At 33.1% G+C, this 142904-nt stretch overlaps 12 protein-coding genes across 17 annotated transcripts in view; 10 read left to right on the top strand and 2 right to left on the bottom strand.

Annotated features, from left to right (window-relative positions):
- LOC115977412 (CASP-like protein 2C1) overlaps positions 1–3636 on the top strand; it is a 5376-nt gene extending 1740 nt beyond the window's left edge. Inside the window, exon 3 of the mRNA XM_031099241.1 lies at positions 3084–3636. Coding sequence (XP_030955101.1) covers positions 3084–3335 — 252 coding nt within the window. The 3' untranslated portion in view covers positions 3336–3636. The remainder of the gene's footprint in view (positions 1–3083) is intronic.
- Positions 3637–12723: 9087 nt separating this feature from the next.
- On the bottom strand, positions 12724–13803 carry LOC115961805. The gene has a single exon (XM_031080723.1). It carries the CDS (start codon positions 13767–13769, stop codon positions 12966–12968), a length of 804 nt encoding a protein of 267 aa, XP_030936583.1. The 5' UTR covers positions 13770–13803; the 3' UTR covers positions 12724–12965.
- An 18291-nt stretch (positions 13804–32094) lies between these two features.
- Positions 32095–39856, bottom strand: LOC115977413 (4-coumarate--CoA ligase 1-like). Its single transcript, XM_031099242.1, has 5 exons — positions 38700–39856; positions 36816–37014; positions 34432–34645; positions 32864–32966; positions 32095–32512 (listed from the first exon to the last, which is right to left on the bottom strand). The coding sequence occupies exons 1-5, from the start codon at positions 39693–39695 to the stop codon at positions 32393–32395; spliced, it is 1632 nt and encodes a 543-aa protein (XP_030955102.1). The 5' UTR covers positions 39696–39856; the 3' UTR covers positions 32095–32392.
- A 17138-nt stretch (positions 39857–56994) lies between these two features.
- Positions 56995–57390, top strand: LOC115973989. The gene has a single exon (XM_031094223.1). It carries the CDS (start codon positions 56995–56997, stop codon positions 57388–57390), a length of 396 nt encoding a protein of 131 aa, XP_030950083.1.
- A 5377-nt stretch (positions 57391–62767) lies between these two features.
- Positions 62768–63568, top strand: LOC115961825. The gene has a single exon (XM_031080739.1). It carries the CDS (start codon positions 62897–62899, stop codon positions 63290–63292), a length of 396 nt encoding a protein of 131 aa, XP_030936599.1. The 5' UTR covers positions 62768–62896; the 3' UTR covers positions 63293–63568.
- A 1892-nt stretch (positions 63569–65460) lies between these two features.
- Positions 65461–71108, top strand: LOC115977415 (dolichol-phosphate mannose synthase subunit 3-like). The gene is made up of 4 exons (XM_031099243.1): positions 65461–65659; positions 67534–67671; positions 67772–67879; positions 70453–71108. Exons 2-4 carry the CDS (start codon positions 67573–67575, stop codon positions 70510–70512), a joined length of 267 nt encoding a protein of 88 aa, XP_030955103.1. The 5' UTR covers positions 65461–65659; positions 67534–67572; the 3' UTR covers positions 70513–71108.
- Positions 71109–73112: 2004 nt separating this feature from the next.
- LOC115974586 (hydroxyproline O-galactosyltransferase GALT3) lies at positions 73113–74140 on the top strand. Its single transcript, XM_031094997.1, has one exon. It carries the CDS (start codon positions 73170–73172, stop codon positions 74136–74138), a length of 969 nt encoding a protein of 322 aa, XP_030950857.1. The 5' UTR covers positions 73113–73169; the 3' UTR covers positions 74139–74140.
- Positions 74141–77620: 3480 nt separating this feature from the next.
- Positions 77621–86849, top strand: LOC115977416 (mitochondrial outer membrane protein porin 4). Its single transcript, XM_031099244.1, has 7 exons — positions 77621–77789; positions 79587–79667; positions 80460–80527; positions 82830–82940; positions 83105–83191; positions 85117–85325; positions 86173–86849. The coding sequence occupies exons 2-7, from the start codon at positions 79619–79621 to the stop codon at positions 86477–86479; spliced, it is 831 nt and encodes a 276-aa protein (XP_030955104.1). The 5' UTR covers positions 77621–77789; positions 79587–79618; the 3' UTR covers positions 86480–86849.
- Positions 86850–88283: 1434 nt separating this feature from the next.
- On the top strand, positions 88284–92722 carry LOC115977417 (protein YIPF6 homolog). The gene is made up of 3 exons (XM_031099245.1): positions 88284–88989; positions 91946–92020; positions 92291–92722. The coding sequence occupies exons 1-3, from the start codon at positions 88477–88479 to the stop codon at positions 92549–92551; spliced, it is 849 nt and encodes a 282-aa protein (XP_030955105.1). The 5' UTR covers positions 88284–88476; the 3' UTR covers positions 92552–92722.
- A 16900-nt stretch (positions 92723–109622) lies between these two features.
- Positions 109623–111934, top strand: LOC115977418 (AAA-ATPase At5g57480-like). The gene has a single exon (XM_031099248.1). The coding sequence runs from the start codon at positions 110069–110071 to the stop codon at positions 111632–111634; it is 1566 nt and encodes a 521-aa protein (XP_030955108.1). The 5' UTR covers positions 109623–110068; the 3' UTR covers positions 111635–111934.
- A 9760-nt stretch (positions 111935–121694) lies between these two features.
- Positions 121695–133745, top strand: LOC115977419 (uncharacterized protein C16C6.01c). Of its 5 annotated transcripts, none has more exons than XM_031099249.1 (12): positions 121695–121787; positions 122723–122815; positions 123306–123434; positions 123713–124031; positions 124256–124374; positions 125244–125376; positions 127952–128028; positions 128724–128921; positions 132196–132385; positions 132533–132711; positions 132928–133028; positions 133136–133745. In XM_031099249.1, the coding sequence occupies exons 1-12, from the start codon at positions 121773–121775 to the stop codon at positions 133284–133286; spliced, it is 1704 nt and encodes a 567-aa protein (XP_030955109.1). In that variant the 5' UTR covers positions 121695–121772; the 3' UTR covers positions 133287–133745. The 5 variants fall into 5 exon arrangements, with proteins under 5 accessions (XP_030955109.1, XP_030955110.1, XP_030955111.1 ...); XM_031099250.1 differs by having other exon boundaries at positions 123731–124031; XM_031099251.1 differs by lacking the exon at positions 133136–133745 and having other exon boundaries at positions 132533–132783; positions 132928–133020.
- Positions 133746–137055: 3310 nt separating this feature from the next.
- Positions 137056–142191, top strand: LOC115977420. 2 transcript variants are annotated; one of them, XM_031099255.1, is made up of 6 exons: positions 137056–137434; positions 138504–138618; positions 139016–139690; positions 139971–140082; positions 140324–140387; positions 141816–142191. In XM_031099255.1, exons 1-5 carry the CDS (start codon positions 137352–137354, stop codon positions 140347–140349), a joined length of 1011 nt encoding a protein of 336 aa, XP_030955115.1. In that variant the 5' UTR covers positions 137056–137351; the 3' UTR covers positions 140350–140387; positions 141816–142191. The 2 variants fall into 2 exon arrangements, with proteins under 2 accessions (XP_030955115.1, XP_030955114.1); XM_031099254.1 differs by having other exon boundaries at positions 137095–137434; positions 139956–140082.
- The last annotated feature ends 713 nt before the right edge of the window (positions 142192–142904 follow it).

The raw sequence follows: 142904 nt of genomic DNA on the forward strand, positions 1-142904 counted from the left end.
GGGTGACTCTTTGTAAGTGGTTTTTTTTTTTTTTTGGGTTGCTACTTGCTTCTTTATAAGGTTTCATTCAAGGCAACCAGAAGTTTATTTATTTCTTTATTATGATTTGGATTTGGATAGAGCCAGCCCTTCTAGTAGGCCAATTAGGTCATTGTCTAAGGCCTCCGAGTAGAAGGGGCCTCAAAATTTTGAAAAAGAAGGAGTAGTAGAAAAAATTAATTAATTTCAGAAGAAACTCCAAAAAATCTGATATATCCTTATGACCAAAGAACAAAAAATCTGGAACATTCTTGTAAACATTGGTAACCCAAAAAATTCTTTGGTCTAAAAAAAATCTATTATCCCAAAAATATCATCCTTAACCTTTAGACAAATCAAAATTCAAAGGGATAAAATGCAAATCCGGTCTAAAAAATTGCCCACAAAAAATCTCAAATCCATAAAATTTACTCATACCTTTTCTCTCTCTCTCTCTCTCTCTCTCTCTCTCTCTCTCTCTCTCTCTCTCTCTCTCTCTCTCTCTCTCTCTCTCTCTCTCTCTCTCTCTCTCTCTCTCTCTCTCAACTCTTGCTCTCTGCCTCTCTCATTTTTCTCTCTCAACTAGTTATACTCTTAAATCCTTTTGTTGGTGGCTCATGCTTCCTCTGATCTGAGGAGTGATTTGTCTAAACTCTATGCTCATGATAGTTTGCAAAAATACTGTTTTAAACTTAAATCTTTTCTCAAACTTGATGTTTATTATAATATTGATGATTTAGATTTATTTTCAAAGTTAAAAGTTTTAAAAGAAATCTTACAAATAAAAGGATATACTCCAATTGACATATTAAATTATATAAAAAAAAAAGGTTAGATTTATTTCCAAATACATGCATTTCTTATAGAATTTTACTAACAAAACCTGATATAGTTGCTTTTGTAGAAAAAAATTTTTCAAAATTAAAATTAATTAAACAATATTTAAGATCGAAAATGTCCAAGAAAAATTAAATGGATTAGCTATATTATCGATTGAAAATGAGATTTTAAAAGAAATTGAATACAAAAATTTGATTAGTCAATTTGTATCTTAAAGAGCAGGAAAATAACATTTAAAATGAAATATATTATAATATAAAAATATTAATTTAATTAATACATAAATATAAAAGATGCTCAATTTTAATTCTCACATGAGGCCCAAATGTCTATAGCGGGCCCTAGATTTGGATAATGAAACAACAAGATAGCAATTTCTTGGAAGCTAGCACATCACAGGAAACTTTTGTAACAGAAGTGTCAAGTCTCAGTCATACTAGTATTAGGACTATTCATGCGTAAACCAATTGAGCAATGATAGGACCACATAATTCTTCATAATTTTGTATCACAACTCATCATATGACGAGTTGTAATTGACATAGATGTGATGATAGACTATGTAAAAATATATTTTTACCAATCACAACTCGTCATATGACAAGTTATAACACAAAATTATGAAAAATTATATATCTTGAGCATTACTCAAACCAATTTGTCAAGTCAATGAATCAGAAAAGGATTATTAATTACTCGCGAGCTGTCAAGACTCAAGAGGCAAAAATGAATCAATATTATGGAAAAACTTTTTTTTTTTTTTCTGGTTTATGGAAAATCAAATTGAATGCGTGAGATTTTGCATTAGAATTTTTGAACTCTTTGACGGTGCATCTAATTTATCTGTCCATTTGCCAATGCCTTATAGTTGAAAGTGTTTGGAGGTATAGAAAAAAAAAATTAAATTGTGAAATTAATAGTATATTATAATTATCTCTAAAAAAAATATTTATCTCTAAAAAAATATATATATATATATATATATATAATTTTATATATTTGTCTGTGTGTTTTTATTTCTATCTTTTAGGGTTAAAATTATCACACTAATTATATTTTGGTGAATATTACTTAAACTATAAAAAGTCACGTTTGGCCTTCCTTTAATTGCTACAATATTATGAAATGTCTTCTTTATTTTTTTTTATTATAATTTTACAAATTTATGGTAAATATGTTTGTCAAGTTATGTGCAAAAGGATGGATAACTCAAAATTTCAAGTGCGAACATGTTGATTCACTAAAGAAGTTAACACCAACAAGCCTTTTTGAGTTTTCAATGATCTAATAGGCATTCACATATCACTTTACAATAACATTCTTTTCTTTTTCTTCTCTCTCTCATTTATTTATTTATTTATTTATTTGGTTCAGAGTCTTGCAAGTTGCAACTCAACTAACATCTTATAATATTTTTAACAATAATATTCATGATTCAAATCAATCAAATCTCCCTTCTCTCATTTTCATAACTATCAAATTAAAAAAATATTTTTATTTTTTATTTTTAGGAATCATAAAAAAAAATGATTTTTTTAACAAAAGTCTCAGGAGTACAAGTTATGAATTGTTTAATATTCCATTATCTTTTTCCCTCTTTTCTTTGTACTACATAATGAATAGTATACATAGTCTTTGTGTACACAACTATTAATCATTAACAAGTATAATTTTTCTTTAAAAAAAAATTATATTATCTAGAGTTAATAATTTCTTAATACGTGTCATTAAATCATAACATTAAACCTTAATTCTTCCTCGAGTGATGGTGCAGGTTGTAAAGTTATTTTCCATTAATGATTAGGTAGCACCACCTTTTGGGTTAAAATATTCTTCTCATCTCAAAAATATTGAACATTTTTTAATCTAAAATGATTTATATCTGTCTCTAAAAATTTAAAATGTTTTACATTTTGTCTATCCATCCACTCTTTTCAAAAAAAAAATTTTCTTGATGTGTTTGATAGAAGGGACAAAATAAAACCCACATAATACTTTAGAGTAAAAAATGTGGCTTATATGATTATTTCGTCCTTAAAAAATCATTTGGATTCTACTTCCATCCCTAAAAAATGGATGGAAGGATGAAACAAAAGATTTTATAATTTTTAAAGGTATAATTTTTTTTTTGGTAAATTTAGGGACGAAAATATGCATGACATATTGACATTGGGGAAGCAAGCATATGACTAAACTATTGTGTTGTTTCCAATATTGCTAAACAGTTAACAGCTTACATTACATTTGCTGCAAACTCAGCTGCTTTTGAGGCCTCAGTTCTTGCAGTAACGGGTGCAGAAGAATTTCAATGGATGAAGCTGTGCAATAGATTTACCAGATTTTGCTTCCAAATGGGTGGAGCATTGCTCTGTGGCTACGTGGCATCTATCCTAATGGCACTGATATCATTCATCTCCGCCTATAATTTGTTTAGCAACTACTCATCAAAACGATTCCTGCGCTTAAAGAAAACATAATGATCCATTCTTAGGCCAACGTTTCCATTATATTTGCCTAATAGTGTGGAATTTCAAAACAGGGCTTTTTGTTTTTTTTTTTGTTAGTCAATCATGTCATATAAATGTATAAAAGCTATTGTATAAGCAGGTAAACGGTACGGTTTAGGCCTTCCTTTCAAATAGTGGCCATATGGGATTAAACTAGGAAAAAAAAGTTTGGGATTAGTACTTTTGAGAATGTATAAAATAATTAAGATTGTAATGTTTGAAGGTGTTATGAAAAATTAAAATCAAGTAATGTTATGGTGTTCCAAAATGATTTAAGAGAAAGAATCTCAAGTCATACTCATTTAATTTACTTTGAATTTATTTTTTATAGGAATATACTTATTGCTATATAAAGTTTTTGTTAGTAATCACAAGTGATTGGTTTGGTGGTTTTTAAAGCTTTATGAAATCCATGAGGAGTAGGTTCAAAACTCTTGGCCAATATCTTGGGCTACTTCCAAAGAATTATCTCTTAGTAATTGTCCAGTGTGTGGAATGGGGAGGACTATACATACTAGAGAGGATGGTCAAGAACTCAAAAAGCTCTAACTATATATGCTAGTAAAAATTGATATATAATTTTGTAATACATTTTGGGATTTTCTCTCTCCTAATAAGGTTTTACTCTTTTGCTCTGTTTGCAACTTCGAACTGAAAAACTACAACTCTAATTTCAAATTTTATTTCATTCTTTTCTATTTCTTTCTTTGAAATTGAGGAATTTATTTTTTTATTTATTTTTGGTCATTTAGATACTAAGATGGAATTTTTTAAATGTTTTTTATAAAATTATTTTAGTAGCTATATAAATTTCAAATATGTCAGTGGTGCACACCATGTGCCACATAAGTGTTTTCTGTAAGTGCATTAACTATAAGGATTAACTTGATGGCAAGTTAAAAATGATAATTTCACCTATTTTCAAATCATCTTGAACTAATGTATGTTTTATTGTGAGTTCTAGTTAACTTAACTGGTAAAATTTCTGATGGTTGAATAAAAGATTTGAGATTCAATCTTTGCTTACACCAAAAACTTATTAGTATTTTAGTCTGATAATAAAAAATTATTATCAGAAACAGACGCTATAAGTTGAAACTTCCTTTAAAAAAAAAAAAAAAAAAAATGCTTTATTAAATGGGATGGACTGAATATTGCTACACACTGGCATCTAGTTTAGATGAGAGCTCTACACCGTGGCCCAATGTTGGGCTTAGCTTGAGTGGACTTTTATCCTCAGGCCCGCTAATTCTAACTAAACTGTCCTTATGGGCTATGGCCACTTCTATTTACTCTATTGCTTCCATGGGCCAGCTTCTTCCACCTAACTTAGGCTTATGGAAGCGTGACAGCCTGTGCGGCTGAACCTTGACGAGGTGCTCGGCATGGCTTGCCTTGACATGATACCATTCTGCCTAGTTTATTTCTTCTTCTGTACGATGTATACCAATCGGTCTCGTATTATAGATACAATAGAATTCAATTTATGGTGTCTACTATTGTTCTTTATCATTGGATCAAAATGCCAATTGATTTTGGGTATAAATAAGATTCGAACTTCAAATATCTTACTAGATGGCAAAAAATTTTACTAATTGAATTAACTGAAACTCACATAAATTGTTTGTTTTCCTCTAAATATTACTCAAAGAAGGAAATTATGGTGCAATTTTAATATATTTTCATTTGGAAAATACAACAATAAAGTCTTAGTCCCAAATTTTTTAGAGTAAGCTATAGATTATAAGCAAATTTATATATAATGGGCTTCATAATTATCATCTTGTCAACATGACAAGGTACAATATAGAGATCAAATATGTAAATAGTTTTTCTCCAAACCAAATTGGAAGAATCTCTTCTAACCTATTACATAATGATTTATAAAACCATTCACATGTAATAAGTATTTTTTTTTAATGCAATAATTATGAAAGATGATCTATTACAAATGAAATTCTTAAAATCCTAACTATTCATGCTTAAATGAAAATTTGATAATGTTATCAATATCCAAAATGTATCTCAAAATGGTAGTAGTTAATATGAAAAAATTTGGGGTAATTAACTAATTATGGAATACAATAAATACATATTTTTTCCTCTCATATGATAGTGGATTTTAATAATTAAATTCATTGTATGACCCATTATCTATGTAAGAAGGGGAAATATGCGTTTATTGTATTATAATTATATTTTATAATTTTATCAAAATTTGAACCATTTATCTAACCATGAAAATTTAGAATTTTAAGAATCCATCAGTGACTTTATACCAAGGATTTTAAGAACTTAATATAGTAGAGTTATAAAACCCCTCGAGTTCCTTAATTCAACGACTCCATTACTACCGACAGAAGGCAAAGAAAAAAAAGGTGAGAAACTCAAGCTTGCATATCATAGATTATGATGGGGTTGAAGACAAGTTAATTTGTAATGACTTTGATGTGCCGTGATTATGGAAAACATGATGCTTTCTAGATAGTTGAAAGGATGTTGATTCATTACGTGCGAAATTGCCTAATCTTTGTGTCATTGAACTGGCTTGAGTTCTCTCAACTTTAATTTATGACATCAATTCAGGTGAAACCCATGGTATGTTTGAGAGCGAGCGCTGGGAAAGTGCAACATTATCACATGGAAGTTATGATAATGACTTGCCCAAAATTGGCAATAAAACTTTTGATTTAGTACATGATAGATTCTCATTATCTTACAAGATTTAACCCCACTACAGGTGTCTATTTTTATTTCTTTTCATCCACCACATGGTAGATACTACTAGATATTTCTTCCATGTTCCTCTCTCTCTCTCTCTCTCTCTCTCTCTCTCTCTCTCTCTCTCTAAGGTCGAGAGATGATGCATCTAAATTCTAATTAAAACAATTGCACAATGTAGAATTCATTTTATCAGTAAAAAGGTATCTAAATATTGCGAAGACTTCTCAAAATGAAAAGCAAGTCTTGTATGTACAAACTCAAAACTAATTTGTTATAACTTAAGTTTCACTTTGGGCATTTCAATTTTCAAGTCTTCAACTACACACTAATATGATTTATGGACTATTGTTTCCCACTGCCTAAAACCACTAGTGTTTTAAGTAGGCCCGGTCAACTCGCCTGAGAGAGCACCGGCGTCTTCTCAACCCCAATGAGGCCTTTCAAACATTGGTTCCACAATGATAATAAAAAAAATAAAAATAAAAACCTATCATAATCATGACATTGGACGCACTCCTTACCCTTTTTTATTTACGCTCTGTTTGTTTCAGCAATGATGTTTTCTAGAAAATAAGTCATTTTTCAAAAATTATTTTCTATAAAACTATCTCATTTTTCAATGTTTGGTAGCAATTTTAAATGAGTTAAAAAAAATTTTCTTAACTTCCCTTATTTAGCTTGCTGTGAGATAAAGTTATTTTCCAAAAAAATTTAATGAAAAACAATATCTAAAAAAAAGTCATACTTTTTATGTTGACCAAAAATAGTTTTCCTTTGACTCATCTTTTTTTATGTTACCAAATAGTATTGGAAAACACGGAAAACTATCTTTATACAAGGTTTTCCATCGAAACAAACGGAACATTAGTAAAAAAAGAATCACACTATCATGCCTGGCAATAATATATACATATAATCAAGGTGATCTATGTAGCACCTACCAAAGAATTCAATTTTTTTTTCAATAAGGGGACTGAGGAACAGATGTAGCTGCCAATCAGACTAAAAAGCCCGTTGGCTAAAGAGTTCAATGTTATTAATTCTATTTGTCTCCTTCAAGCATATGTAAACCCAATTCAAGGTGGTGCAATTGATAAAGAATTGCACCATTTTAATTGAACAACCAACAAAATTGCACCATCAGAATTATTGCAACAGATCCTATGACGTGCACAACTCAATATGAGTGATCTATGATAAAATTGGGAAGCAAGAGTTTCACAAGTGATTTTATGATCTAGGTATTACTTAGTTGTACACGATTTGCATTTCTATCCAATAAAGATTTGCCATCCACATGTACAGAAGTCAAGTAATATCACTGAATTACAAGACACAAATACTCAATTTAAATAAGTTTCTTACAAATATTATTGGCCTAATTTTTTGTGAGGTTGATTTGAGCTATTATTATTTTTATTTAAAAGAAGAAAAAAAATGCAAAGTTATTCCATTTTTTTCTCATTTTGTTATGTAAATTGAATTCATTTTTCCCTTCTATTCTTTTGTGGTGTGCTTGCAAGCGCCACATGTGCACATTTTTAAAGAAAAAAAAATACAATGTTGGTCTTGTTCATGGGTGTCTAACTCCAGAGATTAAAGAAAACAAAATTAAGTCTCCTTTGTGTTGGCATAAAATTCCTACAAAAATTATTTTCAATAAAAAAAATGATTTCAAGAGAAATGGTTTTTTTTTTTTTTTTTTGGTTGCAACCCAAAAAATGATGTGCCAGTAACAATGGCAGTGGCGATGGGCGAGCCGGGTGGTGGCCACCAGTATGTGGTTCCTCAAAAAAATTAAAAATACTTTTAATTGACTAGCAATTTTTTTTTTTTTTTTTGAGAAAAAATTGACTAGCAATTTTTAATTGTGTTAAACAGCCTAAACACTTAAATATATATATATGGAAAATATTTTACACGAAAATAAATGAGAAGTAAATGAAAGATAAAAGACCTATTTGATAATATTATTTTAATAACGTTAAGTGTTATGAAAATATGTATGTATGAAAAAAATGTTATAAAAATATGTATTGTATTATTTTAATATCAAAAACTGTTGTCTAAACCACACCACATACCCAAAATTTGCTTACAAAGCCGAACCGGGTCTCTAGAAGTCTTTTCAAACAAGGTCACAGAAGAAAGTTGTACTATTACGTGGACCACAATCAAAACGTATAAATCCTGTTGCACAAAAGCATGAGATACCAGAATCCAAAAGAATTTTCAAATTGTCTTTCCAAAAGATGAGAAAATGTCTTATTACAAGGGGGCACACATCTCAAGAACCGTTCAATTTTAATTCAGTTTTGTATTTACTTTAAAGAGTTAGCATGTTTGGTCGCTGTCCTTAATCTATCTAAATCTTACTCATAAATAATGTGAGATAATATAAGGTAATAGTGGGAATTGTCACTTTTTAGACTCGCATAGTGATAGATTACGAGAGTTTTTTACCCACAACCTTGCTTAATTCTTAGCTCTCACTTCTTGCAATATGATCATCTATATATCCTATATTCCTATGTACAAGGATGAAAAACTTGAAACATTTTCCCTCACCAAAAAAAAAAAATGAAATGTTTTTTTTTTTAAAATAAGTAAATAAACTATAACGTTTGGAATGGGCCATCTTGGAGTCCCGTCAAAGAAATAAGTGATTGACAAAAGAAAGTTAATTCATGTGAATGGTTGGCCACAAAAGTAATGTCAATGGACCACATTGTGACAACTACTTGTTTTACATAAAAGAATGAGATACAGCTATTGAGTTTTGTGGAGTCTAATTGTGTTTGATCCAGATGATGACCCGACTAGAAATGATGTTGTGTGGTTTTTAATGGGAGATTTTCTGAGACTTAATCCATAGAGTGGAGGCTTGGGCTAATATGCCCAAGTTTTGGCCCATTTTGTAACCCATTGTGAATCCTGTGCATAGGATATAGAAACCATTGTTTTGGTGATTAGGGTTTCTTGATGTAGTTTTTGAGAGAGAGAAAAAATATATTACCACATTTTATATTTTTCCCTGATAATAATGAAATCCCTGCAACTCTATGAACGTAGGCAAATTGCCGAACCACGTAAATACTGTCTTGTGCGTGTGATTATTTTTTTTTTTGACGTGTGTTTTCTCTATTTTGTTTCTCATAGGTTTGGGAATTTCATGATAATTCCCTACAACAACAATTGAAAGAACATTTCAAACTGTAACAAATATTATTCTAGTTAAAGCTCCAGATAAGGAAGGGTGGTCAGCATTAGCTAAAATGACAACACCAATTTTCACTTATTAAGGTCTCCTTTGGTGTTAATGGATGAAAGATACATGCACGAAACATCGCATTTAAGAAGTGGTACCACTCTCTACACATCTATATCAACGACTATTCAGTCTTTGTGATTATCTGAAGTTTTCAAGTCATTATTTTTTGTCAATATTTATGATATATGACATGGAAATCAGACGCCATATTCCTTGTGACAATCGAGCCTTGATATTATGCTAACACTTATATACTTGTTTATCCTTGTAATTTCTCATAAGTGTTAAATTTAGCCTTCATTATAGCTGTTTGGTTATTTTAATGCAAGTAAGTTCCCTTCTAATGCTTAATTTTTCACGCACTAAGTACTATATAGTTCATCATAGCATCAAATTTACTTCATTTGCAATTAAATTCTTGTCAATTTTAGGGACAAAAATCAAACCTTTTGTAACAAAAACAATAATTTAGTTTTTATTTTATGCATGAATTTGGGGCATAGATAAGATAAGTTGAAGGTGATATAGTATATACACATGCTGAGCCGGGAGGTTCTGTTCTAATATCATCATACCAATTTGAAAAATTTTAAGTGATATATAGAAAATTTAATAATTGATATATCATATATTGTTCTAATAGTTTTTCCTTTGGTATCATAGATGAAGTCCACCCAAATATGTTCACTTTAGTTTGAGAAATGCTTTGGTCATGATCTCCTGCAAACTCGTAGTAAGAAAACATAATGAGATTCCCCCACCCTTTTTTTTTCTTTCTTAAATTTACTACTCTATATGCTTTACAATTTTATTAAAAATTGTACCCATTTCAAATCAAAACCTATAAATTGGAAGGGGCTCCTTATATTAATATTTATTAATTTATGCTAGGCCATTACTCCAATAAGCATGGAAGGATATCTCAAAGACTATAGAGTATAGACCCATTCCACTGGACATTTGGTCCAAGTGGTACCTACATAGGGGTTGAAAGCAGAGAGGAGTTCATTTTTAACCGGCATTTATAGATTATAAAAAAAGTATAGACCCATGAGTAAAGAAACTCTATATACACGAAAATATGACATCAAATTTATTTCCAAGATCTTTTTTTTTTTTGTCATGCTAACGAGTGCACTTAGGGTACTAGTTAAAAATCCAGTTAAAGAAAGTTTTGACATCACTTTTATGGGAAATGAAAAAAGCTGTCAAAACATTAATTGCTTTTTTTTCTTTTCCCATAAAAACTTTCTTTAATTAGATTCTTAACCAGTGCCCTAAGAGCTCGTTAGCATTTCTCTTTTTTTTCTTTTTTTTTTTTTGGGGTAAATTTTTATTTCCAAGATCCGGCCGTATCAGAAGGGGGGGCAAAATTTAATAGATGCATGGGAGGTTGTTGGTTTGTATGTTAGATCGGTGAAGCTGACATAAATGTAGAATTAAATGAGGCCAAAAATTAAATTCTGGAGTTTATTATTGCATTTGATCTAGGTCAGTAAGAGCACCAACGATAAAAGCAGTTATGACAAGATAACAAACGGACATAACTAAGATTGAGACACCAGTGCAAATAGTGGGCCTATTTTAATTTTTATGAAATAAAAAATAAAAAACAACAACAACAACATACTACACAAAAAGAATTTCACAATTTTTTCAAAGTTATTGAAGAGGAATATTGTGATTACTTTAACATCACTTTTATATGAGATAACTAGGGTTGTCCACCACCTGCCCAAACCCGAAGAACTACCCGAACCTGAAGCTCTCCACCCGAAAACCACTAGATCAAAGCACTGTTTTGGTCGGACGCGGGTTGTCGACGCCTAGATCGAAGATTGTCAATTCAAGTTGCAGGTTGGCTATTTGAGACATCGACGAACCCAACCCACCCAATGAGTTGTTCTCTCCCCATCAAAAATCACAAGTTTTGACAAAAAACCGGTAAGTCGAAACTCTTAATCTGACAATATAGGGAGATTTTAGCCAGATCTCGATAGATTCATCAAGATCTCGACCTGATCTCTATAGATTCAGAGGAAATATCAGCCAAATCTTGTTAGATCTAACCAAATCTAATGAGATCCGGAAAATTTTTGGCCAAAATCGGCCAAATTTCGATCCACAATAGCAATCTTGAAATCGACCGGTATGCACCCAAAATCGATAAGACTCGAATCGGCCGATTCAAAACTTCATTTGAGTCGATTGCAAGTTAAGATTTTCCCCACCTGATGCATTCAGGTCAAGTCTGGGTTAGGCGTAAACCCAACCCGGACAGACTTATGGATAGCCCTAGAGATAACTATTAAAATCATTTTCATTACACGTTAACTACAAACTGTCACTTCAATAATTATGAAATTTATGGTAAAATTAATGTGTACTTATCATTTATATTTGTTAGTTTCACTAATTAAATGGAAGAAGCTTGCACGTCAAGAACCTTATAAATCAACTAACACTTCATAATAATTCCATCAAAAACGTTTTGGGTTTAAAACATTAAATCCCTCTGCCTTAACCTTCGAAATTTTAAAGAAAAGAAAATAGAAGAAACATGGATTTAAAGCGTTTAGCAAAAAGTATGGATTTAAAGTCTTGGAATATATACTGGCACACGTCAGACTATGTCATCCAACTGATCCAAGGATGCAATTCCTTCGCTTTCTAAACTAAAAAATGTCCGTATATGTCCCACATTTGTTGGCAAGATAAAATACAAAAATAACAATCAAGCAACACAGCAATCATTCTAATTACTATTTGTCATTGAATGTTTGTCAGCTTTGCTAGCTATTATTATCATTCATTATTAATTTATTATCCACAATTGTGTTGGTGAAGTCCTAGCTAACACTCAATTATTTATAATACGTGTGATATGTCTACTCCAAAACTGAAAAAAGTAGAACAGCATCTGGACTTCAGGTCATTTTAGACATGGATCAAGGATAATATTGTTAGAATAATGCTTTAAGGATAAAGGGGGACTGTTTTAATTAGATTCATAAATTATATATTCCTTCAAAAATTATATGATACTTTTTACTTTTTAGATTCCTCTTTTAAGCGCACTTGATGTAGAGAAAAATACAAGTATAAATCCTATTGGGTTGGCTAATTAATTAGCTTGCATTTAGTGTTCCCATGAACTAGAAAAGACTAAAACCTTATCCAACAACAATGATATTAAGGATGTTAAAATTATTATATAAGGAGGTATCACAATTAAATATTAGAGTACGTATTGTCTCAAAAAAAATATTAGAGTACGTAACACTAATTACGTTCATTACTGTGTTATTGATGATAAACTTTTTGTAGTAAAATAGGTAAACCTAAAAAAATTAACTTACCACATTCATTACTTGATGGCTCATATAGATCACAAATGATGACAATACAGTAAATTTAGCCGATACCTCCCTGGGACACATGAAAATCAGCAACTCCTACTGTGACAGAGTTCTTCTCTGCTTAAGAGCATTCTTAATTACTGTGACCCTTTAGTTCTACCACTCTCCTTTCTGTGAATATTTGCAATACATCATAGTGAACCATATATAAATATATAATAATGAAAATGAGAAAGAGTACAATATTCATAGCCTCAAAGACAAATCAAGCTGGTTGAACTCTTCTTGAACATTCTCTGTAGGCCTATATCCCTTATGCCAAGAAGAACCAGCTCCTTCTCTTGAACCATACTCCATCTCTCTCATTCCATAACAAGTATGATCAGAAGCAAACCTAGCAGCATTTCCATGATGTTCAATAGGTGGTTGAATGTGATGAAACTGACTTGGACCACTAATATTATTGGGTCCTGACCGATTATGATAGGTTGGTCCTCCATGAGGTCGAATAGTTGAACTTAGCTCCCTACTTTTTTTGGCCAAAGTTCTTTCTAGCTTGTGAGCATTTTGGTGGCCCCCAAGTGCTTGTGAACTATAGAATTTCCTTTGGCAATAGTTGCAAGAGAATATTCGAGGCTCTGAATGGCTAAGATGTGATGATGATGATGATGATGATGAGGACAAAGAAGGTGGTGTTGGCTCTAGGACAAGATCTAGATTGGGCTGATTGTTGGATTGAAGGCTGAGATGAAGAGAAGTATTGGGTTGGAAATCCATGAGAGAGAGGTTTCTATTAGCTAATGAAAGCAGTCTATATGGGAAATGAAAGTGGGGATGAGAGTAGTATATATTAAGTAGTAGGGTGAGAGGGTTTGTCATGTGTTGCATTATATGGGCTTTTGAAAGGTAAGATTCACTGTTCCTGCAACTACAAATGGTATAAAGAGTGGAAAGATGGTGGCCTTTGAGTGAGTGTATGTAAGAGAGAGAGAGAGGGACAGATAGCTGCAAAATCAGTGGGGGAATCGAAGGTTTGTCTGCTCCATTCATGGCAGCATTCGAATCCTTTGTCGGACCATGAATTAATTCCATGGTATTTCATTTGCCTACTTACACAAGGAAAATATAAAGAATATATATATAGATTTATTATATGTTATATATTATTTTTTATCTTGTTTATTTACATTATTGTGTGGACAAATGATGTAGATTTACGCATCTAATCATGCGTCCAATCATACTTTGTTTTGATCTCACTTTGCCTCTAATCAAGGAGCTAGAGATCGTGCAGCGATGTTATCAAATTTCTAGTATTAGTATTGGATGTGAAACAAGATAAGCCCTATCTTGACAAGACAAAACATGCAATAAGATAAGAGAACAACTGTGTTTGCCACAAATCATACTATGGTACACTAAACCACACCTATCTTATTCTTATATTAAGATAGATTCATACATTGATATGGTTTATATTGGTAGAACTATATGACTTCTAAACAAGTTACGTACAGCACATTACACAGACAGACCAAAGACATCCAATCTCGTAAACTGTATACAGTCATATATGTTGCTTGAGTACCTGTACTTCACTCCTACTTGATTTTAAGTTCATTCAGGTATGCACAAAAACAAGTTTGAAATACTAGTCAAAATATATAATTATAACCATCGTCTAGGATCAGACTAGTTAATGGTAGAAAATTCTTATAACTCGTCACAATTATGAGTTTGAGAGTTGTAGGTTCAAGCAATAACAAAGTCCATTAATATTTAGGTAATCTCATTCCATAACGCAATGCGAGAGTTTAATTTAAATAATACAAGGGAAATAACTACACCTGTGAACCTGGCCCTTTTATTTCATTCACCAAAATTATCAAAATAATTATAACTAGTTCTAGATGTGCAGCATTTCTTCAAAAACATAATTGCCACAAAACAAAACGGCTTGGAAGGTCAGATAATAGTATCACTGGACCTCAGTGCACCTTACTATATTTTTTTGGATAAGTAGTGCACCTTACTATATACCTCATTTATCAGACTCAAGTCATGCAGGGTTCTTATATTGCCGATGTACTTTCTCTTAAACATTCCAACAATCATAGTGACATGCATAGTACTACTACAGTGAAAACAAGGAACTAGCCCTATGATCAATTGATCATGACTATCGGTCTATCACCTAGATAGTAGAGCTTTAAGGATGAAAAATCAAGAAAAATTAATGTTTGGGAAATTGTAAACAACATATGTTATTATCAAAGATAATGTGTGTAATGATTGGAGTTACATAAGAAATACACTAAATAAAATTTTTAATTACTCGCTGAATGATACGAAAAATAATAATAAATTTTATTACATATATAAGAGTTTATAAACTAATGTGTTTAACTTTTAAACACAAATAAATAAATTATAAAATGTATCTTATTGCATTGTTTATTGTTTATGTGACACCAATCATACAAATCACTATGTCAATTTATAAGGTTTTTGTAATAAAATTATATATATATATATATATAATTTTATTACAAAAACCTTATAAATTGACATAGTGTATATATATATATATTATTAACATATTCATCTCAAAAAACAAATTGCCAATGTGTTATCAATTTGGGAAAAACTAAATTTTATTACATAACTTTTACAAACTGATATAGCAATGACTACAATTAGTAGATGTAAACAACATAATAAATAAATGTGATAATTATTTTTTTGTAGTTGGTTATTTTTTTGAGATGAATATGTTAGTAATATATATGTGTGTGTGTGTGCGCGCGCGCATGTGTGACCAACTACAAAAAAATAATTATCTCATTTATTTATAATGTTGTTTACATCCACCAATCGTAGTCATTGCTATATTAGTTTGTAAAAGTTATGTAGTAAAATTTAACATTTCCCAAATTGATAGCACATTGGCAATTTGTTTTTTATTTAAGTGCTAACACATCAATTTATAAGGTTTGTAATAATTATTTTTTATAAAAAAAAATACTAGGCCTACTGTAAATTTTATTACAAAATGTTTACAAATAAATGAGACAATGAACGTTATTGAACCTCAAATACATAGTACATAAATGAATATTCAAGTTATTTTTATAATTGATGACACATAAATTTATAAGTTTATGCAGTTCGAAAATGGCCCACTACCACTATTTAGCCAAAAAAAATTAGCAATTTACTACTGTTTTGAAAATATGTAGGGATCTATCACCTTTTTGAAACTTGAGTTTGTCATGAAACTCGAGTTCCAAAAAATCGAGTTCTTTGGAAAAAATATACTTCAAATTTTCCGAAAATTTTTTTATAGTACTCGGGTTCATGAAACTCGAGTACCATAAAAAATTTTCAAAATTTTTCCAAGGAACTCAAGTACCATGAAAAACTCGATTTTGCCAAACTCAAATATCCAAAAAGTGGTAAACTCGACTACTATAGAAAACTTGATTTCGTCAAACTCGAATACCCAAAAAGTGGTACATCAATCCCTATATATTTCCAAAACATTGATAAATTACAACATAATTTACAAAAAGATGCTATGAGACTATTTTCACCGTCTATGCAGTACTTTATACTTTATGGCCCAGCAAAAGTCACAACTCAATTTGTGTTATTCATTGTATCGTTGATGGTTCATGCCTAGCTAGGACTAAGACCTACCTGCCTATCCATGTATGCCACTAGTGTCTTCTGTCATCTCTCTCTCTCTCTCTCTCTCTCTCTCGTACATATATAACATTAGTTAACTGAGCCAAGCACATGGCCACGAGATATAGAACTGTAGAATAGCAGACAAAGTAAAATCAATATGCGCCCCCAAAAGGACATCCATATCAAAGTATAAGCTTCATTAACATAATAAAAAATTGTGTTACAACTTACAACATGATTGTGAGATCATAATCTTGCAGGTCGGCTATGATTGCGCTGAGTCCTGTCTTTCATTCACAAACACTACACTAACCAGGAAACTGCCTACTGTTGCACTTTTTGCTAGTCAATTAGTCATAATGTTCCAAGTTAGCATAAATTCTATGTATAACACACTGCACCATATCAGTCAAATTAATAAATAAATTCAAATATCAGTATAATGTTATTGTATTGTTATTTTTTTTCATTCTAGCTTTTATTTTGTTTAGAGGTATATATATATATATACCCCCTTGAGAAAACAAATATTTAGAAATTCTTTGAGAAGTAATATATATGTTTTTTGAATAAGGCTTTGAGAAGTAATACTTGAATTGTATTCCAATTAACGTAGCCCCAAAAGCTTATCCCATATCACAAAATTAACAAAGAGCTCTAAGAGTATTCCTACTCCTAGTACCAATAACAATTTGTACATAACTTAATTTCATTCCTTCAATATTTAAGGTTGTCTTTGGATGAATTTTTTTTTTTAGTTAGCTTATTTTGTTTTAAAAATTAATTGTGTAAAATTATTACTGTGAAACTTTAAAAAATTGTACATATATAATTTAGGTGCAAAATAAATTAATATTTTCAGATACAATAAACAGATCCTAAAGATCTTTGGAGTAAATTCCACCAACCACGGGTTTGGTTTATAGAGTTGGCTTCAATCTTTTCTACAGTTCTACTGAGTTAAGAGGATACATCCTCATCTGGACACATTCTATAAAGCATAGCAAGTGAGGTCGGCCCGCATTGCATATGCATTAGCCCAAACAAAAGTCATCTCTGTTTGCCTTATCTTTTATGTTTTGATTTGAAAGGATACAATTGTTAAAGCAATAAAATAGTGATCCCTTAAAAGATCATTTACTATGTCTTGTGTTCAAACGTAAAAGATATTGGTAGATACTTTAAACTCGACAATCATAAACAAACAGATAAATATACATACATTATAACTAGTACTATGATTTGTAGTACATGTACGGTACTGCAATTTATTTTATGGAACTTTGTATGTGGTCTCTCTATTATTGGATGATAGTACGAATTGTTAAGAAGAGACAGTATAGGAGGTTTATAGGTAACAGCACTGTAAGATCTTATTCAACTACCATGTTAGCAGAATTAGGGTTTCTTAAGTATTGTACAAAGCTTCATCATATATAGCAGTTTAAAGGGTCATCAAAAACAATATATATAGCACCTTAAAGACACCCTCAAATCTTTCAATTTTAAAGTAGATTTTTTTGTAATATTTAGAGAGTTGTTCTACTTTCCTATTTCTTGATAATTCGATAATTAGAAAAAACGGATTTCAACCTTGAACATTTACATTAAAAACACTAAGAAATTCCAATTCCTAATTGTGAATCTAAAGACTTTTTAAGGCATATGAGGATTTTGTAACTAAATGTGATTACAAACCCTATCTCCTTCCTAATTGCATCAACTACAATAAATTTATAAGATGATCATTTTCTACCCCTAAACTCCCAACCCTTAAGATCCTAAAAACAAGACAATTGTGCAAGGATTAAGAGATGCTTTTTCCCTTTTTGTTATTTTTATTAGCTACATGGAAAACACAGATGTATAGGAAAATATATAAATGAAATCCCTTTTGATAAAGATCAAGAATGGATGAGAGTTTATTTTATGATTAAGATTTTATTTATTAGATCTAACATTATATATATAAACTATCATGTCCTTTAAAATTTTAAATGATTTGCAACTGCATGCTTTTAGAGAGAGAGAGAGAAAGGGAGGAAATGCATGGTCCAATTGAGGGCAGTGATGAGATGGGGTGCCTGCTGTTTTGCGTTTAGATATGGAATATCCTAAGAAGCATGAGATAGGAATGGTAGTGGACATGTCTGTGATTTGTCGGGTTTTATAAACCAAAAACAAAGGGGTTATGCAGGGACTTCAGTTTTATATGATGACTCATGTACACTTCTCTCATTTCTTACATTTACGTGGACAGTGACTTCTACCATGCCTTCGTTATTCACATGGTTCAATTCATCAACCACGAATGAATTGATGATCCATCTCTCTCTCTCAGTGCTTTTCTACTGGACTATTTTTAAGTTCTGCTTGTGTTTTATCATTTATGGTTGTAGTAACATGTATAATCAAGTGCTTAAATGGTTGTATCTCCACGTGTGGCCAACACTTTGATATTGAAGCTTATAGCTTTGTTTCTCTGTTTCTTTCATCTACTGTTTCTTTGTCATGTGCTTTCTAGTGATGTTCCACTGCACTGAGTTTGAGATTAAATTAACTGGGATCCTGCTATACCCACTTTTCGAACCATTAACAAAGATAGTGGTATCTTTGGCTGATAGATGCTACAAGGGCCTTGGAGTAGAATCGATTCCTTCTCATTACTTGCCGTAAAGAAATTTTTATTGTCTATGATACGTACATAATAGCTTGACCTAGCATAGCATGATTTATTTTCTCTATTCGGAATCAAGTCAAAGCCTATTCTACCCGATCGGCATCTAGCTTGGACTCAAGCGTATGCATAGTAGGACTCAAAATCATGTGAGAATTCAAATGTGTAGACCATTAGTCACGTGGATAATGACCTAGTAGATAATAATTAGTACACACAATATTATTGCACACAAAGTACACTCTTGGAAATCGTTACTTCAATATAAGGCATACATTTATATTACACGTCAATAATTACAAATCATTAACAACTCTCATCTCCACATAAAGAATTAAACAGTCTAGATGAGGGAATGATCCTATTTTGAAAAAGAATTCAACTCAAAATAAGATAATCAATTCTTTGAGTAACATATTACTCCACTAAAAAGAGAGAAATGAACAATGTTCTACACTCGCACCCAATTATCTTCTTAAGATTTAATTTCCCAAGGGTTTGAACTTACAATCAACTGAATCATAAGTTTTCACTTCTTTAGTCTGTATGGTCGATGCAAGATTAATTATCCAATGATGTAATAGAGCCTGTATAAGATTTAGGTACAAACAATTTGCAGTTTATTTCCTTGATTCACCCTCTTATGGTGACAAGAATCTCATAGTAATAACTAATTACTCATCTAAGTCATCATGTAAAAGTAAAACTCGTCATGGTTTGAGATTATAAAGTATATCATAAGCATCGTTAAACATAGCATGTAATAAAGACATGATCTAGCTTTATGCATAGATTTGTATTGTGACAGTGTTATACGTAAGCTTGTGCTTAATTCCACATCAAATTTTTGACAGATCAATTTAGATTATTAAAACTCTAATTCTAATTTGATTAGTCCTATAGGTATAAGTCAGCTGTGTCTTACCACGCTTTTCTTTTCTTTTTCTTCTTAGGTCAAAATAACAGACTTTATTTATTTTTATTTTTATTTTTTTTGCATGGACTTTAATATATAACATTCAAATTTTGCGTAAGAATGGTGCTCTTCTCCGCTATTTCTTTATGCTCACTTAAGTGTCAAGAAAAAAAAATTATCAAGGTTAACGTAAGGTTATGAAAAAGAATTATAGACCTCTTGTTCTTCCAAAATTCTGCTAGTATATATGATACATCTCTATATAATTGGAATGAACATTTTAGTCTATATTGTATACTTTTTGAAAATTAAAACTTCCCAAAATGTCTAATAAACTGTTAAAGGGAAATTAAATAAGATTACCATAAAAATATAATAAAAAAGAGAGTAAATTATGATTTATGAGAGCTAAAGTAGTCAAAACAAAATTAAATTTGAGTTATTTTTTTGTTTGGAAGTTGGGGGGGGGGGGGGATTTAAACCTTGCCCATCCGTTGAAAACACTAAAAAGTACTTAGTTGAGTTATAAGGCTCTTGCCAATTTGAATTTAAACTCTTAACCTTAAGCTTTTTTAAATAAAACAAAATTAAAAAACTTTAGGTATCATCCTTTTCTCATTTTAAAATTTAACTGCAGTTTCTTTTATCAAACTATAACAACTTACAAATATTTATAATTACTTTTAAAAATCTAAAACCTTTGAACACACAGGTGATCTTCTCACAATCATCGACAGTTTTATAAACAATGACTATAATCAACGACATTATTACCCCCGGCCATGCATATAAGGAAAAACATTAATCTGATTAATAATATCTATCAATTGAAACCTCTCTCTCTCTCTCTCTCAATCTAATCCAACCAGTCTCTCTAGTCAATTGCGTAGTTCTCAAAGTAATGATCGATTATCTTACGTCTTTCTAGCATATCTACTACAACTTAGAACGTTAATCAAGCCCATGTCTCTCTCTAATCTCTATTGGGTGCTTATCAGAACTCTTTTCAACAATTATCCAATCTTTTTCTAGCATTAGGTCCTGTCATCAAATATCCCTATCTAATGTCAATTGAGTAATTCCCAATTCTCTCTCTCTCCCCCTCATACCACAAATTTTGTGTTCAAACAAACTAGCTAGTGTTCATGCATTTTGAATAAGGGAACAGAAAAAAGATAAGTGAACAAAAAGTTATTACAATGTGTGGACCTTGTTTTTCTTTTACGTTATGGACATGTTAATTATGAGCGGACTGTGTGGAAGTCACTTTTTCTGTGAACTAAGCAAGAGAAAAGAGAAGAGGCATAGACATTGTGGAAAAGGTCTTTTGTGTTTCATGAGAATGGAAAGCTGTTTATCGATGATATAGGTGGCAGACAAAAGGGCAACACAAGTTGACCCTAGAAATTGACACGTCGGCTATTGGAAGCTGAAGTGTCACCACTCAGGTCCTTAAAGTGGAGATAGCTAGAGAGATAAACTTACAAAAATTTTAGAACCGCAAATTTAGCATCAACCTTTGCAACAACTATCTCACATTCCTGACTGTAAATAATGAAAAAAAAAAATGTAGTAATTCATGTAAAAGTAATAGTTAATTGTCTGTTATATAGGAAATGGTGTGGCTAAATTTGTGGACTCAAAATAACCTGTGTGTAGGGTCACGATTCGTGGCGGACCGTAACAGTGTCGGGTTCGCACGTAAAACGGCCCTAACAATATCATTTGTAGAGCGTGGGTTTTGAAAGGCTAGGCCTTGATCGATAGGCGGTGGGTTGTTCAGGGGGTTCATACAAGGTTAAATGATCGTCACCCCTAGAGTACTTCTCATGGAGGTGGGCTGGGAGGCTCTCGTTTCTTAGCCACTTTTTCCCAGCCCCTTCCCAAGATTACTTAGTTTTCCTTTTATACTCGCCTGTATCCATTTATCCTTCATCCACGTGTAGGGTCAATCTTTCCAAGGCTGATACTTGTCCCATCAGTCTATCCCCCAAAGTCATTGGGGGTGGTTGTAAAAACCAAAGAATGCGGCCCTGTCGGGTTCAGAACATTAAATGATAATAACCACAGCTTTCCTCTGATATTTTAGATCTTTTTCCGAGTTTCAGTTTTATACCATTTTTACCCTTCTTTACGAGGGGGAACTTTGGGTCTGCTGAGGACTGAACTACCCTCGGCGGTACCCAAAGTCTATTTTGTTGAACTTGGGCCATAATCCTCCTCGGCTTGGCCCATAAATCTTTTACGCCCTACATTAGCCCCTCAAAACCCGGCTGTCCAACCTCTGGGCTGGACAGGGGGGTTTTGGTGACGCCAAACTTCTTCCTGTGGCCCAATCCATTCGGCCTATTAAACATGCTGGCGGTTCCTCATATGCCCAAGAGATTCACCAGTCTACGAGATAGTTTTTAATTTCGCGCTTGAGGCGTTCTTATCGCTTGGGGTATCCAAAACGCGCTTTGAATAATCACTATTTACGAGACTACTTTAATTCGACGGTTTATTTTGATGGGGTGGAGAAGTGGAACCGGCGTGTTTGGGTTTGCTGATTCCTTTGGAGATCTGAACCTATTAAATGCCCCCCGCTCCGCCCTCTGTATAAGTAGGACAGGAGGAGGTTATTGTTTTTACCAAAAATCCCTTTTCATCCCCCTGCGACTCTGGAGTACTTAGCCTCCCTTAGGATTCGGTTTACTTACTGGTTTATACTCTTAATCGTAAAATACTTTACCATAACAACAAGGGATGCAAAAGCCCCACCCCTCCCAAAAACGCCACGTTCCGATAAAGCTCATCATGGCTCGATCGGGACAAGGATGGCGAAGACTCAAAATCAACCTCATCCTTCTTTCAGTCAAAATCCGAAGCAGGGACTCGTCACGTCAAACTTTCGACGTGACTGAGTCGAGAACACCCAAGATCGTTACCATCCGGCTCCTCACGAGCGTACCTAATATGGCACCGGCGTGTTAGGAGTCAGGGCTGAGGCAGGGGCTAAGTGCTTCTGCTTCTCCCTCTTTTGCTCCTTGGTGCCCTCCCCCTCCCTCTTCTTATTGTCTTCCCAGCACCAGTTCCGCCCTGGTGCTGTTTCTTTTCTATCTTTTGTTCCTCTCTTTGTCTCTTCATCTCTCTCTCCTCTTCTCCTCCTTCTTTACTCATGTCCTCCATTTTCTTTATTCATCCCCTTCATCTTCGTCATTGATTTCTTCCTTACTATTTCCTTCTTCTTCATTCATTTTCTTTTTTAAAGTGAGTCCCTCTCTTAGTATGAGTAGCAATGAGGCAGAGATTGGAGAAACTTTGAAGACGAGTTTAAAAGACGCTTGACAGTTTACTTTTCTGTACTACAGATGTAATGGTTGCTTAGGCAATTTACATTTTGTATAGGCTCGTTTGAGCCCCTTTCTGTATGTTGTAATGATTTTTTATATTAATAAAAATTGTTGTCTACCTTATTTCGCATGTTATGTCTCTATGTTTTCATAAATTTGCAAGCGCTGCTCGGCACAATAATATAGCATCTAAATCAATGACGACTAAGACCAAAATATTTGATAATAAAATGATGTCGCCATAGCTTTAATAGAAGTGTTTGGCACAATAAGGCCGACCCGTAAAAAATAGTACTTACCCGGAACTAGCCGAGGAGAGAACCGAAGGCTTGATGCCGTGTGAGAAATAACCGTCCGAGGACATATCCCCTGCCAAATGAATAGCCCTCTTATACGACTAAATGCTGAGGCGTCCCACCACCTTCCTTACCCCCTTATTGGCCTTAACCTTCTATGGTGTTTAAGCCGTAGACGAAGTGACTTGACGTTTTTATCAAGTAGCCCATCTTACGAAATTCAAACCTTTACTTACCCAAGTATTTGGTTTCCCCATAGGCTTGAGTCCGAGGACCATGCAAGACCTAGGTTCTGTCCAACACTTGTAATTTTCATCTTTTGTACTTGGTTTCCCATAGGCTTGAGTCCGAGGACCATTCAAGACCTAGGTTCTGTCCCCGGGCCCTTGTGCTAAATCGGACCTGGGCCGTGAGTTGACTGGGCCCAAAATAAGGGGGTATTTCCGTATTCTCAGGCCACGCGATACTTTTTGGGCGTCCCAGTATTCGAGGTGCGCCTTCTCGAGACTCCTCTAACTTCAGGGTTGCAGACGACGTTGAAAATCGAGCCAGAGACATTTTGTCTGTAGCGTTCCTTAGGACGCTGCGTGAATTAAATGCTACTATTTTATCTTTTGATATAAAATAGGAGAGAAAGTTACTTTCCCTACGCACAAATCCTTCAGCTTCCTCCTTTAGGAAATCATGTTTGAGGCGAGGGTTAGGGAAAAAGAACTTTCTCCACCGCGGAGGCGCCGTGTCCTCCCGAGACTCGAAGGAGTGATGCACGGGCCAAGAAAGCATAAACTTAAGAGAAATTTACACTTCTACGGAGGGGGGAGGGTGTCTCCCCCCCTTTCAGTCAAAATCCGAAGCAGGTTCTGGTCATGCCAGATTTTTGGTATGTCCGAAGAAGGAATTTCCACCATCAGCACTGTCTACCTTGTAACCGGCAAATTCTTGCGGGGGCTTCCCAACTTCCGGCTCCCTGCGCCTTTTCTGTAGATGGTGTTAGCCTGAGATCAGGTTCTTTGGCTGCCTGAGTTATGGGCATGCAGAAGTGTCGAGAAATAGTTTCCTTAGACAACAACTTGGCGCAGTAGCCAACCTCTCCTCTGAGCTGTCCCCACGGCTTTCTCTCCACTCGCTTGTATTTCCCTTTACTTATGTAGTCAGCTTTAGTGTAAGCTTATTTCAGCTTTTCATTGTACACTGTACTGTTCCTTTGTCTTAATAGAACAGGAGTCCATTTCTCTATACATATCTTTCTTCTCCGTAACAACTACTTTATGCATGAATATTAAATGCAAGCTTGCTCTTAAGGATATTCCGAGCAGAAAAAATGCTTTAATACAGGTTCCTACTAATTCAAACTCACAAATATTATCAAGTATAACAATGATAACTTTCAATAAATTAAATTCTTGGAACTAACCGGGATAAGCGCTGAGTACTACGCGATGCATGTTAGACCAATGTCCGAGAACGATAATCTCTAAATAATTCGTCTAAAAGGGTAGCTAAGTAGCGAGGGACTTTGATTATGTTTTTGGGTAATGAATTGCGTCGTACCGAGGGCAGATTGTGGAATCTATGCATTCAAGGTATTAACCCATTTGTGAACTAGGAGTCCTCCTCGGATGGATTTTGAGGTTTACGTGCCATAGTTGGTTCCACATCCAGGTAGTTGGTTTTTCCACAGGCTTGAGTCCGAGGACTATGCAATGCCTTGGTTCTGTCCAAAACCTAGTTTTCCACATCCAGGTAGTTGGTTTTCCCACAGGCTTGAGTCCGAGGACTATGCAATGCCTTGGTTCTGTCCAAACCTAGTTTTCCACATCCAGGTAGTTGGTTTTCCCACAGGCTTGAGTCCGAGGACTATGCAATGCCTTGGTTCTGTCCAAAACCTAGTTTTCCACATCCAGGTAGTTGGTTTTCCCACAGGCTTGAGTCCGAGGACTATGCAATGCCTTGGTTCTGTCCAAAACCTAGTTTTCCACATCCAGGTAGTTGGTTTTCCCACAGGCTTGAGTCCGAGGACTATGCAATGCCTTGGTTCTGTCCAAAACCTAGTTTTCTCTTTGTATGGGGCCTTGGCTTGCCTTTAGCTCTAGGGGAGCTAGCTCTTCAGCCAAGCCCCTTGAGTTTATCTATACGGTTAACGTTACCAGCGCCTAGTTTGTTCTGTACGAGGAGCTTTAGCTTTTAGGGGAGTTAGCTCTTCAGCTAAGCCCCTCGTCAAGAAACGTAGCCCCTAGTGAGATTTTATACTTGAACTCTATAACCAACGGTTAGAAATAACAGAGGAAGTGTTTCAACCTACCACCTGCGCCAACACGCAAGCCTTTCCCACAGACGGCGCCAATTGTAGGGTCACGATTCGTGGCGGACCGTAACAGTGTCGGGTTCGCACGTAAAACGGCCCTAACAATATCATTTGTAGAGCGTGGGTTTGAAAGGCTAGGCCTTGATCGATAGGCGGTGGGTTGTTCAGGGGGTTCATACAAGGTTAAATGATCGTCACCCCTAGAGTACTTCTCATGGAGGTGGGCTGGGAGGCTCTCGTTTCTTGGCCACTTTTTCCCAGCCCCTTCCCCAGATTACTTAGTTTTCCTTTTATACTCGCCTGTATCCATTTATCCTTCATCCACGTGTAGGGTCAATCTTTCCAAGGCTGATACTTGTCCCATCAGTCTATCCCCCAAAGTCATTGGGGGTGGTTGTAAAAGCCAAAGAATGCGGCCCTGTCGGGTTCAGAACATTAAATGATAATAACCGCAGCTTTCCCCGGATATTTTAGATCTTTTTTCCGAGTTTCAGTTTTATACCATTTTTACCCTTCTTTATGAGGGGGAACTTTGGGTCTGCCGAGGACTGAACTACCCTCGGCGGTACCCAAAGTCTATTTTGTTGAACTTGGGCCATAATCCTCCTCGGCTTGGCCCATAAATCTTTTACGCCCTACACTGTGTATTTATCTTTCTTCACTTTATAATTTTTCATTTATCATAATTTCCATGAAATGCGAGAATCTGTCATATCTTTTGTATTTGTGAGAATTACTCATGTGAGTTAATTAAATTTTTCATTTTTCATTTTTTAAAATAATTACTAATAGTTAATTTTAGAACAAAAATATTTATTTTTCATGAAAATAAAATCCTTATAAATTTTTAAAATTATTTTTTCCATTTAAAAAATTATCCATAATGATCAAAACATTAATTAATTTCTTAGTTAGTAAAAAAAATATTGTGATTATTTTAAAATCAAAATGCATATTTTTGAATATGATGTTTTATATGATATCAATTCTATATATATATATATATATAATTATATAGTTGAGGGAAGGAAATTTGAACCCTAGAAAGTGTCAGCTGCCAACTACTTAAATTATAAAACTTTTGGCAAACTCTTAAAATATCGTAACAATATAAATGTCAACTCTCAAAAATTTTAAATCTCATTAACTTAAACTCATAGGAACTTATATGTGAATTCTTACATGTGAGTGGCCCTTAGTTTTCTTCTTCCTCTTTCTTTGAAAGAGAGGAAAAGGAGAGAGAGAGAGGAAGAAATAGCTTCTTTCTATTTATTAATAGAGATTCTTTCTATTTATTAAAAATATAAAAACTTATAAAAACAAATCTTCATTTCTTTTGGGAAGCCACCTCAAAGTAACAATATATTAAAAGTAACTTTACAGTCTTCATTTCTTTTGGGAAGCCACCTCAAAAAATGATTTTCTTCCTAAAAAGATTCTTGTTGAATTGTGAATTAATGCTTTTCAAAAAAAAAAAAATTTAAGTTCTTATTTAAAATTTTATAGCACAGGCCATTTTTTTTTTTTTTCATTCAAATACTTTAATGGGTTTATATTTATTCTCTCTCAAAGTAATTGAATATGGGTAAAAAAACGTTTTAGGTCAGTAGCATATCCTATTTTATTTTATTAGAACTAAGATTCGAATCTCTCTCTTCCATTATTGTAACAACCAAATTATTAGAAGAAAAAAAAAAAAAAAAAAAAAAAAAGCAATTGTATGGCTTGTACATGCACGCCCAAATTAATTTATCAGAGAGAGAGAGAGAGAGAGAGAGAGATATTAGGTAGATATGGGCTTGTAATGGGGCAACCTACAGAAAATTACCTTTTGAGGAGACAAGGCCCAAGATTACACCCTTAGGCTCTTGCTCTGCAGGAACGATATGTGCTTGGAGAGCTTAGGTCAATATGGGCTTGTAATGGAGCAACCTAAACAAAATTACCTTTTGTCGAAACAAGGCCCACGATTACACCCGTTGGTTCTTGCGGTGTAGGATCCATATGGGCTTGTAATGAGAAATCTCGATAAAATTACTTTTAGTGGGAACAAGGCCCACGATCACACAGACTTTAAATGAATTAGGCCCAAAAAAATTCATTTAATAAACCGACTATTTCCCCTAGTAAACAAACCCATGAGTTGTTTAAGTATATATTCCACAACCAAGACAGCCATGCATAGATAATCTGATTATAAATATATTGAAAAATTTTCACCAAGTAATAATAAATACAAAAGTTGAGGTCAATAAAGTAGGGAGCATTAAGACGCCAAACCAGTTGGTGCAAAGTATAATCTATATTCTATATATAATATAAAAATTTAAGCCTTTGACTTTTTGTTGACCTTTTAAAATTTTGACACATAAGTTTTGCAAACCTCACAAATTTACATCTTATTATAATTTATTTTTTAATTATAAAAATTTGACAAAGTCCTATAAGGACTCAAGATCCTTGCCAACTTAAATGATCAGAGACTCCATTTTATACTTGGGATTCAATTGTGTCTACATCACGGCAATTGTTAATGTTTAAGACAAAGACATTTTTATATTTGCTTTGACCGCTGCTTAGAGAATTAGACACACACTAAAATTGGTATGGATGTTGCTAACATACTCATAAGCTCAAAAGATCATCCAACATGACTCCAACCACATCTTACCTATGGTATTATTTTCTTTTTGTTTAATTTGTTGTTTTAGATGCTTCACGGTATTGAATAACTGCTTTGGTTTCATTTGCAACATAGATTTATGGTAAATTTTTATTTAGATTCAAATATGAAGTAGCAAATATATTGGTTTATGATCTATTGAGGTTAGGGGCTATGATTTCAGGTTGGACCAATAATTCGCAGCTAGAGGTAATAGATGCCACCAAGTATCTTGATTTTTTTTTCTTGTTGTTTGACCTTTTAATATTTTACCACATTACTTTCGAGATCTCACAAATTTCCACATCACCAATCCTTTTTATTTTTTAATTATAAAAAAAATAAGTCTTATTAGGATTAGAGATCCTTAGCTAGCATGCTTGGAATTCCAAATAGAAGAGTTTTGCATTTTTAGGATTTCCCCTGTCTGTCACATTATTAATTATTGTATTAACATTTTAATTGTTAGGCCTATTTGAAATTACTATAACTGTTGTTTACATAAAAAATATATAAATAAATATATAAATCTCACGACTGTAAGTCTTTTCTTTTTTAATTATAAAAAAAAAAAATTTAAAAAGTCCTATTAGGACTATTAAAGATTCTTGGAATTCCAAATAGAAGAGTTTTGTATTTTTATGATTTCCTCTATAATCAAATTGTTATTGTATTAACATTTTAATTTTTAGAGTTATTTGAAACCAATTAAAACTGTTGTTGTCATATATAAAATAAAATAAAATCTCACGCTACACCTATTATTTGTTTTTTTTTTTTTTAATAGGTTCAACGTAAGAGTTCTTTTTTCTAATCTTTTACTTCAAAATAAAATAAAATAAAATAAAAACATAGGAGTTCTTCTCTTTTTTTTTTTTTTTGAATAAAATCAAATTGTTATTGTATTAACATTTTAATTTTCAGAGTTATTTGAAACCAATTAGAACTGTTGTTGTCATATATAAAATAAAATAAAATCTCACGCTACACCTATTTTTTTTTTTTTTTTAATAGGTTCAACGTAAGAGTTCTTTTTTCTAATCTTTTACTTCAAAATAAAATAAAATAAAAACGTAGGAGTTCTACTTGGAGACCTTTTTTAATTTGGTTTATTATTTGGTTTTTTTTTATAGGTTTAACGTAGGAGTTCTTTTTTCTAATATTTTACTAAAAAATAAAAATAAAATAAAAACGTAGGAGTTCTTTTGGTGTACTATTTGAACCAATAGGATTATTATGCATCTATGATAAAGAAGAATAGAGAAAGAGGCAGAGGATTGGAGGTAGCTCCAAACTTTCTCAGTTATGTATTCATTCCATTTATAATGTCCTATATTTTTTTTTGTTTGAATAATGACCTTGAAAGCCAATAATTAGTATTAATTAAGATTTGTGAAATACTTCATATTCTTTTAAACATTTATTAACTATCAAGTACATCACACGAATTAGCGACTAATACTAAAAATTCTAGAAATATGTTTTAGTTCTGAAGTTTTTTTTTTTTTTTTTTTTTTAAATAAAATATTTCTGGAGCTGAATGTCTTTTATATGGTTAACTTGAAATAGTTAATAAAGGTTCATAGCAATTCACATTTATATTAAGAGGTTATTTTATCATAATATTCGTTTTTTTTTTAGTTAGGTTTTTAGTGTTGGTCCATTTCATGATGTTTACTGGAAATCAAATTCATGATTTGTTTTAGTTGATGTAAAAGTTGGTTAATGAGCCTCATCCTAGAAGGATTCCAAAACTTGTTAATTGGAGAGGCTCGCTCAAGCGGAGACCAAAGCTCACTCAAGCATTTAAGAAAGGAGGGTTCAAGCAACTCATCAAAGCACGCTCAAGTGAGGACCATTGCTCGAGACTTGTTCGAGCAAGACTCAGGAAACAAAAAACTCGCTCTGTTTTAACTTTGTTAATTTCAATCACCACTTTAACCTTGGATTAAACACCTATATAAAGCACTTTAAACAATATTTTATTAGAGCAAGAAAGGTTGGAAACCCGAAGCTATGGAGAGAGAAATCTTTGCCTACATCCCTTGCGCTTTAATGAGAAATCCATGCTAATTATAAACTATACTTGTCATCCAAGGGTTTTAACCACAAAGTTATTCTTTTGCTGAGTTCACAATAGAACAAATCTTCAAGGAGGTGTCTTGGAGTGGACTAGAGGTTTTGGCTCATTGAAATAGATATGTCTTTCATGAAGGGATCCATATAAGAAGAAGTTAGAGCTCTAAAGTTGTTGTGGCAACACTAGTGAATTATCTATTGGTTATAGACTCTCGGTGCAAAGATTTTATGTTAACTCTACGAAACTCCTTTTATAGTGGATTGCCTTAACTAAGGTACGTGACCCCGTAATGATTTTATTTTCAAGAAACATTCTCCACCGAATTCTCACTTTTGTCACTGAATCCTATGTTTACTATACACTACTTATTATCTTACTTCATAATTTGCAGACTTGCTGATTTATGGTCAATAATTATAATCATGGTTGCCAGGCTTATTGGGATAAGATCGTACTGTCGTATTGAGAATTGTATGATTCTTTACTTTTATAAAAAACAAAATGAGAAGTCACAATAATGATGATATATATAAAATGAAGGGTTGCTTAACCCAAAAAATATTATATAAAAATTTCATAGTTTATCAATGTTGTTGGGCATCGTAGGCAGGCCACCAAACAGCATGAAGGGGTAGTGCTGATGCACATTCAACCACCTCCACATAGTTTATCAATAAAAAGAGAGACCCTTTGAATATCTCGCCCAAGGGCAAGTCGTGCATCCATTGCGAGAGTAGCTTTTATATCTAATAGAATAAACCTATGGTCTTGACTCTTGAAGTTGTCTTCTCTGCAATTGTCTGTTTTTCTTATTGTACTAAAAAGAAAATTAGAAATTGCTACCGACCAATTTGGTATGAGTTTGTTAGAGCATTCACAATAATAGTGGTATTATAGCTAAATTGCTATTATACCACCCAAATCGCTAAAAAGTAGACCACATTAATTATGGTATGGTTAAAAAAATTTGCAAATAAGTTACAGTGAATTGTTATCTTTAACAGCTCACAATAGCTACCAAATTATTAAAAAAAAAAAAAAAAAAAAAATTAGTAGGTTGGATGTGAAATGCAAAAACGTTAATTTTGTAATATTCCATGCAAATCAAACACCAAACACTAGAAAAACAATTAAACAGTTCTTCCCATAAAATGTTTCCAATTGAAAATATTTTTTGTGAAAAAGTTTTATGTTGAAATAAGCACAACGTAGATTGGGTTTGGCATGAACCCATTAACCAAAGTCCACTCTAGGTTTTTATCCACCAAAAAAAAAAAAAAAAAAATGGAGGAAGTCCACTCTAGGTGAGATGATGGTGAAGTTGGGCTGGATTGGGCTAATCAAGATGAGCCCAACCCATTTCTGAAAATCAAAAGCCGAACTATTGAACAATAATAATTTAAATGACTTAAAAAAAAAAAAAAAAAAGTTATAGAACTTACATAAATACAAACCATTTTTGAGTTTAAGTTATCCGGTTGTTCATAAACATCATCAACATAAATAAATTCTTACAAAAGGGTGTCACTTATATCTCTGTGTTAGACACTTAGTGGTTTCCACAGAGCAATGCATATAATACAAACGCATGAAAAAATCACCACTGTAAAACAATTTATTTTCCCCCCATCACAGTTGACCATTTCGAAAAAAAAATAAATCATTTCATTTCTCTTAGGCCTTCAAGCTGATTCTGTAAATCGATTACTTCAAGTTTAATTTGCTAGACCTGCTGCAAGCCTCGCTTTTAGGTCTTTCCTTAAGATTTTGCCTGATGGGGCCTTAGGAATTGTATCTGTGAAGAATACCCGGTTGATTCTCTTGTAAAACACAACCTACACAAAAAGCAACCGCCCCCATTATATCAAAATTTTACATAAACCATGAAAATAGTAATGGTAAATAATTCATGGTACATGTTGATTAGTCAACGGGTGCCTTTTAAGCATCAATTAATCATTCATTTTAGGAAATGTTATATAGGAAATTAAAAAATTGTTGAAAATTTTAGTTATTTTCTTATAAAAAAAGTTTCTTAAAATGATTTATTAATAAATGTCCTAAGGGCATCCATAAGTGAAATCATTATTTAATTAATTGGTGACATAACATTGGAGTAACCTTAAGAATTCAATAGAAATAAAATGTTTTCCGATTCAAATATGTTCGTTTTAAAAAAAACGCACCTGTCTTGAGATATATTGCTTGATGTCTTCCTCGCTAATTTTGGAACCATTTGATTTTACTACAAATGCAACAGGAACCTCTCCTGCAGCCTCATCTTTCAAGCTGAAACAAATCAAGGGAAGGTATTAGCACCTAAACATTTTAATCAATTTTTTTTTTCTTTTTCTTTTTCTTTTCTTAGATGAATAAGAAAAATATATCAAAAAAAGAAAAATGACGTGCGCAATTGGTCCCTTAAGTTTTAATTGAGTGCTATTAATCCCTCAAGTTTCAAAACTAAACACTGTTAATCCTTTGTTAACTTCTGTTAGTATTATTGCTTATGTGACTAATGGAATAGTGACGTGGCATTGTTTTAATTGATATTTGCTATTTATTTTTATTTAAAAACTATACATGTCATAAACTCATAAAAGCAAATAATAATTGACCCAGTTCAAATGGATTAATTCCCAAATCAAACAAAAATTATCAATCTAAAACTAACATAAGAGAGTGATAGCCCAAGACCATCGTCCTTCTCCACGTGACAGCAGCGCCGTCATCCTTGACAATCACTTTGATTCATGGTTGTGCTCGCATCTTCGCACAGCCATTGCTTTGCACCTCCCCTCTCATCTTTGGCCAACCCATCTAGTTTGTGTTGTCACTAGGCAGTTGGGACATGATAGGAAACACTCTTTTGGTGATATGAGTGTTAATGAGGAAATTTATAGAGCATCATGATTCTAATATTGGTTGTGCAACATATGATTTTTTTGTGCACCAACTCAATCTGTTGTTGCATTTTTCAATTGATGATTTCTGGACATGGGTTTTGTAGATTATTCAGTTGGGTTTGTTCCGTTTTGATTGTACTTGCTATGTACATACGTGTTTTTGATTTCTTGTGGCACCAACTATAATTGGAGGTGAATTTTGTAGAGAAGACTTTAATTGTATTGGATAAGGCAGTAGTTGATGGAGGGTTTATTCATGGAGATTCCCTTGTTGAAGGTCAATTAAATTTATAGCCTTTTGACCAATTGCCCTTAGTTCTTTTGCTGTGTGAGCTCAAGCATGAATCAAAATGGATGTGGAGGATGATGATGTTGCTAAGGCTCGGGGGAGGACATGCTGTCGCCAGCAAAGGAAGGTAGCATTGCGTGGAGGAGGATGACAGTGTTGGGGTCTCGTTAATTTTATTCGGACTTTTGATCTGATTTGGACCACTTGAATTGGGTTAGATATTTTCTTTTATGGGTTTATGGTATATCTAATTTTTTTTAAAATAAAAATAAATATCACATCAGTTAAAAAAAAGTCACATCACTATTCTATTAGCTGTATAGACAATAATATTAATGGTAATTAATAAAGGATTAATAGCGCTCAGTTTTGAAACTTAAGGGACTAATAGTACTCAGTTGAAACTCAAGAGACCAATTGTACACATCAAGTATACTTCAGGGATCAATGGTGTAATTTTACCTAAAAATAAACTGAATAATAAAATAATTTTAAATTTTTATTGGTATCCTAACACACACACACACTAAGACATAATTAAATGTGAGGGAAAACTTACGGTACAACGGCAGCATCAGAAATGTTAGGGTGGGCAATCAACATTGCTTCCAGCTCTGCGGGGGCCACTTGGAACCCTTTGTATTTGATCAACTCTTTCAATCGATCAACAATGAAGAGCTCATCATCATCGTCAATGTACCCAATATCACCAGAGTGCAACCATCCCTCGTTGTCTATGGTTCTTTTTGTAGCCTCTGGGTCATTAACATAACCTGACCAAAAATCATGGGTAAATTAAATATTACATGGATCAAAATAAATATATTTGACTAATTTTTTCTTATTAAAAAAATGTAACACTTATTTTGCTCAAAAACTATAGGAAAATTAATGATTTGTATATTATTGGAATTTATAAATTGTTAGCGACAAATAAATTATTCCCTCCTATTATGAAATTGGCTAGTTCCAGGCTTCCAGCATTGGATGAAGAAGGTCCAGTTATTTTCCCCATTTTTTGAAAGGATAATTTTTTTTTTTTTTTTTTTGCATATAAATCATTTTAAAAATATTTTAATACTTTTTTCATGAGAAATATAAAATATTATTAAAAAAAAAAGTTAATTGTTTTTTTTTTTTCATAAAAGGTTTTTAAAATTTTTTTTTAAACTAGTGTTTTTAAATTATCTGTTAGCTTGTCACAACTATAATATATATAATATTATTTGTAATTTTTATTCTTTTTTTTTTTAAAAAGAAAATCCTATGATTCTCCCCCTCGTTCAATCCCTGATATTTACAACCTAAATTAGCAGCCTTGATTGATTTTGTTGTGTCAACTGTCAAAACATCCATAACTCCTTTTCCATCAAAAAAAAAAACCTCCATAACTCCTTGTGTACTATGATGAAACATTGTTGGACAATGTTTCATTGTTGGACAAAGTTGTTAGATCTCATTTAATGATCTAGCATAGTATTATTGCACAAGCCTCATTCACAGTTTTCAGTGCTCATGGATCAATGGCTCAATATGTTAAGAGTATTAATAATTTTATAACTTGAACAAAGAAAAATTCTAGTATAATTGAGCCTTTATTGGTTCATGATATATTGAATTTCTCTTCTTTTTAATGAAAGTTACATATTTCTTATTATAAAAAATAAAAACATTGTTTGACATGACATGGTAACTCATCAGGTCAGTTTTGATCCTAGCAATATGATTGAGCATATTTACGACAAGCTGCTTTAAGGAATGCATGCCAATTTCGATTTTGCTTACAAAGAGATTCTAAAATTTAGCTCTAGAAGTGTACTAATTATTAATTAACTTTCATCTTCATGAGAGACACAAATTTGTGTTATAAGAACCTTCTAAAAACTTTTAAGCATCCTGTTAATGGATGTTATTAAAAAAAACTATTAATGAACTATTTTAGAAAAAAAAATTATCTTACTTTAATGAAAAATATTAAAAAATTGTGAAAAAATTAGTTATTTTTTTCTTTTTTTGATAAAAAAAAATTCAAAATTAATACTTTTAGGACATCCATTAAATTTTTTTTTTTTTTTGAACTTCTAATACTTAGCAACAAAATAAGTGATATTAATTCCAAAATACCAAGTTTTATACTGACAAAAGACACATGTTTTGTGTGATATATTGTACGGAGGTTCTAGTATCTGGGCCCAAAATAAGTCCTGAGATCTGGACAGGACGTCTATGTTTAATGAATCACTAACAAGGAGTCAAGGAGATAAGGATAAGGTGTCAAATAATTATAACTAGCCACGCGGTTAGAAATAATATTAGCCACAAGATTCACCCTATATATTCAATCCCACCAAACAAAATTCCTAGGAATTGGTCCAACCTATCGATCTAAGTTGTACCTCACGGTCATACGCAAAATAAAAAACAATTACATGTTCTTAATTGTTAAATTAGTAGACTTAGACATATAAGTATTTTATTTCATTTGCCTCTTTGATGATTTGGTAAGCAACCATCTTATAAAATTTTAAATTATGACCCACTTAAATATGAGTTGACATTCGAATTTTAATAATTTTAACCTTACAATTAATCATCATCTAATATTAACTTAGTCAGTGCAAGAGTAAATTACCTTATCTTTTTTCTCAAATTCCAGTCCCATTTTTTTTTTTTATGTACACGTTCTCAAATAAAATAAAGGTAATAATAGAAAGGTTCAACTATGCCATACTAGATCTTCTTCTTTTTCTTCTTCTTTTTCAATATTATGAGGGCAATTAACCCTTCTCACATGCATTGTGCTAGCAACTAGCAAGCATTTAAAACCTATATATTTGGAATTTCATTTTTCTTTGCTTAATGATGTGATATACAAGCAAAGAAAATTGTATATTGAGAAGAAAAAAATTATATGTTAATGTGGATGGGAAAGCATGTATGTACCTTTCATGATCTGGCTACCTCTGATGCAAATCTCACCAGCTTGGTTTCGTGGAAGTGAAGCTCCAGTTTCTGGGTCAACGATTTTCATCTCTGCGTTTCTCACGACTGTTCCACATGCTCCTGATTTGACTTCGAAGGGTTCTTTTGCAAATGCCAAACACATTGATAACAATGGCCCAGCCTCAGTCATGCCATAACCCTATCCACCATTGTTCGTAAGAAAGTAAGAACAACCATTATTACTTCTTAGTGGGGACATTGCCCTCATTCACTATGGCAATTGTGGTGTGGATAGGGTGTAATAATTTCACGATATTTCATGCAATACAAGCCGATTTTATTGGTGCATAAAAGTTTTCATATTAATGAGAGAATGGGGATCATTTTTATGGTATTCCGGAAATACACAATAATTTTCCTTTTCGTATTATCTTTTTCTTTTCTTTTTTATCTATCTTTAAATTATTTGAAGCAAATATATGAATTGGGATTAAATTATTATTTTTTTATAAATATAATAGAATTTGAACTTATTGAATCAATTTTATGAAAATTACTTGTTACCATATTCAATTGTTTTATCTTTTAATCTTTTTCTTCTATGTAGACCAAATTCCATCACAAGTCAAACAAAAAACTTTATCATTTAAAGTACTAAATGGAACCTATGTATTTGGGTTAAACTATTGAGCTATGAACCTATGGTTTCTTCCTAATATAAACTTCATTTGCTATTAAATTTGTTTGGGTTTGTAGGGGTTGGGTGGGTGGGGAGTACTATTCTAATTCCTAGCTCTCTCTTTTCTTTGACTTTTTTGCTGAGATTGGATTGACTTATTTGAATTTCAATTTATAGCACTTTTTATCACGCGTATCATAATATGTTTATTAAGTATTGTAATTGGGACCAAAGTTATTATTAGTTAGACTATCTTTTTCCTTTTCCTTATTCAACAAAGGTAAAAATTAAAAATAAAAAGGGTTTAGAGTACCCTTAGTGTAATTCTTAACGGACTATTTAAAAAAAGTTTCAATGTCACTTTCATGAAAAATAAAAAACAGTAAAAAAATCATTTTTTTTCTCTTTTCATAAAAAAAATTTCTAAAAATAGTTTCTAAACCAATATGATTAAAGTATTGGTTAACTTTTTCCAAAAATAAAAGAGTCCATCAAAAATCAGTATGCCAATGCCCACTTGCAAAATATTGGGGGGGGGGGGGGGGAATAGGTGTATGACAAAAATAAAATATTAATGATTTTTTTTTTTTTTGGTTAAAATGAATCAACTTTCATCGAACTTTTCTACTGCTGGATCACTATATATTAATATACATTTTGTAATTTTTGTTCTTAAGTCCATACTCCAAAATAGGCAAGTTAGTCTCGAATTATTTGTCACAATTACTATAACAATGTTATAAACACAAAATTCTTAGTACTTTTTCTTTTTTGTGCCCGTTTGGATTCAGCGTTTTCTGCTGAATCCTGGGCTGCGTTTTCTGAACTTTTTTTTTTGTTTTTTTCCAGCCGTACTATTTGACCAAGTCAACTGTGAACAGTGCACTTGTACACTGTTTATAGACCCACAAATTCCACTTTTCAGTAACTTTTTCATTAAAAATAGGTCCCACGATACTATTCACACATTTAAAAATTATTTTGCTATAGTGTTTTCAGTTCAATTTTCAATTTCAACAAAAATAAACTCAATCCAAACGGACCCTTTATGTTGAGTTATTACAAGTATAACATCACTTCTAAGCACAACCTATTATTATGGATACCATTTTTATCATATATCAATTATAACATGTCAATCCCCAAAAAAATAAAAATGCATCCCTAACTTTATTAATATGACAAAGGAATTTAAAGAAGTTTACCTGTCCAAGTTTGGCATTAGGAAGTTTAGCTCTAACAGCATCCTCGAGCTCCTTCCCCATGGGTGCTGCCCCAGACATCACCGTCCGAATCGACGACAAGTCGTACTTATTAACCTCGGGGCTCTTAGCGATCGCCAAGACAATCGGAGGAACAAAAGGCGCAATTGAAACCTTAAATTTCTCAACCAATTCCAACAACTTAACAATCTCAAACTTCTGCATAATCAAAATTGCTGCCCCAACTCTCAACCCACAAAGGAAAACAGAGTTCAATGAATAAATATGAAACAAGGGCAACACACAGAGTATCACATCGTCTTTGTGAAAATACAGGTTTGGATTTTCACCGTCCACTTGTTGTGCCACGCTGGTGACTAATCCTCTGTGTGTTAACATAACCCCTTTTGGGAGACCTGTTGTTCCCGACGAATAAGGGAGTGCCACGACATCATCTGGGTTGATTTTCACGGCCGGGATTTCATTCTCGTCAGCCTGAGTCAACTCGGCGAAATGCAAGTAACCCTCCACTGGTGACTCGTCAATGCACATGACCTTTATGTCGTTCTCTTTTGCAAAGTCTTTCACTTTCTCTACGTATAAGCCTTGAGTGATGATGAGTTTAGTGTTTGCTGCTTTGGCTTGCTTTGCAACCTCGGCTGGAGTGTAAAACGGGTTCGCAGTCGTGATTATCGCTCCGATGTGGGACGCGCCTAGGAAAGCGAACATGAATTCTGGACAGTTTTGGAGCAAAAGCATGATCACCTCGCCTTGTTTGATGTCCAACTTGTCCAAACCCGAGGCCGCTTTACGTGATATGAGCTCGACCTCGGCGTATGTATAGGTGGCACCGTTGGAGCTATTGATGAGACAAGGCCGATCTTTGAATTGGGAAAGGTTTTCGAAGCAATAAGTGTGGAGTGGGAGATGGTTTGGAATGTAAATGTCAGGGAGTTTCGACCGGAAAATGAATTCCTGGAGGTCTTTTTGGGACTCCATGGGGGGGGTGTTTGGTTGCTGGAATAGGGAGGAAAAGAGAGAAAAGAGGAAACAGGAAAAGAAGGTGGAGGTTTGGTTTGAGTTTAGGTTTTTTGGTTTCTTTTCCTGGATTGGTTTTAGTTTTGGTTTGGGGTAATATAGAAATGAGAATCAAGAAGTAGGTGATGGTAGGAAGAGCTGGTGAGTTGGGAATTGATTGAAATTTCAGAATTTGTCAAGGGTAGGAGAGGAATAATGTAATCATGATTAGGACATGGGTACATTTAGGCTTTTTGTCTTTTTGTGTTTTCTCATATTTTCCCTTGCTCATTTTATGGCCACTTGATGGCCATGCAATAATGGGTCAAGAAGTATGATTGGCTATTCAGCAAAAAAAAAAGGAAGAAGTATGATTGGCTATCTAACAAGCATTTACAACCGCATTTGTTATTTGGGTGCTATAAAATTTCACTCTTTTGCATTCTTGTGGTTGGTGAGGGTTACTTTGGTCATGAACAGTATTTGGATTCGATAAAGCTCCGTCCGTATCCCCCTTTTTTAAGGGTCCGGCCTTATTTTTTTTATTAAAAAAAGTTTTGATGTATAATGTCCATTTTTTATAAGTCATTGACTTTTTGACGAAATCAAATTTTAATTTGACGCGTACTTATGCTGTTGTCTTTTCTCATATATACCCATATGCTCATTTGATGGCATGCAATAAAGGATCTAGTATGATTGGCTATCTAACAAGCATTTACAAACGCATTTGTGATTTGGGTGCTATCTAATTTTCAATCTTTTGTATACTTGTGGTTAGAGAGGGTTAATTTGGGTGATGAAAAGTATTTGGATTCAATAAAGCTACATATCCAATTTTGTTAAGGATTTGGTTTTTGGTGTAATCGAGGATTATTTTGTTAAGAGTCTGGTTTTTGAGGTAATCGAGAATTGAACTTTATATAATTATTTATCTTTTTATCATCAAACCAAACCATTACATCAATTGATTTTTGGTATAGGTGGTAATTGAATTTCAAATCTCTTATTTAACCATTAAAGATTTTACCAGTTAAATTACCCTAAGAACATACATTAGTAAAACATTTTTTTATTAATGTTAACAAAAATAAACTTTAAAATTTTAAAATGATCGATTGTGAGTATTAAAAAAAAAAGAAAATGCATTAACTAAAGTCAATTATTATTAAATTTATCGTAAAAATAGTTGTTTTAATAACGTACACCACAATCAATCGTTTTAATAACTATAAAATTTGTCGTGAAAAAAGTTATACTCGTAGCGTTCTTAGATATATTGGTTTGAGGAAGCCAGGGTTTGACTGGAAGCCCAACAAATGGCTTTGACACGTAAGACGTTTCACCTAACACAAAGGGATATACCTGTACTCGTTTGCGTTCCTCGTGTGGTGATTCTAGTACACGACACCCATTCACCTACTACAAGCTGCTAATCATTTCCTGCATATTTTTTTTTTTTTCATTAGGTCCTGGACTGACGTGCTGGTCTCGTCAATTCTGGCTTACTTCTTTGTTTTTGGCTGCCAGCTTCGCTCAAATTTGACTCACCAAATGTCTTAAATAAATGGTTCTAGTAACGCACACTTTTAACTACGCTTTATTATAATTGTTCTTCAAGATAAATTGAAAATAATAAAATAAAAATGACGGGTTCTTATGATAGTAACAAAACAAACAATCACAATTTATTATATAAAACAGTTATAGCAAACTCTTTGTGAAAGTATGTGGTGCTAAAATTATAAGCTTTAATTTTCTAGTAAATGAAATCTTTTAAACATAATCTTTTTCTGCTTTAAATTGAATAAATTTTGTTTCTCATGGTCTGGGAATCATATGTTTATATAAAATGAAACATTCCTAATTAATTGGTCCACCTTTTAGACTTTTAGATACCAACCGGCCAGAAAAAGAGGTGGGATAAATAGCAACTTGTTGTTGTTGATGTTGGTTTTTCATTATTTTTTATTGTTATTGGTATCCTGGATGTTTTGGTTTACCAACTTCCATCTTGAATCTCGATGATATTATTACAATATTACTAAAGAATGGGCACAACCTATCCATCTAAGAAATACCAGAAGTCTAGAAATTTGTTTTGCTTGATTAATTATTTTTCCTCTTTTTTTGTTTCTTTTTTTCCCCCTATTTTTGTCGTAATAAAAGCAATTTTTTTCTTTATTTATTTGTTACATTTGTTGTAGAGAAAGCAAATTTTTTTTCCTGGTTAGAAAAATTGGAATAATCAACTTATATGCACATTTGACCTTAGAAGTGATCGAGTTCAATGATGAGATGTTTCGATGAGGACAGCTTAACTCAGAGTACGTGTACCACCATCATTATGAGGGGTAATTAGTTATGAGATTAGATAATAATTGAGAGGATGCATGGCCACTTAGCAAAGGGGAAGAGATCGAGGATGTCTGATGCTCAAAAGGAGCAAGTGACAAAATTCGAACTTAATTTGGAATAGGAAGAGAAGACAAGGACCTCTAGGAGTGTGGTATTGACTATTGATTACTGTCAAATAAATTATCAATATGCAAAACTAGAGGTAAAAATTGCATGTGGGCTTTAAAAAGAAGAGGACCAAAACAATCAAACCTTCAAAGTTTAAAAGGATAAATATCATTCGATATACACTCTTTTAAGTTTGGGTCAACAGGCTAAAGTTTTGTGATTTAATGAAATTGCTTAATCTATTTTATGAGTAGAAGTAGGGTTCAAAGTCTCTCTCCACTACATATTGTAATAATTGAATTATTAGATAAATTAAGTTTGTATCAACTATTAATTTAGTTTTAACATTTTAGTTTCATTAGGCAAGTTTGCAATCATTATCAAAGTGGCTATTCTGTCTAATTTTGTTAAATGTTTCTTTTTACACATATACCCTATTGAAATGACATAGATTTTGTTATTCACCTTGTAATTGTAACACTAAAAAAAAAGACAAATTTTTATTTTCAATTTTTTTCCATAATTGTTTTTCTCTCCTTTGAAAAATTTTAAAGTTTTTTTTTTTTTTTTAAAGCCCCTTTGAATATGTACTAATATCTCAAATTTGTACTAGTCTTGTGTTACATTTTTAACGCAATTCAACAAAGAGGAAGAATAAGTTCACCATAGATTATAGAAGCATCTGGGCTCCCAACGCCTCCAAATGTGAATGAGGTATGGATTTGACCTAATTTTAATTGTGTGTAACTATAGATTGAGATCCTTTAATAATAATCTTTTAAAGGGTGAGATTGAAACTTAAAAGATTTACTTTTAGTTTTAGCTCTTTAATTTTTTACCTTTTTACTTCTTTCTCACACGTTAAGGATAATTATACGGTGCAATAATCCTAACTATTGCACTAGATCCCAGTCGAAGCATATCACTAAGACTAGGATGATGCTGACTGAGGTAGCCTCCTAGTGTTTTTCTTGTGCAGTGGCTCTTGATAAGACCCATGGCAACAATAGTATCGTTTGGGTGGAGATTTGTGTGGATGTTGATATAGGTGGAGATTTTATGTGGGTAGAAAAGGCAGTGGCGTTATGGTCAGTGACAAGGAGAGGTGGCCAACAGTGGATTCGATTTGTGTCAAAATTAATGTCACCAATGTTGGAAGTAATTAAGATATGTTTAATTTAGGTGACACTTATTGGTCACTATGAGATTCATTGCAGATTCTTGAATTTATGATGATGTTGTTGTTGGTGGAAAAATATATGTTTGTATAGCATACAAAATATACGCAACAGAAAATTAATGGGTCTACTTCATTCGTAATTGATAACATGTACTATGTAAATTTCAAAATTTAAGAATAAGAAAGTGTACTTTGGTGCAGTGAAATTCCAAACAAAATATTAGAAGTACTTGGGAACACGCTTAATCTTCACTCTAATTCCATTTAATGCCCAAGAAGTGTGGTCTCTCAATCAGTTTCCAAGGGGAAAATAAGAGAGTGGCTTACACTCACATACACACCATTTCATTCCTTATGAAAACTCTTATTAAAATTCTCTTATTAAATTCTGTATGTTTCTCTTCTTATATTTACTGATTATCTAATTGGGTTAACCTTTTGGCCCATTCCAATTGGACTTTAGTATGTGGCTTAGAGTGGGACCAAAAGGGAACGCATAAAACTCTAGCTCCAATGGGCCTTGGGCTTTTCTGTCAACTCTTGACAAGTCCAAAGTTACCGTTAATTATATTCAATACCATTATATTAATATAATTGCACTCTGAGCTTTATTAATAAATTATATCCCAAGACTTTATTATACATACAACCCCTTCATTAAAATATTCGTAGTAATACAAAGTCATGAATGTTGACTACCACTTTGAAGATTACTACATCTTAATCCTTGAGTACCTGGTTTAATCATTTAAGTTATTCATCGTATATACTGTAGGAACTCCTTACTAAAGTGGTTGGGTCCAACACTCTGAATAACCAAACCCATTAAATTTATCTCAAAAGAATATTTTATACCTCCGTTAAGAGATTATGAATTTCATCTTGAGAATATATGTTCCATCAACATTAAATGCGGCTGCCCAACATACTGAGATTTTGATCGTGACTTTAGATCTCACTCCTGATATATCAAAGGAACCTACACCTCATAATCAAGTTCATTATTCTCTCAGGATTTAGAGTTGATGTAAATAGAAGTCGTGAAATTTATTATTCATTTGACAGTCGTTAGGAGAATAATAAATCTCATAGTGGTCTAGTTCAATATGTCTTAACTCTTAAAACATATTAACATATCAACTAGAAATTTCCACTTCTATGATCAAGACAAATCATTTTAGTTGATATGTTATAATCTTCACAGATGAAATACCCAATTTCATCACCGACTACGAACTAAAATGCTGAGTTTACAAAGAATTTGCGATTTACATCTTCTATGACTAAATCACATACTATGCATCTCATGGACTAAGATAATGTCTTATTAGTTTATTTATAGAAAGTCTCATATAATTAAACAATCTAATTATATATGACATGCCAATAAATTGGATTTTAGGGCATAAACCCCAACAGTTTCATTTTAAATTAATTGACATTCTATTATTTATTTAGCTGAACACATTGCTAAGAATTTTATATTCACAATTGCAAGTGATGTGCTCCCCTACCATGTAACCTTTAGCATTAATATTACGGTTTGCATTTTTTTGTATTTCCACATGATCACACATTTCATGCATTATAACTATATTCATGCTTTTTTGGTTTAGACGGCTTGTCCACTTAACTTACTTAAGTCATGGTTAGCTTAATCCTTGTATTTTGCTTTAGGAATTTCATTTTGTTTACAATTTTTAACTTTAATGTTGCTTCTACGTTGAATTAATGGTGAATATGAATTTTATCAGGTGCTTTCTATTTCTCATCTATGGATGCTTGTGAACTAAATATCCGATGTGGGAAGTGGAAAAGTCCTCATCTTGCCTGAAGCCCAAATACCTAATGGACCCCATGGAATGGAATGGGCCAAACCCATATACTCACAGGAAGGCCCAATAGCTTACAAGATCTGATGGAGTGGAGTAAGGTTATCCCGAGCATCTAGGAAGTGAAGGGAATACATGTAGAATGTTCTCATGAGATAGGAAGCAAGCTACATGGAGCAAGGTTCTATCCAAGGAGATGTACACGGGTGATCCACATCTAACTTACAACGGGCATCTAGAACCTTAGGAAATCTTCCAGAATATGTAAGAATGTTAGAGATCTTTGCCTCCGCATTAATGAGGGATTTTCCACCTAACCACTGCCGCATTGAATGCATATGAGATAACTTAAACAGTAGAAACACTCCAAAAAGTCATGTTCCAATATAAGGAATGGGAGAAAACCGTTAATGGAGGGGAAAATATCCCTAAAAATTCAACTGAAGACAGGACAACTGTAGGGATAAGAGCAAATGTATCTATAAAAGGAGGTGAACAAGCAAGTAAAGGTTGGTTGAAAAATAATGACTAGAGTCAAAACAGAGAGAATCTATCTATCTGATGTAGTGTAACACTACAGGAAAGAGAAGTTTTCCTATTGTAATACATTAGTCTCATCTGAAAATATATGGGTGTTCTTAAAATCAATTGTTTAAGTTTCCCGTTGGGAAGTGTTTTAACCTATTTTTCTTTTGTATAAATAAATTGTGTCTGTCAACTGAACCATATCCCGTGGATACCTTCGGTACCCCACAGTGGATCGTTTTTGGCCCCCACAACCGATAAATAAGTAAATTTGTTTATATTGTTCATTATATTCTAGGAGATCAGTTTTTGGATCAAGCAAGGTGGGTACATTCTCACCCCATAACTAAGCCTTTTAACTTAAATTAGAAAGCATAGATTAGATAAACTTGTCCTATTTGCATAAATTGTAACTAGCTAGGTCATCGCAATGTTAATTTTATCTCGTTAGAATGTAACTAGGATTCAATGTTTCGAACATTATTATTATTCGATTGTAACAAGAATTGAGGAGGGTGGATTCAAACTCTGTTAGAGGAGGCCAGACAATGCTACTAAGTTACAAGGTAATTCATTTTAAATTTAATAAAGTTGAGTTTTTTTTTCTTATAATAAATTATTTGATGACTCAATCGTAAAGTCCATTAACTTAGGAGGATATATTAAGTTTAAAATCTTCACCATGAGTGAGGAGATCTAAATAATCTCAGTTCTCTTGGATCACAATTCTAACTACTACTTTTGTTTCGTATTTATTAATAACCTTTCAACTTAGTTATATTCATCTTAATAATATTTTTTCAAGGACGGGGAATGAAATAGCTTAACCAAAAGCTAGGATACCACTTTAATAATTAAAATAATAATAATAATTTTTTTTAACCTTTATCTCCAAAAATATCTTTAGATAATTTAGTATATATGTAAAATATCTCCAACAATAGTATCGTTTGGGTGGAGATATTTTATGAATAATAATAATTATTATATTACTACCACATGATAATTATAATTTAAAATTACAAAATATATCACATCATTTTAATCTTGTCACCTTTCTAAACAATGTAATATTGTATTTTTGTGTTAAGATTACATTAATGTAAGATTACAATAACGTAATATTACAGTGTAATGTAACATCACGACGAACTAAAATTAAGGGTTTAGGGAATGGGATGGGATTCAGGTAGTAGCTTAGGAAATTTATAACTATTTCCTAAAAAAAAAGGTCCTAAATGTCTCATATTCCACTTTGTGTTTATTCTAAACTGAGCTCTTGTGTATGTAGACTACAAGCTAAAAATGTAATTAAAGTGGAACCTCAATAAAACCGTAAGTAAATCTACTTTAATTTTAGAGGAAAGTTAACATATACCATAAGGGCATTGGTTTAAAAAAAAAAAATTAAAATTTTTTTATGGGAAAAGAAAAAACTAATTAACTTTTTTGACAATTTTTTATATTTCTCATAAAAGTGGCATTAAAAATTTTGTAAAATGACCCATTAACAAATACCCTAAAGGCATTTATTAACAAGACCCTTAATTTTATGCCAAGTACCTTAAATTAGATTTCATATTGGCTCCAATTTTGTGCCTAGTATTCCTCCAATTTGAAATTACTTATGGCCTATCTATATATATATAAGTAAAGCACAAACCTTTGATGAGGTTTTTCCATTTAGCATGTTTTATTTCGATTAGTTTAACGGTTTTAGGGGTATTTTTGTCAATTTTAGAAGTATTTGGGTATTATTGTTGATGTCAAAGTATTTTGCTCATTTTGGAAGCTTTAGCCTTTGGGGAGTGTCTTAATTGTTTTGATAGCTTCAAGAGTGTTTTTGTTATTTTGGATATTTCAAAGGGTTTTTTTTTTTTTTTTTTTGGCCATTTAAGAGAGTTTGGATTATTAACTATTGGGAGAAGTTAATGATCTTAAGAGTTATCCAATAGGTTAATACTTAATACTCACTTTAATAATAAGTAATAAATGGATTAAATGGGCATATTAAATTATTAATACATATTTATGTATAATAGGTGGATTTAAATGGATTAGTGGGTTTAGGTAAGGTGACTCAAAAAAATGTATTTCAATAAAATTACTTTTAAACTCTTTTTAAAATTTTAAAAAGTCAAACTGGGTAACAATTTAACAATTTAAATAACAATTTAAACTCTACCGACAAGTTATTAAAATCATATCCATCCACCTTAGAAATGAGTTGATTAGATTTCATTACTTCATCATCATTCAAATAAATTATAATTAAATTATTGAGGACACGCGTGACCAATTTGACCTACTCACTTCAAAATGGATTGATAAAATTTTAGACACTTAATGGTCAATTCATTCTAAGAACCTTGAGGATTTTATAACTCTAGTTCCCCTCTCACCCCTTTTAAACAAAGGATGAAAAGATTGGTAGGTGATAGAGGGGTGTTCTATTAGAAAAATCTATCATGTGTGGGTCTTTGAGTGTGCATGCCATTTCAGACATTCAGAATAAGAAGGGAACTGCTAATTGCTAATTGCTGATTGCTATGCCTCAATTGTCTAAGTGCACATGAAGGCAAGAGAAGAAAAAAAAAATTATCCTCATTCTACACGCACTAGGTTATTACCCAGAGGAATTTCATGGAGGTGGTCCCAAGATGTTAGCGAGAAGTTTCGAACCCAGAATCTCATAGATTTCATAAGGTCTTAAAAACTACTAAATCAACCCTTTCAAGTTATAAAAAATAATTATTAATAACACAAGTTAAGGTTTCGAATTCTGAAATCACATAGGTTACTTAAAAGTCTCAAATGTCTTTATTTAGTGAGCAGTGAGTCTAGTGACTTCCGTAGAAGTCTCAACCAAGAGATGATTAAGAATTCCACACCTCAAACCTGTTTGCAACAGCATTAATCAACCTTCTTCCACCATTTAGATTACCAATTCTTTGAACTTTGAAGTTGACATTGTAGAAAATTGGCTAACAAGTTAGCCATAGCCATAGCCATATCCAGCAAAAAACAGGTAGCAGCATCACTTTCAACTGCCCCATATTGTTGGACTTGAAAAAGCGAACGTAGTATTCTCACCAACCCCTCGGTTGCGTTTTCGTGAGCAGATGTGGCCGCTACTTTTTTTTTTTTTTTTTTTATAGATTCTCACCTATCTGTTGCAAAAAAATTGGTACCACATTTTTAATCTGGTAGTTGTCAGCACTCAGCAACTTGTCAATTGTACTTTAGGCAAAAGAGATTGCAACTCAAAGATATATATATATATATATATATATATATATATAAGAGGGTTGATTAATTAGGTCGTGTACTAGTTTATTTTCCCCTTCTCCTTTTCAGTTTTTCTTCTCTCCAACCCAGCACCAAACACCGGCCCATTTGTTTGTATTGTTTTAGATACAACCCGCTTTGCAATATATGGCATGGTTGATCATGTACAAAAAGTTCTGTATTGTAAATGCTCATGTATTATAAGATACAGTGTTTTAAAATGTTGATGGTGTACAAAAAGTTCTGAATCGTATAATACATTAAAAAAAAAATTTAATTAAAAAAAAAAAGAGTTTTAAAATGATTTTGTTTTATAATGTTAAAATATGTACTTTTATTTGAATCTAATAAGTTGTTAAACTTGTTTTTAACACAAATTATTAGGTTATTTAATTTAGCTAATAAAATAACATAAGTTTTTTTTTTCCTCTCTTTTTCCTACAAAATTTGAATTACACACTTACACTTTACTTTTATATTTATAAATTTATTTTTTATACTATGAATAAGGTATTAACTAACAAGATAATTTTTTTGTTATTATTTTTATAATTCTAGGAAACTAGAACCCCAAGAAGAAATCTTTTTTAAAATAAAATTATTAAAATAAAGAACAAGAAGAGATAGTAAATGTTTATGATGATGAAGAAAATTTCAATGAAGAAATAAGTTTGCTAATTGATGAACATGATGATAACATTTACTTAGATGGAGTTAATTAGGCAATATGATGAGAAAAATTATTATTTTGGATCATTTGTAATGTACTATCACTTTTGAGTTCAATCAATTTGAATGAGTATGTTATAAACACATCCTAGTTTGATTTATTTAATTGGCTTGTTAAATATTATTACATAAGTGATAAATAAATTAGTCATTAGTTGAATATATTCAACATTTATAATGAATATACACTTTATATAGGTATACCTATAATTTTTTTATTATATAAATTTTCATAAATGTCTGTGTATTTTACTATACATAATATAAAATGATACACAACATAGAAAAATATCGATTCATGACAAGATTCACGGTTTGACAACTACGATATATGGTAACGTGAGAGGTGATATCTTTTGTAATAGTTATGTACAAAGCCCTCTCATATGAAGGTGGATTTTACGTTTATGGAATCCACACCTATTTAAAATGGGTGTTGTATATAACCATTATATAAGATAATAATTCATAATATAATGCATCTACGAATATCTTGAATGTTCACCTAATGTGTCTTTAGCATTGTGTCATAATTGGGTAAAAAATAGTTCACAAAGTAAGTTTGGTGGCATGACATAGCCTATAAAAGTTATGCCAAGTTGCCAAACCTCTATGTATATAATTATAATGAGAGAGGAGAGTTTAAATCATAAATGTTTAATTAGGTTGAAAACACCCTGAAATATCACTTGAATAAAAGATAAAAGTTAACAAATACTCTAAAAGTATTAGTTTAAGAACTATTTTTAAAAAAATAATAATAATAATAATGAAGAAGAAAAAAAACTAAATTTTTTGACAACTTTTTTTATTTTTCATAAAAATAGAATAAAAAATTTCCCTAAAATAACCTATTAACAAATGCCTGGAAAACTACTGCAATACAAGGGATCATTGTATTCTGATCATTGTCTTAAATAAGTATATTAGACCTTCGAAGCAGACCAAGCCCAGCCTTGTCTAATAAAGTAGGCTTTAGGTAATATGCTTTTGCTCATATTCAGCCCAATATTTTATTTTGGGCTATGCTTTTGTCCACTAGTATTTACCAGCTCTCCCAAGGCTATGGTACAATTAAATGAAACCTTTATAGGCTTTATCCCATGTTTAGCCCAGCTTAGAAGCCATTTGAATTTTTTTTTTTTTTTTAAGAAACAAACGGTTAAACACACACTTAATTACTCTTTCAACAAACTCAAGCACATTAATATAAAGTACCACTACAAAATGACCTAACTCTTGTAGTGGTAGAGTGGAACTTTAACCAATGAGAAAAAGTTACACTCAAACAATATGAGACAAGATTACCTTATATATAGGATTTATAAAAACATTTTTTTTAAGTATGATTTAATTTTATCCAACTTATTTTCTTCTTCAAAAAGTAAATGAAATACAATTACTGCCCACTCTTAGATTGTTCTAGAGGCACCGCTATGGTCTCTTTTCCGATGTTTTCTCTTAATTCAATGACACGAGTATTATATATATTAGATTGTAACCCCTGTTTATATATATAAACATTCAACAATAATGATGATGATATAAACATTCAACAATAATGATGATGATATGGTCTTACCTAGGTGAATGAAGTGGTCATCTTAGTTTTTATGCAAAGAATTATGAATTGATAACTTGACATCAAAATTAAGTAAATAAATTGCACACACATGAGGCAAAATTATAAAATAATTAGAAACTATTTTAGCTCTAATCTAGATTCTAAGTGTACTTTAAATTTAATATAATATATATCACTCGGTGGTGGCAGGAGCTACAAAACAAGTTATATAGATCATAATCAATCTAAAGTCCTTCACTGCCAAATGGGATTTTCAGCATTAGTTTTCAAGTCTTTTGTTGCTTACTAGTCACCTAGATCAAGCCTTCTAGCTTTCCTAGCTAACTCTGAGAACTCTAGTCTCTTTGTTTTGATTAGTTGTTCTCTGCTCAGTTTCTTTTTCTTCTAGCCCATAGTCCTAAATCATAAATATGCTTAATACCATAAGGTTTATAGTACATATATAGATACACTTAGGCCCTGTTAGTGAAATGGATCTAATGCTAAACCCCGTTTAGTTAATAGTATATACGTGTTTTATATATTTTTTATTTTATTTAAAAAAAAAAAAACGTGTTCTGTACTTTTGATTATTAAAAAAAGTGTATTTTTAAGATGATGTTGCGGAAGTCTAAAGAAAGCACACATAATACTCTCTTGATAGAACAAAAAACTAAAATGTTAACTCCTAGTAGTAAATCTCGAGTCCACAAGAGGGTTTCTCTAAATCCACAAGGAAAAGAAAACTGGAATCCACCAGAGAAATAATTTGATAATAGTCTGATTTGTCTCTAATGGCTACAAAACATATAAATACTAAGAAAAACGTCTAAAAACCTTAATTCGCACTAATTACGCAATTAGGTGACAAAATACCGAAATTTACCAAAAATGGCAAAATTGAGTTAAATGCAGAATCATAAACTACTGACCTTAAAGGTTGTCTCAAAACAAACGAGACTTTATTCTGAATTTTAAATTAAAAGTTATTAAGGAAAAATGAATATTACTATAAATAGCAAAAACACTATTTTTAGGGCCTTAGTGAAGGAATTCACCTAAATTATGGCCTTTTTCCCTTCAACCTACCAAATTTCATGCAATTCCGACATTGTCACCTCGATGGCCTCTACTGGCACCCTCATTTGATCTTGCGTTGTGACTTCCTGCACCCCTGCTACTCTAAGAAAGCATGTGTTATCTGTTCTACATCATAAGAATATTTTAGTTCTCATATGGTAAACAAATTTTTTTTTCCTAAATAACTGTATATGTATACTATACAAAATAGTACATGTTCCATTAACAATGAAACTAAAATTAATTAGTACTAGTGAGTTGTGAGTTCTAGTTAGTTAACTGGTAAAATCTCTATTATAAAATAAAAGATCTAGAATTTAAACCCTGCACATTTCAAAAATAATTAATATCTTGATTTAATAATAAAAAATAATCATCATTAAGTGGACATAAGTTGAAATTATATCAATTTTATATAATAAAAAATAGATATATTAATGTACTTGCCACTTGGCATGAAGAAGCACTGTGATTATGGTGGCCTAATTTTTATTGCTACGTTTATCATGCCACTTGCTAGTAGCTGAATAGCGATGTCCACGATTGAACTAATTACCTAAAATTTCCCAAATTTAAGGAGGTCCCATAGCATATGCATATGAATATGTAAACGTGTGTATTTGTAATGCCTTCTTTGCATATATGAGCGAGAATTCTCAACATGTCACTTCATTCACCTATGACTCATAAATTCTAGCTCTCAATTATATTTTTCTCTCCAAAAAAAAAATCTCAATTATATTTCCTTTTCGTATCAAACTATCTTTTTTTTGTCTTAGTAGTTATATTTCCTTTTCGTATTGAACTATCTTTTTTGGTCTTAGTTAAAAATGGTCCCCATTTCATTTTGTTCAACTAGTTTTTCATATTTATCATTCAAATTTTACTCCAAAAAAAATAATAATAATAAAAATAATTACAAAACAAATTAACAGCTACATTTTTACTATACTAACGGTTTGTTTGATTGGGCGTTTTGGGAGATTAAAATGTCGTTTTTAAAACTCAAAACTCTGTTTTGTAACCACAAGTCTTCATAATTTTTTACAAACGCTCATTTAAAACTTAAAACATAGTTTTTCAACAGCTTATACAAAAAACTGTAAATTGTATATTACAATAAACTTAATGTGAAATATTCATACAAAGCTAACTAAATCTTAAACTAACCATATGTTAAACTATGGTTAATATACTTGCAATACAAGTAATATACTTTGTGCCCGTTTGTTTCAGCGTTTGAAGACCAAAAGTTGCGTTTTCAAAAAAGCCAGCCCAAAAACAGTGTTTGGTAAGTATAAATAGCAACTTTTTGGAAAAAGTTGGGTTTTATATTTGTGAAGAGAACGTGCGTTTGAGTTATGGAGCTCTGGAGGTTCATAAACAAAAAGTTCATGCGCGTTTTGAAGCTATCCGTTAGGCTCTTCTGAAAATTACCAAATTACCCTTGATAAATCATCAGTTCTCACGCTGTGCCTCATTCCTCTCATCTAATCTCTTTGCTCTCCCAACAAATTTCCAAATCCAAACACAAAAAAATCTATAACAAATTCCCAAATCAACTAAGGAAAAAAAAAATCAATCCCTTGCAAATTAGGATTCCTCAAAATGCAAAACAAAAAAACATCAAAATATAGCAAAATGATAGAATTACAAGACGAAATTGAAGGCGAATGCATCAACAACACCAAGCTCTGGGTTCGATCAAATCAGCAAACCCCTCCCAATCAAACCCTCTGACTCCGACTCCGACTCCAACTCCAACCCCATTTTCGATCTCCAAGCCCTTCCCTCTCAGCCACTCGCCGTCTCCGAACTCCACCGCCTCATCTTCGTCGTCCACTCCGATGGATTCTACGTCACCCGAACCTGAGTGGGACGCTATCAATTCCGCCAAGAATCAACAAACGAAGTGCTAAGGAAAAAAAAAGAAAAAAAAAAAAAGAGAGAGACGAAGAAGGAGAGCTCTGGAACGTTCTGGAGTTTGGAGGAATGGCAGGGAAAAAAAAGGAGGAAAGAAGGATAAAAAAGAAAAGAGTAAGGGTACGTGTGTGGAGGAGAAAAAAAAAGGGGAAAAAAAAAGGAAAAAAGAAGAAGGAAATGTTATCACAATATTTTCACAATAAATTTTAAGGGGTAGGTTATTATTAGCTAATATTGGTGAGAAAAACATAATTTTTTTAGAAAGATAAAAAAATAATTTTAATAGTATGTTAAAACTAAAATCAATATCAATTTTTATCACAATATTTTCACAATACTTTCACAATAAATCTTAAGTGGTAGATTATTATTAGCTAATATTGTGAGAAAAAAATAATTTTTTTAGAAAGAGAAAAAAATAATTTTAATAGTATGTTAAAATTAAAATCAGTATCAATTTTTATCACAATATTTTTACAATACTTTCACAATAAATCTTAAGTAGTAGTTTATTATTAGCTAATATTGGTGAGAAAAAAATAATTTTTTTAGAAAGAGAAAAATTGATTTAAGTATGATGAAATAGTTGATTTAAGTATGAAACAAACTCACATAAAAAAATAAATAAATAAGTATGAAATAAACTCTCTTATATATATTTTCCTTTTTGGTAATTTATCCCTCAAACTGCTACTTTTATAAGTGCTAGCCAAACACTCAGCTTTTAAAAAAAGCATTTTTTAGTAACTTTTACCAAACACTCAGCTTTTTAAAAATGCACTTTTTCATTATGCATTTTTTGAAAACTCAACTTTTTTATTATGCACTTTTATAAAAAGTTGAACCAAACTCAACCTTTACCTAATTGCATACTAAATATTGAACTTGGACCTTAAATTGGGTATCTTTTTAATATTTTTTTTTTATCGTTTGGTTAATTGGGTATTGTATCTTTCTTAAAAGTCACCACCCATTCACCCTTTTAAAATACTAATGGAGACAAACACGACAGCGACTAAGCCAAGTCGATATGTTGCTGGGCAATTCTCAGAAAGTTAGTAAGAAATTAACACCTTGTAGATTTTCGTCAGTGTCCTGACTCAATTGCTTTCTGGCTTCTTAGAAGAGAAGGCTGCGAATCTTCCATAGTTTATACTTTTTCCAACAAAAAGCAATGTTCCAATGCATGCACCTTCTGCCTCAGCTGAAACTTGGTTGCCAAGCAGTACTAAGCTACTAAGAAATTCACCGCGAGGCATGCGTACATTTACTAAGTCAAACTCATAATTTTTTCTCTCATTATATAATATATATATATTACTAAGTCAAACTTAACAATTTTCTCAAAAAAAAAAAAAAAAAAAAGTCAAACTTAACAAGTTCCAGCAAAGAGGCTGTGCTGGCAATGCAAATTGGTCAAAGGCAATTGGCCAAAATTTTGGTGTGCCGAAACCATTCTCAACTGGTCTTATCATCACATCTAGTAGTGGGTCAAGTTGGCCAATGGCTAAGTTTGAAGACTCAAATGTGAAATAACCAACCTTCTTAAACAGAAAATCACTATCATATCGATTTTGTGCAAAAGTTTTGAAAAGCAAATTTGAAAATATTTTAATGAATTTAGCTTCAAATTAATGCACGCTGCAAGCAACTTATTTCCCAATCTTTTTGTCATAACTCAAGAGCAATAAATTAATTAAATTAAGCAATTTAAGAGCAATAATTACTTTTTCTTTTTTAGTTTGTTTTAAAATATATTTCAAGTCCTTGACCACTTTTTCTAGATACTTAGTGAGCACTCAATTATGTGGCAACAGCTTCACAATAATCTTTATTTATTTATTTTTAATAAGTAGGATGAGTTTATTAAAATAATATGCAGGTTCAAACCTCAAAGTGGACGAAGACAACAAAGGGAAGCTGTTTCATCATCATCCTTATAAAAGAGATAGATTGTGATCCCCAAGTTAATGAAAATGAGCCTAACGGGTTACACAATGAGCAAACTTATTAAAAGATTGGGAAATTAAATTCGGATGTCTAACTTCACATTAATCTTTACATAGCCCAACAAAAATATATATATATATATATATATATATAAACAAATTAATTAATTAAACAGATTTTAAGGAGACAACCACTCCATAATTATATGGCAACAGTTTCACATGCAACCTTATTATACTTTTTATATATTTTATTATTAATATTTGTATCCAATATGGGACGTGGTAATATCTCACCTATAAATCTATAATATTATTGAACAGAATCGTAAGCTATATTTAACTTATTTTAAAACTAATATTCTTTTTAGACTCAAAACCAAAAAAAAAACATTAAACTAATACTGTAGTATTTGATAGAGAACCAATCTACTTTTTGACCAAGCCTACAAACATAAAAATCAAACTCGTTGACAAGTCACTCCATTTTTATACACGTATCATCATTCCTGTCAACTGACCCATTACCTTGCAATTTCACGTAACCTTGTGATAAACACAAGCCTCCTCTCTTTCGCAGTATATAAATATAATCGAACCCTCTTATATATCCTATACCTAATCATTCAAACTCTGCAACACATCCACATATATCCTTACCAAAAACAGAAAGCTTTGCAATTAATACAAACCTTTTCAACTACACACATCCTTAATTAGAGCGTGTTTCATGCAATTCTCTAACATGGGCAAAGACAGCAAGTTATCCTTGTTAGCACGCTTGAAGAGAGCAGTGAAGAACGTAAGGTTTCTTTTAGATTTTAACATGAGCCGGTGGCGTCTAGCATCGGTGCTTGGCCACGCTTCTTCTTCGAGCAAACGAATAAGCTTCAATGATCGACCGGGCTTGAGGGCAGTTTGTGATGATGATACAATAGATTTTGAAGACTCTGTAGGGTCTTCAGTAGCCTCTTCAAGAACAGGGATTCAGAGGACTATAAGCTGTCCATCCGAAGATGATGTTGATAAGAGAGCAGATATGTTTATTGCTAATTTCTATCATCAACTTCAGATAGAGAGACAAATTTCACTAGAGCTTCAATATTGCCGGGGAAATAGCTTCAAGTTAATCTCTCCATGATTGATAATTTTTTGGTTGTTTTGGGGTGTTTTATATTTATTTATTGATTCATTCATTTTTTTGGGACTTTGATTATTGTTTGTTTGATGAAGCCTTTGATTTTTAGAAAAAGGGGCCTGTAGAGTGAATTTGCTACAGTATTTTTTATTTTTTAGTGCCTGTTGTAAAATTCCAAGAGCGTTCTTTCCTTCGTTCTTTCATGACTTTTATGTAATATAGTGAGAAACGCATCAATTCTTTGTAAATTTTCCTTCTTCTTTATTGAGAATAATACAAATTTTCTAATTTTTTTTTTTTTTTCCTTCCTGCTCTTTAGTCTGATTCAGCTTCTTTATGAATCTTTTCTCAACCAAAAAAAAAAAAAAAAAATCCTTTATGAATAGTAGTTACTAGAAGAAGCGAAAAAGTGACCTTAAAGTTTGTTGGTTATAACATTCAGTGTATCCAATGTAGAGGCTAGCTAGTGATTGCGATTGGGTTTACTTTCTTGATTTTTTTTTTTTCCCTAATGGAACATTATTACATCGAATAACAAAAGCTAAGCACAAGCTTTATCCTTAATGCAACCTAATACAGTACATTTGACACATAATTTCTCCGCCAACAATATTAGAGAGAGAGAGAGAGAGAGAGAGAGAGAGAGAGAGAGATGAAACCACGAAAGAGAAAGGGAGATAGGACGAGTGTAAGAATCATAACAAACATATATATATATATCATGTATTTTTTAGGTTAGAAAATACTAAAACTAGTACCAATTTTATTAATTTTTAAAAATTTTCCTAACCAATATAGCAATAAATGTTATTGGCTTTGTGCCACTTTAATTACTAATAAATGATGTCGCAAAAACCTGAAAAAAGAACACATGATGCTCTCTTAATAGAACAAAAACTAAACTATTAGTTTAAAAAAAGATTTCTCTAAATTCACAAGGAAACGAAAATTGGAGTCCACCAGAAAAACAATTTGACAATAAGTCTTTTTTTATTGATAATAGTCTAATCTGCCTCTGATGACTACAAAACATATAAATAATGAGAAAAAAAATCTAAAACTCTAATTCTCACTAATTACGCGATTATGTGACAAAATACCGAAATTTACCAAAAATTGCAAAATTGAGTTAAATGCGGAGTTATAAACTATTGACGTTAAGGGTCGTCCCAAAACAAGCAGGACTTTATTCTAACTTTTGAGTAAAAAGTTATAAAGAAAACAAAAATTACTATAAACAGCAAAATTTCAGTTTTCGAGATAAAGGAATTAGCCATTTTTAGGAGGTATCTCGTGGTAAAGCGACGACTATTGTTCAGAAGGCTTTTTCACTTCAACCTGTCAAATTTCATATAATTCTGACTCTGTAATCTATGATTTCTACTTGTGCCTTTTTGCCTTGTGTGTTGATTTCAAGCACGCATGAGATTCCAAGAAGGCTATGACAGTCTATTCTACATTAGTAAATAAATATTAAGATTACATTTTTTATGATTAGTTATATATTAGTTTGTAAGATTTATTTTGTAAAATTTGTAATATCACTTGGATAACACTTTTAGGTTTCTAGTTATGACTTTATTTTCGTGATTATTGGCATGTAACCTTTGGTTTTCATAATGGGGAAGTAGTTGTCACTCAAATATGGTGCTCAGCCGTTGGTACTCAAACTTGATGCTCAGGATGCTACTTGAGCTTGGATTGTTCTCTAGTTGAGATTTTTCCTATGCCACTTTTTTAGATGGTCTTTTTTTTAGTAAACAATAATACTTATTAGAATACACATGAAAACAATAATACTAGTATTTTAAACCGGATTTATAATACATTACATAACTAGAGTACAACTACAAAAGGGTCTAACATTTGTAGTTGTAGATAAGGTCATATTGTTCTGAGTGATGATGTGGCATCAATATATGGTCTTTTTCTTATTGTGTATACTTCTGTTTTCCATATCACCATACATTACACAAAAATAGAAAATTGATTATAGAAATGATTTGCATTTTAAAAACTATGTTTTGTGGAAATTTTAGATCTTATTTCCATTTTAGTTATAGTTTGTTAAAGTTATTTGATTTGAATGGTTGTAATAAGTTGTATATTAATCCTATGATAGACCATCCATTAATAGGGATATTTGATGTTTCATCTATTTTTGCTAATTGGTCAATTAAATTATTTTGAATGTTTAAGGTAAAAAAACAGAGGACTAGTGGCTTACTTGAACCTGTCACGAGTTATGCAGAAACCATTCTCAATTGATCATCACAGCTGGTAGTGGGTCAGGTTTGGAAGGGCTGGAAGCCTTTGAATGGTTAAGTTTGGAGCCTCAAATATGAATAATTTATACCCAACCTGCTTTAAACAGCAGATCACTGTTGAACCACTAAATTGTTTTGAAAAGCAAATTCGAAAAAGAATATTCTAAATGAGTTAGCTTCAAGGCAACTTGCCTTTGATACTTTTTGAGTCACTAATTGAATAAACAAAAAAAAAAAAAACAAAAGAAACTATTGATGAGCCTTTGGCTCTTTTTATATAGTTAATAGATATACCGGCTTACATAAATATTTAAAAGGAAAAAAAAAAAAAACACAAACCGATAATTGAAAAAAAAAAAAAAACTTTAGGCACTGTAGAAATTAACGTTAAAATGTTGTGGATTTAGCATTTTTTTTATTTGATCTATAAGAAACTGAGATCTTAACAATTGTGAAAATATTGTGATAACAATAAATATTATAACATTTTCTCAAAACATTTATTTTTAGTTGTGGTTGGTCACAGTCTCATATTTTATTATTTTATTTCGACTTGTAAGAAATTGACAAGTCAATAATTGTGAAAATATTGTGAAATTTGTTGTGTCGGTATAAAAATATATATACAAACTTACATAAATATTTAAAAGGAAAAAAAAAAACACAAACTGATTACTGAAAAAAAAAAAAAAAAAATGTAGCTACTGTAGCTACAGTGCCACTTGGCACTATAGTTACTGTTCAAAACTTGGGAAAAAAATGGCTCACGAAACCAAAGCACTGTAACTACAGTATTTTAGCACATTCGCGCACATCAATAATTGTGAAAATATTGTGAATATATATACCAACTTACATAAATATTTAAAAGGGAAAAAAAAAAAAAAAATGTAGCTATTGTATCTATAGTGCCACTTGGCACTGTAGTTACTGTTCAAAACTTGGAAAAAAAAAAAAGTGGCTCACAAACCAAAGCACTGTCACTACAGTGATTTAGCGCGAATACCGTGCCAGTTGAATAAACCAAAAATACTACACAATAAGTATTGTAACATTTTCTCAAAAGATTTATTTTTAGTTGTGGTTGGTCACAATCTCATATTTTATTATTTTATTTCGGCTTGCAAGAAATTGATACGTCAATAATTGTGAAATTTGTTGTGTCAGTATAACAATATATATACCAACTTACATAAATATTAAAAAAAAAAAAAACTTTAGGCACTGTGGCTACTGTGCTAGTTGAATAAACCAAAAGCACTGTACAATAAGTGTTGTAACATTTTCTCAAAACATTTATTTTTAGTTGTGGTTGGTCACAATCTCATATTTTATTTCGACTTGTAAGAAATTGACACGTCAATAATTGTGAAAATATTATGAAATTTGTTGTGTCAGTATAACAATATATATACCTGGTTACATAAATATTTAAAAAAAAAAAAAAAAAAAAAAAAAAAAAAAAAACAAACTGATTACTAAAAAAAAAAAAAAAAACTTTAGGCACTGTTGCTATTATGCTAGTTGAATAAACCAAAAGTACTGCACAATAAGTGTTGTAACATTTTCTCAAAACATTTATTTTTAGTTGTGATTGGTCAGTCTCATATTTTATTATTTTATTTCGACTTGTAAGAAATTGACATGTTAATAATTGTGAAAATATTGTGAAATTTGTTGTGTCAGTATAACAATATATATATCAGCATACATAAATATTTAAAAGGAAAAAAAAAAAAAAAAACACAAACCTATTATTGGAAAAAAAAAAATTGTAGCTACAGTGCCACTTGACACTGTAGTTACTATTCAAAACTTGGGGAAAAAAAGTGGCTCACGAAACAAAAGCACTGTACAGTGCTTTGGTGCATTCGCGCATGTCAATAATTGTGAAAATATTATGTCAGTATAACAATATATATACTAGCTTACATAAATAGTTAAAAGGAAAAGAAAACACAAACCAATTATGAAGGAAAAAAAAAAATTTAGCTCTTGTAACTACAGTGCCACTTGGCACTATAGTTACTATTCAAAACTTGGGAAAAAAAATTGGTTCACGAAACCAAAGCACTGTAGCTACAGTGATTTAGCACATTCGTGCTTTTATATATATATAGGTAAAAGCAAGTCAATTGAATTAATAAGTTATTATGCATTCTTTCTACTTACCCAAAATGCACATTAACCATGTTTCTTCTTTACATTGTTTTAAACCTGATTTCTAGTCATTGATCACTTAGTGTGTGTTTAACATGGATTATTTTTACCAATTTATTTTACTATTTAATTTATTTTTGCTATTATTTATGGGTCTTATTACACTTTTTGATACTATTCATGAATCTCACTGTACTATTTCAGCTAATTTTTACCTTTATCTATAGTACTTTTGGCAAAAAAATTTTAGTTTCAATAAAATAAGTAAATCCAAAATAGACCCTTAGACTAACAATACTTGAGTAACCGTGACATGGGTGAAAATTCAAAAATGGGTTGTGTTTGCTTTAAACTTTTTTTTCTTTTTTTTTTTAAGTTATAACACAACGTAAGTAAAAACATGGTGTATAACATGATTTTCTCTTAAATAAATTTTTTTTTAAACAAATTTTAGGGAGACAACCACTCCATTATGTGGCAACTACTTGGCATGTAACATGATTGTACTTTTTAAAAATTTATTTATATTTATTACTATTTTATTAACCATGGGACGTGGGAATATTAATTCACCTATAAACTATAATATTGTTTAGCAGTATCGTAAGCAGTATGCTGGAAGTTACATATATTTAACTTATTTTTGAAGTATAGGTATTAATAAACCAATAACAAAACTAGTACAATTAATTTGATAGAGATTTCTCAAAAAAAAATTTGATAGAGAATAATCAACATTTTGACTCTTCTAAAGTTCCAACTTCTAACTCAATCTTCCGACTTTGTAAATGTCATCATCACACACGGTACACCATTTTCATACGCATCATCTCCTTTGACCAATGACACAGCACTCCCTATGGAGTATGGATATATGTAAGCTCTTTCGTAGTATATAAATTCCACATACCCCACTTATCGTATACCTTAAAACATTCCAATACATTTACCAAAAAAGTAAGAAAACTTTGCAACACATTACCATCCACAAACCTGACCTATATATATATATATATATATATATATATATTATACAACTTTTTCCAACACAACCTTATATAACTCTTGGTGTTTCATCTTTCATGCAATTCCACGACATGGGCAAAGACAAGTCTTCCTTGCTAACACGCCTAAAGAGGGCAGTGAAGAAGGTGAAGTTTCTGATAGATTTTAGCATGAACCGGTGGCATCTAGCTTCGGTGCTTGGCCGTGCTTCTTCGAGCAAACGAATAAGCTTCAATGACCAACCGGGCTTGAGGGCAGCTTGCGACGATGATACAATATATTCTGATGAATCAGGAGGCTCTTCATCAAGATCAGGGATTCAGAGGACTATGAGTTTTCCATCCGAAGAAGATGTTGATAAGAGAGCAGATATGTTTATTGCTAATTTCCATCGTCAACTTCAGCTAGAGAGACAAATCTCACTAGAGCTTCAATATTGCCGGGGAAATAGCTTCAAGTCAATCTCTCCTTGATTGATAATTTTTTGGTTCTTCGAGTGTTTTTTTTTTGGGACTTTGATTATTGTTTGTTTGATAGGGCCTTTGATTTTTAGAAAAGGGGCCTCAAGTGTGAATTTGCTGTAAGTGTTTTTGATTTTGTAGTGCCTGTTGTAAAGTTCCAAGAGCTTTCTTTCCTTCTTTCTTTCATTACTTGTATATAATAGTGAGAAGGGCATCAATTCTTTGTAAATTTTCCTTCTTCTTTTTGAGAATAATGTAATTTTTTTTCCAATTTAATTATAATTTTAAGCTGAGTTTTTGATTTTTTTTGTTTCTGTCTTCTATCGATCTCTTCCCTTATTCAACTTCTTTACGGTATATGTCCAATGTTGCAGCTAGTGATTGCGATTGGATATATATATATATATATATAATGTAAACAAAAGCGAAGCAAAAGCTTTATCCTTGAGGACTTTAACAACTCATGAGGAAGATCATTAAGATTAATACAACCTGTCGGCTGTCACCCCTAATTTTAAAGCTCTTTGGCCGCCTAATACATGGGAAGATGGGCAGCTCTATAAGCTTTTTCTATCCGCCTGGTCAAGCAGACATGAGTATGGGCTCTTCCAAAAGCCCCATTGACCATTGTGATCGTCAATAATGGGAGCCACTTCCTAGTTTTGGATTTGTTGTATATTTTACATCATGTTATAAATGAATTGAATGACACAATTACTACTTTACTAGCCAACAATATTAAAAAGAGAGAAGAATCCAAGAAAGAGAAAGGGAGATAGGACAAGCGTGGAATCATAACCAACATATCATGTATTTATGTTGAAAAATATTAAAATTGCTACAAAAGATTTACAAACTAATATAACAATAAATGTTATAAGCTTGGTGCCACTTCAATTTCTAATAAATAAATATTTAGATTATCCTTCGGTTATTAGTGACACATTAATTTGTAAGACTTCTAGTGAAATTTATAGTACCACATGTATAACTTTTTTAGGTTTTTAGTTATGACAGTATTTTTGTGATTATCATGTAAGTGATGTAACTATCGGTTTTCATGATGGGGCATTGGTACTCAAACTCAATGCTTAGGATGCTACTTTGAGCTTGGATTGTTCTCTAGTTGAAACTTTTCTTGCACGAGCTCTTTAGATGATTAATAAAGTCATCTTGTACCAAGTTATGACATGGCATCAATGGTCTTTTTCTTATTTTGTACACTTTTATTTTCCATATAACCATTCATTACATGAAAGAAAATTGATTCTAAAATCGAGTTGTATTTTAAAAACCATGTTTTTGTGGATATTTTAGACCTTATTTCCGTATTAGACATGGCTTGTTGAAGTTATTTGACTTGAATGATTGTAAGTTGTATTAATCTTATCACAGACCATCCACTAATTAGGATATCTAATGTTTCATCAATTTAATTTGAATGTTTAAGGGAAAAAAGAGAGGACTAGTGGCTTACTTGAACCTGCCATGAGTTATAAAAAATAATGATCAATTTACTCAAAGTAATTTTGACCCAAAAACCATTTACAACCCCAATTCAATTGAGTTAAATTCAAACATGATTCGATTTATCGTCATGTCTAACAACTAGGGTTGTAAATGAATCAAGTGAAGTTGAGTTTTTAAAGTTCAGGATTTGGTTATTTAATTTTATTTTGAAAACAAACTAAGTTTAAGTTCATCACCAAGCTATTATATACGCACATTTTCTTCTTATATTATATCCTCTACGCTAACATAATTTTTAAAATATCAAAGATCAATAGCTATGTTATCAATTAAATGTTTAAATTTCAAATTTTTGTAATATAAAATTATGTATAAAAAATAAGCTTATAGATCAAATAATAAATAACATCCGATTGATACGAAATTTGACATGTGTGATAGTGTTAACTGTTAAAAACATAAATATTATGCAATCTAACATTCAAGTTTTCAAAATATATAATCATATTAGTTTTTTTTTAGTAGAAGTTGTAGACCAAGTTTGTTGCCAAATTTTACCAATAAAATATTTCACAAATATATAATTAATACCATAAAATAAATTGTTTTCCCAAAATTATTTTCAGCTAAGCTCGGACTTAGGAAAATGTTTTATGTCAAAACAAATGCAGCCCGCAACCTCAGTTGCCTTTTTGTTTTTGTTAAAAAAAAAAAAGAAAAAGAGAGAGAGAGAGAGAGAGAGAGAGAGAGAGAGGAAAAGTGCTTTTTGTGCACTACGGGGAAAAGGAGAAAAGATTGAAAACAAATTCCGGCAGATCACAAGAAAAAACAAATCCAGAATCCGTGAGTGAAGGGAACATCAAGGGGCAGCACACAGATTGGTCCTCGTCCACCACCCCATAGCCATAGGTAGGACAGACTCTCTTCTCTTCTTCTTCTTCTTCTTCTTCATTAATTTAATATTTATTTCAACCCATTTCTCTCTCTCTCTCTCTCTTTCTGCGTATTACTGTTCTATTTAGAAATTGATGACTTTGACTGATAAAGATTTATGGAACGTTGCTGTAATTCAAAGCGTTTGAGTAGGCTATTTGGTTTCTGGGAAAACTTAGACAAACGAGATACATTTCATTGTTTTGTCATTTGGAGAACCAAAAGCTTTACTCAACCAAAGCCCAATGCTAAAAATTTGACCCAATTTACTATTCATGGAATACCCACGGCATAAATTTTATGAATTCACTTTCTTTTAATTTCCTTAGATTAGTGTTGTCATAATTCGGGGTTAAGTGTATAAACAACATTCATGAGCTCTCTGATAAACTTTAAGTTATGCTCAAACTCAATATGAGTACAACCAACAGCTTGAGTAGTCAAATTTTGTAGGATGCATTCACTTTGTTTTCCAGTCAAAGAATTATAAACCTTGAGCTTGACATGACATGAACATTGGGTTATATTGGATTTGTTAGACTGGTTAAGAAGTTCACCAAGATTAGCTTGGATTTGGGCTGAAGTAAACCAACCCGACTCAAGAATCAAAGTTGATTTGCATCTATGTATTAAAATAGAAATGTTTTTGTGTCATCATGTGTTGGATCATCTAGCAACATATGAGATAATGTGGTTTGCTGGGTGGGTTCAGTTTGTTGGTTTGGAAATTTACTGATGGTTCTGTCCTTTTCTGGTGCACAAGATCCTCGGGTTGGTTCAGTTAATCTCTCTTTATTAATTTTTAATTGGTAAGTTTACACATGCATCCAATGGGTTCTGAGCCCACAATGGGGGTGGAGGAGTTGAGCTAGAGCTAATTGGAAATAGTCTAAACCAATCTTTCAAATCGGACATGCAAACAGAGGACAAACACATGCCCATGACTTTCCAAGCCATGGCATTTTACATTTCATATCTTTGTAATCACAATATTGCAATGTGATTATGAAATTAAGAGTTTTTCAATATTTTAATAATTTATGTTGCATAATCTGATATGTTGTGTCTGCAAATGTGCCTTGGACCAAATGGGATCTCCTCCCCCCATAAATAATTTGCAGAGGCCTGGAGGGTGAGGTCACATTTTCGTTTCTGTGGGAGTGGTGTGTAAATTCTATTTATCAATCAAAAAATATCATGTGTTTTAAGTTATAATTATTTGAAACAATTTCAATTATCTATGCATTTTAGTAGAGATATTACGATTTGTACAGATTATTCTTATCCTATATATGGGCATAATAGAATACCCCATGCAAAGTAACTTGTTACATTCCATTATATTACATTTTTCTTTTCTATAAATACGAAAAAATTGAGCCAACATCATCAGCTGAAATCCTTAAAGAATTCCTTTGCCATTAATTTGGATTTGGATTAAGAGTTTCATTTTCTCTGTTAGCTGTAATCTGAATGTTGGATTGTAACTTTGGGTGCTAAGAAGAGACAATGGAGTGATTTAATCTATGTGACATAATTTAATACATAGACCTGCTACTACTCAATAGTTACAATGGGGGAGGGGGGGTTTTGAACCTTAGACACCAAGAAGTGCCAACCAGTTGAGTTACAAGGCTCTTGACACATAGAACTGCTACTGCTCACCATGATATGGCTGATGTCCTAGACACTGGGCATTTTGGGCTACCTATCTATGTGACTTAAGATGATATATATATACACACACACACTATCAAACTTAATGCATATATTCACCTATCTTATTTCTCAGAAATAATGGAAGTTTACATTTTATTTCCACATTTACCTTATGGTATTGTTTCGTGTAGGGGCGGAATTAAGAAGCATAATCTCATTGAAACATCCATATGAAGCACATCGTAAAGCTTTTAGCATTGTTGGTGGCCGTATCTACCTTTTGGATCGGTCTTCTTGAGACAGTGATCCCACGTTCTTATGCTTGGTTGGTGAGAAATTCATCCTTTACGATCTGAGTAGTGGTTGAAGGCATTTAGTAGTTTTCAACTTTACTTTTTAGTTTTGATTAAATGTCTTGTTACTCTTCAGTTGCCAGTATATTTCGTTGTGTCACTCGGATGCTATGGTCTTTTGATGGTTGGGGTTGGTTTGATGCACTTTCCAACATGTCCTCAGGAAGCAGGGTTGCTGCAACAGGTTCTCAATTCTTTTCCCTAGTAAATAATTTGACTCATTGATATTATTAAATTATGCCAATCAGTTATGTTTCTGCAAGGAAGAAAACCTCATGTGAAGGTAATGATTGCCTCATGTTAATGGAAACTCGTGGGAAATAGTGCATGTTAATGGTCATCTGCATGGTTAAATGATTTCCACCTTTCTTTGGGTGGGGATGTGTATCCGTGGTTACTCCCTAGGGGTGGGTCCAAAGGGCCCTTGGTGAGGTTCCACATCATTAAAAAAAATGATAAATTGGATTTCCAAATTCAGTTAGATTGTCCGGACTGTTGGAGAAATAAATCTAAGATGTGTTCTCCCAAATTTCTCTGCGGTTGCAATTTTTAAAAGGGTAGGACTATACCTTATGAACTCAATTTTTTGATCCATACAGTCCCCACTAATGGATTTATTAAGCTCCTTGAGAACATGGAAGAATTAAAGGTGGATCATCAATAGCATTGCCCTTGTGAAATCAGATCACCAGCCTTGGTATATTTGAATATGCATCTCTCCATATTCAGTGCTGTGATTAATCTAGACCAAAAAATTCGAGGCATTTGCTTTCCACACCATGTTCTTTTCCTTGGAATGTTTAAGCAAATCATGCTCTGAAGTGTGGGTACTGATTTCATATGAATAATTAAAAAAGCCAATGTATCTGTCTGAACTCTGAAGGATATAATCACAAGAATATATATACTCCCCCCCCCCCCCCTTTTGGCTTTTATTTCGCAGATGACCACATGCTTACATTATTTCAATGATGATTTCTTTAATTTAACTTAATCAGTTTTTTTAAATAAATAAATTTTGGTAACCACCTTTCCACTACCTCTCTTCACTTCCAGCACTCTTTTTTCTCTTCCCTTCCTGCAACTATGTCTCTCTCCCTCTCTCTCTCTCTCTCTCTTGTAATTGACTGTGTGTTTTTTCTTTGATTGTCTCAGAAAATTTATATTTATTTATATACACTGCATGTGTTAAGAGCTAGCTTAAATGGTGGAAATGTGGAAGATTTGCATTAGAATAATTTTTTTTATAAGTAATCTGCATTAAAATCTTAAATATCTTCAAATTGTTAATTTTTAGTTTTGTAAAAAACAAACAATCTTATCTAATTTAACCTGGCTATGGAATATTATCTATAGTGTCAAAGTCTCATCTGTTTACAGATTCACAATATACTGCAGGTACAATCCTCATCAACATTCCATTTCCAATGTTAATTTCTGCATGTAGTTCAATGTGTGATTGATCAATTTCACTTGTGCTATTCTGAAGCTTGTTTAATACAGCTTCTTAGTCAATTTGGTCATTGAGCTGCAGCTCAAATAAAATGACACCTTCTCTTGTAACAGCAAGGTAGAAGATGAGGTTACTAATGGAGCCAGGATATTAATTTGGTGGGGCAAGAAAAAAAATAACGTTAAATATATAACTGATTCAAAAAAAAAATATTGAAGTTGTAAAATAATTAATAATTAATTAAATTATAATTTATTTGCCATGTAAAACATAATGTAAATAGAAACTGTGATCTATTGTTTTTATGCCTAATGTCAATTTACTCAGTTACCCTCGAGGTTTTTTCATATTTAAAACTATTGTGAGTGTATACACATACTTATGTGTATGTGTATGTGTATTTATTTCCCAATATATGAGACCAAATGATCATTAATCCATTGATTTTCCATTTAGGAGCTTGGTCGGTATTTAATAATATGCAAACTCATAAAATTCTTTTCAGCAATGTCCGTTACAACTGGTAGAGCCATTGTGTAACTTACCCTTTTTAAAGAAAAATAGCTATCTTAGTCAATTTGAACAAGGCTATCAAAATTGAGTTTCTTTTTTCTCCTTCCAGTGAAGCCGCTCAATTGCCCTGGTCTTTGTTCTGTTGTATTTCCTGATACTGAATTGGCTTACTGACTTATGACTCTAAAGCGTGTTGGATCACTGTGTTCTGAAACATAAGTGTGTCAAGCACAGGATTATGCATTACTTAAACTGTGGATCTGTAGCATTGTTAGGATTTTTGGTCAGACTGTTCCAAGCTCTAAGGATAATGCAATTAAGTTGTAGTTTTTAGAGTATTGGTAATCAAAGTGTTTCCAGAGCATTTTGAGTCTAACCCTAATGTTTGTCCAGATCAAGATTTGATAAAAGTGCTGCTTTGTAATATATCTCTGATATGTATTTGGTGATTGGGTAGTCTTAGCTTGAGTCGGTCAGTAATATATCTCTAACGCCATGTGTATTCTGTGTAGTCTTAGTGTCTTGGTCCATAACAATGCTCTTATAATTGTAATATTTAAACATTAGAATTCATAACTGAAGGGATTCTTATAATTATCCAATATGCACAACTTAGCATTTTTGCCCCTGGCAGGAGTTTTTTCCTTTTGTTTTGTGCACTCTCTGTTACCTACCCTTAATTTTCTTCTAGTATATCTCTGCAATATATTAAGTGGAATGATACTTGTATTGGGTTGAATCTGTTTTATGGGGCTCTGGTATGCATAACCATTTTCAATTCTTTTGCACAGGACATTGCAGAGGCCAAAGAATTCTTGAAGCAGAGAGGGGTTGATGTGGAATATGATTGAAGACTTTATCTTATGGCTCTTTTGAAGAACCAGGGTGATTTTCAGACAGTTTCAATTCTATATGATCAAAACTTGAGGTACAAATTGGATTATAAGTTGAGGAATGTTAAATTTGATGAGGTAAGAGTTTGCTAACAGGTCTCTGAAATTTGGATCGGCAAATGAAAATTATAGATGCAGTATATGTTGGATGAACGTATGTAAAAGTTATTATAACTTACGTATGATGTTCATTAAAGAGAAATTTATGACTGATTTGATTAACTGTAATTTGGTTGAGTAAAACGATGGACATTATGCGGTATTAGTTGCCACCAACTGGTATGGTCATCATCAAAGAAGAAGCTGCCCCATGCAACAAGTAGCCTGCAGTGTGTGTGTGTGTGTGTGAGAGAGAGAGAGAGAGAGAGCATGACTAATGACTGGTGCTCGCATGGAGATTTTGGAGCAATTATCGTCACATTTATCATAAAATGTTAGAGAAACAAATCTGGAAGGGGAGCAGTTTCATTATGTCCTGTTAAAATCAGGCTAAAGTGCACATTATATCAAATATATTTGGATTGGAAAAACTAGTAAAATTTCATTTGAATAAATTTACATATGTTGCAAGTCTCATGCAAAAACTGTAGATGCAGAAAATTCATTCAAATAGCTAGTTTTGTTTTTGCAAATCTCTGTCTGTGTTGCTGACATTTTGCTAATGTTCATAGGGTTTCAATTTTCTACTCCTTTGCACTTATTATAAAGAAGAGTTCGTTCAATAAAGAAAAAAAAGAGACATTAGGAATAAGCATGATTAAGGAATGGTGATCATGTGGAATATTCAAAGCAAGCCACCCCACATTTATGAGTAAACTGTGCTATCTATTACTTCTCACAGGTATTTTTCATCAATAAGTCCTGAGACATAACAAATTTCACAATACTTTTCACAAGTAATAAGGGCTATTTGCATCACTATTTCGCGACACTGCAATACCAATTGACGTGCCAAAACCAATTAGTTTGTTTCATAACTATTTCCCACCCCTGCAATCTCTGTCATACAAATGTAGAAACATCCTGTGAATTCGCGACGCTGCAGTACCAATGGAAGTACCAAAGCCAATCCTTTAAAAGCGCGGAGTGTATTTGCAAATGCATCATCACCATCTTTTAAGTAGAGTATGGGAAACTCGTTTCTTAAAGCAGTAAGTCTGAAAACAAAACACTTTTAGTTCATTTTATAATAATATGAGAGCTACCCCTCAAATATCTCAATGACTTTTTAGTTGGCTTGGTGCTGAATTAATAATGATAAATGGAGGAAATCTATAAGTTGCAATTACATGAATTTTTTTAAAGCAATATATAGTAGAATTTAAAAGCAATAAACCTTTTTTTTTTCTTTTTCAACCCATGAAGAAAGGAAGAACAACAAAGAAAAATTGATTGATGTTCTTCCTTTAGCACATGTTACAACCCAATAATGGAGGTAAAAGTACCAAAATTTACTTAGATCACTATGATTTTTCTTTGGATTATTAGAAAGCATTTTTTTTCTGGGTCAAAGGCATTGCTTTATGTTCAAGTATGGTGAGCAGCAAGTAAGCTGAAGAACTTGAAGCACACCATGTTCATGCAAAGATACCTAATTACGAAAAGTTGACCAAATTCACTATTTGGGTTTTGGCAATATGCAAAGCTTGACTTCAAGAGGTGTGGTGTAGCTAACATTAGGCTCAGCTCCACTACCGTCTAGGCGTCTCCCTAACTTTCGACATTGATTATGAAATTTGCTTAATTATTGCCCTTTATTAAGGAAAAGAAGAAGCTATTAAAAAGACCGAAAACTCCTTAAATTAAAAAATAAACTAGGTGGTACAAGAAATTATATTAGTGCTTTTGCAATTATACAAAAAGTAAGATAAAAGATTTATAATTTAAGTTTCACTTATCCTCCACCAATCATAGTATGCGTTTGATTTTTTTTTTTTTTTTTCATTTTATAGTTTTGTTATTTTTTTTTTTCATTTAATAGTTTTGTTATTTTATGAGAAAATTCATATGAATACATGACAAATTGTAAATTGTGGAGCATAACATGAAGTGAAAAAATTGTATTCTAAATTTAGGGAACTAGTTGAATACAACTTCGGCAATAATTTGATTTAAGCACTATCAGTGAAATCCTATCAAAATTATGAAGTTGTTTGGGGGAATTTTTTTTTTTTTTAGAGATAGGTAGATCATGGGTAAGAGAGAGGTTGGATTCAAACTTCGAACAACAATAAATTATAAAATATCACAAAGGATACCATTACCACTCAGTTATCACTTGAACCCTAATTTAACCTATTCTTGTTGTACTATATTATACATTTAGAATATTTGCATTAATATATACGTTACATATAAACTTTTCTCAAAAAGAAAAAGGACCCCATGGTAAATTCGTTCACTCCATTTGCTTTTTCCACCCTCACGTTTCTTGCAAGAGGAAAAGTCAAAAAATGCTAGCCCCAATACCACGAAATTCACAACTAATGCGTTACATTTAAGAAAGTTTGGGACTTTATTATGAATAACACATGGATTTCAAAACTCTCTCGCAAAGCACAACCCATATTCAGATCCATATAAACTCTAGAGGGTTCAACTTCAAGAACCAAATAATGATGAAGAGTGCAAGGCTGAATGGGCGACATCGTTTCATAATTTCTTCTTTCTTCTTCATCATGTTCCTTTGTGTCTTAGCTTCTATCAATGAAGTCCGATTTGATAGCTTCTTAAAGTTTGGTCAGTGTGCTCTAGCCAACGTGCCCTCACACAATTCATCGTTAGAAAACAATATTGTAGCTTCAAATTCTTCTTCTTCTTCTTCCTCGGATGAAATTCGAATACTCATCGGCATTCTAACACTTCCGGATCAATACCAACGCCGCCACTTCCTCCGACTCATCTATGGAACACAGTCTCCATTGGGTGCCAAAGTTGACGTGAAGTTTGTCTTTTGCAACCTAACAAAGGAAGACCAAAAGGTACTTGTTGCACTAGAGATAATGCGTTATGATGATATCATAATCCTCAACTGCAAAGAAAACATGAACAAGGGTAAGACTTACACATACTTTTCAAGCTTGCCAGAAATGCTAAATGATACAAATAGTCCTTACCCTCCATACCATTATGTCATGAAAACCGATGATGATACTTACTTTAGGTTAAATAGCTTGGTAGAGTCTTTGAGGCCATTGCCTAGAGAAGACTTGTACTATGGTTATGTTATTCCTTGTCGTAGCATGGACCCTTTTGTGCATTACATGTCTGGAATGGGTTATATGATTTCTTGGGATATAGTGGAGTGGATTAGGGATTCTGATATTCCAAAGAATCACCTGGAAGGGCCTGAAGATAAGGTTTTTGGCGATTGGATTCGAGAAGGGCATCGTGCTAAGAATAGGTACAATGCTAAGTGGTCTATGTACAATTTTCCCGAGCCGCCCACGACATGTACACATGAGCTTTGGCCAAACACGATTGGTGTTCATTTGTTGAAGACGCAAGAGAAGTGGATTCGGACATTGAAGTATTTCAATGTCACAGATAATTTGAAACCATCTAAATTGTATCATATACCTTAATTAGGTAATACCTCACAATTTTTATTTTTATTTGTTAATTATTTTCTTTGGACAATTTAATTGATACAATCTGATTTTGGGATTTATATTTTTTGTTTTACCCTTTAGATTTTAGCGATTAAGGTTTCCAAATTTGAACATTTGAAGATACATCTTGAGGTTGTTATAAAAAAAAAGATACATCTTGAGGTCTTGTAATAAGAAACCATATGGTTCTATTGAGATTTTGCTTATTCCAATGCTGGGGATTGAGATGTGTCAGTAATACTCCATGATTTTTGGCATTTCATCATTATGACTTTCGCAAACTGTTTACCATGTTTAATGGGGAAAAATATTATATGAGCTGCATGTGCCTCCATACTTATGCTGGAGTAAATTCTACGAATACCAAAATCAACACATAAGAGAAGCAGCACATGCATCTTGGACCAAAAAGGTGTTCAAATGTTAGTTATTTTCATACACGATCCAAGTGATTTGACAATTTCTATACCTTAAATCTTGAACTTTAAGGCATCCAGAGTAGACCCTAGTAATATTAAAGTGCCAAATTAAACCAATTGGGATGCACACAAAGCTCTCGATCCATGCGTAGTTGATATAAAAGGTTGACACTTTTAGCAAAATGTCTCCTGGTACTTGAGGTTGAGAAAAATCGAGCACAAAATGGCACCCATAATGGAAGCTACGCAAAGCTATTTAAGGGACCAACTTTGCTTGTGAATCCTGATTAATTGACACTTTGATGGTCCAAAAAGGCACCCACCTTCTTAAAATTCATCACTTTCACGCTCTTAAAGTTGTACAATGAAAGCTTTAAACACAAACATATCAAATTTTATTGCAAGGTACCTAGCTTTCTGACGCCATAAAATTGACTCCGAAAGTTTGATTGGCGCAAACTTAGTATCGTTTGAAAGGTCATTTCATATACAATAAACTAAAATTTCACAAAGCAAATTTCCAAATGTGCCAACAAGCTTCTCAAAGGCTGTGGAAAAAGTAAAAAGTGCTACAAATTTGCTAAAAAAAAGAGTGGGATTTTTTGGCTTGTGATGTTCACAAGACATATGAGCATCACAAGCTAAGCATCACTCACCCATCTATAAATACTCATATTATTTTCCTTTGCTACCAACAAACAACCTTCGAGTTAGCATCAAATCTTATAAAAAAAAAAAAATACTATTTTAACACATCAATTAACAATATATTCTACATCATATCTTTTATTTTAAGATTACAACGCATTAAAATAATCTAAAACAAACCTCATCTACATTCAAAATTTAACAAAACAAATATATTTTAGCATGTGTCGGTCCCATCTGATGAAGAGAGGCATAAAAAGAGAGGGAGAGAGAGAGAGAGGTCTTATTATTAGAACAACCTGTAGCAAATGTCAAATTTATTTAGCATTTGACACATCTCATGAAGGTGATTTTTTGTGTTTGGTGTGTTAAATGCTAATTTAGCGTTTAGGTAATGTTTGGATATAGCGTCTCACCCTCACATCTGTGTTTCTGCTTTTGAAGTGGGACCATCTAACATTGTGCATGTTTAGCCATTCATGTAGTTTGTCCATCCTTGCTAGGACCCGCGTGTATCGTGCAATTTGTCCATTCACGCAGTTCAACCACTGTGCATGTGTTTATCCATTCACGCAGTTCAGCCATTGTGCACTAGGCACATCTCAACATTTAGTTGCGTAAACAGTTTGCCCATCTTTGTTGGGACTCACGTGTGCACTGTTTAATCTTATTTTAAAATTATTTGCTACAATATTTTCAGTTTTCAGCAAAATAAATGGTATCCAAACAGACCCTTAGTTAGACCTCTTTCCTCTCATTTTCTTCACTAAAAACCCTCCTTTGGAACTCTGTTCGCGAGTTCCTTCTATCAAAAACTCTAAAACCCTAGCTACCAATATGCATTCACCTCCAAATCTCTTCGCTTGTGTGATGATGGAGTAATCATTTTGGCGTGCCCTTGATACCTTGTTAAGGTCCAAAAGATGGGCTCTTGGTCATTGGGATGGCTTATTACAGTCCATGACTATGAACAAGTTTCTTGATTTTCATTCCCCACAGTATTCCAATATGCTAAGAAGATGGAGACGTGTCCTCTGTTCACGCCTGCCAATGTGAATGGCACCCACCTATCGTTGATGGTGCACACATAACACATTGCATACCAAAAAAAGAAACGCACTTGGTGAATTCCATAGACACAAGGAGCTTTGTAACTCTTATTAAAAAAAAAAAAGTTTTATAACATTAAACTCTTTCAATAAGTATATATATATATATATATATATATATATATATATATATATGTGTGTGTGTGTGTGTGTGTGAAGCTTCTTCCTGAATACTTGAACCTGATTCTTACTCCTCATACCTCACAAGCATTTATATTTATAGAGTGACCATCATGCTAACTAAACTTAAAAAAAAAAAAAAAAAAAAAAAAAAAAAAAAAAGAGTTCTATTGTGTCGACAAACGAAAACCATGGGAAAATATACTTATCAAATATAAAACCATTATCAAATGACGAACCACATCAATCTTAACCAAATCATGGGGTCTAGATGATGACTATGTTAAAATTATGTATAGTTGCACTAGGTTACCTCGAGTTTTTGAATACATGTTAGCAGTAACCTCGTGTTGACTCACTATTTTTTTTTAAATGTTTTCAAAATTAAAAACTATTTCCCCATCAAAAAAAAAAAATTAAAAACTATTTCCTTTTTCCCCTTAATTTTATTAAATAAATACCTTTGGCGCAATTTCGCATGCATCACGAATTCACAATACTACTTTCTTTTTCTTTTTTTTAATTCTCTAAATCAACATCTCATTAGCCATATACCAAAATTGAATATTTTAAAATTAAGAGACCAAAATGAAGTAAATTCTAATTTTTTTTTAAATTTTATATTTTAATAGTTACAATGGAAATAAAGAGATTTAATCACTAAAATTTTAATTAAAAATACTAAAAAATGTCAATTAAGTTACAAGGAGCTTGACAAATAAACCCCGAATTTAAAGGACAAAAATTACAATTTATCCCAATAATAATTGCGAAGGTGAGAGAAAAATATGATAGGCAATTCCACGTGCAAATAAAAACAAAAATGGGTTTTGGAGACAACTGACTAGCAAGGCCAGCCAAGCTTCGGCAAGCGAATCCAGAGTATTTGCTAAAAAAAACACCAGAAAAGTCTCCAGCCACCGATTCCAGGACACAAACGTCATTTCAAACTTTCCACACTGTCTTTCCGGTAATTTTAGATTCACCCAAAAAACTAAAAAAAAATCATCCAAATCTCCACCTCACTTCACAGTGACGTAACACCTTCACGGACCAATCAACACCGTTCCTCGAATTCCAACTCTCCAATCAAAACCCACTTTTTCGCTCACGTTGCCGTGACCTTGAGTCAGCCAATTTGACCTTTTTTTTTTTTTCTTGAGCACCACACACACACACTCATATAGACTCTCTGCTATATTTTCCTTGGCGTATAAATTTCACAGCTCTCTCTTCTCTCTCTCCTGAAGCGGTCCGTTAAGCGCCGCATCAGGGTTTTGTCGGCGATCGATTCTCTTCCAACTCCGACTACGATACTTCTTTTCTCTGTGAGTCCTTTTATTCAACTTCTACCGCTTTTTTTTTTTTTTTTTGGATTGATGAGATTTGCTTGTTGATTTTGGTGAAAAAGTTTGTTAATGTGTTATGGCTTTATTAGAGTTTATAGTTTTAGACTATGCTTCAAATCTAACTGTGAAAACTTGAGAGCTTAAATTTATAGGTTTAGTTGTTTAGAAATGCCAATCATTGGTGCACATTCTTCTTAATAATGAGTTCAATTGAAATACCATTTAAATGCCAATGATAACATTACAAAAACAACAGTAACAAAGCCTTAATCCCAAATTTTTCGGAGTCGGGTATGGATTCCCAACAAGATTAGTTATTGGATCCATTCATGATACAGTGACTAGATTTTTTTACTCTGGCTGTCAACCTACCTACCACAATCCTCCTACTTTTACGTTAGCGGAGTTATGCCAATGAAACATTGATGCCCTGACTTTTTTCGTTATATGTGTAACAAATGTGAAAGTTTTAGATGTATGGAAAGATTGGAGCATTGGTTGTTGAATTTGGAAAAAAAGAGCATACTACCTGGTTGATGAAATGTGTTTTTCATGGGCTGTGTAGACTTGGACATAGTACCATTTCCTTTGAATCGAGTAGATGTATTTATATCCTCTGCTATGTTTGTGATGAAGGCGTGCCCGTGACATACTACTATACTAGTGTATTAAGCACGCGCTCAATGGGTCTTTAACTCATGACCTTACCCTCCAACCAATTATTATGGAGAAAGAAGTGCTAGTTAAGCTATAGCTCATTGGCATATTTTGGGTTGAAAAAAATCAACTTTACATGTACAGTTTCATCTGGGAATTTCTTTCTCCCCTTTGCTTTATTGTGGACTATTTGATAATTGTAAAAGATTTATAAAGACCAGTCCTCTGATCATAATTTTGTGTCCTTCTAGATATTGTGAGTATTTTCTAGTGTAACTTCTGCATCTTGTGCATGGATATCACTTCTTACTGACATTAAGACCTTCAAATATTACTTCAATTCTGAGTGTGTTCTTACTTATTATGTTAGACTGATAATCTTTCCTGAGGTAAATATTCTCATAAATCTCCAGCATTAGTCAAAAGTAGGTTCTGGAACAGTTGTCTTCTAAGAAGTTTCTTCTTTCTTGTGTTTGAAGGTCCGAATAGCTTTCACAGATAGAGCTGCATTATAAGATAACATTGACTAATTACTTAAGAAAAGCTGCTTTCTAAGATGCTATCAAAAATATCAGAGGCAGATATGCTTCCTTTTTTTTGTTATTCAGTTTTTCTTGGATACTTCATACCAAAATGGTCACATGCCTTTTCCCTGTCTACATTGCCAGTGATGGGCAGAATGTGGTATGCTTTTATGCTGTATGAGAAACTATTTATAAATCCTAATTTTGGTAGCACTGGGACTCATTACCCAGTGAACCACATAACCCAGACTCTGCATTAGTCTACAGCTCATTTTATTCTACAATATATATATATATATATATATTATTTTACAGTGTATAGTTTCATTAGGGTCTTCCTTAAGTTATTTGTAGTCATGTTAGGTTATTTTCTGTCTATTCGCTTTGGGGTTGACATTTTTCCTTGGCTAGTTTAACTTAAGGATACCGTGCTCACATATATTTTTACACAAAACATATAACTGTATTTGCTGGTGGACGCATTCTTATGAACTGAGTCCTGTCTTTTTTTCTCATTTGTTATTTCTATCCCCATGCAAGATATAATGATGTTGTGTAAATCTACAACTTATGGTATTTATCATATTTGTGGCAGATTGTGGTACAGATCATTTATTCTGGTTAGACATGGCTACCAGTCCAGCATCATTTTCGGATATAGGCAAAAGAGCAAAAGGTATCCCCGATTTGAAACATTTACATATGCCATATTCTTGTCTGCATATTGGGCTGTGTATTTGGATAACATGGGTTGTAGAATACAGAATTGTTGTAGTTTCTGTTTTGTTTTTTTGACACCCCCGCAAGTTAACCAGAAGTTTAGCCAAGTCAAATAGTGCAAGCACACTTGAGCAAAGGTGACAGTAGGATGTAACAATTTGGGGTAGCACTAAGTAACATTCACAAAGTTGGCAACATATGCTACGTATTCTTTTACCAGGTATATTGTTAGTTGCATGACATCTAGTGCACCAACTAATGATTTTATTTCTCAAGTTCTGATTAGCAAGACCTGGCTTGTCACAGCTAAGTAAATCTGCGTGGATTTGATCATCTGACAAATGTGATGTATCTGTCCTTGAAATAAAGTGATTAATATAGTTGAGTTTGTCTATGAAGTTTTTGATTCTAGCAGATGGGCTGTGCCCTTATAAGAGGGAGAGTGATTGATGATTGTTACATAATTGGTAGATTTAGGATGTTTTGACATTGGGTTAGATTTCATTGAGTTTCCTATGGACAAGGTCCTTTAAGTGCATAGAAATTAAAAGAAAAGTGATATATTTAAATCTGCAGTACTTGAGCTAAACTGGTATAATAGTTAGATGTATCTAAAAAGGTCTGAGCCCTAGCTAATTTTGCAGTTATGATTTTGAATTGTTAGATGCTATCATGGTTTAACATTAGTATTCAAACTTTGCTGTAACATGCTTATTTTGGTTGTGTTTAAATCTTCACTTTTATGCAGACCTCTTGACCAAGGATTACAACTTCGATCACAAGTATACTCTGTCATTGCAGGGCTCGTCTGGGCTGGTATTGTGTCTGATCCTACTTTCTGCTCTTAAATTCTTTGTTCTGCAGAACTTTGTTTTTCTTTAGGGCAGTTTGACTGGTTTACTGGGGAGATTGAAACTCTCTGCTTTAATTTGCTATTATATCTGATTCTTTTAAACAATGATTGTGCTATAGGCTTTTGAGTTTATGTAGGTCTTAGGAATCAGCTAAGATTGATTATTTGTAATGTGTTTTCTATTTCTACCCCCCACCCTTCTCCACTCTCAATTTTAAAGGTAATAAATCAATTAAAATTAAATGATGAATCTCAGGAAATTTATTTAATAAAGTGTCAATCCTCAAGTCAAAAATCTTTAACAGACAGTTCAGTTATGACGATCTGTGTTCATCAGTTTCAGAGGTATATGAATCCAAGACAGCCAACAAGTGGACAGTTGGGATAATTAAGTCTAGTATGAATTAGCTTCTGATGTATCTCTAGATATTGAGTTATCTGTAAATTCTTCACTTCATATTCTTCCTCTTTATGGTGAGGTGAATTTTCTTTTTGATAAATAATATAAAAATAATAATAACTTTGATTGATATGGAAGAGATACCTTATGGCCAACGAGTTCTAGTTCAAAAGCAATCATCATCCTTTGTAAGAGCAAGGTGGAGGTGAGGTCGTGGGTTCTTGGGAGCATGTGTAATTACTAATAAAAAGAATAAAAAATTTTAGAGGAGATATCTCATGTCAAAGTACTCCCAAAGAATTACATTCTAAAGAGAGTCTGTAAAATCTACAATTGAATTCATATAACTAGTTCCAAGAGTGCATAACCACTAGAACAATGATCTCAAAAATAAGGACTTCAGCTCAATAACTGAAACCTACACCCCATTAAATGTGCAGTTGTTCCTCTCCCTTCAAATTACCTACATTAAACATCAGGGGTGAAACTCCAAGCAAAAAGCTTCCATGTTTACCAATCCAACTCCTTCATCCAAATAGTAAATCCACTACTCTTTTAGGCATCACCAAATCAACCTGAAACATATAATAAACAAAAGACGACAAAAATGATCAAAAAATAAAAATTAAAATAAGCAAAAGATGACAACAACTGATCAATAATATCACCATTGCATTTGCACATACAACACCACTCCACTAATGTAATGCATCCCCTGTCAAAATCCCCCCCCCCCCCCCAACACACACACACACACACAAAAAGGCAATCCTTTTCGGAGCCTTATTGCATCAAATACTCTTCCAAGAAAGACTCACTCCATTGGAATCTCTAAAAGCCACGTAATATGATCAAACATCAAACTTACTATTGCTATTCAACCTCCACCTCATACGATCAGTACCTTCACAAATTGGTATATTGGAATAAAATGTATCAAACATGGAGTCCATCTATTCCGATTCCCGATCATTAATCTTCTAATTCTACCCCATGTACCTTTCCTGACCATGTTTGTTATTGATCTTCTAATTTTCTATGATTAGCACATTTGTTAACATGATTTAGCAGTGTTGAAATGTTTGGATAAATTATTTTTCAATTTGGAAGTTCTCACATGACTAGAGGATGCAAGTCAGGATTCTGGTTTCCTCAAAGGGAAGAATTTGTGTATGTCAATGAGCTCTGCCACAAATGGTTGTTCTTCCTCCCATATGAATGGGTGGACGAGGGTTAGGTCATGGTTTCAAAACCCACTGGTGCATTAGTTACTTACAATCCAAAAGGATTTATGTACTCCAGTCAATGTATATGCATTTTTATCTGCTAAGTCTTGATTAGTAAAGCAAATTCATTTCAAGAATGAAGTTCATATCAGTATTTGTCTTGTCAATGGCCTTCATTGCTAAGAGTATTGGTCTCTTCTGACTGTTTGTCTCATGTTTTCATTTCTTTGCTGTTGTGATTTTTCTTTTTCTCTCTACATGTTCCTTTCTTCTTCTTTTTTCTCCCTCAAACAATGTTGGCCATAATTGCTGGCACCTCTGTATTCTGCACATGCATTTCTTTCTAAAGCAGCTTTGAAATAAGTGGTATGGAAGGAAATGGGCAAAATGTAATTAGAAATATTCCTCCATTTCCTGTATTAGAAATACAGAAAGCCAATGAGCTCTAGCTCAAATGGCACTTCCTTCCCTTTTAAGAACAAGGTGGATGTTTAGATCTTCATCCAAGGCATGCTCTATGTATACAGTAAACATTTAATCCAGAATTTGTTTTTATGCTAATAAAATAAAGTTTAATCTTCCTTCCTCTTGCTTATGATGTTGTGTAATGTACCCATATGCTTAATTTTTTTATGGCAGGGACTAACAGCTACAGGTTTGAAGAGGGATCAAATATTTGTTGGAGACATAAATACCTTGTACAAGAGTGGGAAGACTACAGTGGATGTGAAAGTTGATACCTATTCTAATGTAAGTGAGGAGATTCTGTCCTTTAAACAAATTTTTGTGGTGTCTTGTAATGTTTATAGTGTAATCCATACCCATGGTACTGTTTTCAAGAAACTGGGCATGCCCCATGATTTGCATTTGTGATCTTGACAGATTTAAAGTATTTCAAATCTACATTTTAACAGGTGTCTACAAAAGTGATCTTGAGTGATATCTTGCCAAGCACCAAAGCTGCCTTTAGCTTCAAGATACCAGATCATAAGTCTGGAAAGGTCAGTAAGATGCAATTAACGGAAATGAAATTGGTAAAAATTATGAACAAAAAATATAAAAGAAAAAAAAGGATGATAATCTCATTGTAGAATAATGATTTTTTTTTTTAAGTGGTAATCTTTGGGATATTGTTTGTTCTCTATTTTTTCCATGAAATGTTTGTTTACATTGAGTTCTTTCCAGCTTGAGCTCCCAACAATTTTTAATCTTTTTAGAAGTCATCATGCCCAACCAAGATTCTTAATTTGGGAAGAGTGCCAAAATCAGTATGTGGCTATGTGCTGTTGTCTAAGTGTATTCCCCATTACCAGAATTCTTATGGGCATTTGTTTGGGGTTGGCATGGTATGGATGGTAATAAAGAAATAAGGAACAGATAAAGGAATAAGGGAATTGGTTGCCACAAATTCATGAATTAGGGAAGACCAATTTGCTGGTTCTCTGAGATTATAAAGAATAAAAAATAAGGTTATGATATATATTGGGTCAGGCAGGCTTATTTTACATTTTATATACAGTGCTTAATTTGAAGCTAGAATGTTGTAAGGTGGTTGACTGTAGTTAAGATAATTATAAATAGTATCCTCTTTTTGCAAAAGCTTTGTAATCTATAATGGTTTCTTCTTGCTTTTGCTGTTGTTCCTTGCAAACAAGGCAAGAATATGGCCAATGAACTCTACCTCAAATGACACCTTCTTTCCTTGTAAGGGCAAGGTGAGGATAAGGTCTTGGGTTCAAGAACCACTGGGTGCAAAAAAGGCAAGAAAGTGAATAAATGTGAGAAGATTTTGGATTGCTAAAATCAATGAGTCGAAACATTATTGGCAATTCTGGATGTCAATTTGCTAGGGCAGTGGTGATTTGTGGGAACTCTGATATAGGATCATTAGATCTTTGGGTTCTAATCTAGGCATTATGATGTCTAAGTATCATTAGATAACTAGTTTGAGATGCTAGCAGGCAGTCTAAGATGAGAAGCCCTACCCCAGACTCTCCATATTCATCATAATTTGTGATTAGAAGAGGGCATGAGACTTTCATCTCGCACGGCTCCTAAGTTATAAAAGAAAAAAGAACTCGTCTTCTTTCCTTTTTTGATTACCTTCCTTGCGTATGTATAAGATCGAATCCATTCGATTTCTAAAAAGGATTACTAATCCTTAACTTTTTGAGGAATCCTTTATCAGTGGTAGTGAATGACCTATTTTTCTCAATCTTTTCGACCTTGGTTCCATAGGAGCAAGTCAGAAAGATTGAGAAATAGAACCATCTGATTTGATTCGTTCTCAATAGCCATGAGATGATCATGGGCAGTACAAAGTATAAAATATGATGCGGTGGGGTGGGGTGGGAGCCTGTTGGGAGAGAAACTTCTGAATTAGTTCAGCTAGTGTTTGAAATGTGCATCTACATTGAAGTTACATATGCAATTAGTCAATTATGAGATTGGGTAAATGGTTGAACAGAGGGTTTCCTTATTTGTCACTGTATTACTAGCATGTGTATGTGGATGTAAGGACTGGACGCAAGAGTGTATAGGTTTTTTTTTTTTTTTTTTAACTTACCTAACCAACCACTTTCCAATATACCATGATATGTCAATAAGGGATTGTTTTACATTGAAAAGTTGTTTTCAGTGAGCACTAGTTCAAATGGTACCTCCTTCCCTTGTAAGAGGCAGGTGGGTGCATGTGTAACTTATCAATCAAAAAAAGATTTGAAATGCTGAAGGAGTTTATGGAAAAATCAATCAAAAAAGATTTCAAAGTACAGATGACATTGTGAAAAGAGTAATGAACGTCCAATGCTTTTATTGTTCTGGAAGATCCTAATTTGGGATAATCTCAAGGTTTGATTCTTAATGGTAAAATGTCACATTCTGGCATCCTGAAAATATCTGACATTTTCTCTACTTTGTATCTCAGCTGGATGTGCAGTACATTCATCCTCATGCAGCAATTGATTCCAGTATTGGCCTGAACCCAACTCCTCTTTTGGAGCTTTCAGCTGCAATTGGGAGCAAGGATCTCAGTTTGGGTGCTGAAGTAGGATTTGATACTGCTTCTGCTAACTTCACCAAGTACAATGCTGGGATTGGCATGAACAGGCCAGATTACTCTGCATCAGTTTTACTGTAAGTTTAGATCAAACCTCACTTTCCTTGTTTTAAAGTATATTTATTCTTAGGGTTAATTGCATCTCTCCATGCTAAATTATAAGTTCATTTGCAATTTTCACTCTAAATTACATAATTTTGCAATCAACACCATAATTCGAGGTTTATTTAGAATGTCTACCCCACCATCCAAATTTAGTGGTAAAATTACAAATTAGGGGGCTGGTTGGGTGGTGAGATCCACTAATGTCAAAGTTTACATATTGGTTTCATTAATTTGCATGTCCACCCAATTAGCCTACTTGTATGTTAATTTTAACATTTATTTTGGATAGTCTGGTGGACACTGGACATTGCAAATTATTCTCGAATTAGCATGTCGATTGCAAACGTTTATAATTTAGGGTGGACATAACAAATGACCCCATGGCTAGGTGGATAGTCAAAATGTGTGTGTGCACACTAATTTGTTTCAACAAGGACCTTTTCTGGATTCATGCTTGCATTTTAGGTAACCTACACAAGGCCAGAAAAGGAAATGAGTGTATGTGTATGTGCGTGTGCACTTTTTTGTTTCAACAAGGACTAATTTGGCAGATAAAATTCAAAAGTATTCATCAGCTTAGATTAAAGCTTTTTACTGCGTCTTTTCTAGAAGCTTATTAAATGTTCTAAACTGATGCTGAGTAAAGTTAGATAAATGGAATTTCAATAAATCTTAGAAGGTCCTTTTGAGTTTTGTCTGTTTCCTGCTGACATACTAGTTTCTTTTCTTCCCTAACAACAGTTTCTGGATGGATATATTTTAATTACAAATGCAAGGTTAGTCTTGCTTGTAACCTGGAATATGTGATTGTTTATGCAGGACGGACAAAGGACAGGTACTGAAGGCATCTTATGTTCATCTTGTGAATCCTGTCAATGGGACAACAGTTGGTGCTGAAATGTCTCACAGATTAAACACCAATGAAAACAGTTTTGCAATTGGAAGCTCTTATGCACTTGATCAGTTAACTGTGGTAAAAACAAGATTCTCTGACAATGGGAAAGTTGCGATGCTATGCCAGCGTGAATGGAGGCCTAAGTCACTGGTTACTTTATCAGCTGAGTATGATTCAAAGGCCAGTAATGCAGCCCCGAAGTTGGGTCTTGCCCTTAGTCTCAAGCCTTGAGTACTGGATTGATCATGTTCGGCAATTTGAAATTAATACCTTTCAATGTGGCGTATTTCCTTCTCAAGTTCCAAGAGGGTATGTTTTACCCTAATTTTATTTAAATACCAAAGATTATTTGCTGTAAGGATGAAATGTGCTTTGAAGCAATGTTAGGGAAGGTGGACCCATTTTTGGGAAAAAGGAAAATTACAATGATATTTACATTTTTTTGGTCTGATTTTTGAGAATGCAATAGAATGTAGTGCATACTCAGACAGAATTGGTGACTCTCACGGGGATCTCAGCTTTAAATCCCATTTTGAGTATAATGTTGGTGCCGGAGTTTTCTGGCACAATTTAATAACTGATTTGGTCAATTACTACTATCTAATTTCTAGCTATTTTACTGCGTGAATGACAAGTGTATTTGCGCGGGTCATGGCAATGATCACAACGTCGTTAATTTGCTACTCATCGACACTGCAGCAAACCCACAAAATCAGCTGGATCTGATTGCTCATCACAGGTTACTGGCCGGTGGAACACCCATGCCTTGACAATAGGCAAGGAGTTAGCACTTACTAAATCCGAACCCTTCAGGTTAGATGGTAGGGGGCAATAGAAATTTGTTTAAACCTAACCTGGGGACATGATTTTCACTTGCTTTAGATATCTGCAATGAGCTCTCTCACAATGGGTGGGCCCTATCCATTGTGAGCGGCATGTTGCATGCATCCCTAATAGGAAATGTTGTCTTTGAATTTTTAATGCAGTTCTCTTACCTTTGTCTATGTCCAGTTAGTTCTAATCCATTCTCCAATAAATGCAAACTTTTACCCAAATCGACCTAAATTTCATAGCCTAATATTTCTGTCACCATTATTAATCCAACTTAAAAATTTTAAAATAAAATAATAAAAAAAAAAAAGGTGAGGGAGGGACATTAAAAAAATATCATTTATCACTGGACTATCACTTTAAAGTTTTAGATTTTCTAAAAAGTGTTCATTTAAAGGCCGTGATTCAATGTGGAAAAAATATGAGCATTTAGATTTTGCTAACTCATTAACTCTAGTTTGATTTATTTATTCTACTAAAATTTGAGCATTTAGATTTTACTAACTCATTAACTCTAGTTTAGCTTATTTATTCTACATTAAATTTCATAACCTAATATTTCTGTCACCATTATTAATCCAACTTAAAAATTTTAAAATAAAATAATAAAAAAAAAAGGTGAGGGAGGGACATTAAAAAAATATCATTTATCACTGGACTATCACTTTGAAGTTTTAGATCTTCTAAAAAGTGTTCATTTAAAGGCCATGATTCAATGTGGAAAAAATATGAGCATTTAGATTTTGCTAACTCATTAACTATAGTTTAATTTATTTATTCTACTAAAATATGAGCATTTAGATTTTACTAACTCATTAACTCTAGTTTAGCTTATTTATTCTACGTTAAATCGTGACGTTTAAATAAAGAGTAGGTCTAGTGTCACAAATTTTTCCACAACTTTGCTACATTATGATTCATGAGTGATGGAAATAAAATAATGAGTCCATAATTTCACCACTCATAACTTGTCATATAAAAAAGTTGTGAAAAAATTTGTGCCAATACACTTAAAATGAATTCTCTCCATTTCAATTTCAACCGAAAGGATCTGTCAAAGTGTTAAATTGAAGGATCCATATTCTCACCGGATACCCGACCCAACTTCTTTGTAACGCCTTCAATACCTGTCAACCCCTTGACGACGACGTTTCAAAGTGATTAACACGTTTAAGCTAACAGCAACAGAACTAAATAATAAAAAGTAACAATTAAAAAAAGAAAAGAAAAAGAAAAAGGAAGTTTCAGACTTGAGAGCGCAACAGAGTCGCGTACCAAGAAAATTACCAATACCATTGTCCAATCCAATCCCAACGGAATCAACAATGCGATAGATCTCCTCACCCATTCCTCACTCCCTCAGATCCCATTTCTAAACCAAAAACCAAAAATCCAAAATGTCACACAGCGACACCATACCTCTCCACCAATCTTCCCAATCGGACATTGACGAGATCGAGAACCTAATCCACGCCAGCGTCCAATCCAGCTCCGCCACCGTCCTCCCCGCACGTCCCCCAAGTCCGCCGCGCGCTTCCATCCCAATCTCATCCTCTCCTTCTCCTTCTCCCTCCCCCTTCATCTCCTCCAACCTCCCCCCTCTTCCCCCGACCAATCACAAGGTGCCATCTGTCCCCACCGCCCCTCCCCCGCCTCCCCTTCCCTCCTCCTCCTCGCGCGGCGTCGCTCCCACCGGGTTCGGACCTGCCCCGAACACCCTCACCGAGCCCGTGTGGGACACGGTGAAGCGGGATCTGTCGAGGATCGTGAGCAATTTGAAGCTGGTGGTGTTTCCGAATCCCTATAGAGAGGATCCTGGAAAGGCTTTGCGTGATTGGGATCTTTGGGGTCCTTTCTTCTTCATTGTCTTCTTGGGCCTCGCTCTTTCTTGGTCTGCCTCCGTCAAAAAGGTTTTCATTCCTTTCTCTACTCTTATTATGCTATACATTTAGTCATAAAATTACCAATAGATCGCGTATTATTTGCTATTCAATGCTGCTTTTCGCCTTTGTGGCTTACTTCATCTTAAAATTTGATGGTCGCTAATGTAGCTTACTTGTTCGCTGATAAATTATCGATGGTCTCGAGAGCTTAAGCTGTTAGGAAATGGCATATTTGATCATGTAGTGGTTATTCTAATACTCTTTTGTAATGTGTGGAACGGGTTTTTGATATTTTAAATGGGAGGTAGAGCGGAGTAGGGTTTGAACTCAGGATCACTTGCTTGCTTTGATACCGTGATAAATTACCAATTGTCCTAAAAGTTTAAGTTGTTAGGAGATGATAAATTTAATCGTTACTACTTTGCTTGTTCTTCAACTTTATGATTGATGGTCGTTTTCTTTCTTGAGTGACCGGATGTAAACGTACAATTTGTTTTGAAAGAAGTGTTCTGTTCTGTGTCTCTGTTGTTTCACTTTAGAACCCTAAAATCCTTTGACCAACTTTGTTTTCCAGTTTTTGTATTAAGGAGCTTGCTTATATTTCAAGTGATAAATGGCATTGCAATTTTTGTTATTGATCTTCTGTTTCTTTTTTCTATGGAAACAATTTTGGGGCATTGAGTTCTTTGCTTGTTACTCAACATTTGTAGTTTGTTTCATATTGAACTTAGTAATTTGTGTTGCTAGATGTGGAACTCTTCATCAGGTTTTTGAGTCAGATTGACAGAGAGAGTGTCTTTTGTATTATACTATTCAAATTGTACTCATAATGTTCCGTATTGTGTTACATCTTGCCATCTTGGTAATTGGTATTTTATGATACTTAATCTACATAAGAATTAGAAATGAATGCATTTGGGAGATGAGATAGATATCAACAAGTAAAAACTTATTAAGTAAGCTCTAGTTTAAATGAAATCTCCTACCCTAATTCAGCAAGGTGGAGGGTTAAATTGTGGGGTTCAAAACCTACTGGTTGCTTGTGTTATTACTGATATAAAAGTAGGACAATATTAGAAAATGATGGTCGGGATTGTGGTGGCAGTGTAGATTTACTGATGTGGGTCAGCAAAGGGAATATCATTAGGTTTTGTGGCCTGGCCTGCCTGGGGCTTAATGTAATGGCAGCTTTGACTTGAGGGATGGGTTTTGTTGTTAGCAAGGGCTTGGCTTTGGCATGGGTTTGTTTTGTTCGTCCAAGCAGATATTGGGAGTTGGGTGGGTTGTGATTAGTGGTTTGGAATTTTCAAGGCCATTGCTGGTGGCGATTGTACTATGGGCAATAGCATAGCTCTTTAATGGTGATTGGGGCCTTTTTCTGGGTGAGAGTTTGATAGGGGTGGGGTTGGCTTCTGGGGGCTTTTGGTCATGTGTGTAGTGGGTCTCTTTGCTGTGTATGGCTTGGTGATGATTATTTGAATGTGGAGAGGGGTTTACTGGTTTCTGAGCAGCTAACTACTTTATTGTTGTGTTTTTTCTTCTGCTGCTGCATGTTGATTTTCTATCATGACTGTTACTGCCTTGTTGGTGGTTGCTGTCTTTGTTATGGAATTGATTGTTTTGGGTGGTAGTTTGGGTTTTATTTGTGGATAGAAGAAAGGGAGAGAACTATTTTTTATTTACCAAAAAAAAGGGAAGGGGGAGAGAGAGAGGGATGTGGCTGACAGCTGGAGAAGAAATAGAAGAGAGTAGAGAATGAAAAGGGGATTGCCACATCAGATAAAAAATGGCACGCTTTCTGTTAGGAGTTTGGCTTACCTCCAATACTTTTTTAACTAGAATCTCCTTTTGTTTTAATGAGAAACTACCACATCATCCACTAACTAAATAAAAGGTGGAGCTTAAAGCCCACTATCACTTGCTATTGTGTATTTAAAACAAAATGAGACCTCCAATTAAAAAAATACTGAAGGTAAGCCAAACCCTTCTGTTAGCCACTTCTGCTAGAAAAGCAATGGTAGATAGATGAAAGGAGTAATTGTCACATATGAAATATTTTAGGTATGTAATGGTAACATTTTGAATTTTTGTAATCTTAGAACCTAAATGTGTTATTCATCTATCGTACCCCCTGTATGCTTGATGTATCAGTTCTCATCAATAAAACTTATTACTAGCCAAAAAAAATAAAAATAAAAAAATGTACTTTTCAAATTTCAATGACTAAAAACTTCTAACCAATTGGTTGACTTGTCGAAAACTGTCTCTCTATCATTTTCTATAACTCATTAAAATTACTTTTTTTTTTCTAGATGTATTACAAATTTTTCAATATACATTGGTCAAAGCCAGACATATTTTTGTCATTGAAGATTACTGTTGGCCTGAATTGCACAGTTGCCTGTTTGCATTCAATACTTCTTTTCTGTATTTGTTCTAATGAAGAAAGATTTCTGGCTTATTTAATTATGGAGCCTGTAATTATGCTATTAATTTAATCATCTTCATACTCTCTACCATCGATTACATTTTCCATAGTAATTTCTACTTAAATTAAACGTGTGGTTATTTAGCTCTAGCTCAAAAGGCACCTCCTCCCCCATAAGAAAGGGTGGAGGGTAAGGTCTTGGGATCAAAACCAACTTTTAGTGCGTCATGTGTGTGTAAGTAAAAAATTTGGAGATGCAGAAAGTGAATGACGAAATATGTATTTCTTTCCAATAAAGAGGCATTTTTTTTTCTCTACAATTGAAGTACTTCATATTTCATTCCTTTTCAATCTTTTTGCTCTTTCCTTTTACCTTTTTGTGGCTGTGCTTCTTACCTTTTTCTTACGATATCATTCCCAATTTAGGTTTGGTAGTACATCCCAATAGGGGGTGGCCATACTTGTTTAATTTATCCCTCTCATCATTTTATTTCTCAGTTAAATCTAATATGTTATACTTGGCATGTTACCAACATTCTTTTCTATAATCTCCAGTCTGAGGTTTTTGCTGTTGCGTTTGCGCTTCTTGCTGCTGGTGCTGTAATTCTGACATTGAATGTACTACTACTGGTAAGTTTCTCTCTCATTAACTTCTTTTTTGGGTATTAGATTATCAGCTTCCTTCCTGTTAGACATCCAAATTCTTGAAATGTAGTCTATGATTGTGTGCAAAAGATTATGATAGTACCCAAATGTCGATAAATTGAATCTAGGAGATATGACAGCATGCATATGTCCTGTAATTTTTATTTTTTATTTAGAGTAGAAAGAAAAAAGTTAGTCTTCATACAGAGTAAGAGGTTGACTTTGGCTGTCATTTGTTTACAATCCTTATTTCAGGGTGGACACATAATCTTCTTCCAAAGTCTAAGTTTGCTGGGTTATTGCTTGTTCCCTCTGGATGTTGGAGCTATAATCTGCATGTTGAAGGACAATGTGATATTGAAAGTGATTGTGGTATCTGTGACGTTGGCATGGAGCTCCTGGGCTGCATACCCTTTCATGAGTTCAGCAGTCAACCCTAGGAGAAAAGCCCTTGCACTCTATCCTGTTTTTCTCATGTATGTATCTGTTGGTTTTCTCATCATTGCCATTGATTAAAACATTAGCAATGCTCATTATAGAGACTCCCATAAGTATTATAATAGGAATTTCATGTCATGTTAAATACTCTCATGTTACTGTAATTTTTGACTTCTGAGTTGATGTGTTTGTTGACAATTCTGCCGATATTATATACTAGTTGTATGAAACAGTGTATGTGATTCTTTATCCTTCTGTGTCATGCATTTTGAAAGTGAAGATTTGAGGATCAAACTCAAGGTGATAAACGTATTGATTAAAAGGTAATTTATATTTACAGATCTCCTTTAGTTGGTAATTACAATTGTAAAATGATTTTTTTAGATTAATAATGCCATTATTAGTTTTTCTAAGTACAAGATTCGCCACGTTTCTACATATTATTAAAAATAGTAGTCAAATTAGTCAAAGCCAGATCCAAAATGAAAAAGTAGCACCCCTTAGTCCTGGAGTAGAGCCGTATAAGTGCTCAACTTCAACCCATCCATTCATTCATAGACGAAATTGCGGGTAATATGGCTAAGGAGTGGAGTTTTGTTTGGAATTTTCGGCGAGTCTTATATTACTGCTCCAAAATGTTTCCTATACTTCTTAGTGCCCGTCTAGTTAAAAGCTTTTTGGGCCAGAATCACATTGACAATTCGAAAACATGCCCATAGGGCATTTGGTAAAATTTTGAAATCATGCTTCAGTCCCTAGACATGAAAAAGTGCATTTTTGTGTTACATCTCTGAAGCAGCAAATAACTACTTTTTCAAAAAGCCCGAAGCAGCAAATAACTACTTTCTCAAAAAGCCCAAAAATAAAAGGCTTAATCAAACTCACCCTTAATAAACAACTAAACACACCAATAACTTTTATCTTAAAACCTGCTTAATAATGCGTTTTCTATCTTGCCAAGCCTGTAATGGAAAATATAAAGAATATAGATAAGCCAGCAAATGGAACTTTCATTTTTGGCATGCATGGAAGCCCCATGTGTGGATCTATGTTTATAACGGAGCTTGCATCTTTGGCATGCATAGATAGACCAAATATGAGGGGATCAAAGTTAAATTTGTCTGCAAATTTGTTTTTCCATCAGTGTATTCTAATTAGAGAATGTTGACAGAACTATATAATTGACCTACATCCTCTTGTTATTGTCGCGCATCAGCTACTACATAAACTTCAGACATATCAATAGCTGGAACTTATTTTTTGTGTTATGAATTGATTTCAATTGGTGGAATTTAAGAAAGCCAAGGTACATGCATGTAACACGAAATTTGTCTCTGGTTGTGGGGCATGGCATAGATATTAGTAAGTAGTTGATTTCTCCGTTGAAGTTTTTGCTCCAATATTGTTAATGCTTCATTTCATGGCGCTTCTGGACCAATTAACTTTACATATTGGCAAATCCCAACCTTGTGATCCTTCAATCATCACAGTCATGTATAGTCAATGCCAACAAAACCAACAATTACATATGCATTCTGGATAGGCATAGCCGAAACAGAAATAAAAACATAACTACGTAGTTGTTATGATAGGACACTAGGGACATCATTGTCTCCCCCTATGTATAGAGTGGTGGCTACTTAGTTGTTCCTTCGCGAATTGCAAGGAACTACCTAGAAGCCATTGGTCAGAAGAAAAGGTTGAAGTGCCATTAACCTGTAAATTTACTATTTATTAGTAATGTATTTTGCTCATTACACCAAAGAAAAAAAGATGGAAGAGAACAAAACAAAACTCTTTCTATGGTAGCACATGGATCCATGTGTTACAAGCAATAACAATCAAGTAATCGATGAAGTTTGTTTGCTTTTTCTAGATAATTCTCTTCTTTTCTCTATTTTCATTAATAGAAATGAGAATATGAAGTTTTCCTGAAAAGGAAAACTTAATACCTGTTTGGATAACCTCTATGTTTGGGTGCTTTTTTTTTTCTTTTTTTTTTTATGCACGCGTTTTAGGAGACACTATGCACTGTTCAGTGGGTCCCGTGCACTATTTATGGGACCCACAAGTACTTTATTTAGAAAAAAAAAAATTTAAATAGGTCCTATGGTACTATTCATTCATTTAAAAATTATTTTGTTTTAGTGTTTTCAGTTTTTTATTTTTATCAAAATAAACGGTATCCAAAAGAATCTTCAAATTAAAACTTAAAAGTAGTTAATCATCATTTTTATTTGGGAAACAGGACTAGTCTCTTTATGTACTGTCCACATCTAAATTCCAACTAGTTTAAAAGATAAACACTGCATTTCTATAATGTATCAGTAAAACTAATCATAACCTTCCATCTATGCTTAGCTAACTTTGCTTTTGTTTTTACTCTTTCATCTGTTATTTTGTCTGTTTAAGTTTTTTTTTTTTTTTTTTTTATGGAGAAACAAGTCTGTCTGTTTAAGTTGTTAAATGATTTTCTTGGATATCAAATCTGCAAATTCACGTGACAAATCCCTGTCAGTGTTCTAGACTGTTGAGTGTTGACACACTACTTTGTTTATATCTTCACTCAAGTGGGATTTTCCTTGTGTGTATAATGTTGAGGATGGGTATAAAAATAAATAAATAAATAAGAAACTGTTCTAGTAATGGTTCTTTTAACTTCAAGGACCTTTTAATACATATATGATTTTTATTTGGGGGTAGAGAGATTACTTTTTTTTTTTTTTTCCATGCTATTTCCTTAAAACTTTCAATCAAGGATTAATCACTGTTCGCGACAGATGGGTCCATAGCGGGATAAATCGCTGGCCTTGGGAGTTTTTACAAAGTGCTAGTACCTGGACTTGAACTAAAGAGCTCCTAGTCAAACCCTAGACAGCTACTTTGAGACTGAGTGTCCAACTACTCGACCAACTCCACTGGGTTAGGGTAGAGAGATTACTGGTCATGCACATTGTAATCTATCTTCTTCCTGTAGTCATAGCCTCATAAGTAAAATGTGCATATTTCATGAGAAAAGTTTTGAGTATGAAAATGGGAGAGACATTATCACTCGTGTCTTCCCATTGCTTTCATACTGTTTCCAATTCCACACCTTCCACCATAGCTGCATTTCATTTTCTAGTCATTGCCTTTTTTATTCCCCTATGACAACGTTTATTTTTCGAGTAATGTGACACTTCACTTTTCATAATTTGTTGTTAATGGTTACATAATTTATTTGTTGTAAATTGACATAATTTTCCTACGAATTTATCATTTGAAATCATTTTTATAATAAAACAATCATATTTTTTTTAACAAATTAGAAATATTATTACATAAATACCATACCCCTTCTCCTCTAGAACTTGAACGAGGCCCTATGATACCTCATGCACTAAAAAAAGTAAAATTTTGGAATTGGCTTAACTCATCCAGGGTAAAAGTAAAACAATATATCATATTAACAGTAATAAAAAAAAACATTTAATTATTAATTACTCAGACCCAAATTTCATATAATTTTTTTTTATACAAGATAGAAATTTTACTCTAGTCTAATTTGTGTATATATATATATGTGAAACTTCTTCTTAAAAACTAGAATTCTATCTCTTATTTTCCACACTTCACAAACACTTATAATTATAAAATAACTATCATATTAAAAGTACGGCGGTAAATTTCATATAATTTTTACGGTGTCAGTACACAAATGAGCAGTAAATGCAGAAGTGCACAGAATTAGAACAGAACCAAATTGTGACCTGCAAAACATGACACAGTTTTATCGTAACTATTGTTGTTATTGTTGCGTTAACGCGTAGACAGGGAGTTGTACGGTCAAGCCTGTTGGATCTTTGCTGAGTTATTACTGGGCAGTCTGTGCATATTCAATATTGTAACTATCGCTTGGTTTACGTGAGCTTGGAATTTGTACGGCCATACAGATTCTGAAGCTAAAAAACAAAGATAGAAAGAGATAGAGACAGAGATTTTTAAATGCTTTTACGTAATGGGTGAGTCTTTCTTGCAAGTGGGTAGTTGAGTTATTGGGCATGCCGCATGCGGGTGACCAAATAATGCATGCACAAAGAGTCAGAGAAACAAGTCCCAAAATGATTCTCTTTAACATTAAGAGTCTGTTTGGTTTGAGGAGTAAAAAAGTGGAAAGATGAAAAATTAATGTGAGAATAGAAAATATTTAGTTTTTTTGTGTGTGTTTGGTTGGAGGGGTGGAAAAGTAGGAGGGTGAAAAACTCTTTTATTTGATTAAAAAGAAAAAAGTAAGAGGATAGAAAATGTAATTTTTATAAATTGACTATTATATCCTTGTTACATAATAGATAAGAAATAGATTTATTTGTATTCATTAAATAATATAAAATTTACCAACAATTATATTTTTCAATGAGAAGTGTTACGTCCACAACATTTTTCGCAATACTTTCACAACAAAATTTATGTGGAATGTTGTTACTAGTTCTAATTTGAACCCACCACTGAAATTATTTTTTTACTCACCAATATTAACTAATAACAATCTGTTACTTAAAATTTATTGTGAAAATATTATGGTAACATTACTCAATTAGGATTTTTTATTCATTATATTATTTCCCCTTTTCCCAGCCTTCATTTCATCCATACGTTTTACTGTTTTTCTTTTTTTCTTCTTTTTCTCCTCCACACGCTTGTCCTTCCTTTTTCCCTATCCCCCTTCTTTTATCTTATCCCTATCCCCCTTCTTTTTTATCTTCTTCCTCATTCAGCACAGCTCTCATTCTCTCTTTTTTTTCTCGAGCACTCTCTCTCTGTTTTTTTTTTTACTTGACTCCAGCGCTCTCATTCTCTCTCTTTTTTTTTTTTTTTTCTCCTGTGCTCTCTCTCTGTTTTTTTTTTTTTTTTTTTTACTTGATTCCCACACTCTTATTCTCTCCTTTTTTTTTCTCCAGCGCTCTCTCTTTGTGTTTTTTTTTTTTTTTCTTTTACTTGATTCCAGAACGGGGTATTATGGTAAAAGTGCTGTGAGAGTATTTTCTCTCCAGGCTTTTCCTCCCTATTTGGGAGGATGAAATTTGTGGGCCCGGGAGAGAAAATTTTCTCCCGGGTTTTCCTCCCTTCCTATTTTCCTCAGCTTGCTAAATAGTGGAAAATACTATTTTCCTCAGCATTTTCCTACTATGTTTTCCATCCCCCCTAAATTCACCCCAACCAAATGCAGTGTAAACTATATATTTATATGCAAACTATTAAGTTTAGCGTTACAAACTTTTTAATAATTTTACTGCAATTTTACTACGTAATGCCTTGTGAGTGGTAAAATCATGAGCCTACATAGATCTATAATTTTATTTCCACCCATCACAAGTTGTAGTAAAGTTGTGGAAAAATTTGTGACACTAGACTTTCTCTCTCTATATATATATATATAATTCGGTATCCTTTTTGAGCATGTATTAATAGTCTATTTTAAGAAAATTTTTTTATAAAAATTTGAAAAAAAATAAAATAATTAATTACTTTTCCGTCTTTTCATAAAAATTTTCTTATATTAATTTAGAAAAATCTTTTTTTATAAATATATACACGCCAAAATTATAAAATAAAAACCATGCAAAGGAGGACTAGAGGCATAGCAATATAGGCCGGCCTTTACTATTCTGTGTCTCAGATCCTCTTTCACCAATAGAGATTGATATAATAGGACGATATAATAGAGATTGATTCTTTATCGGTTCAGTTCTCAGCACCTGATATCTTTTAAAACTTTAACTTGTTTTTTACATCATTAATAGTAATTTCTTATAGATATTCTTCATACATAATATTTGGCTCGAGATTTCATTTATGCAAAACCCAAAATGAGATCGTTCATGCTCGTTTTTCAAGGTTCCATTCCCCCCCAACCCCCCCCCCCCCCCCAAAAAAAAAAAAAAAATGAAAAGATTCCTTCTCAGGAAGAGTTGTATTTTTGGTTCGCAAGAGAGTACATGTTTTTTTGTTTGTTTTGCCTTGGGTTGCTTTAATAAAATCTTCCTTTTTAGAAAAATTAAAAAGAGAGACAGGGTACATGTTTATGTTCGTTGGGTTAAAAGAGAATTTAGTCGGGGGGATTAGGGTATCATATCTATGTTACATTAATTAATAAGTATATATATATATATATATATATGTGTGTGTGTGAGAGAGAGAGAGAGTAAAGTTTCATATAAAATAAAATAATAATGAGAGAAGAGTAGATGGTTAATATAACTTTTTTTTTTTTTTTAAGGGGATGGTTACTAAAATTTAATTGACCTTTTTTTTTTTTTTTGAGAGAGTTTTTAACCTATAGCGTCCACTCCTGATGATAGCTCTACATCATCAGACCAAGACACCAATCAGTTTTTGGTATAGGCGGGAATTGAACCCCAGATCTCTTATATAACCATCAGAGACTTTACTAGTTGAGCTAACTGGAACCCACTATAACTTAATTGACCTAAATTCATATGTTTAAACTTTTGAATTAAGTGGTATCATTATATTAAGGGTTTTATTAACGTGTGCCCATATGGCATACATTAGTAAATCATTTTATGAAACTTTTTATGGAAAAATGAAAAAGTGATTAATTGTTTTGATAGGTTTTCAATTCCCCATAAAAATTTCTCAAAGTAGATGGTTAACATATGCCCTTAAGACATATATTAACTGGACTTTTATATTAATTAGTTTGGTTAACAGGTGTCTTTAGGGAATTTGTTAATAAACAATTTTTAAAAAGCGATAATATCACTTCTATGAGAAATTAATATAAAAAACTGTCAAAAAAGCTAGTTACTTTTTTCTTTAATTATAAAATTTTAAAAAATATATTTCTTCCACCAATGTTCTTACTCATTTGGAGTCTCCGATTGATAGCTTTGATATGGATTTGGGGAGAACATTGGATTTTTTTTCCTATTATATATATTAGCTTGTAACCCTATACATATACATGGATATATTTAAAAGATACACATTAAGATACATAGTATAATTTTACATATATAATTTAAATATTATTAATAGTCATTCTTATATATTTTTTTAACTTTTTAAAAAGTCTAGTAAGAAAGTTATTAGGTAGAAAATGTAAATTGTCAATTTTTAAATATTTTTATGTTCATTAATTCTAGACTCTTTGGTTTTTGTATAAAATAAATCACTTGAATGGATATTTATGATATGGTCCCATATTTGATTCCAAAATTAAGAACTAAAACTCTCTCTAAAAAATAAATAATTTATGATACATGGCGCAAAATTGGACTTTAATTGTAGAATTTAATTGGATTTCTTCTAAACTTTACCTATTAATATATATATATATATATATATATATATATTTATATATATATATATATATATATAATTTTTGTGCTAAATGAATTGTTTTTAGTTATAAAAAAAAAAAAAAAAAAAAAAAAAAAAAAAAAAAAAAAAAAACTCATAAATATTAAATCATTCAAACTCTCTATTACTCTAATTTTATATATAGTGTTAGATATATGATTATGTTTCTTATGATTTATTTATATTGGACTCGTCATTTTCTACTCTAAATTAACTCATTTGACACAAAAATTAAAAAATTTCAATTAGATCGAACACGTGTCGTAAAATTAAACTCTAATTAAAATCCAATTTTTACACTAAACTAACTAACTCGATTCAAAATTTTAAAAATTTTGATTAGATGGGACATGTGGCACAAAATTAGACTCTAATTAAATTTCAATTTAAAATCTAATTGGATTTTCTCTCATCTTTACTTATTAATATATATATATATATATATATGTGTGTGTGTGTGTGTGTGTGTGTGTGTATGTACGGCATACGACCACAGGCCCATTTATCTTGGGCCCAAGCCAAAATAGGACCATAAATATTGTCAAGCCCAGGCCCAGTGTCAAGCCCAGGCCCAGTGTCATGACCGGCTCATTTTTCATAAGCTCTGCATGTGAATGCCACCTACGTGTAGGATGGTCGGTAGGTATCCATGTGATTGGCAAAAATGCCTCGGCAGCTCGGGAGTGCCATGGGAAATCGCGCTGCCGAGCAATCTTTTGGAGGCTAGCGCCAATTCCAACATCCTTGACACCGTTCCCAATGAAGCATATTCCTTATCAGGAATAATCAATTTGGGCCCCACCCACAAGAGCGAAATCAAAGGTAATCATGATTCCCCCACTAACCTAAAGCTATAAACAAGAGAAACCAATGAGGTAATGGGGTTGGATACGAGGGAGAGAGAGAAGAGAGATAAAAACACATCTTTAGCTTGTGAGAGCTTAAGGAGGGAGGCTAGGTTGTGCAAAGGAGCTCTTTCTTAAAGTTCAGCTAAGAGCTACCCAAAGTAGGAAACCCATTACCCACTATATAAGTAAATTATGTGTCCAGTCCAAGGTTCAATCTAACAAGGAACGTTGGGTACGCACAATTGGCGCCGTCTGTGGGAATCTCCTACATAGCTGTAGCTCTACCGAGGTTCAAGTGAAGGGGATGTCTAAACGGCACTCAGCGAGTTACGCCGCTAATGAGTCTAGAGGCTCTTCTTGGGGTTTTAGCTGGCGGAAAAGAAGGTATAAGAGAAATGAGGATTGAAGACGTGAACGAGGTGGGGAACATTATGGTTCGAAGGAGGGATCATCCCAGACGTACTGGTCAATGTCGGACATCCCCGAACACGAGCATCATGATAGGAGGGATCAAGAGCTAGAACGCCTTTGTAGGATGGTGAGGGACTTGGAGTTAGAAGTACGAGGAAGGCGCCGAGGAAGAAACCATGATGAACATGCTAAAGGGTCTGTAAGTGTAGAGGGCAATCATAGAGAAGCATCCCGTCAGTCTGGTTCCCGTCATTCTAGGGATTAGTCTAGGGATTACGTCGACAGAGACTCGGTTTCCCCTGAAGGGCAGAGGTCCCAAAATGCCGCGTTGGGCGCTATGAGTTGGGCATTACATAGAGCTGCTCAGTCACCGTTTTCAACAAAGATCGAACGAGCACCTATGCAGAGCAAATTTACTAGACCCCCATTTATTTCTTATGATGGGAAAATAGACCCAGTAGAACATGTAAGCTATTATATCTATATGATGTCCCTGCATAATCATAACGATGTATTGATGTGTAGAGTGTTTCCCTCTAGTCTTGAGCCCACTGCTTTGAGGTGGTTCAACAAGTTAAGAAATGGCTTGATTCATAGTTTTGCAAAGTTGATTCAAGAGTTCTGGGTCCGGTTTATAACCTGTAGCCAGGTACCACAACCAGTGGACACGTTGTTGTCTATGAAGATGGGAGCCGGGGAAACCTTTTAGAGTTACACTAGTAGGTATTGGGAACTGTACAATGAGATCGGTGGGGGTAATGAAAAAATCATAGCAAACACTTTTAGGCTGGGATTGCCTGAAGACTCTGAATTGCAAGAGTCGCTGACAAGGAGATCTCCAAATATGAGGCAACTTATAAGGCACATTGAGGAGTATAAGAGGTTAGAGGATGATCAGCAGCAGAATAAGGGTAAGACATTGACCGTGCTGCAATATTCGAAAGAGTCCCAGCAAGGGGGTTTTCAGCCAAGACCTAGAAGGGATTTAAGGATCCAAGAACCCAGTGCTCGGGCAGGGGAAGTCAGTGTGACGTTTAAGGAACTCGTGCACAAAATTCTGGACTGAATAAAGAACGAGTCACACTTTTGGTGGCCGAGCAAGATGGGAGGTGACCTATCAAGAAGAAATCATAATTTGTATTGCATTCCTCGTTTTTTTACATTAAATTAACTCATTTGGTACAAAAATTTAAAAAACTAATATTAGATGGAACACATGTCGCAAAATTAAATTCCAATTGAAATCCAATATTTACATTGAATAAACTCATTTGGCACAAAAATTTAAAAACTAAGATTATATGGGACACGTGACTCAAAATTAGACTCTAATTGAATTCCAATTTGAAATCTAATTAGATTTTCTCTCAACGTTACCTATTATATATATATATATATATATAGATTTGTTTCCTTTTACTTATAACGACTTAGCTTAGTAATAACAAAATTGCCGTAGTTTCCTATATAATAAATTGTATTATTATGATTCAATCTCAATTTAATTGAATTTTATATTGATTAAGAGATTATGAAAAATTTATGAGAGAGACAGAATATTTAGTGCCATGGATATTAGACTATCATATGTAATTGTTCTACCAATATTTCATATATATATATATATATATATATGTAAGGACACGATTAGTAACGAACCGCAACAGTGTCGGGCTCGCTCGTAAAAAGGCCCAAACAATATCATTTGTAGAGCGTGGGTTTGAAAGGCTAGGCCTTGGTCACCAGGCAGTGGGTTTTTCGTGGTGTTCATACATGGTTAAGTCATTCTCGCCCTAGGAGTCTTTCTCCTGGAGGCGGGCTAGGAGGCTCTGGTTTTTGGCCATTTTTCCCAGCCTCTTCTATGAATTACTTACTTTTCCTTTTATACTAACCTGTGTTTTTTTTATCCTTTGTCCACGTGTAGGATCGACATTTCAAGACTGATACTTGTCCCATCAGCCCATACCCGGAGTGGTTGGAGGTGTTTGAAAAAAGCTGGAGAGTATGGCTCTGTCAGGTGCAGAGTATTGAATGGCAGTAAGGACAGCTTTCCCCGGTCGTTACACTTTCCAGCATACCCTTTTTCTATTGGCATAGATATTTTAGATTTTTTTCCAAGTTGTTTCTATACCATTTTTGCCCTTTCTTCCGAGGAGACTTTGAACAGGCCGAGGACTGAATCGTCCTCGGCTGTATCCCAATACTTATTTTGTACTTGCATTACCGTGCCTGGGCCATAACCTTCCTCGGCTTGAGCCTTTGGGCTCCAACGAATAAATGGAGCTGGCCCAAAAATTGTTGGGCCCCACAATAGCCTCTCAAAACCCTGCTGTCCGACCTCTTGGTTAGAGAGGAGGGTTTTGGTAATACCAAGCCTTTATTATGGCTCATTTAATTCAGCCTTTCATTAATGTTGGCGGTTCTCCATCTGCCCAGGAAATGTACTGGTCTACGAGACATTCTTTTGAATTTACTCCTGACGCGTTCTCGCCGTTTGATTATCCGAAACGCGTCTTTAATGACTTCTATTTACGAGACTACTTAAATTCGATGGTTTGTTTTATGATGTGGGGAAGTGGAACGGGTACATCCTCGTTTTACAGATTCTCTTAGAAATCTGGATAAATTAAATACCTTTCGTTTTGTCCTTCATATAAGAAGAAAAGTAGGAGGCTATTACTCTTGTACAAAGACCCTTTTTATCCTTCTGAGATCTGAAATCCTTAGCCTCCTCTAGAGTTTACTTTACCCGCTAGTTATACATTAATCTGTGATACGTTCACCATAATAATAAGTAATGAAGGAACCATACCCCTCCCAAAAACACCATGTTCTAATAAAGCTCGAAATGGCTCGGTCAGGGCAGGGATGGCGGAGACTCAAGATCTGTCTCCCCTTCCTTTCAGCCAAAATCCGAAGCAGGGGCTCGTCACGTCAAACTTTCGGCGTGACTGAGCTGAGGACACCCATTATCAGTACCAGCCGCTCTCCTATGAGCATAACTAACATGGCACTAGCGTGTTAGGAGTCAGGACTGACGCAGGGATCAAGTGTCCCTGCTTCTTCCTCTCTTCCTTCACTGGTACCTCCTTTTACCTCTCTTTCTTCTTCTTTCCACCGCCAGATCCATCCTGGCGCTTTTCCTTCTTCCTCTTCTTCTCATCTCTCTTCTTCTCCTCCTTCTTTCTCTTCGTCTCCTCTCTCTTCTTCTGAAGAAGGTCCTTCTCTCAATATGGGCGCTACTAGGGTGGAGTTTGGAAAGGCTTCGAAGACGAGAGAAAAAGACATTGGACTGTTTATTTGTTATACTGTTGTTATTTTTCTTTTATTATTTTTGTAATCCACCTTCTGTATAGGCTTGTTTAAGCCCTTATTTGTACGTTGTAATATCTCTTTATATTAATAAAAATTGTTATTGCTTTATTTCATTTGTTCTATCTCTTTATTTCCGAAATGATTACGCCATGAATAGATACACAATCTCGTAAATTCTTTTTATTTTTACACTTTGACCGACGTCTAGGACCGAAATCCTAGTTAATAGAAAGATCTTGTTTTGCGCTCATAGAAACTATCCGACTTAATAATACTGAATCGATCAAGGGATATTTAGGGCTGAAACCCCTATTAGGAAGAAAAATAAATGACATTATGATGAGCTTATTGAGTCGGCCTGGCACAATACCGTTGACCTTAGAACACAAGACTTAGGGTTGAAATCCCTTATCAAGGAAAAAATGCGCTGTTATGGACTTACGAGTGTTGTTCGATACTATAATGCAAACTTGAACTAATGACACTTAGGGTTAAAAACTTTTGCTAAGGAAAAGTTATTATCATGAATTTAATCAAAGTTGCTTGGCACAACACTGTCGACCTGTGAAAACAAAACTTACCCCAAAAAGAGTCGAGATGTCAATTGAATGCCAGGTGCGGTGCAGGAGGTAATCATTCGAAGACATATAACCCGGAAATGAACAGCCCCTCCAGGCTGCTGAGTAATAGGGTGTTTTACCACCTTCCTAACAACTATAATAGCTTTAACCTTTTATGGTATTTGAGCCGAGGTTGAGCTACATAGAATCTTTATTAAGTAGCTGACCTTACCATAGGTTTGAATTCATCTAAGTAGTTGGTTTCCCCATAGGTTTGAATTCATCTAAGTAGTTGGTTTCCCCATAGGTTTGAGTCCGAGGACCATACAATACCTTGATTCTGTTCAAAACTCAGTTTTCTCATCTAAGTAGTTGGTTTCCCCATAGGTTTGAGTTCGAGGACCATACAATACCTTGGTTCTGTCCAAAACTCAGTTTTCTCATCTAAGTAGTTGGTTTCCCCATAGGTTTGAGTCCGAGGACCATACAATACCTTGGTTCTGTCCAAAACTCAGTTTTCTCATCTAAATAGTTGGTTTCCCCATAGGTTTGAGTCCGAGGACCATATAATACCTTAGTTATATCCAAAACTCAGTTTTTGGTGTGGGACCTTGGCTTTAGGGGAATTAGCTCCTCGGCCAAGCCCTTAGAGCCATCTAAGCGATTGACACTACCAAGCGTAGCCCCTAGTCAAGAATCATAGCCCCTAGCGGAACTTTACGCTAGAACTCTATAACCAGCTGTTAGAAAAAACAAAGGAACTCTCTCGACCTACCGCCTATGCCAACACACAAACCTTTCCCACAGACGGCGCCAATTGTAAGGACACGATTAGTAACGAACCGCAACAGTGTCGGGCTCGCTCGTAAAAAGGCCCAAACAATATCATTTGTAGAGCGTGAGTTTGAAAGGCTAGGCCTTGGTCACCAGGCAGTGGGTTTTTCGTGGTGTTCATACATGGTTAAGTCATTCTCGCCCTAGGAGTCTTTCTCTTGGAGGCAGGCTGGGAGGCTCTGGTTTTTGGCCATTTTTCCCAGACTCTTCTATGAATTACTTACTTTTCCTTTTATACCAGCCTGTATTTTTTTATCCTTCGTCCACGTGTAGGATCGACATTCCAAGACTGATACTTGTTCCATCAGCCCATACTCGGAGTGGTTGGGGGTGTTTGAAAAAAGCTGGAGAGTATGGCTCTGTCAGGTGCAGAGTATTGAATGGCAGTAAGGGCAGCTTTCCCCGGTCGTTACACTTTCCAGCATACCCTTTTTCTATTGGCATAGATATTTTAGATTTTTTTCCAAGTTATTTCTATACCATTTTTGCCCTTTCTTCCGAGGAGACTTTGAACAGGCCGAGGACTGAATCGTCCTCGGCTGTATCCCAATGCTTATTTTGTACTTGCATTACCGTGCCTGGCCCATAACCTTCCTCGGCTTGGGCCTTTGGGCTCCAACGAATAAATGGAGCTGGCCCAAAAATTGTTGGGCCCCACAATATATATATATATATATATATATATATATATATATATTTATAACTTTTCATATTTAACCACATTCTATGATTCAATCTCAATTGAATTAGATTTGAAAAAAAAAAATTTTTTTGAGAGAGTTTCAATCTATGACATTCGCTTTTGATGATAGCTATTTATTATTAGATCAAGATACCAATCAGTTTTTAGTGAGGCGGTGATTGAACCCCGGATCTCTTATTCAATTATCAGAAATTTTACCAATTACCCTAACTAGAACCCACTTAGATTTGAAATTAGTTAAGAGAGTCATGTACCTTAATGACATTAACTGGTATTTTTTTTATAAGAGGAACTAGAGTTCAAATATTTTATGTCTCACTTATTATAATAATTTATCAAAAAACAAGTAAAAGACCTTTTTTTTTAAATTTTTTTATATAATTTGATAGTTGGGGGAGGGAAAATTAAAAACTTGAACATATTCATTTAGAAACATCAAGAATTGTCAATTGAGCTACAAAACTCTGGACAAAAGGTGAGAGAGAGAGAGAGAGAGAGAGGTGCCATTGAAAATACATTATCAAATCTAATTGTTCCAATGTTTCATCTTTAAACCATAAATTACGATTCAATCTCAATTAATTGAATTTGAAATTGGATATCTCTATCCTAAGAGACTTGTAAGTCAATAAAATTACCTATTCTCCTTACTAAGATACAAATCTCATTGTTGTAATCTTCAAATTAAAAAATTGAGTACTATATTAAATATACTTAATATTTTTTTATATAAATAAATTTGGAGGAATGAGAAGCGAGTTCCAACTACATAAATGAAATATCAAATATATCATTATCTCACTAGAACTCTTGAACTCCTTCATGTAATATTGGTACATGGAATTTTTTCTTTGAAAAATAAAATTTTTGGCATCTGACTTTGAATTATAGACTATTTACGCCTGGAACTCTTGAACTCCTTTATCATGTAATTTGACTTTTCTTTTTTGGATGAAATGATTTGATTGACTTTATACGTTGTCTTCCATTCAAACTTCATGTAATTTTAACCTCCATAAGTGGGTAAACAAATCGGTTTGCTTCATAATTCATTTTGACAGTGCATAATTATTAATTAGGCCTTCTTTTCAAATGGGCCCCTGTCTGATCCAAATAATAGCTCTGACCTTTCTTTAATGAGAAAAATAATAGTAATTCAGAAGTTCAGCCCAAGCAATATGCAGCACGCTGTTCCAGGCAGCATGTTAAAAATTTTTTTTATATAAATTCTTTATCTCTTTATTTATTTATTTATGAAATAGCATCTAATTGAATGCCGTCGTGGTTGTACCTCTTAATTAAACATCATCATTAATATTTAGGATTTCAATTAGTTCAATTGATAAAAAATATTATGGTTGAATAAGAAATTTGAATTTGAATTTCTGTTTACACTAAAAATCAATTAATATCTTAATCTGATAATAAAAAATTACCATTAAAAATAAATGTTAAAATTATCTCAAAGAAAAAATCTACCTCCTTCTCTTAAAGGAAAGGGTTAATTGTGAAGAAAGACGTTTGTTTAAGAAATATTTTATAGAAGAAGAAAAGAATCTTGTCAATCAATGTGACCATGTCTCTGTATGTACTTTTGGCAATAGCATCTCATTAAACGCTATCTCATTAAACGCTATAGTGGTTATACTTATTACTTATACCTCTTAGTTAATTATCATCATCATAAATATTTGCCTGTGTAACAAAAAGAAAAGTTAATTATGGATATTGATTTAAAAAATATTTTAGAAAAAAAGAATAGAAATTTATTAACTTATGCTTTAAAGTTAAACACATTAGTTTAGAACATACTTAAAAAAAAATTATGAGAAAAGAAAAAAGAAACTCATTCTTTGATAAATTTTTTATATTTTATATAAACGTGGTATCTAATTTTTTTGGAATGATTTATTAAAGAAACCCATTAATCAAATAAATAAATAAGTGATTTTTTTTTTAACAATTTTATATATTTTAGTATTAATTTTTTTTTAAAAAAATGGTTCATTCAATTAAAAACTATTTTAATATGGATTTGGCTTCAGAAAAATTAATAGAAAAAACTAAGGTCATTAATTGATCTGCCTCATACGTATCAGACAGGACCAGACCCTTGTGAACAGTGCCCATCATAACAAACCTACATTGATGGGATTCTACAACATGAAGGGTCAGCACCATGGGACCATTAAGAATGGGACACCTGTATTATGAGCTATGGCTTTAAGATAAACCCAGTAAGATCTTTGGGTCTATTCCATTCCCAGCTTTAAAAAAAGCCACAAGAATTGCCTCAAACAAAGGAGGTAGAAAAATTAATCCCAAAAAGCATTGTCAATCTTCTAAGATTTTATCAACTAAATGACGCAACTTGGTTGATACGGGTTGCAATTACCAATAAATAAAACCAAGGATCTGGAAATAAGAAATCTGAACAAAGTTTTTTTTTCAATCTTCAAATGTTTGAATTTAGAAATTATATGTTTGACAGGTAAGCAAAAAAAAGGGTTAAAGTGGGACCTATTATTACCTTCCATCTATGCTTAGCTAATATTCCTTCTGTTTTTACTCTCTCATCTGTTAGTTTTGTCTGTTTAAGTTGGTAAATGATCTTGTTGGGATATAAAATCTGCAATATTCACATGACAAATCCCCTGTCAGTGTTCTTAGATTGTTGACACACACACACACTGCTTTGTTTATATGTTCACTCAAAGTGGGGTTTTTGGTTTTTTTTTTATCCCTTGTGTATGTGTGTGTATAATTGTTTCCAGCTATCTCTGTAGCTCAGCAGTAGTAACAAAATCCTCTTTTTAACCCCATTCGTTGTCCTTTTCCTCCGAGATCTTGAAATATATCATCATCTTCTCTCATTTCACAATCCTCCTCTGTCCTTCATTCATTAACAAATAGCAACCAAGCAAAGCAAGCAACTTGTTCAAAACGTCCATAATAGTACACAGGAAAAAACTCAATAAAGGGTCCAACAAAAACCTCTGTATCCAACCCCAACCCAATACCCAATAGGCCCCATCCCCTCCCAACTCAAAAGCTCCAAAATCCTTTTTGTTTTATTTTCCCTTCATCCTTTTCTGTTTTCCTTGTACTTATAACTCTCTCTCTCTCTAGCCAGCCAATCCTGCCCATCTCCAATTTCCTTTTCTCTTTTTAAGCTTTTCACTTCTCCTTTATGCCCCCTCTCTCTCTCTCTTCCACAATTTTCCCAGTTCTGTAGTCCCCCCAGATGACCCTATTCTCCAACACCCACTTGCTAAAACCTATAAAACTCTAACCCTTTGTCCTTAAAACCACACCACACCTCCTCAAAAACCAATCTTTCTCAACACCCACTTGCTCAATCCTGTTCAACTCTAATTCCTTGTCCTCAAAGCCGCACAACACCTACTCAAAAACCAATTTTTCTCAACGCCCATTTGCTAGAACCTATACAACTCTAGTTCTTTGTCCTCAAAAGCCACGCTATACCCAACAAAAACCAATCTTTCTTATCCATATACATCCAAAAGACCATTCCCAAAACCTAAAACAAAATAAGTAGAAAATGAAGGAATATTGGACCTCCTTGGCTTCCCTTCTTGGCGTTTTGGCGTTTTGCCAAAGCCTCCTCCAAGTAGTGTTCCCACCTGAACTCCGTTTCGCCACTGTCAAGCTCTTCTACCGAATGTTCCACTGGGTCTCCTCCCACTGCTACTTTGACATAACAGAGATCGACGGTGTCAACACAAACGAGCTCTACAACGCTGTCCAACTCTACTTAAGCTCATCAGTCTCCATCACTGGCAGTAGACTCAGCCTCACACGCGCACTCAACTCAAGCGCCATCACCTTTGGACTCTCCAACAATGACAGCATAGTCGACACTTTCAATGGCGTCTCAGTTCTCTGGGAACACGTTGTCACTCAAAGACAATCCCAAACCTTCTCATGGCGACCACTACCCGAAGAGAAACGTGGGTTCACTCTTCGAATCAGGAAGCGAGACAAGTCTCTCATTCTCGATTCTTACATGGACTACATCATGGAAAAAGCCAACGACATTCGAAGAAAAAACCAGGATCGTCTTTTGTATACTAACTCGAGAGGTGGTTCGTTGGACTCGAGAGGCTATCCTTGGGAGTCTGTACCGTTTAAGCATCCAAGCACATTCGATACTTTAGCCATGGATCCTATAAAAAAGCAGGAGATCATGGATGATCTTAAGGATTTTGCGAATGGCCAAGGTTTTTATCAGAAAACAGGGCGAGCTTGGAAAAGAGGGTACCTTCTTTTTGGTCCACCTGGGACTGGAAAGTCTAGCATGATTGCTGCTATGGCTAATTATCTTGGTTATGACATTTATGATTTGGAGCTGACTGAGGTGCATACTAATTCTGAGCTGCGGAAATTGCTAATGAAGACTAGTTCTAAGTCTATTATTGTGATCGAAGATATTGACTGCTCACTGACTTTATCGAATAGAGCTAAGAGTAATAATGTTAGTACTAATGGTATTAGGAGTAGTTATGGCGATATGGGTGAAATGCGCGGTGGTGGTGGTGGCGAGGATGGTGGGAATACAAGCATTACACTTTCAGGGTTGTTGAATTTTACTGATGGGTTATGGTCATGTTGTGGGAGTGAGAGAATTTTTGTGTTTACTACTAATCACATTGAGAAGCTTGACCCGGCATTGTTAAGGAGTGGAAGGATGGATATGCATATTTTCATGAATTATTGTTCTTTCCCGGCATTGAAGATACTTTTGAAGAATTATTTGGGGTTGGATGAGAGTGATTTGGATGGTGTGGTTTTGAAGGAATTGGAAGGTGTGGTTGATAAGGCTGAGATGACTCCTGCTGATGTTAGTGAGGTTTTGATTAAGAATAGGAGGGATAAAGGGAAAGCAGTGAGGGAATTGTTGGAGGCTTTGAAAGTGAAAGCAAGGATTAGTGAGAAGAATATTGTGAGGTTGAGAGAGAAGGGTTCAGAGTATTTGGAAGAGGAGCAAGAAAAGAGGGCATTGGAGAGTCCTAAAGAAGGGTGTGAGTTTGAGAAAGAAGAAGAGAGTGATTGCAAGAAAGGAAATGATCAGAAACAAGAGAGTACTACTACTACAATAGAGAAATGATTACTATGAAGGATTTGGTTTTTTTTTTTTTTTTTTTTTTTTTTTTTTTTTTTTTTTTTTTTTTTCTTTTTAAGTTTTAATTATGGCATATTGCTCGTTGGAATTATTAGAGCTTAAATTTTTTTTTTGGGTGGGTTTGTGGGGGTGACACAACTAGAGGGAGAGAGAGGGAAAGATCCAAATTTAAAAACATGTAATATGTCTGTATTGTTAATTTAAATAATTGAGATGAGAAAAAACAAAAATGATATGATGAATGATCCATAGATAAGCTTATCTTTGTGGCGTGGGCTGCTATACATGGCCATATTTGTAGTTGTTTAATTTATGTGATTTTATGATCGAAAATGGCATGCATATGTCCCTTCTCAAGATCTTTATTTACTTTGCGCATGTTACAATATAGATCATTGGCGGTGGTTAATGGTTGGTAGTACTTGTTATGAGGTATTAGATATTTGAAATTATTTTAGACATACATGATACATTGCTTCTGCTAGCTGGGCCTTTTTTTGTGACCACCTGGGAAGCACATGGGCAAAATCTGTATCTTGATGCGACATACATGTTGGGACTTTACAATTATAGAAGTTATGGGACCAAAAGAAATGCATCTCAACGTACATTCTGGCTATATGCTTTGCTGTTTGCAGTGTTAATAATATGGTACAGAAAAGGTGACATTCAAACAAACAAAAATTACAAAATCGTTTCAAGTAAACAATGAAACTTTGCCCAAGAATAAACAATGGTTTCAGTCCTTTACTTCTGTTACTTTGGGAGCCCAAGAATAATGCAACTGTTTGAGAGAAATGGGGTCTCTATTTTTTACTGATGCCATAGGCATAAAAGTCTTGAGGATATTGATTAAGGAAACATGAACTATAGAAAAAGTGTTTCACTAGGTTGTATTTGGAAGTGGTAGCTCTTATTTTCTCAAAGCCTCTCGAGTACTTTGCAGCTTTGCTGTCTCTAGTTGGATTTTTTCTTTTCTTTTCTTTTCATGAACCTTCTTCCTCTTAGGAAATGAGTTGAAACTAGCTAGCTATTCTTGGAGAGTACTGTATTACTGGATAGGATTAAAATGTGATTGGAAAAAAGACACATAAAAATGTGAAACAACTAAACAAGTCCCAGATTTTGTGTTCGGAAAAGTAGGATTTGAGTTGCAAAAGGCAGCTGGAAAGTCACCACTTATAATGAGAAAAAGTTGACATTTTTGTTTGATGATTTTGATAATGAGTTGGAAAGGCATTGGGTTGTCAAGCCAAGAGTAAAAACTCAGCCCACGTGGTTCTGAAATCCTGAAATGACTATCACCAACTTTTTTTTTTTTTACATGGAAAACATGCATTTGCGTTTGTGGGGAGCTTGAAAAAGAGGACTTTTTTTTTTTTGTAAGCATTTTAATATTACTAACAATTTTTTTTCCTTTTATTTATTTATTTTTTTGGCATAAAGTGATCAAGATGCTAATGTGGCGGCTGAAATTGTCATCGAAATATGTAAGAGATTTTTTTTTTTGGTCGTTGTGAATGTTCAGAACTCTTCAATCACCTAACTAATTTGATAATTTTTTTTGGATGAATCTAATTAATTTGATAATTGTAACAAAAAAACCCTTAAAATGACATAATTCTTTTTATAATTCTTTTTGAAACTTTTTCCAATTAAATGTGATTTGTGAAAAATTATTTTTATGTATATTTATCATTAACACTAATAATAACAAAATGTCATCTAAAAGAGGGAAAAAAAACTTTGAAAAGTAAGAAGTCCCCGTTGTTTTTTTGTCTAAGACGCTATTGACTTTAATTATATGCCATATCTGAAGAATCTGCATAATGGTGGATTTTTTTATGCAAGTTCAAATCGTTAAGCTTTCTCATATCCAGAAAAAAGAAAATGGTAGCTTTCATTCGAGGTGTTTGGTATATGCACTTAAAAATTAAAAACATGTGTGGAAATATGTGTGAATAAAAAAATGTGTGGAAATACGTATAATATTGTTTAAAAACTGAAAACATGTATTTGAATAGATGTACCAAACGGGACAACCTCTTGAACGCTCATATTTGATTTCACATTGCCTTAAGAATTTAGTTATAAAATCAAATTTTGACACGCAAACTGCTTATAAAAAGATAAGAAGCATCTTAGAAATTGCAAAAAGTAAAAAATTGAGCTATGTTTAGAGTTTAAAAGTAATATCTTACCGACAACCACAAAAGAACGAGTTATATGTAGTGGTAAGATGTAACATTAAATATGTTAGGTACAAAAATAATGAAATAACTCGATTGTAATTAGTATACAAAATTTCCATTTTTACCATAACTTCCACTTCTACCATCTCATCCCCTTCCCTTATATGTGTGTGTTTCTCAAAAAAAAGAAAAAAAAGAAGCACGGTAACAGGTGTAATTGTATAAGGGTCTCTGGTTCACCACATCAGGGCCGGGGTAGCCTAGGCCATGCTCCGATGCCCGACTCTATTATGACAAAGGCTGGTGTGGGAAGGGAGTCAGTTAATGTGTGCATTTCCAATGAAAAAGAAAAAGAAAAAAAGAAAAGAAAAAAGAGACAAGTTGGGTTGATTGCCATAACCAATTCCATTGCCACCATGTTGGAGTTCTTAGTTGCGTGAGAAAAAAATGAGAAGCCGTTGCCCTCAGTCATGATAAAGCCTCTGCCCTTTGTGGGAAATGCCAAACTAGGCAATCCTCCCCAACACAACACTTTCGCAAAGGATGATTTGTCACTCAGAGTAAAAATGACTTGGTGACCATCCAAATAGGTGCGCTAGGAAGATGGCTTTATCATTAGGAGCATGTAAAATATGCTTGCCACTCATCTTGCTACAGAAGAATATTTTTACCATCATAGCATTAAAGACCTGGTTGGAGACAATTTGTCACTCAATAGTAAAAATCACCATGCATTGTTAAAAGTGGCCTTGGGTAATAGTTGACATTGGAATGGGTCTCTATTCATATCTTATCGATAGATTAGACACACGATAGATTAGACACACGTACACACAACCACACGATAGATTAGACACACCAAAGGGTCTTAACTTAATAGATTAGACATATACACACAACCACACAAATGGGTCTTAACTAGGAGTTGCTCCACTCCAATTAGGTGGTAGTGAACTCAAAAATTCGTGAGAAAAAGCAAAAGCCAAATAGATAAATATGCAAATCCATATGCTTTTGGCATAGGACACGGCTTATATCCAGTGTACAAGTACAAAAATCTCATTCCTTTCGCTATACCTTGAGCAAAGTATTTTCCTTTTTTTTTTTTTTTTTGAATCAATGGTTTTTAGTCCTAGTAGAAATACCCATAATATGCAGAGAAAAATAGAACCTCTCTATTCCGAGAGGTACAATCCATTGAATCCAATCCCACACATCACAATCCATACTAAGCAACAAACAATGCAATTCCTTTGCAATCTTGCTTCAAGATCAATAAAAAAGATTTTTATTCCTACGGTTCCCCACTAAGGCATGTCACATGTCCCACAAACAACATATAGCAAAATTTTGGCATGCTCTTCCAACAAGAAGTCCAATGGTGCACATTGTCGTAATACCAATTTAAAGAGAGAATAATTTCAATGGTGTGGCTTACTCGCAGTTGTTTCATACTTAAGGTCCTGAGGATCTTGGACCAGTTGGTAAATCCATAATTGCCGGCAATTTCAGGTGCATTTGATGGTCTAAAGTTTATTGATACTAAAATATAAATCCTTTGATAAGCAAGCTAGGAAAAATTGTCACCTTTCTTTGCAGAAAATTTCCAAATAAGAATCCAATCTTTTATTCCATCTTTTACCTATTGAAAACACACAAATTGAGGCCCTGTTTGCTCTTATTATTATTAGTGAAGAAATTATTGGAAAGCAAATGATATGAAATCTAGGAGAAGCCCTCCAACAAGTTTATGCTAGTTCAAATTTTAAAATGATTAATATGAACAATAAAAGGTTATAGTATGATTCCTATAAAAAAAAGAGGTTATAGTATGATTCTTCTGCATTAAGTTCTAATATGATTATATGGTATGCAATTATACAGAACTATAAGGTTTATTATCTTGGAAAAGTTTAGGTTAATTTCAAAACAAACTGTCTCAAATTCAGGCAGGATGATGGGCCTAATCAAGAATTTGTAACAATTTCCCTCTAATTTCTTGAATTAAACATCTTCATCTTTTTAAAGGGATGAACTGGTATTTTTTTTTTTAAATCTCCATGAGAAATTGTTAGGATTTTTGTAGGCCCATTCCATGACCTTGTTTATAATGGAATTTCCAAGTGTTGATGTATTGCATTCAATGTAATAGTTTGGTAAAATCTACTTAGAAGATTTTCAAAGAAGTGCTTACTGAAGAAGTTCACTCAACAGAAGGAAAATCTCACTCAAGGCTTTCTCAAGCGAGATCGCAAAAATTTGTTTTTCAATTCCCTCTTTGACTAGGTTTTTGTTTGTCGTTTAGAACTAAATTTGTACACTTTTTTTTTTTTTTTTTTTTTTTTTATACAAGATAGAAATTATACTCTAGTCTAATTTAAGTATATATGTGTGTGAAATTCCCTCCTGGAAACTTGAAACCCAACCCTTACCCCCCACACCCAATAAGCACGTATATCTGTGAGTGACTATCACATCAAAGGTGTACGGTAGTCTATTTGTACACTTATGTAAACTTTGCTTTTGCATAATTTTTCAATAGAGAAAAAATGGTTACACTATGCTACTCAGAGAGAAAATCTCAAAACTTTTCTCTTTTTACTTTATAAAAACCTTCTTCTTGACCCACACATCTTGTGATTCCAAAAAAAAAAGTGTCTTGAGAGTTTGAAACCTCATAGTTATTTTTACAGAGAGTTTTATTACCATTGAATCTTTAAGGAGATTCCTTGGAGTGCCTAAGGTTCTAGTTTAAGCAAACGATGAGATTGTGTAAGAAGTTTGCTTAGGAAGATTTCATTGGTTTTGAGCTATTGTGGTAGGAAAGCAAATGGAATGTTTGCAAAGGTTACAATAAAAAGTCTAGCTTGTTAAAGGGTCTTGCAAGAAGATTATTGCAAGTGTTTTTATTTTACTAAGTGAATTTTCTACGTGATTTTTTGTGTCTCTAGAGTGGTTTTTCGATTGATTGATTGATTGATTTTTTTTTTTTTTAACTTTGTTGCCAAATTCTGTGTCTTGTGTTTTATTGCTTTTTATTTTATTGCTTTAAGATCTGGTGTATGTATAAAATTTTTGAATTAATCTTTTTGTTCCACAGCATAAATTGTTTGGCGTCAAAAATAAAATTTTCAATTGGTATTAGAGTAATTAGAACACAGGGTCTAAAATGTCATATACAAATGGATCTATTTCATGGTTAATTTCATAATTAATATTAAATATTGCAAATTTAAATCTGCATCTAGTACCATGTTGTTTTAAATTCCGTAATGTTATGAGTGTATTTTGTGTTCAAGGACTCTTTTTTCTTTTTTCTTTTCTATGGGATTGTGTTCAAGGACTAAAGTATTGTAACTCAATGACATTATTTGGTCTTTTTTATAAAATCATAAGCCTAATTTCCCTCCCTCACTTCTTGTAATAATCAAATTATCAAAAACAAAAATCGAATAAAAGTATAATTCGTTTTCAAGACTTCAGCAGGATTGAGATCCAAAGGGCATGCCTTCTCTACAATATGTTTGCTCATTCAATTACCCAAAAAAACAAGAATCTGATACTAACGTGCTATAACAAAGGTTGACCACTACTTTTCTCATCGTCAAAAAAGGCCCAAGTATCTGAAGACCGACAAGGTGTAATACATTGAATACAACGAGCGATGGCTATGAATTTGATCAAGCTGTCAAAGATTGGATTCTTTAGGCCAATTAGCAAATGGATGAGCCATAATTGCAAGCATATCTTGAAGCATCTGTATTATGTATATTCTCTTTTGTTTTCTCCAAATTTTAAAAAATAAAGTTCCAAAAACTCCCAAGTTGTGGGAACTCTGTATGTTTTAGCAATAATTTTTGTTATTGGGAAGTACTTGTGTTGCAAAGTAGGAATAATCAATTTATATATATTTTACTAAATCTTAAGCATAATTATCGTTTATGGATTAACTAGTCTCTTATCGGATATGCCTTACATATGAACCTTCTTAAAGTGATGCACTTTATCATATAAATTGATACTGTAAAAAATCATGGTAAAGCAATTCAATCAAAATAACAATTTTTTTAGGGGTTCATGTTAGCTTAACTGGTAAAGTCTTATGTTGCTGAATAAAAAATCTGAAATTCAATTCTCGTTTACACAAAAAACTAATTAGTGTTTTGGTAAACTATCACTAAAAAAAGAAGAAGCAATTCTTGCATACAAAAGCAGAATGCTATTGTTATGTCGTTTTGGATACACCATTGAGTTGGTATATTATTATAAAACATTCGTGGTGAAATTCCTAAAATTTGGTTCTTTTTAATTATTTATTTTCATTTTAAACCTTGAGTTTATAAATCATGACAAGTTAAATATCATGTCTATATATCTACTAAAAACCATTTTTCTCTCTCTAGTGTGGAAAAGAAAACAACCATTCACAGCAAATGGTATCGTTTTAATGTAATATCTGCTAATGGAAAATTTCCATTACAACAAATAGATTGCTCCATTAGCAGTTTTTAACAAATATAAATGGAATATTTAAATTCTTATGAGTTATAAGATTTAGGTTTTAAAATGACAAAAAATGATTTTTTTTTTTTTTAAATCAGGGTTTAATTTATGGATAACAAACTCTAGGATTTTTTTTACAACTTTAAATTTCCATTCTTTTGTAATGTGGCCTCTTAAAGAACTTATTTTTTTATAAGTTCCAGTTAATTTAACTAGTAAAATTTCTTATTGTTGAATAAAAATTCTAAAGTTCAAACATTGTCTATACCAAAAATCAATTCGTATTTTAACATAATAAAAAATAATCATCTTAAAATTAATGTCATAGATGAAAATTCTATTATATCTATAAAATTTCCTTTTTCCTCTTGTTTTCCCCCACCAATTTTTCATTAGTTGGATTATCTAGCTGTCCCTTTTAGCATGATCTTTAGGGTTAGACTTTTAAGACTAGCATGATCATGAGCTCCTGGATCCTTAAGTAGTTTCAGTTTTCAAGAATCGTGAAAAAAAGTAGACTCCCCCTACTTCAGTACTCCAAGTATCCGAACCCTAGTTCCTAGAGTACTAGTTTTATTCATGCTTGAAATTAAAAGATCGATTTTGAGTTGAGCACTCTAGACTCTAGAGCAGTAACTGATCGGGCTCTCTGGAAAAAGATCGATTTTGATTTTCTACACTTCCTATCAAAACAAACGCTGATAGGAGTTGACAATGATCCCCCTAGGCGAAATCACCTTTCGAATTCACCTAAAAAATACAAAGAGTGACCATAGACTCATAGCTCAAATCCAGCCTAATTTGTTTTATATTCTTTAGCCTTTTATTTCTCAGAGTCCACCCAGGTCCTTAAAATGGCCAAAACCTCCATCTTCACACCAAAACTCATAATTTTCGTAGTAGGATACAAAATTGTAGAATAAAAAGATTTTGGTTTTCTTTTTTACCATTTGTGTTTGCTATAGAAGATAGTCAACTGGAAGAATATAATAAGTATTACTTTTTTATTTTTGTTTAATTAGGAAGAAAAATAGGAAGATGAAAAATATAGATTATTCAAATTTACTATCACTAGCGGAAAATTTTGATGATTTTTTTTTTATTAAGTAAAAAATGGAAATAGTAGATGTGATTTATATGTGTTAGTCTTAAGTCATTTTTAAAATGATATGATTAATTTCTAACAAAGTATAGTTGATATAAATATATTAAATTTTCTAAATTAAGCTATCTATATTTTTTAGTTGAAAGTGTTTTAAATTTTGTAAGTTTTTTTTTTCAAGGAAACATAATGCATTTTACATTCAATTATTATATAAGGCGAGATATTTTATAAATAATGTAATGTGTAGTTGAAATTTATTTATAATATTCCTTACAATTCTACACAAACTTCTCATCCCAAAGCATTGAAGTGGATGGATGTACCAAAATGAACTGAATGGACCGAAATGGACCGAACTGGCCTAAGTGAAATGATGGACTGAATGGGATTGAAATGGATAGAAGTGGACCGAAATGGACTGAAGTAGATCGAGGTTGACCAAATGAACCGAAATGGACCAATATGCTTCGCTTTAATTTTTAAGTATTATATAGATGCCTCTATTAAATAAGAACCGATTGTTTTAGCAAAAAAAAACAAAACTAATTTTTTCAATAGTATATAAGAAGTAATATTTTCTATTGTTATATAAGAAAAAAAATTATCAATTAAATTAATAGTAAATATGACATTTTATAAAAGCTAACACATCACTCTTACTTTATTATTTTATTTTTTATCCATCCATTTATTAAAAAAATGAATAATTATTGATTTTAAATAATTTCTCTATTTATTTTATTTAATATATCACAAAAAAAGAGATTAAATAAATTAGTTAAAATGAAACCTTATTAAAGTGAATACATCACAATTATTATTATATATCTTTCTACATCAATCCATTTTATATAGAAAAACAATAATATTTTTTATTGAGCTATTTAAAATGATACCTTATAAAAATGAAGGCATTACAATTATTATATTATTCATTTTACTTTTTGTCCCAGATAAAAGAAAACCATCATCTAGAACTTAATCTAAGTTGATATCAACTTGAATTTGCACAGTGTGCATTGGCACCCTCACAATATATTTTATAACATCATAAAGTAATTTGTAAATGATATCAATCCCTTGTTTATTTGTTGGTCATGGAAGAGATGGGGATCAATCCCTTAAGAAATCCTTAGGAATTTCTTGTACATTGGAGGACCCTTCATCATCATATATTTCTGTTATGTTATCTACTAATTGGAATTATTAAGGTTTGAATTTTTGCAGTTGAGGTATCACAATGGAAGTACTTTTTGCCTTGATTTTTTTTTTAAAGGTTTAGCCATGCTATGTATAGGTTTATGTAGATTGTACAATATTTTTGGTCATGTATTTAAAGTCTTAAAGCCTTTAAAGGTATGGATTTGGGTTCATACTTCATATAAAAACAAAATTATATATATGGAATTTGGGTTATGACATTTTAGAATGGTTATCTACAATTAGCCCAATTTTTTTTCCCCCTTCTTCAACCTCTAAAAGGCTTACATCTGGCCCGAATTGGGAACAAGGGGCTTTGATAATGAAATTGGGCTGACCCAATGCTTCCAAAGTTTTTACAAATGATTTATTTGCTTGAAATTAGAAATAGTTGAATTCTAATTTTTCTGGCAAAAATGGCCCATTAGCATTAATTTTTGAAATATTTAGTAACAGAGCACTGTTTCGGAAATAATTAGGGAAATACCACTTTTTCCGAAAACGCCGCTATAGGGCCCGAAAACGTCACTATAGGGCTTAAAAAACGCCACTATAGGGCCCTTGAACCTGTTATGGGGACTTATAAAAAAATTTTTGCAGAAAAACGCCGCTATAGGGCCCAAAAACGTCACTATAGGGCTTAAAAACGCCACTATAGGGCCCCTTGAAACTGTTATGGGACTTACAAAAAAATTTTGCAGGAAAACGCCGCTATAGGACCCAAAAACGTCACTATAGGGCTTAAAAACGCCACTATAGGGCCCCTTGAACCTGTTATGGGACTTATAAAATTTTTTTTTCAGGAAAACGCCGCTATAGGCCCGAAAAAGTGGTAGATTGCTATATAGTTCGGAAACAGTGTTTCTGAGCAAATTATTTCCAAAATTGATGGTAATGGGCCATTTTTGCCAATTTTTCTTTCCTTCCACCAAAAAAACATGGGCTGACCCGTGGTGATACAAGTCCAGCCCATACCGGCCCATTTCGAATCCCCTGAACGCTGAGAATCTCAGGTATCAGTTAAATAAACAAACAAACACTTCCTTCACTTCACTAGCTTGCCGCCCAAACACACACACACACTCTCTCTCTCTCTCTAGGTTCTGCTTCAACTCGGGCTTTAATGGAGATTGATAACGTAAGCTCAAACTCTCTTCTACTCTATGCTTTTAATTTCATTTTCTTGGACTCTAATTTGCTGGGAAACTGTTGGAAAGTCTAAGAAAATGCATAACGTTTTCAACTCAAATTTGAGATTTTTTTTCTATTTGAATTTCTTCCAAGATTCCAAATTTCCCTACAATTTTCCCGGCAACCAAGCAGACCATTCTTTATTTTATCTTGATACAGTTCTTTAGGTTTTAGGTTTGATATAAATTACATTGTGTTTAAAGAATTTATACTTGATCATTCTTTTTGACATTTCATATATATATATATATATATATATATCACTGTCACTTTTTATTGCATCAATTTCTTTTTGACAACATGTAGAAAAGAGAGTGCTGAAGTTGAGAAGTATGAGAAAGAAGCTTCTTTATGCCTGTGTATGTGCATATGCTCCTGGGCATGAGCTTAAACTGCTTAGCCCATCAGGGGTAAATGCTCCAAAGGGCTATTCTTTAGAAAGGTTTCCTACATTATACACACGCATTTGTTTTGATTCTTGTTTGAAGTGATTTTTGTAAATTCAAGATTTGAAGCTAATATATAGGTCCATAAGGTAATTGTTTCCATTGTATCTTTAAACTCCTTTTTGTGATACTTGTTTGCAAAATAATTCAGAATTAATTATTTATCGGAATGGAAGAAAGAAAGTAGCATATGAAAGATGATATGAATGCTGTCATGTTATATAAACTACTAGTAATCTAATTTCTGTTTTTAAAATTTGTTTTCTTTGTGTGAGTGCATTCGCTCATGTGTTCTGTGATTGTGGGAATTCCAGTTATGTCCTGCCATCACAGCTTATACTGTTTTATTGCTATTTCCATAATATTGTTGACTTGATTTTTTATGTTGTCAAATGAGTAAGAATCTTAGTATTGATAATGTATTTGTTCATTGCAGCCACCATCATCTGATAAAGCCAAAGAGACTGATGACGGCTTTGCAATAGTTCTTGAGCTATCTGAAGATGACCTGCATTTTGATAAAAAGAAGGTAAGAAATGGCATAATTGATTGCCTTCGAGCTCTCTTTTATTCTTCGCTAATTTTTATTGAATAGTTGGTTAATGTTCAGAAATGTGAGGATGAAATATTATGTAATTGAAGGAAATATATAACTTTAGTAAGTTACTATTTATTGTTTACTCTATTCTATACACTGAAGTGCAGGGGATAGATACTGGACTCCTGTTGCATACTAACTACTAAATTAAAAAAAAAAATTTACATTTATAATTTTATACATATGATTGTGTCAAATTCTTTTTAATTAAGATGTATACGAAAGAAATCATACTGACAATAATTGTTCCATTTTTGTTAGCATGAAAATTATGTTCATAAATTTTCATTAGTATTTTCAGTTTATTACAGTTATGCTTTAATACTATCTAGTTTTTGGTAAAGAGACCTAATTTCTCCTAATTTAATTGAGTTGTTATGTTGCTACCATTATTCTTATTATTTTCACATCTCGTTGGCAGAAATTACTTCAGAATAAGGGTCTTAACCCCAAGGAACAGGTTTTTCTTAAGAGCTCTTCAGGTCCTGATTGGATAAGTACTACCTTGAAAGTAATGCTTCAGATAGCAAGAATCATACAATTAGATGAGGTAAAAATTCCAATTCTTCTCTTTAAACTACTTGGTATTTCAGTGTAGGGACATGCTTGGAGGAAAATGAGAGAGATAGACTGATTTCCCGTATGAACAATAGGAAACAAAATAGTTTTTCCACATAGGTTTGATCCCTTTTAGGTTCTTGCAAATTGTAGCTTCAGTGTTTTCCTGGTTTGTTTTGGCACAAAACTCAAAAGCGGAGCATGAATAGCATGATAGCCTGATCCCTGGCATTTTATGGATGATTAACTCATGATGATATTTATTATAAGGGGTTCATTAGGATGCAGGTAGAACTCTATTTTGGGGAGGATGATGCTTGTTCATCAGTGGAATATTACAGCCCCAGGAATGAGGTAGAGGCTCTTAATTCAATCCTTTCGCTTCTTGACATTTCACTCTCAAGTGGTATGTGCATGCAAATGAATGTCCTGCAAGAATTTCGGGAAGCAATTATTGGTATGATCCGTGACTTTGGGGACAAAAACAGTGTGAAGACTACAATTTTAGAAAACCACAGCTGTGGCAAAGAAGAATGTTTGTTGCAATGGGGTGAAAACAATGGCATAAGGACAAGGTTGCAGATGGCTTGTAAGTCTTCACAAATGACTGCTGCTGTTCTTTTTTTCCTTGCTTATTAGGCATGTAAAAATTTTGCCCCCTTTTCTTGGTGTCAAGAGGATTTTTCCTTTTTCTTTGAGGTGGAGTTGGGAACTTAGGGGGGTGGGAACACTATTTCTTTACAATTTTGCAAAGCTTTGTATAGAAAAAAGGACACCTAGTCTTTATTGTATTGTGCTTCATTCATCATGTAGATGTCGAAGGTGCTGGTAGAGGAGCCATTGCAAGAGAAAATATAAATGTTGGAGACATTGCTGTGGAGATCCCTGTATCTACTGTCATTTCTGAGGAGCTAATCCGTGAATCCAACATGGTACGTTTCAGACTTCCATAAATGATTCCTACTTTGAGTTTGAACTTCTATGAGAGACAAGGAAATGAAAGTTAAATGAAATGAATCTTCATATGTGTGGGAACATGAATCACATATCTAAAAAACTTGTCACACAGAAAACAATAGATGGGTGATGATTAGTAAGAAAAATGTATTCTTGCCTACATGAATTTCTAATTATCCCTGCAATATGTAGAGAAAATTCCTTGCGGTCGTTTATGTTTCACAAAATGAGCTATGTGGAGGTAAAAGGAACCATTTCTAAGTAAACAACTAAACTGATCACTAGGAAATATTCAGAAAACTATTAATTCAGTTAAACAAAATTACATAACATATAAGAGAAGGGTTAAGTGTAATTCCTCATCAGTCACCATGTGTGGATAAAAAAATCTGTTCACTCTGTGCATCAAAGACACAGTTTGAGGTGCCCATGAGAGACATGGTTATAAGGTGTCTATGCCAATGGTTAATGGAAGTAGATTAGCATTAAGATGGATTTTGGAACCAGGTATCAGGTACTATGCCAATGCTGCATTACCTTCGCACAAGGTGCCGTTTCAGTTTTTTAGGCCCTTCTCTTCTCTATGCTTTTGTTTCTACATTGTCAAGTTGGATAATCTCTATAGTGGAGTACATGGTTTATGTTTGGGTGTAAAATGGGGGGATCATAGGTTCAAATCTTGCCCTGCAATAAAAATTGCACATGATGCTTTGTTTTCCATTCATGCCGATGGTCAATTACATTTAGAGATGGCACTCTTACATAATCAGTAATTTGAATCTGCGCAGCCTATGTGGAAGTAAAGTGGGTCAATATGACTTACTATTTTTTCTTTTTATTGCAGTTTCATATATTAGAAAAGATTGATGGCATCTCTTCTGAGACAATGTTATTGTTGTGGAGCATGAAGGAGAAGCACGATTGTAATTCAAAATTCAAGATCTACTTCAATACCCTTCCAGAAGAATTCAATACAGGTACTATCACTTTTTGTCACCTGCTTTGTCGATGATATCTACTCTGTTATTTTGTGTACATAATGAGGAAGTATTATTGTAATTTGACATCTTATTACTTGTGAGGATTAAATGATTCAACTATTAGCAAGAACTTGATGTTAGGTTAGAACATTTTGCAATCTTTTATATGGTCAATGAATGCTCTTTCTTTGCGAGCTGAAAAATTATCCATTAGGGTTTGAAAATTTTTTGCTGACCTGTTTATTATCATATGTTTGACACAGTTCGATAATTTTCCTGATCCTTTCTACATGGTGTAGCCTTTTTGCAATAAAAGATATTGTACTTATCAAAAAATGTTGCTGGTAAGCTAGTAAGTATGAACTTGAAATAAAATATTATATTCTAAATATCTAACTTTGAAAGGATGTAACATGTTAGTAATCATTCAGCTGGGTTCCATCACTTACCATTCTGAACAATTGATTGATCGAGACTTTTTTCCTTTTTTTTTTTTTTGTGGAAATTTCAATTTTACTTTGAACTAAGCACTTGTTTCTTTTACTTTTTATTCCATTCTGTTCTTTTTTGTCATGGTAAATTTGGACCTAAGATGTATACCAAATTTACCCATATTTTTTTAAAAAAATTTCAAGTTAAAGCATGCATAATATTTGACCATCATTCTAAGTAAAATTTTAATAACATTTTGTGTATATCTTGTGTACATGAGGTAGTTCTTTTGCTTAAATAAAATTTTATTACTCATCAAAAAAAGTTATTCTCAGTAAAATCATTTCTGCCATGGTCAATATTTTAACCTTTTTTTTTTTATAAGTAATGAAACTTCATTGAAAAAAGAAACCATACAAGGAACCAAAGCACACAGGCAGTGTACTAAGGATTAAGGAACCAGCAAAACATCAAAACTATAATGCATAGAAAGTATAACTATCAAGCAGATCAGCCGAAGAATTAAAGTTAAAAACACCCAAAGCTCAAATTATTGTCAATCTCTCACTTCTTCAAAATTACGAGCATTCCTCTCCCACCAAATACCCCACATAAGGCAATGAGGGATCATACTCCAAATTGCATGCATACGTCTGTTAAACTTGCTCGACCAGCTATCTAGAGTATCCAAAACGCCAATATAACCCAAATAATGGAAATACCATATTTCACAACTATCTAGCTACAGGGCAGTGTAAAAGTAAATGATTAGTAGTCTCCCCATCCTTCTTACACATGCAACACCAATCCATCACCAACTACTCTACGCTTTGGCAAATTATCGGTAGTTAAGATTTTCCCCAAAGCCGCTGTCAATATATTAACTTTCAGTGATTCAGATTAAAACTATGCGGCAATGTTTCAGTCACTGAAAAGTTTAAAATTTTAATCTTATTAAGACAAGAAACCCGTTTTTACGCTTCCACATCAAAGTAAGATATAGTACTTAATTCTTTTTTTTTCAATTAATGCCTATTGGTGTTCCAAAAGTACCTTTTCAAAGTCCTTGAGAGGATGATCAATCTTGGGTTGACATATAGTGCAACTTGTCATATATATTGGGTCAAATGGGATTTCTCCATTCTCTCTCCCTGATCGAGATATCCTCTCCTTTGCCCAAAAAAGATTGACTGAATCATAAAAATTTTGGAGCATGGAAGTGAGAAATTATATATACCTTAACCTTTAAGAAAGTCAATGCTATTTTAATTCCCATTTGTTCTACAATTTTACCAAATTTTAACTAGGGAGTTGTTTGATGATTTTTAGCATCAGTTGTTGCCTGAAGAAATGGGTAAATAGGGTGTATAATTCCTTTGCAATTATATGCTTTGCTACCATCCTAGCTTTTGGAATTTTTCTGTTAAATATAAGGCATGCACCATTTGGTTATTTCACCCATTATGGGTTTGCACTAATTTGCATATCTTATGAAACAATCAAATACTTTATGTAGAAAAAGTAGAATACAATTTATTTTAATAAAAGAACCAAAAAAATTATGAAATTAAGAGGGGAGTGCCCTAATTAACTACTAATACCTAAAAGAAAAATACAATTGACTCCAAAATTCTATGAGTAAATTAAAATAAATATTCTTTATGCTATTTCTTTGCGCTTCCTGCATCACCCTGGTTTCCTGCTAGTTAAAATTATGGAGGATTTAGAGTATAAGAAGTTGGTACATCCCAAATGGTATTACCTTTTGGTCCCTCTTTGACATTTGAATGGAATTTTAAGTTGGTTTTAGTCCAAACATCGTGACATTCAATTTGCAAACTCATAGTTACTAATTACTACATTGTTTTTCATAGTAGTAAGTGATGATATAATGATGATGTTATAGAATTCTATAGATCAAATTGGGGGAAAAAATGGTGTCCAATTATGTCAGTCTTATTTATTTATTTATTTTTCCCTAGTTTATATTGTTTGTATATGATCTGACAAAAAATGGTGTTAAAGCATATAGATATGTATGTGCATTTTGTATGCAAGAATTATTTGCCAATAATAATGTTCTAACACTGATCATTTTGGTTTAACATGATTTTTTTTTCTTCATGATTCTATGTGACAGGGTTGAGCTTTGGCATTGAGGCAATCATGGCTTTGGATGGAACCATGCTGTTGGAAGAGATAGTGCAAGCAAAACAGGTTATCAGGCCTTCTAATACACTATTATTAGATTAATTTGTTCAAATATTTAGGCTCTGATTACTTCAAGGGACAAAAGAGTTGTGAAAAAGGATATATTAATGTGAGCCAAGCATCTGGAAATGGCAATTTGGCCTATTTAAGTGGGCCCCCCACCTTGCCCTGTCCCCATTGGAATGGATTTGGATTTAAAAAGATGGGATAGCAATAGAAAATAGATCTAGAACTTGATCCAGTTTTCGTTCTTGTAGGCTGCTTTCTCTTCTATGTATCCAGTGTACTAGGGATTGCACTTATTAAATAATTGATTTAGTAATCAATAACTAAGAAGGTACATGTATAAGGGAACTCCATCCCACCCGATCACATGTACTAATTCCCCTATTTATTATACAACCTCTTAAATGCCATCAAATATATAAACATGCTACTCTACTCCATCCTCGCCAATTAGAGGGACAGTTATAATCTAAATCACTGGAGGATTGAGCACAATCAAGATTTGCTCTACTTCCTTTCACTTAAACTTTAATCCCACCTATCCTGCACTCTTTTAGCTCCCTTCATTTTTTGTTATTACGCATTACTTAGATTGTTTCTATTCGCGTTCAGTTGAACTTTATTTTTCTCTTTCCCACTTGCTTAAATGTGGGACTATTTTCAAATTTAATGCATCCTTTTTCTTTTTGTCACAGCACTTACAAACTCAATATGATTCGTTATTTCCCACATTGTGTAATGATCATCCTGATATATTTCCACGGGAGGTATACACCTGGGAGCAATTCTTATGGGCTTGTGAACTCTGGTACTCAAATAGTATGCAAGTAATGTTCCCTGATGGAAAGCTAAGGACGTGCTTAATTCCTATTGCTGGATTTCTTAACCATTCGGTATGCCATTCCTTTTGTTCACCTTTCTTTTTCATTTTGCTCCTATGTTTTTTTTTTTTTTTTTTTTTGTCTTCATGGTTAAGATATAACTTTAGATTTCAGTGTAGTTGACTATACTACTGAATTCAACTAAAACTTAAGGTACTCAAAGTTGGATGCCAAGCATACCATATTATGCTTGTGAAGCACAGACAATTCACAGAGGTGCCATCTCCTGTGTTTGACACTTGTCAGAGAAATCTTAGACATGGCTTCAAATAAAATGTATAAAATTACGAAGTTGAACACAGAAAGCATTGATTAAACATAATCTGGACACAATCTAAACATTGTCAAGAGCATTGGAGCTCAAATGGCACCTTCCTAGTGTTTCCAATGGAGACATACAAGGTTCAAATCCCCCCGCCCCCAACTATTGAATTATCAAAAAAAGAAAATCTGGATACACTCTGAACACCAAATAAGCCAATTAACTAATGGTTCTGTGACATAGTATATATTGGGGAATCTGTCTACTTGGGTTTATGATGGGTATAATGTTAGAGAATCTAGGGTTAGAAAAAAAGGATTAGTAGTCAAGAATTATTGGAGAGTTGGTAGGGAAGGGAAAATTTTTTATTTAGGTTTGGAAAGATGAGAGAAATTAGGGTTAAATCAGCCCACAATCCTTGAATAGTGCATGTGAACAGTATCATGAATAGTGATAGAATGCCAAAGACAAGAAAAGGTAGAAAAAAAAAGGGGGAAGTGACTGGTATTTGCAATTGTTTCTTGATGAGTTTTTAATCTTTTTTCAAAATCTTCAGGGATCAAATCTAGGCAGTGTGTTGTACAAGGAGTCCAGAATAACAATTTTCTCTTTTCGATTAACATTTCTCCAGATGTTTTGTAATTAGAAGCATTATCAATTATTACTTGCACAACTTTTTTCTCTCCAACATTCTCTACAACATTATCCAACATCTCAAAAAAAAAATAACACAAAAATAAAAATCAGCCGTTTAGAAAATTCAGAGGTGTCTATGTACAAAAAAAAAAAAAAAAGGTAGGTTCCTTGAGGACAATTCACTAAAAAATTGCATACGGACCCTCTTCTCCTATCCATCAAACCATTTGTCACAATTGAACATCACATTTTACTCAGTTCTTTTCCATATATTCTTCTAGCATATCTTATGTCAAATTCGTGTGCTTCTTCCGGTATTTCTCCCTAATTTCATGATAGGAAGGTGGCTTAAGCCCATTTTTAAATCTTGTAATCATGTAAACCATCTTCCCAAATTTAGGATTGTTCACACAATTAAAGGGAATGACACTAGTGTAGAATAGTTATCAGTAGACAAATTCATTCACATTCCTTTTGTTTTCTTATAAAAAATAGTTTATTCATAATTCTTTGCGTTGCTTTTATAACAAACGTATCCATGATGCCTTTCCTTTTTCATGCATTAATATCTTCTTCTCCTTAAAGGATTATTCTTACTGATTTTTTTTTTTCCAAAAAAAAAAAAAAAAAATCCTGACTCAAGCACTTTCTGACATGGCTCAAACATTTAAACTAGAGCCAGCTAAATGATGTTTAAGCTGCTAAATTCCCCTAGAAGAGATAGACCTACAAACTAAGGTTTTGTTACTGTTGTTGTATTTCAATTGTTACAACAAATGGAGGTGGGGAGATTTAATCTTTTGTTCCCCTTATAAAGGAGGCCAAGCAATGTCGTTGAGCTACAAGGCTCTTAGCAGCTCTACAATACCTACAGTTAACCTTCTTTGAATTACTTTACTGTTATTTCAACTACATATTCCCATCCTAGGTCTAACCTACTGCCCAGTGCATTTCTTTTCTTACACTTTGCAGTAGAACCAGCAATACTAGTACCAGCAATACATACCTATATCACCTTAAGGTATTGCTATTGAGAAAGAGAAAAGCAAGTTTAAAATTTATTATATAGAAAAGGGGAAAAAATAGCAAGTAAGAAGGATTGACAATAAATTGATTAACAAACGAATACATATTAGTTGTTATTCTCTTATGGGTAAATTTTAGTTGCCATGGGCCTGAATTGGCATAGAGTTGGATTAGTGTTTTTTTTTGTTTTTTTTTAAATATATATATAAATAATAAATCTTATTTGTGATTCTCAAATGGAGTTATGGGTATATTGCTCTCCACAATTGATCTCATATGGCCATATGGATAAGAGTTTTCCGCATCCAAACTTAAGCAAACATAAAGAAATTAACATAAGGTTTTTTTTAAAAAAATACAGTAGCCCCTCCTTTCACCACCAAAAAAACACCATAAACAGAACCTAATAGGCAAGTGACCAACTTCACCAAAAACAATATAGTCTCAATTCACTCATCAAGTATAGTAGGCAAAAGAACTCAACAAAGCTATATTTAAGATTTCTGGAGCCAAAGTCAGACCCATTACAACAAGATAGCGATTCATAACAATTAAAAGCTAAAATAATTTACCTAGAATGATTGGGGAATGAACCAAAAAAGGATCGAATCAGTTCTTTTTTTGGACTATCAATGTCGTGGCGTCTCAGCATGGCAGGTGGCACTGTGGAAGCAGCAGCTCTCTGCCTCTCTCAAATGGGGACCCCAATAACAAGAAAAAGCTCAGCTTAAGCATGTGTGGCGATATCTTATAGGATCGATGAGGGATAACAATTCTAAATTGCCCCATGATCTAACTCACGGTCCCACATCAATTCTACTTCACAGCTGATCCTGGTATGATCCGGATCGATTCTATGGTCTAGGATCGTAGGATCTTACGATCCAAGATTGCTAGACGTCACAATCCTGATAATATTGCGTATCATTGTGTCTGTGTCTGCGTTCGTGCTTCTTAGCATTTCCTAAGCTAAGCTCACCAGCTTATTGCTCCCCATTGGTCAAATTTATTATTTCATTGGTAAATCCATGACCTCAATCACTCATCTTCCACCTTGATCTTATAAGGGAAGGAGATGTCATTAAAGTTGAGCCCATTCACTACTTACAGTCAACACTATCACTCATAATAACACCTTCTGCTCAGAATGATTCTTGTACTTTTAAAAAATTCAGATGGTTGACTAATTTTGGTCCGGACATTATCTGCCTTGTTGTATCCAGTTTGATGGGGCTTATACAGAGCATTTGATTGCTGTTAGAATGTCTTATTGACAAATACAAAGTTTTTTTTCCCATGTATTTTTGGAACCTCAGTGAGGTATATTTCTTGCTCTTGCTCACATTTTGTTCCCTTTTACAGATATACCCACACATTTGGCACTATGGCAAAGTAGATCCTGCAACAAATTCCTTGAAATTCTGTCTATCAAGACCATGCAGTGAAGGAGAACAATGCTTTCTTAGTTATGGGAACTTCTCTAGTTCTCATCTATTGACTTTCTATGGCTTTTTACCACAAGGAGACAACCCATATGATGTTATTCCAATGGGTAACTTTCTTACTATTACCATTATGTCAATAGATATCTATCCAAGTTTTTAACTGTTCGCAAGACAAATTCCTGTCAAAATGTTTCTGTTTTGGAACTCTTCAAAGTGCTCAGTTGGATGATACATCAATATTTGTTCTAGCCCAGAGTTTGAGGCTGAACAGGAAGATTGTATGGAGGGTAACCCCAGATTAGACTGGACCACTCACATGGTGCGGGGTACGTGGCTCTCAAACAACCACAATATCTTTTATTATGGCTTGCCACCGCCATTATTGGACTATCTACGGAGAGCTAAAAATCCTATGCTGCAGACCAAGTCCCTTGTAATTTTCCTTCTTTATTTTTTTAGTTTGGTGAATTGATCTGGCTTTTATCTTTTAGTATTTGATTCAAAGGTTGGTACTTCAGAATTCTTAGTTTGACCTCAAGTTGCATTGTGTTTTTCCTCTAACTTGAGTAGGCTTGAGTACTAACTAATTTCATGCTTTGAAGTTTTCTTCATAATGCTCTTATATGATTCTTATACTTTTCTTTTATAGCTACAATCTAACTTGGAAAATGAAATGGAAGTTCTTGGAGACCTTCTCTCCACCTTTGATGGCATGATGGAAAATCTTGGTGAAACAGATCTTAATGACAGGTAAAGAAGTCAATATCAAGGATTGAACACATAATTTGGAACTGAAAACAGAAGAAAATTTTCTTTATCGGATATAGTAGTTTTACTTTTAATCTTCATATTTGCAGAGAAAACGCCAGTTGGGATGTAAGGCTGGCAGAGGAGTTCAAAGATCAACAAAGAAGAATTGTTTCTTCAGTTTTAACTTCATGTCATAAGGGTCTCAGGTTGGTGGAAAATGAATTGCGCAAATGCATGAACGAGGACACCCGTGGTTAGATGAGCTGGCTGGAGGCATTTATGTAAACCAAAGAAGAAAAACTAGCATGAAGCACATTGCTCTGTCCTGGTGGAGCAAGCCAATTGTGACTGTAAGTCTGTAACACTAGTCTTGTTCTTATCAAAATTAGGCCACTTGGTCATTGACCTATCACTGCCCTACGAAGTGGCAAAAAATTGCTTGTCCTGATATGAGATATAAGTAGCACAAGCGTGGAATATTATCTTAGTGATGATGCATTAGATTCTCAATCAAATTTTGTGCCTATATACTTCGGTTAATAGTGTTGTAGTGACCTACTCAACTTAAATCTAACTTTTTGTGGTGTGACATTAGTAGGATTGGCCTCAAGAAAAGCATGCGCATTACTTTTTAAATGTGTGGTCAATATGCTCTAAATCAATTTTAAATTGTTCCGTGGAAAAGAAAATAAAAAAGAGAGCTCATTTTGGGGATAAGGTTTGGATGCCCACATTTGACTTAAGATACAAATTGGCTTTGTTGTGCCAACCCGTATAATATTGTATGCGTTGTACAGAATCTTTGTAAACTGTTTATCTGTTAATTGCTGTATTTTTGGAATTGTCTGATCTTGATCAAGGTGACCAAAACTATGTGGCTCATGAAATACTATATTATATACATACATACCTAAAAAGTCGGTGGTTAGTCCATAATTGAAGGATCTTAATTATTTCAGTGGGTGGCTCCTATATTGCTTGCTGCCCATGTTACAAGAGAGCATAAGTGGGCTCTCTCTCTCTCTCTCTCTCTCTCTCTCTCTCTCTATATATATATATATATATATCTCTTTTGGTAAGTAACTCTGCGTCTATAATAAAGATGATCATTAAAACAAGTCAAAGGTCACTGCACCCTCAATTTGGAATAACGGAATAAGATCCTCTCAATTTAAACCAATTTCACAAGTAAAATTTTATTTCTTGAATCCAATAATTTATATTGTGTCACATCATTTAAAATTAAATCTATAAAATAGAGTGTCCTCTCATATTGAATATTCTTTAGATATGTAATATTTAATTAAATCTATAAAGTAAATACATTTCAAAGGGTGAAGATCATGTTCTTGTCAATTGTGCAGATAAGAAAAACTGGCCTTCCCCAATAGTACTTAGTAAAGAATTTTTATTCACTTTGTACCTACTCTTATTGACAATGGTTTCATTACCCCAGTTGTTTATAAACCGATCAATAACATTGTTTTCCTTGACATTAGATTAATAGTAATACAATAAAGGTAGTCTTGACATTTATAAAGAATCCAAAAGTTTTATTATTATTTTATTTTTCTTGAGAATAAAAGAATCTACAAGTTAATCAATTATAAATTGATGCCTTCTCAAAAAAATTATAAATTGATGGGTCGTCCACTGCTCTACGCATAATTTAAATGTCAATCATATTCTAGGTTTATTAATACTCTGTATACAAATAAAAACAGTAAAAAAAAAAATCTTTATTTAATAAAAATAAAAAATAAAAAGTTTTGCCAATACAACAAGGAAAACTGTAGCATGCTAATAGCCAAGAAATAATAACAATAAAAATAAAGAAACTTCCATTTGGAAGTTGCCACTTACAGTAACCCAAATTTAATACGGTAAAGTCCTATAAAAAATTTATAAAAATAAAACATAAAGAAGAAACTATAATTGAACTTCAACTATATTACACCTATAATGAATGATACATAGATCATAATTATAAAGAGAGAAAGACCGGAATTTCACCAAATAGAGAAAGACAAGATTTGATATCTTAGTTTGATGATAAGAACACATTCATCAGAATCGGAAGTGTTGAAACTCTATAAATAAAATTTATAAAAAAAAAAAAAAAAATGGTTTTGAAATGGTAGTTAAAGCGGTGGTTAAGTAAGGTAGTGACTAATAGGACCGACGTTTACGTGTTTCCTTCCCATTTTTCAATTATTCAATCCATATGTCTACGTCACTCATTCACAGCTTCTTTATTTCTAAGCCAAACAAAAATCAAAAGAGCTAGAGAGTCATCATCATCAGTCATCACTAGTTTAGTCTCTCCCTGACTCTATTATTTCAGCGAACAAATTCCCCATCCTCGAGATATTAGTCATCAAATACACAAAGAAACCGTGAAAAATAATCAATGATTATTAAATTAAACATGACATTTAAACCTACTTTATTGACTGAAACAAGACCCACACCACATAAATATACAGTATTTATTATTAAAAAAAGAATAAAAGTGATAGCCAATTAATGAGAAACATATATACACACTGTCAAGTAGCAAGATGGGTAAGCCTTAGCCCCCACTCTTTGTCCTTTCCTACTCTCCAACCAACCACCGACTCCTTTCTTTTCTCTTAGCTAGTTTTCTAACCGTGTCCCAATCCAGTGTACACAGAAATATCTATACACCTTACCAACCACTAAATATTATCCACATGTCAAATTTGAAATAGAGTGATCAAGATAAAGCTTCCATCTAATGTTTCAATGCACTTATCAAGACACAATGCGGACAAGTAACCATTAAACACGTTTATGTAGTATCGGATTCAGTGCACTTATCAAGATACAATGCGGACAAGTAACCATTAAACACGTTCATGTAGTATCAGATCTAGTACACTTACCAAGAAACAATGCGGACAAATAACCATTAAACACGTTCATGTAGTATCGGATTCGGTATACAAAACCTAATTCCCTAGATCATGTGGCAAAATTTTAGGAATAGTGGGTAATGCCTTTTTTACCCATTCCATGTTTGTAGTAGTAAAAAATGATTTTAAGACAAATTTTAAGTTTTTTTTTTTTTTTTTTTTAAAAAAATTGGCTTAAATTGGTTTTAATAGAGTTAGTTGACAATATTTTCTAAACAACAATGAATAGAAAGACTAAAATAACAACATGATGAAAATTACTAGACTAAAAATAAGATGACAAGTTTTAAACTTAGTACTAAGAGTGTTCACATTAGTCCATGTATAATATAAAAAGAAGCAAAATTTACACAATTTTGTCTAAAAATAACCTACGTCAGCCCACGTATAATTGTATAAATTTATAAGTTTATTACAATAACCGTGTAAATTTTACACTAACACTATTCATTTTGCATTTAGTTGTTTATTTTTTTTTACCTATCTTGAGGATGAAAGAATAAAGTGAATGATAATTGTTGTACGTGAAAAGAGAAAAACAATTAAAAAAATAAGAAGATTTTATATTTTAATGAAATATTGTGTAAAATAGGTCATCTAATTTGAGTATTTTAAAAAGTGAATATATAAAATAAAAAAAGGTAAGTTCTTATACTAAAATAAATAGAAATTCTTACAAAATGCGAATGCTATTAGTTAACAATATTTTTCAAGCAACAATGAATAGAAAGATTATGATAACAACTAAATGAAAATGACTAGACTATAAATAAAGTGACAACTTTTAAACTTAGTAAACTAAAATAGCAATTCATCAAATTTCTAGAATATATAGATAGTATTTTTATCAATAACTTTTAGAAATTGGTGACATTTGTTTTGTAAAATTTATTTTTAGCAGAATTTATAATATTTACAACATCAAGATATTGTGTCCTAAAATTTTATTGGGCAAGACTCCATGAAATGATGGGAGTGTTAGCAGAAGATCAAAATCTTTGTTTTACATTGTCACCAGCAACGGGAATTTTTTTTTTTGGAGAAAATAGTTTTATAATTGTCCAAAGAAATTAAAAATTAAAAATTAAAAAAAGAAAGAAAGAAAGAAAGAAATGAAAAAGAAAAACGCTTAGAAGTATCTCTCTCTTCCTCTCTCTCCTGAGCTTTCTTTCTCTCTCCACCTTCTTTGCTTCACCTTAGCACAGAAGAGAGAGAGAGAGAAAGAGAGAAACATGTCCAATCCGTCTTTCCGAGCACCATTTATGCGTGTAAGGAATTTGTAAAAGCTTTCTTTTGCTTTTTATTTGTGCTGGGACGGGTTTGAGTTTGTTGCCAGAGCTTTGTGTTCTTTGTTTTTGGGTTATTACTGTTGTTGCTGTTGTTGAAGATGTTGGTGGCAAATAGCTTTGATCTATGGCAAAAGGACTCATTTTTTTGTGCTGCCGAGGAGGTTCAGGAATCTACAGATATGTATGTTTTTTTCCTCCATATTTCTCGGTTGCTTTATGGGATTTTGGGATTTGGGTATGCAAGAGTTTCGAGGATTTTAGTGCCAAATTCTTCATTTTTATTGGTTTTGGTAAACTGGGTATGCGACTTTGCAATGGAAGTTTCAGGATTTGTGTGTTAAAGTTCTCACTTTACAGGGTTTGGTGATGTGGGTATGGAACTTTGCAATAAGAGTTCAAGGATTTGTGTACTAAATTTGATAAATTAACGCCTGTACTAAAAGCTTAAGCTGATGAGAAATTATGGATTTAATTATTTAACCATTATTCTAACAAAATTCATTATTTGGTGAGGCTTGGATTATTTTGGACTGTATTGCTAGCATTGAAATGTAGTTATTGGTTTTTACCTTAATAGTGCTTCAGAATTTGCATAAATTGTTGCACTTTTTTCATTGATTGTGTTGTTGTTTTTCTGCAAGTTTGTTGGGTTTGGTGGTCTCTGGTTATATATATGTTCCATATATCTGCCCCTTTGGTTTTATTGATGTGGTATGGTCTATTTTTGGTTGGATTGGAAGTGCTTGGAATTGATATGCATTTACATGTTGCATTTCTCAAATGGCAAGGTTGTCTTTGTAACTACTATTTTCCTGTTATAGTTGGACTCGCCAATTTGCCATTGGCATAGTTGTTATAATCTAGCATGCGTATAAAGTAGACAGCTCATTGGGATTGGAATAAATGGATGGTTATTAGCATAACATATTTTGGAAGTTCATACAATTGAAAAAGAAAACTTACATAACATTGGTTCCAATCTTTCATTTTTCTCTCAAAATATGGAAAGGGAAAACAAATGCAAGCTATTGTGATTTATCAAGAAGTTCAGAAGATTTATCCCTACTGCAAAATTAATAATAAAGGGTTTACATACTTTTGGCCTTATTAACTTTTCCCAAAGAACAAGATGGGCCTAATCCTTTTAGTGGAATTTACTGCAGTTGAAATGTTTGTTTAATTTATTGGTTTCAGTTGTACAGTTGAAAATTGTTTTAAGGACATCTTTTTCCTTCACTTGGTTTGTCCAGACTGGAATCAGCATACAGGACATGGATGAGACAGAAGAGAGAAACACTATCACCAGAGTGTTTGGATGAACTCTGTAGGGAGCTGCAAACTGCTTTAGGAACTGCTAAATGGCAGGTAAATTACTTTTTTTTTCTTTCTCTATTTTTCTCATTTCTTCTTTTCACATCTTCTTTAGTTCACTTTGTTTATTTTTATCAGAATCTATAACTGATCTTTACATTTTTGTTAGTTGGGTCAGTGAAATAACTACAACTTCAAATCTTATGTTTCTTGTTAGTTGGGTCAGTAAAAGGTCGTTGAATCTTTTATTTTGTAAGTGTGGACTTGTGCTTTCATGGGTTTCAATCATTGTCAGCTCGCCATATGTAGCTTCAAAATGCTCATTTGGTTTCTCATTCTACATTTTCTCTTCAATTAAACTGCATTTAAAGACCTTGTTACAGTTTTTTGCCTCTAATCTGTTAAGTTGGTGATGCCCTAATGTATCATTGAAATGTGAATTTTGAATTAGTTGGAAGAGTTCGAGAGGGCTGTCAGGTTGAGCTATGGACATCGTAGTGATGACAGTACAATGGCTAGGCATAGACAATTTATTTCTGCCATTGAAAACCAAATATCACGTGTTGAAGCAGCATTAAGGGAATCTTTTAGTGAGGAAGGAAAGCAACCCCTTCGGTGGGTGAATCTGGATGAAGATGAATGTGATGACTTGGCCGCATTTCTCTCTGGAACCTCCCAAAGCTTGCAAAGTGCAAAAGATGATTGTTTAGAGCTCAGACCTTCCAAGAAAAGCTCTCCTCTGGATAACACTCAGAGAAAAGATGCAGACCTTAATCTCAATGCTTCCTGCAGCAGAGGATTTTCTGATGAAATGAAAAGTTTTAAAGATGTTAGTAGCATTAGTAAGGACAAAAATAATGTCATAAATATAGAAGCAAATGAAATTCCCTTAGGGAGGGATGATATAATTTGTCAAGCAGATAGAACAACTAATACAAGGAGAACGTGGAGCTCACCAAATTTTGGTGAATTGAAGATAATAATTCCTGATGAAGATGAACAGGTAGACAAACTAGTGCTGAGGGTCGACGACACTCCTAAGGAAAAAAGGTCAAAACCTTTCTTTTGGAAGCAAAGGCGTGTGGAATTTTTTCAGGTGCAGGGAGCAGTTAATTTGTTCAATCAGGTCTGTTCATTATGCATTTGAAAAGGCAAACTTATTTTATCTTATCATTTTAAAATGTAATTTAGAAGGTACATATAGAGAAAAGTAATTATTATCTATGGAAAGCATTAAAAGAAAGGGGAAAAAATCATGAATTCTCAGATTCATCCCTTCTTTTTGCTATGCATGCAGTTAGTAAAAATTCATATTTCTTTTATATATTGATTTTACTTGGTTACAGTCAAACATGATTTTCTTTGGCTATAATCCCATGAAAATTTATCAGTTCAATGTGTTGCAGCTCTTTGGTCGGGCTGGTGGGTTGCAGAGACAATTGCAGAGTCCAATACACTTGCCATTCCGTTGTTCTGTACAAGTTACACTTGCTTTTATGCTAACTATCTTTTTGATTGGTAAGCTCTTGATTTGCTTGAACTGTAAGCATTCTCTATCACCAAGGAGTTGAGTACTGCATACTCACTAAGAATGCTATTGTTTGTATATTTGTGAAATTTTTTGTCAAGTGTATGCTCTAATACTTCGCCTATCTTATATCTTAGTGAAAATGTTTTTAAGGATCAATGCTATTGTTTCTTATGAGGAAACTGGTTAACAAAGGAATCTCATGTATTGTTTTGCTTTTTTCTCCTGCAGTACCTTTTTTATTTTATTCAGCTTGATAAAGTGGTATTTTTACGGCAGAAGATCAAGATGAGAGGTATTTCTATTACCTTAAAAGCCCTTTTTTTTCTATTACAATATATATACTTGGAAAGGGGTGGAGCATTGGTGTTCAGCTATGCAGCATGGATATCCACAGCTATGTTTATCTATAAGCATAACAATACTTTACTGAAACTCCTGATACCAATCCAATACTTGTTAAATTTTTTCAAGTCTTGAGCATATATAATTACTTACTGGAAATGTATATGTCACTTCTTGGATGTTCCTAGAGATGCATTGGGCATTCAAATGTTAGAATAATACCTCTCTTTTAATAGAGACCTTTGCAGGATAATAGAAAAAGTCAATGTATAATGGACGGGATTGTTGTTGTATTTTGATCTCTTGCCAAGAGGCCCATGACTTTACCATGCTAATTTCAGTCATGCCATTTAAAACTGATGCAATGCTCTCTCTCACCACAGTTTATCTGAGGCTTAGGGAACATTGTCTGTAGGAATAATTACTATTGCATACTATACAAATTATATTAAATTAAATTAAAAAGGAAGTAAAACTCTGTATAAGCTAGATTATAGTAATTATTATGGTGGAAAGTTAATTCCATACTGATTTAGCTTAAAATGCTCAATTATTTGTTGCAGTCTTGGACAAAGTGAGAGTTAATTCATTCTTGTTGCTAGTTAGGGAGGACGGTTTTGACTATTGTAATCAGTCTGCTGTCTAGCTTGACAAAATTTAGCAATTCACAAATACCCAGGTGTTGCAAAATGAAAACATAACCATTATGTTACAACATATCAGCATCACTGTTGTCTATTTAGTGATGATTAGATGGTCCATGATCTAATCGTAATAATTCAAAAATTGGCAACAATACTCAATATTGCTCATGTTTTCCTCCTCTTATAATGATCAAGACCTCAAACTTTTCATTGTAGGATAAAAGTATTTCAATTGAACACATTTGTTGAAGGTTATTCATATTTTAAGGGTTTTTTTTTTTTTTTTTTTTTTTTAAATTTTTTTTGGGATATATCCTTAAGAGTTAAACCAGTCAGAGAAGTACTTCATGAATTTTGTAACTGAGCGAACAAAGCATAGGTAGAAGACTAATATGAAGGCATACTTTGGTCAAGATAGGTGGGGATTTATTTATTATTATTTTTTTTTCCTTTTATAAATATAGGTGGAATTTACATTGCCTCAGAAAGCATGCGTATAATTGTCTTGCTTTCACAATTTTTTTCATAGGCAATTTTTTTTTCTTTTACAATTGACAGGCAAACTTCAAGATTCTAGTTAAACAGTGCCTAATGCACAAGCATACAGATCTTGACTTCAACATATTTAACTTTTTGTCAATGAAGTAGAATCATAGTTCTAACATTTCTTTATGTTTTCAAAATGAAAAGGTCGAGGTCACCTTTGATGTATAGCAACGTGTTTACTGCTGCAGGTACTGAGGTGATTCTAAAGCAAGTTTGAAAAGGGAACGCTTGTGATTCTCAAGTCTAGGCATTGTCCCAGCATGTATGACATTTTGGAGTAGGCCAGGCCTCCTCCTCTTTAAAGTTTGAGAAGTAAAACAGCAACAGGAATGGGATATCTTTTTAGACTTCTTGATGCTACAAATTGTAAATACATTCATGTTGTCTTAAATGTATGCTCCCAGTTATATCTGGTAGTGTAGACAATCCCATTTCAATTTAAGCTTTAAACTTTAAACATGGCTGCTTGTTAAGGGTCCAAATCCATGGCTTTTAATGTACTACCCTTGATCTTTGGTTAATAATGCTTGTAAATAACTCATCTTTAAATCCCTTTGCACTGAATGTTTTCTGGTCTGTTCAATTATCGATAATCTGATTTTTGGCTAAGCATGAATTTCGTCTTTGTTTGGGAACATTTTATGTGCCAAAATGTACTGAAATGGTCCAAAGTACCGAAATCTACACAAATCTCTCCTCCTAGAGCATCATCGAAATGGTCCAAAGTGAACTGAATGGATTGAAATTAACCGAATAGACCAAATAGACTAAAATGGACCGAATAGATCAAAGTGAACCGAATGGACCAAAATGGATTGAAGTGTATTGAATATATTGAATGCACCTAAATGAATTGAATGGACTGAAATGTTATATTAATGTGGCTCAACAAGAGCGTAACAACAATAAATACTACACTTTAACTATGTATATGTGTGTGTGGAAATTTTAGATGATTTTGTTACATTTTTTTTTTTTTTTTGAGAATCTGAGATGATTTTGTTACATAAACATCTTAGATTAGTGTAATTACATTAAGGAAAATTAAAATATTCCACCTTAAATTTTGGACTATATTATTACATAGACGTCTTAAATTTGCATGATAGACACCCCTATTTGAAAGAATTGTATAACATTCCCAGCCATCTAAATTAGCCTAATTAGGCAGTAACTGAGTTGGAAATTGGGTATAATTACAAACATACTCTCATTAGTTGCAATGAAAAATCCCAAAGTTTGCCTAAATTTAAATATTGACTTAGATAGGGGTTGGT

The sequence above is a fragment of the Quercus lobata genome, chromosome 2 (genome assembly GCF_001633185.2).
Source record: "Quercus lobata isolate SW786 chromosome 2, ValleyOak3.0 Primary Assembly, whole genome shotgun sequence".
Classification (NCBI taxonomy): domain Eukaryota; kingdom Viridiplantae; phylum Streptophyta; class Magnoliopsida; order Fagales; family Fagaceae; genus Quercus; species Quercus lobata.

Bases quoted from the DNA above. Each gene is read 5' to 3' on its own strand.
- LOC115961805 (XM_031080723.1), bottom strand. From the start codon at position 13,769: ATGAATGGAGCAGACAAACCTTCGATTCCCCCACTGATTTTGCAGCTA.
- LOC115961825 (XM_031080739.1), top strand. From the start codon at position 62,897: ATGCAATTCCACGACATGGGCAAAGACAAGTCTTCCTTGCTAACACGC.
- LOC115977417 (XM_031099245.1), top strand. From the start codon at position 88,477: ATGTCACACAGCGACACCATACCTCTCCACCAATCTTCCCAATCGGAC. The intron at 88,990-91,945 runs GTTTTCATTCCT...TATAATCTCCAG, and splicing joins GGTCTGCCTCCGTCAAAAAG to TCTGAGGTTTTTGCTGTTGC. The intron at 92,021-92,290 runs GTAAGTTTCTCT...TCCTTATTTCAG, and splicing joins CATTGAATGTACTACTACTG to GGTGGACACATAATCTTCTT.
- LOC115977415 (XM_031099243.1), top strand. From the start codon at position 67,573: ATGAAGCACATCGTAAAGCTTTTAGCATTGTTGGTGGCCGTATCTACC. The intron at 67,672-67,771 runs GTGAGAAATTCA...GTTACTCTTCAG, and splicing joins CACGTTCTTATGCTTGGTTG to TTGCCAGTATATTTCGTTGT. The intron at 67,880-70,452 runs GTTCTCAATTCT...TCTTTTGCACAG, and splicing joins AAGCAGGGTTGCTGCAACAG to GACATTGCAGAGGCCAAAGA.
- LOC115973989 (XM_031094223.1), top strand. From the start codon at position 56,995: ATGGGCAAAGACAGCAAGTTATCCTTGTTAGCACGCTTGAAGAGAGCA.
- LOC115977419 (XM_031099249.1), top strand. The intron at 122,816-123,305 runs GTAAGAAATGGC...TCTCGTTGGCAG, and splicing joins TGCATTTTGATAAAAAGAAG to AAATTACTTCAGAATAAGGG. The intron at 132,386-132,532 runs GTAACTTTCTTA...GTTCTAGCCCAG, and splicing joins ATATGATGTTATTCCAATGG to AGTTTGAGGCTGAACAGGAA.
- LOC115977416 (XM_031099244.1), top strand. From the start codon at position 79,619: ATGGCTACCAGTCCAGCATCATTTTCGGATATAGGCAAAAGAGCAAAA. The intron at 80,528-82,829 runs GTATTGTGTCTG...TTTTTATGGCAG, and splicing joins TGCAGGGCTCGTCTGGGCTG to GGACTAACAGCTACAGGTTT. The intron at 85,326-86,172 runs GTAAGTTTAGAT...TTGTTTATGCAG, and splicing joins TACTCTGCATCAGTTTTACT to GACGGACAAAGGACAGGTAC.
- LOC115974586 (XM_031094997.1), top strand. From the start codon at position 73,170: ATGATGAAGAGTGCAAGGCTGAATGGGCGACATCGTTTCATAATTTCT.
- LOC115977420 (XM_031099254.1), top strand. From the start codon at position 137,352: ATGTTGGTGGCAAATAGCTTTGATCTATGGCAAAAGGACTCATTTTTT. The intron at 138,619-139,015 runs GTAAATTACTTT...ATTTTGAATTAG, and splicing joins TAGGAACTGCTAAATGGCAG to TTGGAAGAGTTCGAGAGGGC. The intron at 139,691-139,955 runs GTCTGTTCATTA...AAAATTTATCAG, and splicing joins CAGTTAATTTGTTCAATCAG to TTCAATGTGTTGCAGCTCTT.
- LOC115977418 (XM_031099248.1), top strand. From the start codon at position 110,069: ATGAAGGAATATTGGACCTCCTTGGCTTCCCTTCTTGGCGTTTTGGCG.
- LOC115977413 (XM_031099242.1), bottom strand. From the start codon at position 39,695: ATGGAGTCCCAAAAAGACCTCCAGGAATTCATTTTCCGGTCGAAACTC. The intron at 37,015-38,699 runs GTAAACTTCTTT...AATGGTGGATAG, and splicing joins CTAATGCCAAACTTGGACAG to GGTTATGGCATGACTGAGGC. The intron at 34,646-36,815 runs GTACATACATGC...ATTTTTGGTCAG, and splicing joins AGGTAGCCAGATCATGAAAG to GTTATGTTAATGACCCAGAG.